This window comes from Astyanax mexicanus, chromosome 15 (assembly GCF_023375975.1).
Source record: "Astyanax mexicanus isolate ESR-SI-001 chromosome 15, AstMex3_surface, whole genome shotgun sequence".
Taxonomy (NCBI): Eukaryota; Metazoa; Chordata; class Actinopteri; order Characiformes; family Acestrorhamphidae; genus Astyanax; species Astyanax mexicanus.
The window spans coordinates 17,639,620-17,769,082 of NC_064422.1; the positions used below are offsets into that span (position 1 = coordinate 17,639,620).

The 129,463-nt window shown below is 38.4% G+C and overlaps 8 protein-coding genes and 1 pseudogene across 12 annotated transcripts; 7 read left to right on the top strand and 2 right to left on the bottom strand.

Annotated features, from left to right (window-relative positions):
• The first annotated feature begins 3,329 nt into the window (after nucleotides 1-3,329).
• Nucleotides 3,330-8,112, top strand: LOC103040196 (zinc finger protein 503). Its single transcript, XM_007241022.4, has 2 exons — nucleotides 3,330-3,778; nucleotides 6,272-8,112. The coding sequence occupies exons 1-2, from the start codon at nucleotides 3,545-3,547 to the stop codon at nucleotides 7,637-7,639; spliced, it is 1,602 nt and encodes a 533-aa protein (XP_007241084.3). The 5' UTR covers nucleotides 3,330-3,544; the 3' UTR covers nucleotides 7,640-8,112.
• Nucleotides 8,113-16,075: 7,963 nt separating this feature from the next.
• Nucleotides 16,076-24,407, top strand: LOC103041538 (catechol O-methyltransferase domain-containing protein 1). The gene is made up of 7 exons (XM_022666022.2): nucleotides 16,076-16,271; nucleotides 17,636-17,760; nucleotides 18,134-18,239; nucleotides 18,686-18,804; nucleotides 21,149-21,203; nucleotides 21,810-21,943; nucleotides 22,311-24,407. Exons 1-7 carry the CDS (start codon nucleotides 16,190-16,192, stop codon nucleotides 22,461-22,463), a joined length of 774 nt encoding a protein of 257 aa, XP_022521743.2. The 5' UTR covers nucleotides 16,076-16,189; the 3' UTR covers nucleotides 22,464-24,407.
• Nucleotides 24,408-26,738: 2,331 nt separating this feature from the next.
• Nucleotides 26,739-42,009, bottom strand: LOC103040512 (voltage-dependent anion-selective channel protein 2). Its single transcript, XM_022666042.2, has 9 exons — nucleotides 41,905-42,009; nucleotides 35,657-35,728; nucleotides 35,396-35,445; nucleotides 34,741-34,893; nucleotides 32,659-32,711; nucleotides 32,345-32,572; nucleotides 32,084-32,234; nucleotides 28,104-28,161; nucleotides 26,739-27,430 (listed from the first exon to the last, which is right to left on the bottom strand). The coding sequence occupies exons 2-9, from the start codon at nucleotides 35,721-35,723 to the stop codon at nucleotides 27,339-27,341; spliced, it is 852 nt and encodes a 283-aa protein (XP_022521763.1). The 5' UTR covers nucleotides 35,724-35,728; nucleotides 41,905-42,009; the 3' UTR covers nucleotides 26,739-27,338.
• A 3,216-nt stretch (nucleotides 42,010-45,225) lies between these two features.
• Nucleotides 45,226-66,897, bottom strand: LOC103041834 (sphingomyelin synthase-related protein 1). 2 transcript variants are annotated; one of them, XM_022666043.2, is made up of 7 exons: nucleotides 66,724-66,897; nucleotides 56,378-56,701; nucleotides 54,364-54,625; nucleotides 53,145-53,240; nucleotides 51,702-51,819; nucleotides 50,881-51,031; nucleotides 45,226-49,746 (listed from the first exon to the last, which is right to left on the bottom strand). In XM_022666043.2, the coding sequence occupies exons 2-7, from the start codon at nucleotides 56,664-56,666 to the stop codon at nucleotides 49,442-49,444; spliced, it is 1,221 nt and encodes a 406-aa protein (XP_022521764.1). In that variant the 5' UTR covers nucleotides 56,667-56,701; nucleotides 66,724-66,897; the 3' UTR covers nucleotides 45,226-49,441. The 2 variants fall into 2 exon arrangements, with proteins under 2 accessions (XP_022521764.1, XP_022521765.1); XM_022666044.2 differs by lacking the exon at nucleotides 66,724-66,897 and adding an exon at nucleotides 63,491-63,867.
• Nucleotides 66,898-68,243: 1,346 nt separating this feature from the next.
• Nucleotides 68,244-71,985, top strand: LOC103042134 (dual specificity protein phosphatase 13-like). The gene is made up of 3 exons (XM_015603614.3): nucleotides 68,244-68,494; nucleotides 68,776-68,993; nucleotides 71,123-71,985. Exons 1-3 carry the CDS (start codon nucleotides 68,373-68,375, stop codon nucleotides 71,314-71,316), a joined length of 534 nt encoding a protein of 177 aa, XP_015459100.3. The 5' UTR covers nucleotides 68,244-68,372; the 3' UTR covers nucleotides 71,317-71,985.
• Nucleotides 71,986-72,931: 946 nt separating this feature from the next.
• On the top strand, nucleotides 72,932-87,447 carry LOC111191343 (dual specificity protein phosphatase 13). Its single transcript, XM_022666023.2, has 3 exons — nucleotides 72,932-73,313; nucleotides 84,780-84,997; nucleotides 87,079-87,447. Exons 1-3 carry the CDS (start codon nucleotides 73,186-73,188, stop codon nucleotides 87,288-87,290), a joined length of 558 nt encoding a protein of 185 aa, XP_022521744.1. The 5' UTR covers nucleotides 72,932-73,185; the 3' UTR covers nucleotides 87,291-87,447.
• Nucleotides 87,448-92,552: 5,105 nt separating this feature from the next.
• On the top strand, nucleotides 92,553-96,254 carry LOC103041019 (dual specificity protein phosphatase 13). Its single transcript, XM_022666029.2, has 3 exons — nucleotides 92,553-92,707; nucleotides 93,381-93,601; nucleotides 94,545-96,254. The coding sequence occupies exons 1-3, from the start codon at nucleotides 92,553-92,555 to the stop codon at nucleotides 94,745-94,747; spliced, it is 579 nt and encodes a 192-aa protein (XP_022521750.2). The 3' UTR covers nucleotides 94,748-96,254.
• A 770-nt stretch (nucleotides 96,255-97,024) lies between these two features.
• LOC125781310 (uncharacterized) lies at nucleotides 97,025-110,033 on the top strand (annotated as a pseudogene).
• A 1,015-nt stretch (nucleotides 110,034-111,048) lies between these two features.
• LOC125781180 (antigen WC1.1-like) lies at nucleotides 111,049-116,853 on the top strand. 4 transcript variants are annotated; one of them, XM_049464470.1, is made up of 10 exons: nucleotides 111,051-111,465; nucleotides 112,455-112,526; nucleotides 112,759-113,067; nucleotides 113,448-113,501; nucleotides 113,594-113,758; nucleotides 113,888-113,977; nucleotides 114,684-114,746; nucleotides 115,306-115,368; nucleotides 116,433-116,564; nucleotides 116,708-116,853. In XM_049464470.1, the coding sequence occupies exons 1-9, from the start codon at nucleotides 111,117-111,119 to the stop codon at nucleotides 116,438-116,440; spliced, it is 1,173 nt and encodes a 390-aa protein (XP_049320427.1). In that variant the 5' UTR covers nucleotides 111,051-111,116; the 3' UTR covers nucleotides 116,441-116,564; nucleotides 116,708-116,853. The 4 variants fall into 4 exon arrangements, with proteins under 4 accessions (XP_049320430.1, XP_049320427.1, XP_049320429.1 ...); XM_049464471.1 differs by having other exon boundaries at nucleotides 111,058-111,465; nucleotides 112,455-112,514; nucleotides 116,708-116,852; XM_049464473.1 differs by lacking the exon at nucleotides 112,455-112,526 and having other exon boundaries at nucleotides 111,049-111,465.
• The last annotated feature ends 12,610 nt before the right edge of the window (nucleotides 116,854-129,463 follow it).

The window sequence follows — 129,463 nt, forward strand, 5'->3', positions numbered from 1 at the left end:
GATTCCTGATCATAATGTCAGTGCATTAGACCGCTGGACCACTTGGCACCCCCTAAATGTAAATTTAAATAAATACAAATGCTATGATATTATCTCAGTGGAACCAAGCTGACCAAATATTCTGGCCGAAGTAGAACTACCTCACTATGGTACTTAAGTCCTACTTGAGTATTATTTTTTCTCTTTTACTTTTTACATGTTTTTGATGACTTTAATATTTTTACTCTTTTTACATTTTTTTATGTGCTGCATCGTTACTCGTTACAATTATCAAAATTTTAGGAATCATACTAAACCCACACTCTAACTGCCAGATCTATAGATGCTCTGTACGGTCACTGAGTGTGATGAAGCTCCTCATCATTGAGCGAATCAAGAGATCAAGCTGATCTTATAAGAAAAACATACTGCTCCTGTTCTGTCTTTTGCTCTGAAAACTTTTGACTTAAAAATACTTCAGCTTCTGCTCAAATCACTATTTTTGATATAATATTTGTGCTTGTACTTTTACACAAGTCTGGGTCTCTTGTACTTTATACATGTCTGGCACAAGGTCCCGTAAAACCAAGATCCATTAACCCGTATGTCAGTGATTTACTCAGTCAGTGATTTAGCGAGTTTGTGAAATGACTATCAGTCATTGGTGAGTAAGTTAGTCCAAGTCAGAGATTGAAAAACTCACTGACTGAGAAACAGTGAGTAAATGAGTGTGCCTGGAAGTCACTGGGTTGGTGTGTGATTAAGTCAGTCAGTTAATTAGTCAGTGATGTAGTTAATTAGTAAGTCTTTCAAACATTGAGTGAGTAAGTGAGTAAGGAGGTCAGTGAGCTCTTGAGTGATCTAGTTAGTCAGTCTTTCTATCAGTCAGTAAGTTGATTAGTCCATAATTCAGTCAGTTATTTAGTGAGGTAAAAAAGTGTGGTCGTCTTCCAAACAGTGGGCAAATTAGTTAAGGAGGGAGTCAGTAAGTTGGTCAGTGATTCAGTCGGTTGGTCAGTCAGAAAGTCATGAAGTAAATTTTTGAAACAATGCAGTCAGTCTTTCATTCTGTGACTCAGACCGAATGTCAGTAGGTCAGTAAGAGAGTCAGTAAGTACGTTGATCAGTCAGTCTTTGAAACAGTGAATAAATGACTGTGGAAGTCAGTAATTTAATGAGTGATTCAGTCAATCATTTATTCTGCGAGTCAGACCGTGTATCAGTTGGTCAGTAAGAGAGTCAGTAGGTAAGTCGATCAGTCAGTCTTTGAAACAGTGAGTAAATGAATGAGTGAGGGATTTAGTCAGTCAGTCATTGCTGATGGCTGCTCTCGACCATTCTGAGCAGTCTGATAAAGCGAGTGCTGGCGGTGTGTGGAGGGTCATCTATCACACACACAATAAAGGCAGTCTGAGCCTGGAGTGCTGGATTTATGGCCGCCCTTCTCCCCCCGCTTCTGCCCTAATAACTCACACGCCGGGGCAGGAGCTGACAGACACAGCCTAAAAAAAGGAGCGTGGTGATCAATCACAATATCGCTCACATGTGTTCCCCTGCTCACACTAAGCAAATGGGCTTTCAGCACATAAAACTCTGCTTTACATCATCTGCTGTCCAGCAGCGAGAACTCAGCCTGAGCCCGAGATCAGAGGAGCAGGCTTAAATATAGCGTCACACTGGGATAATTAATATCTTATGAAGGCTCTGTTTGTAGAGATTAATATTCCACTGCCCTCATCCACTTACCGAAATATTTCCATGTCAGACAGATGAATAAATTACACCCCCTCTGCATCTGCCTGCAACATGACAACGTGCAGCTGTAGATTCAGTGTGTGATCAGTTATCCTCTAGTTTACGGGGGTATAGTAAATCGTTGCTGTCCAATGAAAAACCGGTATTTCCACTTTTGTCGATTTTTAGTCTACTGCATACTCTGAACACACAAACTGTCCCTAACACTGAGTTAAAGCTGCTGTTGTGGAGATACACGTTTTAATTGGGAGCCACAAAATTAACCATTCTTAGTTTAACAATCTTAGTGCAGAGTAATGTTTTATTAAACTGTTAAAGAGGTCAAAGAGGAATTATTCTGAATTATTATTTTAAATGTTATATTGGTTCATATATGCATGTGTTGTGGTATTTTATGTGGTTGCTACAGTGTTGTTAAGGTGTTCCTTGTTCTTTTCTGTAGTCTCCCAGGTGGTTGCTAGTTTGTTCCTTTGCATTTGTTACATTAATTCTGGTGGGGACTAGGATGTGGATATGCATTTTCCTATGGTATTCCTATGGTGGTTGCTAAGGTGTCCAAGGTGTCTGCTAATGTGTTGCTAAATAGGTGCTATGGTGTTTCTAGTTGTTTGCTATGGTATCTTAGATGGTAGCTATGATGTTTCTATGCAGTTACTAAAGTATTCATGGTGGTTGCGAGGATGTGGCTATCAATTTTACTGGTATTTCTATTGCTACAGGTAAGTGGGTGGCATGATGTTGTTTTGGTGCTCCTAGTCTTTTGCCATAGTAAACCAGTATACTAGAATGTACAATGTAGTTAATAAAGTATTTATGGCGGTTGCTAAGATATTGCTAAGTGGGTGCTTAGGTGTTACGAAGGTGTTCCTGAGTGGTTGCCAGGTTGTTTCCAAGTAGATTCCATGGAATTGGGGGATAATAGTATATTTGAAACAGGATTTAACAGAATTGTACCAATAAAATTATGAAATTATGAAAAAAAATTAATTACAAGTATTAAATCAGCAAGTTAACTTGTTATTTTATGTATTTAATACATTAAATAATCCAACTAATTAATTAAACATTTACCATCCCAAAAGGGTAAAACTATTAATAGACAATAAAAATTAATCAACATTTTCACTTCTCATGGGTAACCCTCATTTTCAATACAGTCGAACATTTAACTTAATGGTACTGAAAAAATGAAATCAAAAGAAAAATGAATAATTAAGGTAAAATAAAATGGTAACGTAAAAGCTATTTAACATTATTAAAAGGAATAAAAAACATCTAAAAAATAATAATAACCAGAATAATATTAATGAATAAGATTTTTTAAGAATGTAAACTATTTAGCCTCAATGCAGTCACAAAATAGGCAGAAATGCTTAGTTTTCCCCTTTTCTTCTCTTAATTATATTATTAATTAATTTGAATATTATTTTAAAAACTGCTAATTGTATCTTATATTGCTGTTTTTTAGCTAAATAATGTAAATTCTCCTTCTGCTGTAAATAATAAACAGTAATATACAGTACACTGGCGCTGACGTCCTTTGCTCTCGCGCTGTGATTGGCTGACGGCGGCGCTTTAATCGCGGAGCTCGTGCGGTCGCGGACAGAGCAGCAGCAGCGCGCGCCTGTGTGAGCTGAGCGCGGTTACGATGGAAAGCGACTTTTCTCGCGATCTGAACAGAAGCAGGAGCGCGAGAGCAGTTTATTAGAACAGCACTGATATCTTAACTCTTCACTGAACACGCAGCACGCTGTTATTTGTGTATGGGAGAATTCCCGGATGCTTCCCGCGCGCGCATGGCTGTAGGGTCATGATCGCTCTGCCTCCGGACTCTGTGGGAGCGAGCTCGCGGGGTCCGCTGTGGAGGGGTGGGTTAGAGGAGGCGGGGAGAGGCTGCAGACAGCTCGCGGCTCCGGGGGATCCGGACCGGCAGCGGCACCGCGTACCCATCCGCTTAATCAGCATGCTGACCGCCCGGGGGCACGGGGGGCACCACCCGGACTACCTGCACCCCCTGCCCTCCACCCCCACCAGTCCCATAGAGGTAGGTGCTCTTAAATATACTAGTTAATAGAAGTGGTGTAGAGTGTACTGGGAATACTGGGGCTTTTTTTAGTGGCATATACAATAATCTGCTAAATTAACTCTAATCGAGCTATTCAAACTACGTGTGCATTTATATGTAGCTACACGAATTAAAAACCCCATATAACTAACATTAAATAAAATGTAATATAAAATTAATAATAATGTTAAATTGAGTAAACATTATTATTTTTTTTAAGTCTTTGTCTGTTAGGTCATTACTATATATATATATATATATATATATATATATATATATATATATATAGTATGTTTTTTTACGTAACTCACTAAATGTAAATAAATACATTATATATAAATATAAACTAATATAATAAAAAATATATTATGATATAATATAAAATATAATATACAATTAAGTATAAACCACCGTTATTTTCCATACAAACTGACAATAGTTTCACCCTTTGTAACATATAATACATTTAAATAATAAACTCATGTTTTGATTATTTAGTTAAGAAATAAGAATAAATCAAAAATACATTTGACCGTTTATTTAGTACCTTAATGTTTTTAAAAATACTTTTATATTATGTCATTACTTATATAGATATTTCTAAATAATTGTGTTAATAATATAAAATGCCATTATTATAGAACACAAGGAAATAAATTATATTTGTAACTTTATTTGGATGATCACTTATTTTACTTTTTTTTTTTTATAATGTAACAACAACTGTAGAATAATGTAGAAACAACTGAGCTATACATAAAAAAAGCATATTAAAAATAGGATAGTATAGAACCAAGGGACCAACCAAGTGTTCAAGGAAGGACAACCAGTGACTGGGACAAAGCTATTTCACACAACTTACAGGACCTAAAGGATATGCTTTATGGTTAGTCTTGGTGTCAGATACCACAAGCCCATGCCTAGACTGGTCAGAGCTGTTTAGACATTATTAGGCAGTATAAAAACTACCTGTAAAAATATTTTACAGATGCATTAGCTTGAGAATTTGTAAATTAAAAATTGTCTTACTGTAGGAGATTTTTTTGGCTATATTATAACCACATGTGTAAATCCACCTTCAAACTATTGACTTTAATTTAATAATAAAACAAAAAAAATAATCCAAAAGCTCATTGTTCTGCGGCTCAGTTCAGTTTTAGGTGACTTCAGATGGAAAGAGTCCTGTTTAATGTAAAGCTTTTGAAATTAGGAATATTTATGGAGTGGTACAAATGAGCTTTAAAACGTTGATTTATCGTGATTTTCCTAAAATAAACGTGTTTTCCTGAAAATAAAAGACAACTAAACAGTGCAGCGTGTATGTGGCAGTTTTAAATTCAGTTAAAGAGAGCCCCCTTCTGTCGAACATCAAAATAGTCACTTGAAGACCCAAAGAAGTAGCATGTGTAGTGCTGGTGGTTTCAGTCGGCTCATTTATTTTATTCTAATTAATTTTTTATTCTAATACAATAAATTAAATTAAATAAATGGTTAAAAATGCTATTTTTAAAGTAAAAAAAAGGTCTCAGTATAAATGATTTTATGCCTGAAACAATCGTTAAAACGTATTTTTGTGAGTGTAAATCTTGTGGTTTCTTGAGTTTAAATTTTACCTCCGAGCTCTCTGCTAGAAAATCTCCCTCTGTATATAGTTAGTTTAGGTTAGCTGGCTAGCTAACTGTTGTGTTGTCCGTCAGTCCGCTTTGCATCATGGGAGTTGTAGTTGTAGAGACGCATGCTTAGGGCTAAATGCGTTGAAGCGTTTTATGTTGAAAACTACAAATAAAAAAACGAACTGACACTCGCTATTAGTTACATTTAACTAGTTTAAAATGTCTTAATTAAACACAGCTGAACAATATTTTGAATATGCTTCATGGAGATTATGCTTAAATATTATTAAATTAAAAAATAATGAACACAGCAATATATTTTAAACCCCATTTGGAAAATAAAGATGTAATATTAATTTAAAAACACAACTGACATACGTTGCCTACACATATTTTTCACCCACAAAACCTAAACTATTGGGACAATTTCATGGACAGGGACTAAACTAGTTTTTTTTTTTCTTTCAATATAGAATTCATATTTAAAATGCTGTGTAGACCAGGACTAGGCTTAATCCCTGTCTAAGAAATTGTCCCTTTAGGTTTAAACTGTAAACCTGGTCTAAATCTTTACTCTGGACAGGGATTATTCTGAAAAAAAAAAAAAAAAAAATATATATATATATATATATATATATATATATATATATATATATATATATATATATATATATATATATATGTATATATAAAATGCATTTCAAAATACCTTTTATACATGTGCACACGTATTCCACATATAAAGCAATATATGTCCATGTATCTCTTTTCTGTGTGGAAAATACTACTAAGGCTAGCAAGTTAGGCTTTAAATTGTAGACCACATCTCCTAACCCTGACTCCTTTTTTCCCCCCACAGCTGGATGCCAAGAAGAGTCCCCTGGCCCTCCTGGCACAGACATGTTCTCAAATCGGGAAGCCTGACACTCCACCCTCCTCTAAACTCCCCAGTCAGTCTGGTAGCAAGGACTCTAAATCTGCACCGCTAAAGATCAGCGACATTGGAGCGGAAGATAAATGTAGTTTTAAACCCTACGCCAAGTCCCCAGACAAGAAAAGCTCACCTTCGAGCGGAGATAAGTGCGGTTTCCGGGTGCCGAGCGCCCCCTGTCGCCCATTCACCCCAGGGGTGGGAAGGCCAAGCTCATGCAGCCCTTCTTCTCCTCAGGTCACAGACTCTAAATCAGGAGATAGAGAAGAGAAGAAGGAATCTGAGAATCATAATAAAGCATCTCCAGGTGAGGGATCTGGTTTGGTAAGCTCCAGTAGTGGTTCAGGGGTCAGTGGTGAGACAAGTCAACAGCAGGAAACGTCCAAGACCTCTACATCTGAAACAACCATTGTTTCTTCAGCGTCATCAAGCATTGGGTCTGGACTGGTGGCTCCAGTTTCTCCGTACAGGGCTGGTCACACCGTTTTCCCTCTAGCCCCTGCTGGAGTATCGTTCCCTGGTGGATTGGCAGGGGCGTATGCCAGCTACCCCCAGCAATTCCTCTCCCATGGTGTGACACTGGACCCAACCAAGTCTAGCAGTCAGTTGCTAAGTGCGCAATTAGCTGCTGCTAGCTCGCTAGGTAGTAAAACTGGGACAAGCCCACTGACTGGAGCTTCTCCACCATCCATCATCTCAGCGGGCCTGTGCCGAGACCCATATTGCCTTAGCTATCACTGCGCTAGCCAGCATTTACCAGGTGCTGCTAGCGCTAGCGGCGCACATGATTCCCATGCAGCTCTAAAATACCCTCTGCTTTACCCCACTCACTCCCTGCCTGGAATCCCTTCCTCCGCCACGTTAAGCGGTCACCCGTTGTACCCCTACGGCTTCATGCTCCCTAACGACCCACAGCCACATGTCTGCAACTGGGTTTCTGCTAACGGACCTTGCGACAAACGCTTCTCCTCTTCGGAAGATCTGCTGAATCACCTGCGGACTCATACCGCATTTGTTGGAACGGACAAGTCAATTGCAGGATATCCAGGGTCACCGTCCTTAGCGGCTGCTATGGCCTGCCACATGCACATACCCCCAACCGCGGGTCCTGGAGGTCCCGGGGTTCCTGGGGGTCCACTGGCACTCAGAACCCCACATCATGCGCTAGGACTTGGTCGCTATCATCCTTATTCCAAAAGCCCCCTGCCAGCCCCTGGTGCCACAGGGTCCTATTACACCCCCTATGGGCTGTACGGACAGAGACTGACCACTGCGTCCACCCTGGGCTACCAGTAAACCCCAGAACTCTGGATTTTGTAAAGGAGGATGAGATTATTAATAAAATAACTGAGTGTCCATCTCAGGACTGGATCTTATTTATTTACGTTAGATAGAAGTAAAAAAAATAAATAAATCAACAACAAAAAATTACATTCATGACAGACTTCAAGTGCTTTATTTGAAAATATGAACTGAATTGATATGAAAGTTTGGTCCCAGATGCCTTGCTCTCTATAGTCTTCATAAAAAATGTAATGAAGCTTATATATTTCAATGTGTTAGACAGAGAAAAAAAGGTCTGTACTGTTAAACTCAGGGAACATTAAAAGGCCATTAAAACATTCCTGTAATCTGTTTTACTGTTATTGATAATGTTATAAAAGGAGAGCCGGTGAACAAATTGTAGAGGATTTTAATATAACTTGCTTTTTCTATAGGCCGATATGTGTATCTCATTTCTTTGAATAAATTATGTGAGATTAAAAGTACTTTTTGGATTGATTGATTGATTGATTATTGTCAAATTTTATGAACTGTGTTTGAGGACATGCCATGAAAACTTTTTGAGTATATATGAACGTTTGGAGATTTGATCTTTATGTGAGCAATACTGTACTTTTCTGAAAGGAAAGGGTTATAACAGTTCCACTTTTATTAATATTTAAAGTGTGAAAAATTTAAATTAGAATAAAATCATCAGTTGGATATGAATAAAACATGGTATTCGTACAGATTTGTACAGTACTGTGTGTGTACATCCTATTTTAATGAAACACCAATAGATTGCAGTGATAATAAAATGTATAATACTACTGCTTTTACTGCTGTTGATGTGTGGTGCAGCCATCTTGGATTTTGATCTTGGGTTGGGAAGGCTGTCCCCCCCCCAAGTAGGAACTCTGACTTGTTGAAGTATTTCAGTTAAAATTTCCTACTTGGAGATTGGAATTACCAGCATCCATGTTCAAATGGAACGCAGAATTAAAAAGGATGTGGGATGTTGATGTTGAAGTGAGTAAATAATCATGGCCAGGATCCAAATTATTCTCTGAAGCTTTCAGAAAGAAGAGTGTAGATGCAGAGGATTCTGGGATTATATTTAGAGCATGGTCAAGTCAGACTGTCCTAGCAATTCTGGTCCAAAAGCAGATTAACCAGCAGAAGCACCAACATTTAACCAAACATGATGCAACACCTAACAGCTATGTTACAGTGTCTGTGTATGATCTGATCACCAACATTTAATCTAAACATGAAGACTAGTGTTGGGCGGTATACCGGTTCATCCGCAGGGGGAACCAGAAGCGGTATGTGTTTCTCTCATACCACCATACTGCTAGAGGGCGCTGCAGAGCCCGTTTAGAGCAGCACCGTCAGAGAAGCACCCGTACCCGTGTGGAGTCAAACGCAGGTCTAGCGCTGTTCTGCCTGCAGCCCCTTTAAATATAATAAAACTGTAGCTTGAAGGATGATTTTAATGTATTTGATAACTGGAGAAAAAAGGGAATTGTGGCTTATTTTAATATTGTAATGCCTCTACTGGCTTCAATAATAACATATAGTAAATTTATAATAAACGTGTGTCTTACTTGTGCAATAGAGCTTCTCTTTGAATACTTAAACATATTTAATGTCCATTTTTAGGGTTTATAGAACTATTTAAAATATTTTTTATATTTTGTAAAAAGAAGATGTGTTTAAGTTGTTGGCGTATCTCTTTTAAAGGCCTACTGTTTACATTCTTCAGCTGTTTTTCTTATAATAAATCTGATTTTTATATCTATTGTGTAATGTTGTGGGATAAAGTAAACCCAATAGTAAAAAAAGCCTATCATTTAAAGCATTGGCGTTTTATATTATATGTACTCCTAACAATACAGTAACTTAAAAACCTATATTAAGGCTAAAAAATAATAATAGAAAAAAAAATCCATAATATATTGTGAAACCGTCAGAATCTTGAAAAATACTGTGATATGCATTTTTTGGCCATACCGCCCAGCACTAATGAAGACCCAACACCTAACAGCTATAGGTTGCTCTGACCGTTGATCCCATCAGCAATATTTAATCCAAACGTGAAGACCAGACACCTAACAGCTGTAGGTTGCTGCGGCCCTTTATGATTCAATCACCAACATTTACCCAAACATGAAGTTCTGACCCTTTATAATCCGATCAACTACATTTGACACAAAAACCTGCCTATCACAAATACACTAATTATACACTACGTCACAAGCTTTTCATAAGGGTCATCAAATGCAACAATCTTAAAATGTCATCGTGGGACCTACAGATAGTTACGCCCACTGCTGCTTGTCAAAGTACAGCATTTATACAATTAAAAGTAGAATTCTTAAGTTGTATTGAGGGGCCAAATGCTTCATCTGCTGCAGAAAGTCCTATACTATTGACAATACTTATCTACTGGAATTAGATAAGCTGTGTCAACAATGGGTAGTAGCTGATGCATTTATTAACAGTGTTGTCCACTTAACACTGGTGCAGCAGACAGCAGAACACAGACAGTAAAACACAGTAAATACAGTAAAAACACCACAGACACTTTATCTGACAGACTGTCTGTTTGTGGCGCCCTCTGTTGGTTAAAGGCTGCTATTAACTTTAACCTCTAAATACACTGAAGAAAAATATAAACATAACAATTTTGGTTTTGTTCCCATTTTTCATGTGCTGAACTCAAAGGTCTCAGACATTTCCTATGTACATTTTATCTCAAATTTTGTTCACAATTGGGTCTACATCTGTGTTAGTGAGCACATCTCATTTTGCTGAGGCAAACTATCCGCCAGTAACAGGTGTGGCATATTATGATGTTTATTAGACACATTGCTTTTATGGAGTAAATTTTGTGTCAAAAGTTTTATGTAAAAAAAAAAATATATATATATATATCTGACCTTTGCAAGTCAGAGCTCCATCATTCCAGAGAACACATGAGAAATCACGAGCATTCATCAGGAATTTCTTTGATACAAACTAAAACCTGATCCAAATCATAAAACCACTGTGGCCAACTGAACAAAACTGATTGATCTAAACTGAACTGTAGGAAGAAAAAAACTCTGTATAATCCAATACCTCTGATTAATCTTCCTTATAAATGTGTCTGATATGGTTTATGAGCATGCTGGCCAGTGTTCAGCTGCACTCATAGGATGAGACCTCACCACTTATACTGATGTGGATGTGTGTAATTTCTAAAATGTTAGTCCGCTGTTTTACAATGCTGCTTACACACCCAGTTCAGCTAAATTTAGCTTCAGTTTATATAATTCACAGCCAACTGTTCATTCACAAGCACAGACTGAATCTACAGAGTAAATATTGATTGAGGCCTTGGATACGCATGGCTTATCTCAGGCTGAAAGGAGCAGTGACTGTTGCCTGAGTGTTATGGCTGATAAGCTTTAATCAAAAAAGCTCATAAAATTTAGAAAGTCACCTTAAAAACCTTCTCATTCAACCCAAACCAAAAAAGTGTAATTTCAGTCGTATACAGTTGTGGTTTTGCACTTAGGCTAACAGTCACACAGCAGGCGAATACGATCATTTTGGTCATATATGGCAGTGAAATACATATTTAATGTGCCTCAATGTGACTGTCCTAACTGTGAGATTGAAAAAAAATATTTTTATATGGCTCATGTCTCACCCACTAAGGCACAGGCCTGCCATGAACTGTCTGGACTTTCAGGTGTGAAAGCACCCTAAGAGGCTGCCAAGAAAGAAGTTTCCTTCAAATTCTCTAATGTCTGCAGTTGAGGGGGAAAAGAAGGAAACCCTTCTGGGTTGGTTTAGAACAATGCACAAATTGTTAAGCATGGTGGTGGGGGCATCATGCTCTACGCCTCTAGGGATTTGTGGCCTGAGAAACTGTTATACTGCACAAATTAAACAGAAAAATGAAGGACTACCTATGAATGCTTTATCACAATCTCAAACAACCGTGTTGACAAATTTGGTGTTCCAAATGAAGGTGATGGTTCAGAGGTGGTTGTGGAATGGATAAGGCAGGATAACTTTGACCTTTTAGAAACCAAGAGTAATCAATATCCAAGTACATACTGAGATACACTATATGTCCAAACATGTGTAGACACCTTTGAACACTGCTGTGAGGAGATGATGGTATTCAGCCATAAGGGTATTATTGAGATCAGGTGTTGATATTGGTATTATTATTTACCCAGAGGTATAGGTACAGCTGCAGCACTGTACAGAAGTCTCTGGGCTCCCCTTGATCTATTGGATGGTTTTGGGAATGGCGATTTTAGACTTGTGTGGTTGGCATAATGGCACTGCTTTCCTAAGGGCATTTACAATAAACTAAATGTCAGTAATGGGTGCACAATAAAGTGGCTGAACTCACTGTTTAGGTTGACGCTGGAAAACAGGTTGTTTGAGGGCAGCTTGTGACAAATATTCTAAAAAAAAAGAAGTTTTTCTTCCTACAGTTCAGTCCAGATTAATCCATTTGGTACAGTTGGTAACAGTGGTTTAACATTTTGGGAAATGATACTGAAAAAAGCTTCTGTGGTTTGATCTTTAGCTTGGATGTTTATTGCATCAAACTAATTACAGATTGACATTCATGACTTCTTGTACACTGACATTCCAAATGTCATTGCACAGGAACTCAGTTGTATCAGGCACATTCAGCCAGAACTATTTATCCCCAAAATCTCCTGAACAAATCAGTTACCACACACTCACACAATGGAAGGTCTACCATGGGACTGGCGTTACTAACATAACTACATTTGTTTCCTTTATTGCTATCAATCATTCATACCAGACCTAACCTCACTGTTCACTTAATTAATTACATTAATAGCAATAATTACTGCCTTTCTTTTTCTTTTCAGTTTAATTTTCAGTAAAGTATTAGAGGTCCTCTTTAAATGTTGTTCTGGATTCTTTTGTGACCTCCTGGATGAGTTGTCCATGCCCTTTTGGAATAATTTCGGCCGTCCGGCCACTCCTGGGAAGGTTCACCAGTGTTTTATGTTTTCTCTATTTGTGAATAATAGCTCTCACTCTGGTTCACTGGAGTTCTAAAGCCTTAGAAATTATTTTATAACCTTTTTTTAGACTGACAGATGTCAATGAGTTTGTTTTATCATCTGTTTTTGAATTTATTTAGATCGCCGCTTAATGTGTTGCTTTTCAGATTCAGATTATTTATTATTTAAGATATTTTTAGTTGCTTTATGTTGTAAGGCAGTTTCTTGATTCTACAGGTTTGGCAGTTATCAGGCCTGGTTGTGGTTAGTGAAAATCAAATCGGCTTTCCAAAAAGTGTAATTTATAATACAAAGGGCTAAAATGGTTTGGATGTTTTTTTTTTTCATTAAATCATGAAATCATCATATAAAAGATGCTTTTTATATTAACTTAGGTTGTATTTCTTTGATATTTAAGTTTGTTTGATAATCTTAAATGCAAAAACAAAAGAATCTGTAAAAGAGCAAAAACGTTTTCATGACACTGTATATATTGTACATTTTAATACTTTAGTAAACTTGTCAATAAGGTTAAATACCAGGAATACACATACATGTGCAAATGTGTGCATAAATGCTCAGTGATAAAGGTTCAACATTATTTCCTACACTGATAATAAAATATAAAGGTGATGTGTGTGTGTGTGTGTGTGTGTGTGTGTGTAACTGTAGGAGTACAGGAGGTTCACGTGCATGCAGAGGTGGACCAGTCTGTTTTTTTAACAGCATCACATGTATTATAACAGCTCATTCTACAGAACCATGGCATATCACCAGCTTTAGCTCTGCTGATCTGATTGCTGCCTGGACTGAATGCTGGTTTTCTGCTTATTCACAGTGACTGTGTGTTTCTGGGAGTGTGTGTATCTAATGGTGTAAACTCCTCCCCCAGACTGAACCATTTTAATCAGAGAGGAGGAACCAGACCAGACCAGAGAAGCAGCAGCAGAACCGAGCAGCAGAGCACAGTGAGTTCCTCTTTATCATTCATCTGCACATCTTTACTCACACTGATCTCAGGAACAGAGAGCTTACACATTAACTCTCATTACCTCACATTCACCTCAGATACACCTCTTTAAGTCATACCTGGTTCTGCTCCGACCAAATACTAAATAGGATGTCAATGAGTTCTACAGCTCTACAGAGACTCAGTGCAGGATGTGCAGTAATAACAGTGTAGCTAACTGTAACATTTACTCAGAATATTTAATCTGAAGGAAAGCCAATGAAGACATGAGCATCAGTGTTTTGATTACCACTTTGATGACAAGATTACATTTTATATTCCCTGCTAAAAAAAATCCCAACTGGTCATCTAGAGAAAACACACACTTTGCTGGTCAAGAGCAAGTAAAGGAGCTAGCCAACCAGCATAGGATATGTTTGTTTTCTTTTGTGGTTGTAGTTTAGCAGGGTTTTATTTGAGGTTCTATTTTTTGGATTGTTGGCTTTTAAATAGTATCACACTAAAGACCAGTTTACCACTCTTAATCAGTATAGGGAATGTTTTGGTTTGAGTTTGATGGTTTAGTTGGTCTACAAGCATTCATTTTGGAATAATTTCAGACGGTTGGCCACTCCTGGGAAGGTTTACTAGTGTTTAATGTTTTCTCTATTTGTGAATAATAGCTCTCACTGTGGTCTGCAGAATCCCAAAGCTTTAGAAATGACTTTGTAACCATTTCCAGACTTTTAGATTAATTAAATTAATTTTTGAAATATTTTATCCTGCTTCATGTTGTCAGACAAGTTCTATTTAAGTAATTTCTTGATTCTACAGGTCTGGCAGTAATCAGGCCTGGTTGTAGTTAGTAGTGAAATGGGACTCAACTTTCTAATAACCTCCAGGAAGCTTGGCGATGCTGGTTAAACAGCATAATTAGCAAAACCAGAAAATCACTTACAACATATGGACACTATGATGACCAAGAGCTGGTACACAACTGGTTAACCAATACAAAGTATGTTTCTCTCTGTATGACCAGCTTTTAACCACCCTGACAACCAAAAGACAGTAGAAGCTGATCTAGCAGAGGCATTACTAGTAATAGTAGCAGTAGCAGTACTACTACTGCTACTATTAGTAGTAGCAGTAGTAGTAGTAGTAGTAGTTGTAGTAGTAGAAACAGTACTACTTACTAATAGTAGCAGTAGTAGTAGTAGTACTAGCAGTAGTAGTAGCAGTATGAATAACAGAGGCTAAATATAAAATGTAATGTATCTGTCTATGTAGTTCTTAACAAGGGCTTGTATGTACTTTATTTAATGTATTTTATTATGTAAATTATATACATCTCTCTGGCTGCTCTCCAGGCGTGTTTCACGCTTTCTGATTGGTGCTCAGGGTGATCGCATGTAAACGGATCGCTCCACTGCGCAGTCTGAGAAATGGGGGAATGAATCAGTGTTTATTAAACGTTTTTGTAAGCAACTGTGATATATACTTCGTTAGGTCAGAGCTGTAATCCACCTGCCCAGAGGCGAGTGTGTTTAGTAAATGCGGGATCACGCCGAGAGCACATGACTAAGAAGTGGGAATCACATGATGAGAACCATCCATGGATTATAAATCTAGCAGTATTTAATTTTAATAGCGTGAAGAAATAATACAGTTTACATAATTCCAACACTTACTTTACTGTGAAACATATACAGTATTATAAAATAATAAAAAAGCAAAAAATAGAGGAAAAAAAATATTATTCATTTTTTTTATTTAAGTATTCTTTGGGTTATTAACCAGTAATAATTTTGTTATATTGTTATGTAAATCTTTATGAATATTAAATCTTGCAGCAAGAATAAAAATGTTAGTCATTTTAGAGGTTTGTTTTTTAATTTAAAAAAATATTATATTGTCTTTAAAGTCAAAGTTATTCTAAGAAATAAAAAAAGAAAAACAACAAAAAAGAAACATTGAAGACAGTGGCCATATATTTGGTTTTTAATAATTATTTTATGATATTTTCTACTTAAGCTAAAAAACATAAAGACATATATCTGTATTGTATAATAATATATATCGTATAATATATATCTATTTAATAAAATTTCGTTTTTGGGTTCAAAGTAACTTATTCTTTATGGTCAAAATTATAATAATTCATATAACACAAACAATAAAAACGTAACTCTTCCAAAAACTGTATCTGTGATATGTTTAGATGGTTTAAGTAATTTAATTTAGTTTTTATGATGTACTTTTATTTTGAAAGGGTTGTGTTACCTTCATGTATGTAATATAAGCGCAGAAATAATCGTACTGCACACACGTTCCTGATGTTCGGAAGCCTTGGTGCTGATCCTTCTCCAGATAGTCAACTTTTTTGGTCTTTCCCAGTGGTGTGAGTTCGTCTGGAGTAAAATATGTACTGGCAGAAGGGTCCCTGTGTACTGGTTTTAGACGCAAAGTTTCTAGAGTTCCCAGTATAAGAGTGAATATGGGAACATGAGCTTTCCCGGTCAGTGAACTCCACAGGTTTCCTGGGTTTATACTTTTTGGTGTCGTTTGTCGGAGAGTTTTGTCAGGGCAATGAATTTTAACAATATTTCCAGAGAGGCCTTACTGGGCTCTGCCACACTGGGACTGGTCTTTATAACTGGTTATTATATGGGTAAGTGTAGCTTCGTTATTATAATGAGACTCATGCTCAGCACCTGTGTCAAGATCATTTACATTTAAAGGGCCCACAACCTTCAGTATGTACTATGAGGACTAAAGTATCAGGACATCTAACTACTTATTCATTGTGTATTCTGAAATCAAGGCTATTAAAAAGAATGTATACTGCTTTTGTTGGAGGAACTGTCTTTACTGTCCAGGAAAAACGCTTTCTGCTAGAGTGTGGAGCATTGCTGATTAGAAGAATAAATATTTGGATGCTTATTTTCGACATAAGTTATTTGATTTGATGTAACGATATGCAGTGATGAAAGTTTTTATTAATACTAATTACACTTATCTGAAAGAGTTTTTTTTACAACAAAAAACTCATTCAAATATTTTCTATGAAATAATAAATATCAGATCTACATATCAATATACATATTCTGACTATTACTTTTTGGATGTAATAAAGTCACTTCCACTGTAATCCAACGATTGCTGGTTTAAATTCCCGCCCTTTATCAAAATTAGCCAATCAGCTTGCTGCTTGTGTGGTGCTTGGAGGGGATTCAGAATACTAGTGGGGAAGCCCCCCTTGCTGTGGAGATGTGCACACATATATATATATATATATATATATATATATATAAATATTATATTTGTAATATTTGGCTCAAAAATGTATATATATCTATAATGTGTATATATATATACGTGTATATATATATACACGTATATATATATACGTATATATATATATACGTATATATATATATATATATATATATACGTATATATATATATATACGTATATATATATATATATATATATATACGTATATATATATATATATATATATATATATACGTATATATATATATATATATATATACGTATATATATATATATATGCATTTTAAGCCAAATATTACAAAGTGTTCATAAGTTTTTTTATTATTAGTTTTTTTCAGTGATTTAAAATGGCAAAAATTTACAAAATACGTTTGTAAAGATGGCCACACATTCGGTCTGTTAGCTGGACCCTCCTTACCCGCATCTAAACCCATACATCACCCAGTGCCCTTCCCAAACTACCCCTCCATTTTTTTTTTTTTTTTTTTTTAGCATTTTTCAAATTTGAGTTGAGAATGGATTCAGCAAAAATCATAAGTGTTTAGCGGCCCCTTAATGTCAGTTAAAATTATTGAGGTTATGTCCATACACTGTTCGATAAGCCAGTAATGTAAGTATCATTACAAGCCAAGGTAAAAGCTGCTCTTCATACTGATTATTTACTGGGGTGTTTTATCACTGTAAAATAGCCTTAAAAACACACACGTTGTAATTCTGCATATTCTTCCTGTTTAAAGGTAAGCGCAGACCATACAGGATGGATATTTTTAAGAGTCATGTCGGAGCCAAGGATAATCCCGTGATGCAGTACATCCTCGACCACTCCATGAGGGAGCACCCAGCTCTGAAGAAGCTCCGACTCGTAATTAACCTTCAATTCTTCAGTATAATTACACATTTAGAGTATTACATTAGTCATGAAATAATTTATACTTACTGGATAAAGCATTTTTGTACAGAAAATGCAATTTATGAATTATTTATTTATATTAACATTTCAAACATTCAACATTTTGTAACTGTAGTCATATCAACACTGTTAAAATCATGGTAGCTTTAATTTTGTAATCACACCAGCCTTAGTTTTGCAACTGAATATGACATGTAATTTTGTAATCAGACGTTAGCTTTGTATTGGTAATTAAATATTAGGTTTAGTTTTGTTAATGTGCTGGCTTTTATTTTGTAATTGCACATTGTTTGATTTCTATTTTTTTATTTATTTGTATCTGTAGAAAACCATGGAGCACAAGCTGAACTTCATCATGGTGGCGTGTGAACAGTCGCAGTTGATGGCAAACTTGGCAAGACTAATAAAATCCAAAAAGGCCATTGAGATCGGTAAGACATTCATCTATTTAAATCCCCTTTACTTAGGTATTAGAGCAGACATTTGAAGAGTGTGTGTGTGTGTTGGCGAGAAAACAAATCTTTCACAACTATAGCAATTTATATTGTTTTGTAAAATAATGAATAAAATAGTAATTTACCCATAATATATTAATCCTAAAAATGTGAGAATATATATAATTAATAGGGTAATTAAGTTCCATTCCAATGCCAGAAACTATTTCCAATGATTAACCTTGGAATTTAATAAAGGTAATTCACTATTTTGGATTTTATTTAAATGGTTAAGAAAACAATCTATTAGATTTAAATTTTAAAACATTGTTGAGTGATTGTGATTGAAAATATACATGATACAATGGGTCATACACAATCTGAATACGTCTGGTTGTTATTATAGTTCTGAATAATGTGTGTGTGTGTGTGTGTGTGTTTAGGTGTGTATACTGGCTATAATGCCCTGAGCATTGCACTGGCTCTGCCTGAGGATGGTAAAGTTGTGGCGTGTGATGTGAATGAGGAATTCACCAACATCGGCAGACCTTTCTGGAAGGAGGTGAGTGAGCTCAGCGTCAGACTGTGTCTACAGTTGTCTATCTTTTTTATTATAACATAAGTAACTTAAGTAACATATTTTGGTTTATTCACATTAGGTTTACATTCATTACTAACAAATTTCTACATCTAAACTGATGTTATTCTGTTTGTTATTCATTATTTGTTATTTCATTATTTTTTATTTATTTTATTACCGTAATACATGTGGTCTTTAGTCCTACAATAAAATATTAGCTGTAGTTTTATCATCTTAGTTGTAAATATAACATAATATTAGATTTTATTGAATTTTTATTGGAACATTTAAGGTTGGGTTTTAAGTGTGTTAATGGCATTATTACATAATTAATTTCATAGTAACAGTTGCATAATAAATTGCTTTTACATTTTGCTGAGTGGTATGACCAAAAAAGATTCTTATGGTTTTATGGTATATCACAGTATTTTTATTTTAATTTATTTGTTTATTGCATGACTAAGCTTTAATATAGGTTTGTGACTAACCCTACTTTTAGTAGAGTACATATAATATAAAACACTAATGTTTTGATTAGTATTGGGTTTACTTTGTCCCACAAAATCACACACTATATGAAGAAATCAGACATCATTACAGTAGACCTTAAAACAAGAGATACACCAATAACTTTAGCACAGCTTCCTTTTCAAACCTAATATACTATTTTAAATAGTTACATAAACACTATAAATGGACCTAAATACTCAATTTTTAAGTATTCAAAACAGAAATTTCTCAAAAGCTCTATTACACAAGTACAGCGTACAAGTACAGCATCTCCCAAAATCAGGCCACCCCTCCAGCCATAAACGTAATAAAGCCAGATGGAGAAGATGTGCAGAATTAGATGGAGTAGATCTGCAGAATTACAGGAAAACAGGGTTACCATGTGACCTTTAATGATAAATATTAAATTAGACCGTGAATCTGTATTTTAGAGACATTTTTATTATCCATGATCAGTTTTCTTTCCATTATCTTCCTTTTATCAGTTCAGCACTGCACCCTACTCCCACAGCAGCTGCACAGCAGGGTGTGGTGTAGGCATTAAAGTGATAGTTTGGTGGAAAAAATAAAATGCGCACTAAAATTGTCAACTTACCTTCCTGTTACAGTTTAACATAAAGTTATAAAAAGTCTTATATATTGAAAGTCTTGATGCATTAATTTTACTGCTTCATTTATGTTGGTGACTTTTATTTTGCTATGCTCTTTTTTATTTGCCTGTTTTTTTATGTATTAGTCACTGGTATTAGTGACTATTATTTTACATGGTCTGTTTGAACATTTGTCTTATTTTACATGGCTTGTTTTTATTCTTAACTTTTATTTTGAAACAGACTGTTTTTTTAAAGGCCTTTATTTTGCCAAGCTTAATAATTTTAGAAATACATGTTTACATTAGCTCTGACATTGAATATTAGTTGTAGTTTTAACATGTTTGTTTTAAATGTATGAAATGAATTAATAGCTTAAGGTTTTTAACCAATTAGGGGGCACGGTCTGTGTGTGATGTAGCCTTTAAGTAGAGCCAATTGGGTGCGTCTCAATTGGGTGCTAGTTATTAATACTAACTAGTTTTTGAGTGTGTAGTATAGATAGAAATCTGAGTATAATAAAGATGAGTACACTCAAATATCCACAATTATCCCACAATGCAATGTGAAACAATGTTACAAGGTTAGAAAAAATTAGACAATGATGTAGCAGTACAGCAGGTGGCTAGAGAACCGCCATTTGATAAAAATGTAATACATTATTCCCAAAATATTTAAATATTCATATTAAAGGAAAAATGGAGAAAATTAATTGCTGGAGAATTCTTCACACTTCATAACTCCCTGTTAATATGTTAATATTTAGTGTACTAACCTAATAACCCCACACTATAAAGAATAGTAGTATTATTTAATCAGTGTTTAAGGTGCAATTTGGGACGCAGCCTCCGGTTTTCATTATGTTCGACGGTAAAAGTGAATCATTTTATTGAGGTTGACCTGCCACTTCTCACACTAATGTAACTCTGCTCTCCACTCACACTCCACATCACCCACACACACTCAATTACACCACCAGAAATCATCTTATCAATCATTAGAAATATCAGAGCATCTCCACACTCTTTGAGAAGGGTGTGGTGATTGAGATATGCAGTTAGCACCATTCTAATTAGTGTACATATGCTTATTTTCTCTGTTAGCATCATTAGCCTTTATAACTCCAATGTAAAACTAAAAAAAGAACTGAACATGAGTTGATGTCAGGACTATATGAGACATACAGTAGTCTGTGTCCTGATGCTCCGTCCTGTTGTTTGTGTCAGGCTGGAGTTGAACACAAGATAGACCTGCGTTTGCAGCCGGCGCTTAAAACCCTGGGTAAGAATTTCAGCACGAACTCACTCCTATATTTTATTCTAAGTTTGTTTTTGTTTATTTTATTTGACAAAATTTACAAATCTAGATACAAAAAAATACGATTTACTTATTTTAAAATAGGATATGATCCAAAAATTTTCAGATTTTAAAAACCAACAAATTCAAACCTTTCTGATCGAAAACTCATTAATGTTTCATCTATGAATTAAATTCCTATTCCTGAGTTTTGCATCAGATAGATTTGAATTTATGGATCAGAATTTTTAAATAAAATTTTACATACATAGCAGAAAATCAAATTTACTTACATCAGTTTCATAAATAAACACACTAATGTTAAATCACATTTTGTATACATATTTTTTTTATAATTATTATAATATTAGTCTTTAAGTGAGAAAATGAAATAATCACTTACTGAACTGGTAAAGAGATTGTTATTCTGATTTACACAGGGAACTTTTCACTTTTGTTTCACATTAAAAGATAAAACATATATTATTTTATTAACATAATTAATAATAACCATAACCATGCTGGATAACAGAGGTTAGCTTTTTGAAATATAAGAATTTATGTATGTGTGACTGTACATTTTTCCTCTAGATGAGCTGTTGGCGGCGGGCGAAGCAGAAACGTTTGATTTTGTGTTTATCGATGCTGATAAGCTGAACTATGACAGCTACTATGAGAAATCTCTCAAACTGCTGAGGAAGGGAGGCATCATCGCCATTGACAACGTAAGTAATCACATGACCTGTTCATACACAAACCCCACTGACACTGATCCTGATACTGACTTTTTGAGGAGCAGTCAAAGTCAGAAGCCACACCCACACACATTTCTGTGATGTACCACACAGTTTTAGCAAGAAAATACTGACTTTAGCTTCGCTGACAAAAAGATTTATCATTTACTACTGAAAACATAATCCTTAATGATCCTTTAAATACGGTGCTTTTTATTCAAAATATGCTGCACCTAATATACAATTTCTAATAGATTTGATTACTATCTTTTATCGCTCTCTGTTGTCTATAACAGACTAAATATTTACTTAATAGTATAATCTATTTCTACTAATGTTACCTGTCCTCTGTCCTCAGGTGCTCTGGAGTGGGCGTGTCTTGAACCCTGCAGAAGATGACCTGGACACCAAAGCCATCGACAAGCTCAACAAGAAGCTGCACAAAGATGTCCGCATAACCCTGAGCATGCTAACTGTGGGAGACGGGCTAACGCTAGCGTTCAAACTGTAAAACTAGCGCCGGTGTTTACACACCCCTGCAGGGTTAGCTTAACTCTTATGTAAAAACCCTGCAGGAGAGCAGCCTTGCACTACTGTTTAATTAAATGCTGACACGGTGGTTGCCAGTCGTGTAGAAATCATGTTCTGCACATTTTACATCAAGTTTAAGCTTCTCGGATCATTATGAGGAACAGTCTGTATACTGTATGTTGTTTTAGGAAGCAGAACTGATGTGGAGAACGTGAGCTTTACAGGACTGGGCCTCGTAATCACTGCTTTAACATATGAAGTGCCATTTAAGTGATGAAACTTAAGTATTTTACAGTGAAACCTCGTTTTAAGACACTAATGCTACATTCCATTTGAACTCGGATGTTGGGATTACAAGTAGAAAATTTTAACTGGATCGTAAATTTGCTATTCTGAAACCCTGAAAGCAACCCTGAGTTCAGAATCTAAAATAGCTGCCCCACACATTAGAGTTTATTAGTAAACACTTCTTTTATATATATATATATATATATATATATATATATATATATATATATATATATATATATATATATATATATATATAAAATTTATTTCAGATTTTTCCCATTTTCTCCCAATTTGGCCATCCAATTGTCCTATCCCTATGTGCGTCCATATCACCAGTGGCATCTGTGACCCTAGGAGGGTGTGGACGAGCCAATTGTACTCCCTCGGCACTGGCAGCTGATGGCAAGCTACATGAATGGGAACCTGCGACCACCCATTCATATTAGTAAACACTTAACTTGGGGCCAAATTTCTGGCTTTGGACAATGGTCAGAGGTGAAAGATGGCTAAAATTGTTCTCAAAATCTAAAAGTAGGTTTTTGTAGATACCTTGTATGATAATTCCAACAAGTCAAAAGCATCAGATTTATGTAGCACTAACCACATTTTAGCCAAGTTAGCTAGTTTAGTTAGTTTAGCTATGCATAGCTTTTTGATACAGATTTAAGTTTCTAATGGTGAAACAGGTAACCTCCGATAAGCAAAGCTAAGCTAACCATGTAAAAGGGATTCTCAGACATCCCAAGTTGCAAAATTAAATTTCAGGGAGGTACCTCAAGACCTGGACTTGGAAATGTCCCGCAACTTCCGGGAAGTTGGCAAGTCTGTGAGTCTAATATTCCATTAATATCACGCAGCAAAACACACATACCCCGTGGAATTGAAAACTGTGATTAGAAACTGGATGTGGAAATGTATATGCTTGCTACTGATTGAAAGGATGCTAATTTGCAAGATAGGTAGGTAAATTACACAAGCCTAAACATCTAAAAAGGATTTAACCAACACAGCTGAGTTTTCACAGACTGTGTTTGTGCTAAATATCCAGCTAGTTAGCCAGATTCGGCCCTCACAGCGGCATATATGTATTATGCTAGTGAAACAAATGAATACATCATAGATGTTATCAACTAACTAATTCACTAGCAATGCTAACCTGGGACAATGCTATCAAGGATAAGCTAGTATTATGAAACCAGTTTTGGGAAATTCTGAATTCTCTAGCTTAAACTGAAAAAAGTGAATTGTACAATTATTTGAATATTACCTGGAACGTGACGACTTTCGCCTCTCCCAGATCCAAAATCCAAGAGAAATGGAACGCAGCATTCATTTAGGCTCTGCTTCAGGGTGATTTTGTCTGCTTTTATCATAGATTTGTGATACAAAAAAGTTTATACCAAAAACAAGAACGTGTGTAGCGATTACCAGCAGTTTACCAGATTACCAGTCTCTAACTATGGTTAATAGGGTTCATATTTTTAATGTTGTTGCAAATGTTTTTACTTTCATAATTTCCTAAATGAAGTTAACATAGTGATGAAATTTTAATGTTAAAGTTAAAACACAAAATATGCCACAATTATTTGTTATTTGTTGAATTAAACAAATAAATCAAATAAACAGGAATTGTGTCTAAATTGTGCAAAAATCTTTCTATATTTTTTGTATGTATTTAGGATTTCTTATTAGGGTAATTTTTGGGAAATTTGAACAGGGGTGCCCAAACCTAATGCCTTGAGAGAAGCGTGAAGGGTGTTTTAACAGATTGACTGTCATCTATGGCTTTGTTCACATTACAAGCCACATAGCTAAATCTGATTTTTTTTTTTTTGCTCAAATCAGATTAGGCTTTATTGACAGTTCACATTCACAAATATAAGTGATCTGTATCTGTGTAATGTGAACGAATCTGTCCCTGAAACGGCTGACATGCATACATTGAAACATGTATAAACGACGCCTTCTTCACCACCAACAAAAAAACTCATATTTGAGAGACGACTCGTAGATTTATAAAGGGAAATGGATGCGTTAGCAGCTCATAGGTGGAGCATCTTTTGCTATAGTAGAGAGTAAACAGCTGGCCTGAAGTACATGATCAAGTCGAGGAGATGAAAAAAGGCCAATCACACAAGAGATGTGTGATTACGAGAGAGAAGCACATGGTGCTAATGTGTAAAAACAAAAAGACTCATGAATTCGGATTTGACAGTTCACATTAATGTTGCACGTCCATGGATTGGATACACATCTGATTTAGGACCACATATAAAAATGACTCTGATTTTAAAAAATCGAATTTGGCACATTCACACAGCCATGAAACAATCAGATTTGAACCACATTGAGCAAAAATCAGATGAGTCACCTCAGCCTGGTAATGTAAACGTAGCCTATGTTTTCCTTCAGTCTGCTGCCATCTTCTTCATTTGCAGTAATGTCGTGCATGAGAAGCCTGTACTGATAAGAACTGGAACCATTTTGTCTTTAGCAAAAAATTCATACATATTCAAGTTATTGAAATACAGTATAGAGGCCTTGTGTCGGGGAGCCAATCACATACAACAGTCAGTCACTCCTAGTAGTGATATGAGGGACACTAACAGCTTAGTTTTATTTGCAGAACATCCTGTGGCCATATGCATTGCAAGTGGCCTTCCATTTTTCAGCAGGATAATGCTTACCCACACACTGCAAGAGTTTCCTAGGAAGGTCTTTACCAGATTGCTGTTGAGTTGGGATGCCAGATTTAGCAACCTACACGTGTGCAGGATCTCCAGGCTCAGCTACAACTGCATCTCATCTTGAATAGGGGCCAGAAGTGCTCAACCACAGGCAAACGATGTAACAGTTTGTCCTCACGTGTTCTTTAATTTGAGTGAACAATCTGCTATTCATGCTCACGATTTGTTTAATTTAAGTGAAAGATTTCTTTATTTTGAGCAAACGTTTTATTGTGTGCACTACAACAAGGAGAATTTTCCGCTTTTGATCTGTTACAGGGCTGCTTTGATTATCATTAGTTATCTACGTATATAGCCCGTGGCTTATTATAGGGGAGAACGTGCACAGTACAGCGTCAAGCTTATTGCAACCAAAGGAACACAAATACAGTCGATTCCAATCATGAATAAAGGAAATAAACGGATGCCTGATGACTGTTTGTGTGTTACATAAATCATATCAATTCAAAGTTATCATGCAATGTGAAATTGTGTTTATTAATTTCTTATTTTCACCTAAAATATGACGTAAAGAAGTATAATTTTATAAATATACAGCTATAGGACATCACTTGTTCCCTTGTACAGTTTTCCCCAATAAACATATTACATATTGTGATCAGTTACATACAGCTCTGGAAAAAAAAATAAGAGCCCACTTCAGTTTGTGAATCAGTTTCTTTGATTTTGCTATTTATAGGTATATGTTTGAGTGAAATGAACATTGTTGTCTGTAGTTTGTAGACTAAAACAACATTTTTCCCAAATTCCAAATAATATTGTCATTTAGAGCATTTATTTTCAGAAAATGAGAAATGTCTGAAATAACAAAAAAGATGCAGAGCTTTTAGACCTCAAATAATTGCAAAGAAAACAAGTTTATATTCATAAAGTTTTAAGAGTTCAGAAATCAATATTTAGTACAATAACCCTGGTTCATAGTCAGTTTTTATGCATCTTGGCATGTTCTCCTCCACCAGTCTTACACACTGCTTTTGGATAACTTTATGACTGCACTCCTGGTGCAAAAATTCAAGCAGTTCAGTTTGGTTTGATGGCTTGTGATCATCCATCTTCCTCTTGATTATATTTCAGAGGTTTTCAATTTGGTAAAATCAAAGAAACAGTAATGGTTTCTTAGTTTTTTTCCAAAGATGTATATTTAAATATCACTGTAAAGTGTGAGAGCAGTTCAGTATTAATGTACAGGATCAGGAACAAAGACAGTGAGTCACATCCGCAATAAACCAGCTTTAATGTGCAAATCAATCCAGGTGCTATTTCTGGTTCTTTAAAAGCAGAGGAGAGTATTCTATACAGCAGTAAGGTGAGGTTTACAGCAACGCCACATTCATCAGACCTGCTTTGCAGCTCACAATGGGAACAGTGTGTTTGTGTGTCTATATGGCCGGCTAAAATGACGGGCGAGAAATCACTAAGGAGGAAGCAGACTTGACCCCTGCGCAGGTCAGGAGAGAGACGCATACTGCAGCAGAATGGTGGCAGGGCTGAGAGGGAGATACAGTGAATAAATAAGCTCTGACTGGTAGGGCCTGCGTTGTCATGGGCAACAGGGCGTTTACGTAACTAGGAACTTGCTTCGTGCTGGTTTAACACATCAAATGTGAGAGTGCTGGAACTGCACCGGGGCCAGAGAGTGTATGGAGCACAGAGGGTCTTCCACATCAGCTGCAGGAGCTAAAACACATTCAGGACTGAGACTTCTTCCATACGTATCCACCCGCTTCACCAAGAGAGAGAAGGAGAGAGAGAGAGTGGGAGATAGATGGATGGATGGATGGATGTATAGAGGGAGGGATAGAGGGACAGAAGTTGGTTTATGCATCCAGCTCCAGGCCCAGGCCCAGCTTATGGCCTCCAGCGTTGATGCTCTTTCCATCCACCAGAGCGGAGAGGGTCAGCTTCACACCTACACACACACACACACACACACAGTACTGTATATTGTAGATAGCTGTAATTGCAGTGAAAAGTGGCTCTACTTTATGATTGATATAAGGGAGCTGAATATTCTGAGGTTTTAATTTGATTAAAATTTTGAAAACCATGTATCATTTTCGTTTCACTTCACAAAGTGGAGTTATGAATATATGAACTTAATTTTGGGAGGTTGATCCACATTTTGGTTGTAAGGTGACCAACTGTGAAAAAGTAGTATGAATACTTTTGCAAGGCATGATAGATTGCACTAAATTAATTAAAATATATATTTTTGCATACAATGCAAATATCTCAATATCTCCATAGCTTTAAGAAGAAAGTAAAACCCTTAAAAAAACATTTGATGCTTCTAATAACAATAAAGATACAGCTAAACTGTAGTAATACAGTTTAAACAGGTTGTAGGTGTTTAATACCCAAGTTTCAAAAGCTTAATTTATGGTGGAAAATTTATTTATTCATTTAAAAAGGTTCCTACTTTCTACTGCTCATTACTTTCAATAATAATTGAATAATTCTCACCTGAATATTGATACACACTCTTGTGTTTATTAAACAACACGATTCTGATTATTATAGCAGGTCCGAGCAGATTGTAAGCTGTATCTGCAGAAGGCAGAGCAACAGATGGAAAGACATACCTGGCCTGAGGGTCTGCGTGTAGCCCACTCCCACCAGACTGGAGTTATTCACTTTAGCCTGCAGAGTAAACACATATCCATCAGTACGGATAGAGGAGAATTAACCAGGCTGCTCACAGTGAGATTCATAAGAGACCTTTTATATTCACGGCTTAATACTCTGAGAGACTGAGGGCTGAGAGACTGTAAAATTGGTGGTAAAACCTAAAATTTTAAGTAATTTAAAGAGGATTTTTTTCTAATGTATTGCAAAATTCTGACATCTACACAAAATATATAATTGATTCTGAAAAAAAAACTATTAATTTAGATACTTTTCTACTTTTCTGAGATTACAGTCAATTATATTCTGCCCTGCATTCAATTAAACACTAATAACTAGGGGTGTCACAATTCTCTAAATTCTCGATTCGATTTTGTTTCCGATTTTAGGGTCACGATTCGATTCAATACAATTCTCGATTTTCTTTTTTACAGCAGAAAGGCCTATGCCAGTTTCAGATTAGTTTATGGTCAGTCATTGGTTTGATTCATCAAATTTACAATATCTTATTTCAAAAGTTGGGCTTGATATAAGTGATGCAAAGTGATACAAGTGATCTGTAATACACCACATTAGGCACTAATGGTCAAATTTAAATCATTTAATTAAGATATATATGTAATGCCATCTAGTGGCTTTTTTGGTAGCAGCAGTGTGCATTATTAAAACAGCAATGTGCAACATAAAATAAATAATAAAAAATACAGGAACAGTCATGTACAAAATAATAGAACAGTTAGAGCCTTAACAAACTGAACTCTATCCTACTATAACAGTTATGTTATATGAAAAATAAGACTTTAAGACTTTTTTGGTCCCTGAGAATGACAAGTTTTTTTCTTTAATAAAGATATATTATTAACTTTATCTGAGAGAAAGATGTTCCTTAAGGTACCAAAACTATTAACATATTTGAGGCTAGACAAAACAACTGTTATTTTTATATTTTTCTGTAAGAAGATGAGAATGTCCACATTCTCTGGAGAGCTCTTTGAGCAGTCACAATGTCCGCGGCGTCGGCTACAGGGTGCTGCACCATTTGCCTAGCATGCGTGCTTGCGTAGCTTAGAGGAAGGGGTCACCGATCCTCTTTTTGACTTCAAGGCTCGAAACCATGACATAATTCCGATCGATTTCGATGAAATATCAAAATCGTGACACCCTACTAATGAAACTGTCTGTAATAAATTCTGCAGTTGGTCAGTGTTCTTTAAGCAATACACATGGTGATACACAGCATCATTATTTTCTGAGCACATTATGAGAGAATCACAATAATTAAATATGACAATACAGATGACGACATAATACATTTTTGAGATCATGTTAATTTATTGTACAATAAGTTGATAATGTAATTATTGTGATTGGTCTAATAGCAACAGATTAAAAAAACGAATATGTCTTAAAATACTGGAGGGCCACCAATCATCAGGGGCCAGTTGTTCAAAAAATTTAATCCGGATCAAAATTATCCAGATTTGGTAATCACATTTTTTGCTATCCAGGATCAGGTGATCTGTCTTACTTTTAAACCAGTTTTTCAAAGCAATATTGGATTGGATCAACCTGATCCAGAAACACAGTTTTCAGGATTACCTAATCCGGATTACCAGCTATGTAAAAAACAGATAGAAGAACCAACAGGGGTTGATGACTCCTTTTCTTGCAGTAACAAGATACTGCTTATTGCAAAACAATACGAGCAATCGAGTGTTCTGCAGAGACGCTTTGCATGCCTTAACTATTTGCGAGTCGAACCACAGGGAGCATGCAACATAACACTTGCATGTATTGTCCTGCCCAATGTTGCTACCAGACGCAATGTCCCTCTCTGTGATGTTCATGATGCACCTGAGCCTGTTGAAGAACCAGAACAAACTCTGGTGTTCTTTTCAATTGTTCGAAATAATTTTTGACAGCTTCATATCTGATAAATGTTTCTTTGACATTAATATACAGTGATGAATGACAGTGACGTAGATGAAAAAATGAATATATTATTTTTGTTTGTTATTGAAATCTTTTGGGGGGTTTATTTAATGGGGTCAAGATTGTTTTTATTTTTACGTTACTATAGTAAAAGGCTTAATTGGTAGCCAATGTCTACTTTATTACTGTAACGGTTAAACAGGTCAAGTGCAAAATAGAAGTAAATGTATATACACTAAGTTGTACAAATGTATTTTTTTTTTTACTTTAAAACTTTGATTTTAAAGTTTTACCACATTTACTTCCTGAAATCCCCCTTGAAATCCTACCCCTTGTTGGGATCAGGGTAATCCTGTTTTTTTGGATCAAAGTTATCCAAATCCTACTGAAAAGTTTTGAACAACAGAAACTGAAGGTTTGATCCATTTACAAACTAGGATTGGATTACGTGATCTGATCCGATTTCAGAATGCTTCTTTCCCTTTTGAACAACCCGTTTTCCAGATTTGATCCAATCCGATAACCAAAATCCGATCAGATTACCTCTGAACAACTGGCCCCAGAGGTTTAGGATTAGGATTAGGATTGACTGGTTGCTATTTTCAATCTACCAGATTACCTGTGGATATAGTTTTAAATTGGAAAACCTGTTGGAAAAGAAAATCAGGCAACAAAAAATGTTGTGGTGTGAGGCAGGTTTAAGTCCTTTTGATTAGATGCTGTCAGCATAGAAAAGGGTAATTAATGTGGTTAATGAACTAAATACTAAATAACTTATCAGATAAAATATTGTTCTCCCTGTAGCGCCCTCTAGTGTCGGACCAAGCAAGTAGACAGTGCTGGCAAGTCTCCTCACAAAGATATAACAAGGTTTAAAAATGTAGTGTACCTAACAGTGTGTGTGTGTGTGTGTGTGTGTGTGTGTGTGTGTGTGCAAGTGTGTGCTTGTGTGTGTGTGTTTTCACAGGTTCACAAATTTGACCTTCACGGACATGGAATCAGACTATGACTTTAAGAATTAAAAAAACTTGAGAATTTTAAATATTATTCATATTCAAGTGTTAAATCAATTATATTAAAACCACATAACTGGAGCATTTTGTTTTAACTGCGAGGTGATGTATCACTGTAAAAGTGATTGCATACTGGATTTAAAGCACTGTCAGAGTTAGAGTGCCATTACAAATGATTTATATATAGTAAAGATGTTAAAGTACAGCAGTCTAACAACATTTTGATAGAGAGTAGATACATTATTCCAAATAATCTAACCCATTACCCACACAAGAGATCCTTGTTTTTCATTGGAAAGCGACGATATGTAGATTATTTTTGTTTTAATAAACACAGCTCTGTAAAAAAAGACATATTCAGTTTCTTAATCGGTTTCATTGATTTTGCAATTTATATGTTTGAATAAAATGAACATTGCTGTTTTACTGTATAAACTACAGACATTTCTCCCAAATTCTAAATAAAAATATTATCATTTAGCATTAGCATTTATTTGCAGAAAATGAGAAATGGCTGAAATAAAAAAAAAGATGCAGAACTTTCAGACCTCAAATAATGCTGAAATAAAGTTTAAGAGTTCAGAAATCAATATTTGGTGGAATAACCCTGGTTTTTAATCACAATTTTCAAGCATTTTGCATATTCTCCTCCACCAGTCTTACACACTGCTTTTGGATAACTTTATGCCACTCCTGGTGCAAAAATTCAAGCAGTTCAGATTGGTTTAATGGCTTGTGATCATCTATCTTCCTCTTGATTATATTCCAGATGTTGTTTACTTTGGTAAAATCAAAGAAACTCATCATTTTAAGTGGATTAAATGGTATTTTTTTCAGAGCTGTACAAGCTTTTTAAAAGATGTATGATTAAAAGCTGGTTAATACACTACTAATCAGAAACCTCACTTGTTACATACATGATGTTACATTTAGTGACTTGACTAGGACTTGTTCCCACCCCTGGCTAGTGTGTGTGTGTGTGTGTTACTCACACTAATGGATGAACTGGAGTCCAGCTGGTATTTGGCGGCGATGCCGAAGCGTGTGCTGTTGTTACCGGCTGTCCAGGCCAGATTCACCGCCGTCTCCAACTCATCATTCACCTTCTGATAAATCGATCCTCCAAACTCAGAGCCATCATTACTGCAAACACACACACATGCACATTTTGATAATTATTATTATAATTATTATCATTTAATAACTCAGGTCTAAACACTGGTACACAACAGCCTGCCTATACAGACACTCACACGTTGGTGTGCAGCTGGAAATCTCCAGTCTTGTAGCCGATGGCGAAGTTGTTGCGGGTCATTTTGGACTTGGCGGTGTCGAAAGTCATCTGGTACCCTGCCAGCCAGCCCTCGAAGCCCAGAACAGCGGCCCCGTGGACGGCAGGACCAGCGAAGTCAAAGTCAACGTCACAGCCCACGTTCAGGAACTCCCGCTTATAGGCCGTCTTCACCTTCCCGCTCTTCTTCCTGTCAGACAAGGAGGAAAGATCAGGGTTACATCACTGAGTGAAGCTCCTGCTGAGTTTAGCACTGCAGTGAAGAAACAGTCTTACCCCGTGTTCGGCGAGAACGTCGTGTCAAAGGTCAGCTTTAGTCCTTTAGTGATCTGTAAAGGGAGAAAAAATTATAGGATTATAATATAATATGCATGTGAAGTTTATTATGCTTTTATTGGAGTAGCTGTATTGTCACTATTGTACAGGGAAGAGTCTTTACTACATTCTGGATCATTGCTGTAAGGATTTGATTGCATTTAGAAACTAGAGCATCAGTGAGATTAGAATGGTGTCCGAGAAGTATTGGATGGTGGTGATCCATCATTTAAAAAAAAAAAAAAAAAGTTCCACTTCTCCACAGGTCTAAAATAATATCACAATATTTCATGGTATTCTCACAATACCAATTTTCTTGGCGATATGACAAAACACTAGGGGTGTGACGAGACACTAATATGACGAGACAAGACAAGACACGATACTGGGTTCACAAGAACGAGATGAGATTTAAAAATAAAATAAAAAAATAATAAAAATGGCTTGAAAAGTTTTATTTGACAAAATCATATAACGCACACTTAACAGACTGGTTTCTCTTACACATTGATTCTATAGGAAATAGAAATAAGAATAAGAATAAAAAATAAAAATATAACTTTTCTAGGTCTTATATAGTGCAAACAATAAGTACAAACCACAACCAGTCATATTAAGACTATGGTTTGTGTTTTTTTCTCCTAAATCTCTTGTAATTTAACTATGCATAACCAGTCATATTAAGACTTTGCTTGAAGTGAAACAGAGACAGAACATTTTTAATACAGTACAGAGCTAAGGGATTAGTACAACTGCCTATGAAACAGTCATGTGTAGGATTTACTTACAGTATTTACATATGGTTTGTCTTGTTGGTCACTCTGTTACCGTTTATTGTTTCCACTGGAGCCAAAATGCAGCCAGACATACAACTTAAAAGTAGCAGAAGCATCTTTTATGCAAATGCCCGAATTTTCCTCTTCTGCTGAAAGCTGCTCTCACTGCTCAGCCACCACACTCGCTGCTATCGCTACTGTGTTGCCAGATCCCTCTTAAAAAGTCCACACAAAACTGTTATTTTTTTCCGCGAGACAGGTTTAAGCTTGACGAGAAATATCGTCACGTTTTAATCTCGAGGCAAGAGATCTTGTCACACTCCTACAAAACACTGAGGACACCCCCCTAACTGAGATACTAAAAAATACAAGAATATGTTACGATATTTCAAGGTATAATATCGTTCACGATATTCAAAAAGGTTGGCAATATTATTGTGCACAATACGATATGGCACACCCTTGGTGTCAATAGGTTCATCCAGTTCACCTGCTCTAGAGAGTCCTATTTTATTGACAGTACGTTACATTTACAGCACAGGGTTCATACTACTAAATTCCCATGATTTTTCCCATGATTCTATGTCTTTAGGTAAAATTAATATTTGGAGCAGTTTATTTTATTGCAGTTATTTGTATTTTATATAGATTTGTATTCTGTTTTTTTCCCCAGTCAGATCGATTTACGCTTCTTAACGTACGTCATTTTAGAGTTGTACGTTTCTTTGTCGATGTCCGCTGTGTGTATTTGTCTCGGCTTCTCAGAACAGAGTGAGGAAATGTTTGGCAGTGGAGAGTGACAAACCGGGAAATCTCTGCTGATGTGTTTAACATACAGAGAAGGTGGTGTTGTTATCCACTGCACCACACCAACCATAGGGAAGTTCTCTTCCCTGTAAAGAGTACTTCTCTTCTACAGAGACTAGACAAGCTGTGTGTGTGCAACTGAACATCTGTGTCAGCAATGGGTGCCACTAAAAATAGCTAAATGCCTGTAATTTAATGGGCATCCAGATTTTTTTCAGCCTCTAGGGGGAGCAATAGTCATGTGTGTAACAGCAGAAATAAAAGAAATGTAATTTACCAGCATTAAATGGGATTTTGGACACAATTGTATCTAGACAAATGAAGCTACAAAGTATGACTGAATTGTTTAGACAGTAAAACAAATTGGACTGTAGTGAGACATATTAGTGTCTGGACACAGTGTACAGTGTGTGTGTGTGTGTGTGTGTGTGTGTGTGTGTGTGTGTGTGTCTCTGCGTACCTGGTCCTCCACGGTGATTTCAGTACCGAGTGTGTTGTCTGTGTTCCATTTCTCGGTGAAGGTAAGACCGTACTCATCCCATTTGTACTTGGTCTCCAGGTTTCCAGTCACTTTGTTGGTGTCTGTGTTAGACGAGCCAGACGTCTTGAACTCCTGATAAAATTAGGTTTAAAAAGAAACATTTATATTGATTACGTAACAAATAAGGCCAGTTTCATTATTATATATTATGTTATACAACAGTTAGTTCCGACTCTGCAATGTGAATGGCTGAAAGGCATTGTATGTGTGCCATTATCAGCCGGTAATGCACTGTAACAAAATCTCTCTATGTATTACTGCACCACATACAGGTAACCTAGCAACGATGCAGCGCTTACAAGCCAAACAGCGCAGCTTCAAACAGAGCAGCAATGGAACTATTTTAACTCGCAGTTATTGTTGAGTAGAAAAATAAGGTAACAAAAAAAATTATAATAATTTCTACAGCATGTCCATACATATAAGTAGGCCTCAGACTTAAGTTACTTTTACAATAATAAAACTTATTAAATCCATATATTCAACCATTTTGTCCCTCCATTAAACCATTTAAATTGTACCAGAGATTTAAGGAATTCAGAGAAGCTGTAAGGCGCATGTCCTCATTACTCACCACTCCATTGGCTGACTTGGTTTTCACATCAAGCTTCACCAGACCAAACCCTTCCAGAAATAAAGCACATTTGAGAAATCAATTCACAAATCAAATAGCTTAAATCATAGTCATTTTGCTGAAAAAAATTAAACAATGCAATGCAATAACAAAAAAAAAAATTTAATACACACAAATGTGTAACACGCACCATGTAAAGTGTATTAATAAAGTGATCTCAGCAGTGTGTGACAGTGTGAAAGGTGAGCTGTAGAGCCGTACCGTATCCTTTGTTAAAAATGTCCTTAGCAGATTTGCCAAGGTCAGCGTACGCCGGAGGAACAGCCATCTCAGCTGCAGAGAAAATAAACACACAGTCACTTTTACTCTACAGAACACTACGAGTATACACCCTCAACACCACCATTTACACCACAATTTACACCATATAACACCATGTAAACTGTAAATATCAGCACATTCAGCAACTACTGCTCCTACCTGACCCTTTTACTGCTCTACTGATTATTCTGGAATTTTAATTTCCAGTATTAACTGTGTAAACACACACCCATCTTTATTATATTTATCCTAATACATCTCTACAGTGAACCGTGATGTCACAAAAAATACTGCTGCCGTAGTTTAGTACTGGCCAGTCCACTCTGAAGTTTTAAACAGAAATTTAGGTGATATGAAGCAAAAATACAGGGTAGACAGACATGAAACCAAACACATTTTTGTTAGCAGGTTTTTATTACCGACCAAATTTTCACAACTGAATGAATCATTTTTATTTTGCATTTTACATTTTTATACCCCCACAGACATAGCACCCCTCACCCTATTATCTTCCATTTCAATCAAAACACTGAAAATCTAAGCTTACTTTAAATAAACGGAAGCGCTTTACTCAAATAAACAGTTTTCAGGAGAGAACAAACATTCTTGTTTGACTTTGAAAGAAACGGTCCACTATTATCTGCCACTTTATTATTCTGTTGAAAAAAACTCAATGTAAATGATGAGTTTAGTTGATCTTAGCCAATTGAAAACCTCTGGAATATAATCAAGAGAAAGATGAATGATGACAAGCCATCAAACCAAGTTGAACTGCTCGAATTTTTGCACCAGGAGTGGCATAAGGTTATCCATAAGCAGTGTGTAAAACTGGTGGAGGAGAACATGTCAAGATGCATGAAAACTGTGATTAAAAAACAGGGTTATTCCACCAAATATTGCTTTCTGAACTCATAAAACTTTATGAATATGAACTTGTTTTCTTAGCATCATTTTCTTTAAATAATTAAAACTAATTACATAATTAAATAACTTTTTTATTAGGAATTTGGGAGAAATGCTATCCATAGTTTATAGAATAAAACAACAATGTTCATTTTACTCAAACATATACCTATAAATAGCAAAATCAGAGAAACTGATTCAGAAACTGAATTTTACTTTACTGCTTTTACTTATTAATAACAACTCAACATGATATTGGTAGCTAATCTGTTTGTAAAAATTAGCATTTTCTAATTGCTGGGCTTATTTGTGTGGACAGTGTCTTTGACTGCACTGGCTAAACTAGCTACCTCAGTGCCATTTTAGCCATAAACTGACCTCAAAACTAGTATTTTAATAATAAATGTAGCTAGGTTACCTCAGCAGTGCTACCTTTGTCACAGGTGAGTAAAACAGAGATAATAAACAGAGAAATGCAGTCAGACTTTTGGAAAAAACACACTTGCTTAAGCTAAAGCTAAATTAATGCTAACTAACCAGCTAACTCATCTAGCTAATGGTAATATCCAAGCCATGTACAGTTTGCTTCTGTCAACTATAAAATAGTTTATTTGTGAATAGGTAGTAACCTGGTACAAAGCATGATAAGGGGTTGCTGAATGCTTTATTTTATTTAAAATTACATAAGTGCAGTGTAAATATCAATCTAAACCTTCTGTTTTTCAGCCATCGGCTCTCTCCCATGGGCAAAGTTGATTTAAATATAACTTAAAATAAACTAATCTTTGCTCAGTATATACTATCCGTATTTCATTCCAAAAGTGTTTTTAGGGCATTTTCATTCAAATAACTTAACCAAATTCTTGGTGCATCCTTAGCTTAAAAGTTTGTGAAGCCTTTAAAAATTGCCCTTAAACGGCATCAGGATTTTAAACAAGTACTAAAAATAGATAAGAAGAACCAAATCAAACAAACAAAAAATATGAGAATCAAAATTATTAAGAACAATTATACAATATTTCATACCTGTAGAAGGCAATTGAATTATTATCTGTCAGGTGCTTTCAATTAAGAGTCAGTTTTAGCTTGTTTTATTTAAAGAATAGCGATTGGTTGAAGTCTGATTTTCACTACAAACTAAGGAGATTTTTGAGGACCACAGATTAAAATTTGTTGATGCTCATCTGTCTGGGAAAGATTACTAAAAAACAAAAAAAAAAAGATTCTAAGTAGAAAGCTGCTGCTCTCTAAAAAGGACATGGCTGCCCTCTTGCAGTTCTGTAAAGTTCACATAGACACACCAGAACACTACTGAAACAATATTTTGTGGACGGATGAGTACAGAATAAATCTTTTTGATTTAAATAAGAAGCGTTATGTTTGGACAAAGGAAACACTGCTTCAAAGCCTTATCATGGTTTTGGTCTGTTTTGGTGCATCTGGGCCAGGACAGCTGGCCATCATTGGTTGACCAATGAATTCTGCCTGTGAGCTCTATCTCAGGAGAATGTGGGTCATGCAGCAGGACAATTAATCAAATTGTGTCAAAGAAGAACAACATTAAGGGTTTGAAACGGGGTCCTGCAAAGTTATAACCCTAATTTAGTAGAAATAATGTGGGTGGAGCTGAAGCAGCAGTTCATTGGAAGAAGCACACAAAAATAACAGAGCTGAAGCTGTTTTTTTTTTTTTTTTATGGAGGAATGGACTAAAAATCCTCCAAGCTGACATGCAGGACTAATCAACAGTTACCACAAAAGTTTGGGGTCTCATCACATACTGTAAGAAAATTTCAACATACTTTTTACCACTCACAGATATTACAATATTAGATATTTTTTTATTTAGTCCTTCTAAAAATTAAGTTTTAGGTTTAATTTATGCAGAAACAGACAATCCTAAACTTTTAACACAGTCATTGCACTCAGTCTGCTTCATTCTAAAAGTGAACTGTGACTGCTGTTGGTTAATTAGCTCAGACTAATGTTGTCTGTGGATCTCAGGGGGAAACACAGGCTGAGGAAAAACTGACTGAAAAAGGGGAAACGGTAAAATCCAGTCTTTCAGCTCGGAGAAGGAGAAAAAGCAGAACTCGTTTCTAAGAGACTACATGCATCTAAAATGATCATCAAGGTTTCAAACAGGTCCTGAAAAAGATCATAAGAACCAAATCAAACAAACAAGACAAGATATTAGACTCAATTATTACAAAAAAATATCTAGTATTTAATATCTGTGATAGCCAATTACATATTGCATATCGGTCAGGTGCTTTTAGTCAAAAAAATGGGTTTTTAGCTTGTTTTATTATTCTTGTTTTAAGAATATGGACTGTTTAGAGTCTGATTTTCACTACAATGCAAAACCATAGACAATTCTAAAAGTATTACTGTGTCAGTGTGCACAGTCTGTTTCATTCTAAAAGTGAACTGTGACTGTTGTTGGTTAATTAGCTCAGACTAATGTCTGTGGATCTCAGGGGGAAACACAGGCTGAGGAAAAAATAATTGCAGAAAAGGGAAAACGATGAAATCCACAGAGAAGGAGAAATAAACAGAACTTGGTTCTAAGAGACGACATGCAGCAAACCGACCTGAAGGCGTCACAGTGGCCAAACCTGCAAACCCGGCTACACCCCACCCTAACACACACATCCCATAATTACACTCACCCTGCAAACAAACACTCCCACTGACGAGTATATATACACACATGCGCTTGTGTGTTGGCCCACAGAGAAATTTCAGCAGTGTTGCAACAACACAGAGTACTTTACTGTGAGCAGTCAGACCAGGTGACCTCTAAACATCACACCATCTAACCTGACTGTAGATTACAGCAGAGGACACACATCCAGTAGCAACACAGATTGAGAAGATACACACAAATACTTTTCAAGGTCACATTCTAAAAGGATCCTTTTAATTTTTAAACGCAGGCTTAATATTCGATATTTCGATTATAAAAAAATACTACGTCCCACAGGGCTCTATTTTAGGGTTTATGAAACAGATGATAATCATGGAAGTAATACGGTTATGAGGGTGAAGAACTGATGTATGTTTCTAGAACATAAGGGCTAAAAGTGATAAAAGCATATATCCAATTTTGGGGGACCAACAAACATAAAACAAAAAAAAAAAACTAAAGTTACCAGTGAAGCCTTAGCAACCACCTGTGGTAACATGGCAAGGTCAGTGTAAGTAGTTTAGTAGTAGTTAAATTTTTTGAACGTTTCAAGCTAAAATAGAAAATTGGGTATAAACCTTTTTTTTACTCAGTACAGAGAAAAAGAAATGCGTTGTTATCCCATTTTTTTTTTACAATTGTCTAGTTTTTCGTTTTTGCACAAATTTTAAGAAAAATGAAAAGTTGAATCTTCTCTTAATTTTCAAGTTTTGTGAATTTCTGTATCTCATGTAAAGAAATAAAGAAAAGTTTTTTTGTTTTTTTTCCTGAAAATCCAATTGTGAGGGGCAGAGATGAAAAAACTAAAATTGGAAAAATGAATGAAAAACGTATTTCTCGTACACTACTTACATATAAAAAAATGTAATAATTTTTACATCAAATTTTCTATGTTTACATTTAGCATAAACAGTCAGAAAATGTAATTAATTATCGTTACACTCCCACAACAATCATAAAATTTATCTATAGGTATCTTGGAAAGATTTTCACTCATCAAACATTATAAGTCAAGTTCATTAATATCTGTTAAAAGTATAGTTACTATTTCCCCTCATTCTTTAACCATAGACAGCTACTTACCTAGTTGATTACTTCATTAATTAACTGATTTAAATAGACAGCAAAAATACATTTATAGTTTTATTTGTTTCAAATCTGTTACATTTACAAAATAAATAAAAATAATTGGTTTACTTACTAGAACCTCAATATGTGTCATTTAACCAATGTATTTATGTGTCTATACAGTTCTGCACAAAATATTATTTTATTAAAATCATGACATGTAGGATTTCTGACTTTTTACAACTGATCTAGCTGGTAAATCTGCTAAACCCTGTTTAAATGTTTATAACAAATATATAAATGTTTAACATATAAAGAGAAGTAGATCCCTCAGCAGAAATAAAGAGATATTCATTTTTGCGAAGTAAAAAAAAAACATTAAGAACTGCTGATAATTTGACAAGATTTTATATTAGTAAAGCAAATTGCAATCATGTTTGCTTCCATACTCTTGCTGTTCCGTGTATCTGGTAACTTGTGCCATCTGCCGAAGCTCCTGTCCACCTGCATATGGCTGTAAGAGGGGGATTATCCCCCCCACAGGAGGGCAGGATGGGCGTCCAGAGCAATTACACACAATACACGCTACAGACAACAGCTCTGCAGAGGCAGACAGTAACTGCCCTCGTTTCCTCAGTGCTGTTTTCTTGTGGTTCCGAACCTCAGCTGGTCCTCCACCAGCTTTCTTAATTTCATAAAGAACTGAAAAATCAGCAAACTAAAAACACTCTATCTATATATCCATGATGATAATGGAATGATATCAGTATCAGACGATAATTAGACAATTGTATGCCGGAAAAAGGATCAAGCGACAATGACTGCACTACAATAATTATGCGACTTAAATTAGCTACTGTAAAATTTAATTTAAGTTAATTTTTATTTATTTGTATTATTTTTGAAGTGTGTGAAGTATCTCTGCAAGTTCTAAACGTGTATATCAACATTGACATATGCACATGCATAATATTAGTGCATTTCTACTATATGTATATAGTACAAAATATATATGTATGCATGTCTGCATATTCGTTGTCTCTCTGGTCTATCTAATTTTATCTCTCTGTCCTGTCTATATATCTACATTTGTTTCTCTACCCATCTGTCTGTCTGTCTAACCATTAATGTCTATGTACGTATATCCATCTCTCTATCTGATTTTATCTCTCTGTCCTGTATCAGCTTGTATATCTATGCTGTCTGTCTGTCTGTCTGTCTGTCTGTCTGAGTCTCTCTATCTATATCTTCTGTCTATCAGTTAACCTGTCTCTCTCTCTCTGTACAGCAGCACTGTGTGAGTATAGTGTAGAGTAGTGTAGCGGGTAGTGGTGGTGCTGGATCTGCAGTGGGACAGTGTGTGTTGCCGGTGTCGGGTGAAGGTGGTCCGGGTTTTAAGGTGGACTGAAACACCGCGGACCAAACCGGACGGGACCGGGTTCTGTAACCTGTCTGTCTGCCGCTCTATTCCGCACCGGACCTGAGTGAGAGCACCGCGGAGCCGCGCAGGTGAGAGTGTGTGATCTTACCTGAGCTCAGGAGGGTCGCGGGGTGAGATGAAGGAGACACGCGCGCACACACTCACACTGGCCCATACACACCAGCACGCATGCGCAGTGAGCAGTGCGCTGGGCGCGCCTTGATGATGCTGCAGGACGGAGCGCTGAGTGTACAAATCCCACATCAGTTATATAAAATTTATTTACACAACAAATACTTAATAAAAACACTGAAAAAAACACAGCAAACTGTATAAAAATAAAGCTGAATAATGTATACAGCTATTGTTATTATTATTATTGTTGGAACAATATTAATATTCTGATAATTATACATATTTTACTATATTATTTTAATAAAATAATATTTATTATTGTAAACAGAAATAGTTTAATTGTAAAATATTGTGCAAATAAATATTTTATTTCTGTATTTTTAAGTATGATTTTATCACATATACAAAGAGTGTATTAGTATAAATCTAGTATTCTAAAAACCTTAAATTTAAGGATTACTACTACCACTTCAGTACCTCATGTACAGTGGTGGCTGAAAGTTTGTGAACACTTTTGAATGTTTTATATTTCTGCAAAAATATGACCTAAACAAGTCCTAAAAGTAGATAACAAGAAGCCAGTTAAAAAATGAGCCAAAAAAAATATTAAATACCATAATCATAAGAGAATAGCATCAAAAAGCAATTGTACACTTTTTAAAGACAGCAGAAATTAAATTAATAATTTATTATAATTAGAAACTCTTACCTACTCTTACCTACTTTAGTCCACACTGTGTGTATGGAGTCACAGTTATTGAAGCATGACTGGCTCAAATACTGTTCACTGTTATATATGTGAACAAACATACAAATAAGCACTAAAGACAAGATCACGATTATCAAAAATGATTGAGATTACGTTTATTTATTGTACGATAAATCAATATTGCAATTATTGTGGCCTAACTACAACTACTACTACTGCTGATAATAACAGTGGTAATATTAGTACTAGTACAAGTAATGCTGTTTTTTATAGTTCATTCTCATCTTCACATACTCATCTTTATTCCTACACTTATGCATTTATGCACTGATTTTAAGGAGAAAACAATATTATGGAAATAAAAAAGTAGATGAAAAGGCTCCAGTACTGTTAAAAGACAAGGAACCCATAGACTTGGTTTCCTTTTTGGTACAGATTCTTCCAGCAGATTCTGTAACTCCTGGAATAGACTACAGCCTTGACTAGAGAAGTAGTGAAAGTTATATTCAGAGATTTCATTCATATTACAGCATAAATACACAGTTTTCACCTTCTAAACTGGACAGTAGTGATGATGCTGTATTTACAGTACATCACTAAATAACACAACTAATACGTCACAAGGCGTGAATTATGGAGGAAGCTTAGTACAATTTAAAACATTACATTTTAGCAGTATACAGTGATTCTACTAAATAAATGTTGTACAGAGGCTATTGCCAACCAGTATCCCCCCACCCACTTGTCGATAATCAGAAAATTCCTTACTTTTCCCAGTGTTCACTTAAATTTAAATCATAGTGAACAATTTAGGAATGTTGGTCTGTTACATACAGTTAATATTAATTAATGGTCAAATTTATTGTGAGAGATTCCCAAAACATTTGAGGAGGCAGCAATTTTTATTATACATTTTATTAGTGATGTCAAAAACATGTAGAACACACTGATAAAACATACTGTAAGGTAACAGCAGACAGGACGAATCAGCTCAGATCATCCCGCCCACCCTGATCCTCCCACCAACCCTCACCATTCCACCCACCCTGAATATCCCATCCACTGTGACTAGCCCACCCATTCCATTAATCCCACCCACCCTCACTATACCTCCCCCCCCATATCCCGCACACCCCTGCTGATGGACAGCTAAAAATGCAGCACTAAGACTCACTGGAGTCTGAAATACGGCGAGCTGTATGAGCTCCATCCAAACTCAACCTACTTAAACTCAACTTAACACAATTAGATGCTGTAAAATAACCTTAAAAGATTTAAGTTCAACTTCAATTCAGCTGTACATAAACTCAACTTGAAATTTTCTGGAAGCAAGTCATCATAAAAGCTGATAAATTAAATTGAACATAAATTCATCTTAAACCCCAAATAACTTAAATTCAATATAAATTGTAGTGAAATTCTACTGCATAAAAATGTTATTTAAATTCTGCAAAATTCAATTAATTAAGTTAAATTTTACAGAATTCAAATAAACATCTGCAGAACTTAAATAAAAATTCTTCTGGTTTTAAATTCAGCCTAAATCCAACTGTACTCAGTTAAAAGATTCGAATAACGTTAAACCTAAATTCTACAGAATTGGCCTTAAGTTGCGCTGGATTGAAGAGTGATTTTGTTTATTTATTTATTTTATTTTTTTACCAATTTCCCATTCCTCCCCTCTTGTATAACATCGACTGGATGAGTAAAACAGTGCAGTTTTTTAGGGATGAAAAACAGACTTTATATAATTTCCCGCACATTTACAAAAACCACCACAAATAAATTACATCTCACTTATTTCTGTGCAAAAACAACCCCCGCGTCCACCAAACACCAGGTGAAGCTGCAGGAGAACCTCCCTCAATAAACAGATCAGAACACACACATTCCCACCGATACACCAGCTCGGCTCCCGACATGTGCACCGAAATACAGCACATAATAATAATAATAATAATAATAATAATAATAATAATAATAATAATAATAATAATAAGCAACATATGAACAGGTTAAGACAGAGGCTGAACAGAGGGGGTGAACTGCTGCTGCAGACACTTCAGTTTTAGTTCAGTTTACCAACAGCTGAGCCAAAAATCCAGTTTACACAATTTTCTTATAACCCCATTTAGCAATAACTGAATCAATCCTAACTGCCATGACTTTATACACACTTAGCCTAAGGTTTTTAGAAAATACACACAAATATGATTTAGTAATAACTTCAGTCAGTATTTTTTTTTCCTTCAATAAATATAAAGGATAGTTTTCAGGATAGTTTCTCAGGGGGTTCTGGTGTAATTTTCTCTTTAATGTGGGGCCCTCTGTGATTTTATTCGTCCGGAACGACTGAATTACCTACTGTTTTTCGCTGAACTTTGAGTTTCGTCACCTTACGTTTAATAAAAAAGCTATTTGTTCACTGCTACGCACCGTAGTTACACTTTGGGCGTGCGTTTCCACGAAGATCCACATAAACACAACAGCGAGTAGACATGGAGGAGCTACTGAACGCGAGGTCACGTGACCGAGAAAGGCTAAAAACTCACTGGTCATCCTGTTTTTTCAATCGCAGTCCAGATGCACTGAGCAGAAGGGTAAAACATTTTTCACAGACGTCCCCCTGAGAAACTATATGACTATAAATGTAATTTCAAATGCTAATTCAAAGACACAGCCTAGTCTGTATCAACAAAAAACTGCCACAGCGAACAGTAACACCTAAAATGTTTAGCCCTATTGCTTTTTTTTTAAATGCCATATGAATATACAATTATAGGAGATGTTTTATAAAATTTACATATTTTAATTTTAATTAAATACATTTATTTCCAACTTAAATTTTTATTCTTCTGGCCATATATTTCCACATTGTGTAGAAATATTAGATTTAAGTTTAATTAAAAGTTCCACATAAACCTGGATATGCCAGCCATGTATGTTTATACATTTTAATTTATTAATGTTTAAAATAATTGAAACAATCTACTAGAAATACATTGGCATTCAACTTTGGGGTCAATAAGCAAATTCTAAAGCAATTTCTTCCTAAATTACCCATAAAAATTGACCTCTGCATATTATTCAATTTATGTCTAAATTTGAGGGAAAATAAAAATTGTGTAAACTGAATTTTTGGCCAAAGCATCACTTTCGGGAAAAAGTAGTTTTGTTAGGTTGTAAATTGTAAACTTTACAGTATAGAATCTTAGGTAGCATCATAAACATCACACATCGAGATAAGATACCATTAACATATCCGACAAAATCATTTTTGAAGAGACATGCTACTAATAACAGGTCATTGGCATCTGGAATGACAGTTAAGACAAGTGTTCAACCATTTTCATCCCAAGTTTTGGCGACTGTTCATTTTCACATATAACGGTACGACAGCAGCAAGGCAGAAGATCAGCAAATAGCAAGAAGGACAAAAAGGGGCGGGACTCGACTTAAACACAATATCCATGTACAAAAAGAAAATTAATAATAATAATAAAAAAGCCAATGTACACAATGTTAGTCTATTAGCATAATGCAGGTAGTCTAATACTGCTGAGCACAATGGCTAGGCCTGTCACGATATACTGTACCGGAAATAATTGCTTTGAACAATATTTTTATCATTTTTAAACAAAGTAGCGCTTTAATGCAGTATGGGAAATACATTTTCTTTGGCAATTCATATTGCCCATTAGTGATTTGCAGTATATTTGTGATTGCTGTTTATATACCATATTTTTCACATTATAAAGCACACTTAAAATAATAGATTTTTCCACAAAAATCGACTTTTAATCTAGTGCGCTTTATATATGAAATCTTCCAGTCAGGTTGTAAGGAGCAGTAAAGCCATTTCTCTGAATTGCAGCATTATTAAGAAGTTTTAGCTTAGTTCTCCATTAGCCACTAACCGCTATTTCCCTGTTCAAAGCTACTCCTAACTTCGGCTAGCACTGCTGGAGCAGCATTAACATTACCTGCTAACCGCACTAGCTTTTTTGCCGTTCAGAGGTGAGTATTATCGGACTACAGTCTGTATGTTTAGTGTTAAATAAAAGCTACATGGGCCAAACCACAGGCTAATATCACTCTGGCTTATCTGAACACTCAGGGTTCCTCAGTCTAGTGCTATTAGGTGGCATTAGCCGCTTTTGGCTAGTGGTTAGCTGCTAATGCTAATGCTACAGCCTTAGTGCTGGAGAAATTTGGAAATCCAAGCTTACTGTAAATAAACGGAAGCACTATACTCACCCAAATAAACAGTTTTCAGGAGAGAAATCTCTGTGGCTTAACATCCAGAGCTGGTTTGACGTTAAAGGAAAGTCTTTTTTATTACGATTTTGTGTACTTAGCTTAGCTTTACTTAACTTAGTTAGCCACCCCCCACCCCCCACCAACGAGACCTGCTGAACTAGAATTTCCTTATAATGTCTCTTAAAATGCGCCTTATAATCCAGTGTGCATTATTTATGAAGACAGACCAGAAACTAGACGTTTTTTGATAGCGCGCCTTATAATACAGTGGGCCTTATAGTGTGAAAAATACAATATAAAAAGAAAGAAAATACAATTATAATACTTTTTAGCCGCAGCTCTGTGGGAACAGAGTCTTCGTTATTGATGCACTGGTTGTTGCACAAACTGCACTTTTCTCCCACACAATAGATGGTGCTATATTTCACATACTAAATCCCTGCCTCCGACAGACAGCTAACAAAAGAAAAAACAACAAGCCAACTGGCTAACGTATTAGCGACATTCAATCTAATACACACACACAACCTTACAACTAAACACAACAAGCACTATCAAGATCATCAAAAAATAAAAAAGATCAAGGTCATGTCCACATACTGTACACTGAGAACATAATTATCGTGACAGGCCTAACAATGGCGAAATCGTTTTGCACAATTAAGAGTCATGGCAATAAGAATGAAGGCTAAAGTTACTCAGCTCAGACTGCAAAGGGTGTAAACTACAGGAGTTCAGCAAGTATCAGCAGCTTGTATTGCTTCTAACCGTTTTTACAATATTTTACACCTCTGAGCTTCATACTTTGGAATAAATAAAACAAAAAAAAGTGTTTTTTTTTTTTCTTTTTTAAAGGTACAATAAGTCATGTGTAATGACAGTGGTTTGGTCAGAAAGGTAATTAGAGTTATTCAGCTTTTAATGTAGTATTGTATATAAGTATATTTAGTATTCATTTTCTAGTAAAATTCTGTTTCTTTTTACTTTGTTTCCACAGCAGAAAGTTTGGACCATTTATTATAATATTATATCTTTATATATTTAAGTTTCTGTTCTAAGAAATAGTCAGTAATATAAGAGGATTTTACGCATGGTACCCATCAGAAGAGATCAGAATTTGACTTTAAATGATGTTTATAGTTTTAATGTAATCCAAGTTTACTAATTCATTAATTTAGATTTTAAAGACGCAGGTCCTAAAGGGAAAATAAGCCTAGATATTGACTTTTTTAATTTCATTTGAAAATCTGCTTTCAAAATGCTACAGCTCTGGAAAAAACATAAGAGAAAAAAAATGATTAAAAATGATGTGTTTCTTTGATTTTACCACATTGAAAACCTCTGGAATATAAACAAGAGGAAGATAGATGATCACAAGCACCAAGTGTGGCATAAAAAGTGGCATAAAATTATCCAAAAGCAGTGTGTAAGACTGGTGGAGGAGAAAACCAGGGTTATTCCACCAAATATTGATTTCTGAACTCTTACAACTTTCTGAATATGAACTTGTTTTCTATGCATTATTTGAGGTCAGAAAGCTCTGCATCTTTTTTGTTATTTTAGTCATTTCTCATTTTCTGCGAATAAATGCTCTAAATGACAATATTTTTATTTGGAATTTGGCAGAAATGTTGTCTGTAGTTTATAGAATAAAACAACAATGTTAATTTTACTCAAACATAAACCTATAAATGGCAAAATCAGAGAAACTGATTCAGAAACTGAAGTGGTCTCTTATTTTTCCAATTTTTTCCAGAGCTGAATGTAGTCCTAGACTAGGCTTAATTTCTTGTAAGGAAACTGCCCTAAAATGTTTTGGATTAGAGGTTTATTTTACTCCAGTGGTTTGTGCCACATATAAGCACATCTCACACAATTATTTTAGTAAATTTTTCTGCTAATGTTTGTCATAAGCTTGGCTGCAAATGCTACATCAACAATCCAGCCTAGTTAGTAGCAGTCACACAACAAAAAATGAAGTTAATTATTATTAATTTATAATTTATCAAAATAAATGTAGCTTCTTTTATCAATAATGCAATGCTGATGCATCTGTGCAATGGAAAATGATTCTTACTGTACCTTTAAACTGGAACAACCTCAACTCCAAATATAGAAAACATCAAAACTGCAAACAATCATGCAGCAGACTTAAATGTTGCTCAAAAAGCACCTACTATATTAGTATTTTTAGTGTATCTGTTATCTGGCAAATGAAAAATGACACCACATAATATCAAAACGTGAAGAGCGTCTTTGTTAGCTGTGCCTCCTAGCTGCAATCTGCACACGAGGTCCAGCTGTAGAGTGAGTGTTTCTCTATTATTCTCTAGTGAGTGTGTGAGTGTGTGTAAGAGGGCAGCACTGTCTGCGCCCACTAAAACCACGAAGTCTTAAGTCTTGCTGCTGGCTCTTCACTTAATCATGGCAACATGAAGCTGATCCACACCGTAGTATGCAGTATGGTTTAGGAACGAACACACACTCTGCTGCCCCCCGCAGGGCGGAGGAGCTGTAGAGTAAGTGTGTGTGTGTGCGTGGTTTATCTGATGAGTCTCCTGAACAGGGCTGGTCTGGAAAAGGGCCAGCAGTACTCGTTGGGCACGGGCCCGTTGACGTTGCACTCGAAGAAGGAGAACATGGGGAACCATATGCGCGCGCGGCGGCTGTGCTGGTACGCCCGCGTGTTGGCGAGCGTGTGGTAGTACAGGAACAGACGCGTGGTGATGTAGAAGGCGATGAAGACGTCGATGGAGTAGTGCTCGTGAGCGGCCAGGATGAAGAAGATCCCGAACAGGTTCAGAACCCACGAAAGTGTGTGGATGAAGTTCCAGCTCCGAGGCGTGTCTGCAGTACACACACAAGTTCAGAAAGATCACATTTAGATTATCTTTAGCATAACTTTACTTAGACCACTGTACTTCTTGAACTGAGATCAATAATATGATACTAATATAAACAAGATACATTCCAGCTAAGCAACAGTGGTCAGACCCAACTGTGAGGTTCCAGACTTAACTAGAGTCCAAGTCCTGCAGAAACTGTGAGTGTGATTCCAGTTCTGATTAATGGCTGGTTGCTATGGTGTTGCTAAGTGGTTTCTAGGTGGTTGCAAAGGTGTTGCTAAGCTATTTTGTTCCAAAGTGGTTGCTAAGTGGATGCTAAGGTGTTCCTAGGTAGTTGTTAAGATGTTGCTATAGTGTCCATGGTGGTTGCTATGCTGTTGCTAGGTCGTTGCTAACGTGTTGCTAGGTGGGTGCTCAGCAATGTATTCGCTTAAATAAGATTATAATGTATTTAAAATACATAGCAGAGCTATGGACACTAGCTTGCTATGGTATCTGTGGTTGTTGCAATGTTGTTGCCAGGTGGTTGCTAAGTAATATATTTGCTTAAATAAGATTATAATGTATCTGAAATACATAGCACAGCTATGGAGGTTAGCTTGCTATGGTATCTGTGGTTGTTGCTATGTTGTTCCAAGGTGTTTGCTAGGTGGATGCTAAAGTGTTGCCAGGTAGTTGTTAAGGTGTTGCTATAGTGTCCATTGTGGTTGCTATGCCGTTACTATGTGATTGCTAGGCCTTTGCTAACATATTCCTAGGTGGGTGCTCAGCAATGTATTCGCTTATGATTATAATGTATTTAAAATACATAGCAGAGCTATGGATGCTAGCTTGCTATGGTATCTGTGGTTGTTGCCAGATGGTTGCTAAGTAACATATTTGCTTAAATAAGATTATAATGTATTTGAAAAACATAGCATAGGTATGTAAGCTAGCTTGCTATGCTGTTGCTTGGTGGTTGCTAAGTAATGTATTGGCATAAATCAGATTATACTGTGTTTTCACATTGCTATGCAGAATCAGACGGAATGTTGGGCCCTTCAGTTATGAGAGTATTACTAAAAAAAAAAAGTGGAATCATTTAGGAACCACCAAAACTCAGCCTCAAAGTGTGTGTATGTGTGTTTTAACTCACACTCTGTGACGAAGAAGTTCAGCATGGTAAGGACGACGGTGTGTCCACTGAACATGTAATCCCCGCAAGTCTTTACTCCTGTCAGAGTCATCCCAAACCCACTCCATATAGCTACAGCTCTCTGCAGCTTCGCCCACATATCACCGTACATCTGTACAGAGAGAAAGAGAGAAAGAGAGAGAGAGAGAGAGAAACATTTGTTTACTACACGGATATCCTTTGAAAACACTGTTTAAATGCGTCCTAAAGCAGGTTCACACTGCACAGATATAGGCACTGGAACACAGAATCTTCTCACTATATTTACAGCTCGTACCAATCAGAGGAGACAACGCGCTCACGTGGTTTATTGGTTTGTATTTTGGTGCATTTAGGTTTATGTCTGTGTGAAACCAAACCAAAAAGAGGGAGAAAAGTATAGTAAACCAAGTAAACTCATCAACTGAAACACAACCACAAATGCTCTTTTATACTCACCAAATTAGGTTTTAATTCAGAAATCCTTACAACCAAGCTGAGATGTTTACAATAATGTAGAAGAAAATCCAACTTGTCATGCATTCTTTATTCCAGCACCCCATGTTGGCTTTATTTCCCCTTAAACATAAAAGTGTATACTAGTACTTTAATTAACACCACTAATAAAAATATAATTGCATTATTTTGTTTACATTTAAAAACCAAGTGCCATTATTATTCGCAGGTAATCACATAATATTGTCGTAATTATTTGGACTATATATTACATATATTAATAATATATGTAATATATATGTGTGTGTGTGTGTGTGTGTGTGTGTGTGTGTGTGTGTGGTGTGTACCTTTCCAGTACACTGCAGGTGTTGTCCCGGCACTGAAAGTGAAGTGACAAACATAGTGATGCAGCGCAGCATGAAGACTGTCCCCATTAAACTACACATCCTCCGCAGCAGGATTGACCTACACACACACACACACACACACACACACAATAAGAATAGAGCACACAGTGGAAAGACTTAAAAAAATATATAAGCACTATATATATATATATATATATATATATATATATATATATATATATATATATATAGCAAGAACAAAATTGCATTGTATGCAGTAAGAAAAGTGTGGAATGTATTAAGTAACAATACAGTAGTGAAGCTACAGTGGTGTAAAACAGTACATTTTGTAAAAAAAATATATTAGTTTCTACTACAGAATATCCTACACTGTGTACAGAACTTATATTAGTGAAAGAAAATAGAACATACAGTGAAGTGATGCAGCAATATTGTGTATAGTGGCCAAATGAAGACAAAGGGTATAAACCCATTTGGAAATCCTGCTGGCAGTTATCAGCATGAGGGCAGACAGACCGGTCTAATTTAACCTCAGTAAGAGTTCAAACTCCACACTGCGGTTCTCTCACACACGCTCTGGCTGAGCTATATTTAGAACTGAGCACTTTAGTCCAGAAAACTCAGGATGTTTTAAAGGAACAGTCTGCACAATTAGTTCCACCTTTTTACCTTGTCAATCAGTCAAGATATGTTTGGTGTCAAATATGAAAGCTTATTCTCACTGTGCTAAATCCACGTCTAATTTATACAGTGTGTGGAGGTTCAGTAATCTGTACTAGACATGATTATGCAGTTTCTGATACTGTCTGACTCACTATAATCTAAAACACGGTCTGAAGTACAGAGCAGAGTTATACACATAATCATAAAGGCCATTCTGCATCTGTACTTCAGTTCATTATCCAGATAAGTGAGTCACAGTGTCTCAAACCACACACTATTTTTATATCAGAATGTTTGTGGATATCACTTCTAATAAACTGATTGAGGGGAAGTGTTAGGGCAACATGGCTCTTCAAACTGAGATTTTTTGTAAAGACACATTCAAAACAGAGGGATATAAGAATCACTGGCAATATGGCAGCACAACCGACCATAGGAACCCCCAAACTTTAGCGCCTCACTGCTATAGCTATAACTGTATTAGGTTCTTGAAGGGTTGTTCCAATTCTTAAGGGGAGGATTTAAGAGTTACACTCGAAAACAAGGGGTAGGGTACAAAACAGAAATTGCACTGAGCCTTAGTCCACTGGAGCACACAATGCACTGAGTACTATGATTATAATAATAAATATTCAGCAATTTCAAAAATGCTAATTCTGGCAGTAATTTGAAACATTTCAATACAGTAACGGAGATGTTTAAACAGTGGATTATCAGCACATTGACAGTGTGTGTATATATAAGTTTGTATGTTGCTACCTGTGTTTGTGCAGCAGCAGCACGAGTAGCCAGATATTACACAGGATCAGTCCGCACGCCTCGGCCATGGCGAAGGCCCAGGGGATTCTGGGTACACTGCAGGAAAGAGAGGAGGAATCATTAATCCTCTTACAGACAGGCTGAGCTTCTTCTGATTTTAATAACAGCATTATCACTGCACTCAACCATGTGACAATTACACCAGCAGCTCCAGTGTGAGATCTGTACTGCTACTGTCAATTAGGAGGGACAAGCTACTGAACAGTATATATGTATATATACACAGCGTTGGAGAAATAAGTTCTCTGATTTTGCTATTTATAGGTCTATGTTTAAGTAAAATTAACCTTGATGTTTTATTCTATAAACTATGGACAACATTTCTCCCAAATTCCAAATAAAAATATTGTCATTTAGAGCATTTATTTGCAGAAAATTATAAATGACTGAAATAAAAAAAGATGCAGAGCTTTCAGACCTCAAATAATGCAAAGAAAACAACTTCACATTTATAAAGTTTGAAGTGTTCAGAAATCAATATTTGGTGGAATAACCCTGTTTTTTAATCACAGTTTTCATGCATCTTGGCATGTTCTCCTCCACCAGTCTTACACACTGCTTTTGGATAACATTAAGCCACTACTGGTGCAAAAATTGGAGTGCGTTATTAGTATCATGACATTCTGGATCATTGACTTCTGTTACAAATATGATAAAATTCTTGTATTCTTTCTTATATCTTAGCTATGGGTGTGCCATATCATATCGTATGCAATAATAAAATTGAATTCATTCTTTTGCAGAAGTGTAAATTCTTAAAATAATATTTTTAATTTAGTGTTTTGTCATATCGCGAAGAGCTTTGTTAATCACAAAAATACCATGTTGTTAAAGTCTACCAGCTAGCTTTGACCTTAGCATTAGTCTTAACTTTCTGAGAAAAGTTACCCATTTGACCTGCTATGAGGCTATAAAGCCATGGTCAACCCTGGATGCACACGTCTACCTCACATATGGCCTCCACTGATGGAGTTTTCTCCTAAATTATTTAAATCTCCTCTTGATGGCATCATAGAGCTTTTTGAACTGAGCTAACCAGGCTAAAGTACAGCCGCCAAACATGGTGGAGGTAGTTTTATCTACAAACTGCAGTAAGAGCTAGCCAGGCTGAAGTACAGCAGGAGATGAAAACACAATTTAATGTGTTAAATCTGCTCACCTGTCCAGGAAGATGTCGGGCAGTGGAGGATAGGTGCGCATGTCCGGCACGCGCTCGTGCACGATCACCATTACAAATGAGGTAAAGCCGAAGACAAAAACTACGTAGATAGAACTGAGGACAGTTTTCCAGTATTCCGGGTCCAGCCGGCGACTCTGCTGCTTGTGCTTCCCATTACTGTACTGATACTGCTCTCCAACGAGGGAGTCCACAACACTGTCACAGTCCCGCACCGACTCTCCGTTACATAACCACTCCGCACCTACACATATATACACACACAAATACATATATAACATTAAAATAAATCAGAATATACATAAAGTCAGTGAGAGTGTCTTCCTGTAATTAACTCAACATTAACAATAGAATAAGCATTAATAAACATAAAGAGCAAGTTTCTCAGACGGGGGTTAAGACTAGCCTAAAAAGAGAGAAGTGGTGTCTATACTAGCTCTCTGTATCTCTTTCTTTGTATCTCTCTCTCTGTATCTCTCTCTCTGTATCTCTCTCTCTCTGTATCTCTTTCTTTGTATCTCTCTCTCTCTGTATCTCTTTATCTGTATCTCTCTCTCTCTCTCTCTCTCTCTGTATCTCTTTCTCTCTGTATCTCTCTCTTTGTATCTCTCTCTGTATCTCTCTCTCTGTATCTCTCTCTCTCTGTATCTCTTTCTTTGTATCTCTCTCTCTGTATCTCTTTATCTGTATCTCTCTCTGTATCTCTTTCTCTCTGTATCTCTCTCTTTGTATCTCTCTCTTTGTATCTCTCTCTTTGTATCTCTCTCTTTGTGAAGTAATATCTTTCACATTACCCTTGCCCTTTTCTCAGTACTGTCTTCAGGGCTGGCTGTGACCGAACTCAGGGGTACTGGTGTGACCTCTCTCCTGGATATGTTTCCTCATGCAGCTCCCTGATGAGCTTTTTGGCTTTGTCCTTTCAATCTTCACCCTCAGCTCAACCTGTTCTGGGGCTCCTTTAACTGATCATGGCTGAATAATAAGAGCTCAGTTCATGGAAGTGACAAACCGTGAACCGCAAACACTGCTATTCTTCTTTTAAAAGAACATCCAGCTGAACATAATATTTTTATGTTTATTTAAATTTATAGACACCCTTATCCAAAGCAAACTGCAGAAGAGCTTCTTTTTAGTGCAAACTACATATACCTCCACCAATAACCAGTCTTTGCACATCCTAACTGTGCGTGATTTATCCAATTACTGACTTAAGAACGTTCTTTATCTTTTAGAATATTTGGTCCAGTTGGTTTAACCAAGATTTATTTGTATCTAGGACTGATTTGTTCTAGCTTTTAAAAGCTGTGATTAATTGGCTGTAGTGGGAAACACTTTGAAAAAGTGGTACATATACAGCTTTGAAAACAATTAAGAGACCACTTCAGTTTCTGAATCAGTTTCTCTGATTTTGCTATTCATAATAGCATAATAGCATAATAACTTAATCAGGTACACAAATGAGTAAAATGAACCTTATGGTTTTATTCTATAAACTACTGAATACATTTCTTCCAAATTCCAAATAAAAACAGTGTTATTTAGAGCATTTATTTGCAAAAATGGTCATGCAAATCTTTCAAACCTCAAATAATGCAAGTTTATATTTGTAAGTTTTCAAAAATCAGAATAACCCTGTTTTTTAATCACAGTTTTCATGCATACACACTGCTTTTGGATAACTTTATGCCACTCCTGGTGCAAAATTTCAAGCAGGTCAGCTTGGTTTGATGGCTTGTGATCATCCATCTTCCTCTTGATTATATTCCAGAGGTTTTCAATTTGGTAAAATCAAAGAAACTCATATTTTGTGGTGTCTTATTTTTTAGAGTTGTAGATGAGGTATGGAGGTGAAAAGGAGGGGTTTAAAGTGCTGTGTTTAAAACTGTACACATCCATACACAGCATGTGTGGTCTGGTGTGACTTACCCTTATTTACTAGCTAATTTGCCTCCTACAGCTCAGGTATATGGGCTAGATGCTATTTGAATAAACCTACCGGCGCCCCCTTGTGGCGAGTGTGCATCGTGAGAGAATCCCAGCTCCTCCAGCACGTCAGCGTTTTGTTTCTGCAGCTTGCGCAGAGACACCATGAGCCTCTTGATGTCCCCCAGCACTTTGAGCTCGAGCGGAGGGGAGCGCAGGTCGTACTCTGTGAGGGTCAGGAGGCTGGTTCCATCCAGCCTGTGTTTATTACACAGCAGGTCCACATAGTCACAGAACCCTTCTTCCCGCAGCCAGCGGCCCACCTGCTTCACCGACCAGTGACGGACCCCCTGATGAGCCATTGTACTGCTGACAAACACAGCACACTGCACTCACACTGCATACACACACAAACAGAGAAAACATTAAACACCATTAATTCATGAGGCTTCATTCTCAGTCCCACAGCGACAACATGGTACTGTTAAAAAGTCTGGAATAACTTGGTGATATGTTTTTTTTTTACATTTTAAAACACAATAATGACTATAAGGTTACAGATATGGGGTATAACGATTACAAATCTTGTGGATCAAATCATATCACAGATTTTGGGAATATTAAAACAAACAAGATGTCTGCAGTGACTGAGAGATTTGTATTGGGTATTTGGTAACTACTTAGTCTTTTCTGTACCTGCACCTGATCTGCTTCTGAGTGACTCTCAGAAGGGGTGTGTCTGTAGCACTGGTAGAGTATTTAGGGTAGCAGAAGATGTGTTGGATACTTCTTTGGCAATTTTTACTTCATAAAGTAGTGTGATTGCGAGGTTTGGTCCTGTTTTGGTCTCCAGAACACACGGCTGATGCCCCTGCAAACGTGATGCCATGCAGGTTGTATTATTAAAACGAAATAATAACAATAAAAAATGCTAAAGACATTATTTATTCTGTGTTTATTTATTTATTTTTAACAAATGGGTACATGTTTCATGTGCATACCCAACCAAGAGGGTTAATCCATACGAATCCATACGATTAGCCATGGGCTGTTACACCACTATAGCGCATAATGTAGATTTTCAGGATAAACTCAACCAAACAAAAATGTAATTTTAAATGTTTTGTTCAATGTTTCATATTAATGACTTCACATTGTAATGTCATCTTCTGCGTCAATGCCTTCTTGATATTTTCAGTATGCTCTTCCCTCAGTTTTGCAGATTGACACAGCCCCAACTACAGTTTGATCATAAATGCGTGGTAATATACAGCTATTTGATTTCCAAAAAGCATTATATTTTCTGATACAAATACAGTAGTACAGCCAACCAACTGGGGCTGCAGCTAATGATTATTTTCAATATTTTTAAGTCGACTAATCTGATGATTATTTTTTCAAACAGTTAACGATTATTTTTGACAAATGATAGAAACAGATGAACATGGGATTTAAAAGCCATTAAAATGTCCTGATGTTGTTTAAACATGGAATGTGCTGATATTTAGTGAGTAGATATGTAATCTGGCAGCCATTTGGCAACCAACTGGAACACCATAGCAACCACATTGGAACACCACAGCAACTATAATGTATATGAACGCCTCATTACGGGCTGGAGCATAATCCAGCGTCACCGAAAAATCATTTATACACTTATTTATACACTTGTTAATATGCCACACCATATTTTTGTCTTTGTTAAAGAGCATAACACAAAGTATTTCAGCATGAAAGCACATATTTGTAATGTGTAACAACGTCCCTGTAACATTACTACATCTCTGCTGTTTGTAACAAACCAAACCATGTGAAAATCGGATAAAAATGGGCAGAATTGTGATTATTATAGTTGTATTAAAGACCTTCCTCAATACAAATAGATGCACTTGGGACGCATAGGAGAACAATCCAATATGGCGGCTGCACTGAACGTCAGCTCCAACAGGCGGTGTCAGTCTATGAGGCGTCTACGTGTATTACGTCTATGATAGCAACCACACAACACCACCAAATCAACCATAACACCATAGCAACTAGCAAGCAACACCACACAAATCACCTAGAAATACCACAGAAACCTTTTTGTGGTTTCCCCAGGAAATGACATGAAAATTTACTTCTTATCTTTTTACAAATCAATTTTGGCAAGCTATCCATCTTCAGCATCAGAGACAATGCACAACCATATGATTCTCTACAGTATGTTCGTTTTTGCTGGTTCTTTTCCGTTTTGATCATGTAGTTCAGTGCTACCTTAGAGAAGGAAGAATTGTGTTTTTTTCTGCTGGAAAACAGAGCATTTTCCATCATAGTTTAAATTCTAACTAGCTTTTATTCAAGAGTAAAAAGATGGCGGGCATGTTCTACTGTAAATTAGTTCTACACTGCAGACTGTAAACTGTTTAATCACCTTCTGAGAACACTCCTCACTGCTGGGTGAACGAACGTAAAATAGGACAAGGCAAATCTGTAAGTAACTCCAGCTACACAGTGTATAAAACAATATACAGTAGAACACATGACAGACAGGTCAGAACCATGGATATAACTACACAAAACCTACCCATTCTGGAACTAGCTGAACTAGTACTGTAATAATTATTATCTCTGCAGCTGTAGGTCCTTCTCAGTCTCAGCACTCCCCGCCAGCCTTGAGGCTGTAACGTAATCAGCTCAGGGTTCAGTTCAGCAGATCAGTCCAGCGGAGCGATTTTAAAACACTGCTGATAAACCCACCCCAACGCTGGAAAAGCCTCTGGCACCGAACCAAGTAATTCATTAAGACTTAACAACCAGACCACTCAGCCTAATGGAGATCAGTTCGTCTGCAGATGGAAAAACTGAGTGGGACGGAGGGTGGAGGGGTCGGACTGGAAAAAAGGTATAAAACTAATGTTTAAGAATAACGTTTCAATTATTGACACCTATAAATGATATTCAGAACCAGCACACAAAATCTACAACATAAAAAATCATCACCAGCAAAATAAATGCCAATACTGGATAACTTGTTTTGTCTGGATATTTGCACGTTTCAATTTTGTTTGGATCTAATTAGCAGGTGTGAAAGTCCCATGGAATATTATTTGGTCCAATAGGATCTACTGAACCATGGTCCAGTGTGTTTGCAAAAAAAAAAAAAAACTTGTAAATGGTTCTAAGGCTGCAACTTGCAATTCTTTTAATAATCAATTAAAGTGTAAATATACAGAAAATAGTCAGAAAAGACTGTGAAAAATATGTGTTATTAAAAAAGTTTGATTTTCTTTTACTCTGAAACACCGCATTTAATGTGGAATGAAAAACTATAAATAAATGTACTAAAAAATGTTTAACTACTCTAGCAGACTCTAGTAACATTGATTGACAGAAAAAACAGAACTTGTCGCTAATGTTAGCTTGACTAAAACTACAGCCATATTTAAGGTGGAATTTAGGGTGGAAGGTAAACTCGGGGAAAAAATGCTAAGGCTAACTTGGGTATAAATTTACAAAAAAATGAGACACATCTTGTTTAGCTACTTTAGCAGGCTCTAGGAACATTGAGTGGCTTTGGGTGGCCCACTGCCATACTGCCCCACTGCTCCATATTAGGGGGGTAGCAACTGTATTTATGAGTATGATAATGTAAACACAACTAGTCCATTATTAAATTAGTCAATATAATCGATTAGTTGTTGCAGTCCTAGACGGTTTAGGCCTTTTATAGATATATAACAATTATAGATAGTTGAGGCAGGCTTCTGTCAGTCATTAAAACATACATTAAAATAGCTTAAAAAAAAGTGTACCCTTGGCTCACAGGTGCATCGCCCAGCTGTACAGGTCCAACAGATTACATTGGTGATTACTGTATCTACTGTAACTGTAGATTAACCCTTATTTCTAAACAGATAAAGAGAATTCAGAGGTGAATCTGATATACCTGCACTCTGAGGCAGATTCTTGCCAAACTAAAAACACACCAGTACTCTTCTACAAACCAGTCAATGTCAAGTATACAGAGATTTCGTCCAAATAGATGATGATGACAGCAGGATGTAATAAAAGGCTTTATTGCGCTCAGTCACTAAACTGCAGTGTGAAACCAAATCTAACCAGATTATTGTAGGGTATACAATCTGACAAACACATTTACCCTGGTTTGGACTCTGATCTGGAGTTTTAGGTGTAAATTTGTTCCGCCCGATTAGTTATCTTGAAACACAGACAGGCAAGAAGGCATGCAGCTATAAAATGTCATAATGTTTTGGCTTATCACTGTATAGATAGACTAATAGATACCCAAACAGGCAAGAAAAAGAGCAGGTAGGAATGAGTACTCCCCTACACATATGTAACAGTGTTTTGAAAAAAGCTTTGTGAGGATATCACCAGAAAAGTCCCACCTCCTGCAAATTGAGTTGTGAAACTAACATTTTCAACCAAACTCTGCTCTGGGGGCTTCGTTTTCTGCGCAATTATCAAGTTTTTTTTTTACTTTGCATCATACATGCATCGCAAAATGTGAGTTGCCGAGGATCAGGAATGATACATCAGTTGCGTCCTCAAAATCAATCTAAACTTTAGCCTTGGATTTGGGATGAAGCTAATGTGTTTCAGCAGTATTACCAGGAAGCGAGACCTGCTTTACCTTGCAAATTATGTTTCGGCTGTTCAGCTAAACCACACACTCCCCACACCAGCTTCTGCCCAAACTGCTGACCCAACACACAAACATGCACAGTTTACAAAACTGCAAACAACACTGAATTAGAGAGGACACTCAGTATGTCTGCAATACTCTCTTTCTGTATACTAAATTATTATACTGGATACTGAAATTTTCAAGATGCCAAATTAATAAATCATACTGGATACTCAGGGCACCTGAATAACTTTTTGACAGAAAACTATTCTGTCACCTGTCCCAAAATGTATTTATACTTTAAGTTTTATATTCATATAAATGTATTCCAAACTATTCACTCATCTGTAAAGAAAAGCTCATTTCTTTAATTTAACTCTGCATATTAATGAGAAATGCTTGCACTGTATATTACTTCAGAACCGTTTGCGAATACCTAAAGCTGATCTAAAGCTGCACTACTAGTCTACTTATCTAAACTGCTCCACTGCAGACAGAGCAGCGCTGATTCAGGGAAACTGTAGTCCGGGCGTGACCGAGTTACTCAACTCATCACCCTTCCCTTTAATTCTACTGACACACACACACACTCACACCAGTGCTCACATGTCCACAGCACCACTCCCCATTATCCCCACCAATACAAACAGCCAGTGTTCCCCTTTACTCAAGCATTTAGATGCCGAGGAATATTTGATTGCAGTCAGCCCAACAAGAGCAAGAGCATCACTAAAATCATGTAAGATGATAAATTCTGCCACTCCAACACACCCCAAAAGCCAACTGGATGGAACTCACTTCAGCAATCACCAATGTAGGACTGGTTATCGTTTTAAAATTTTCGATACCAATACCGATACGATACTTTGAATTCAATACCAAAACCCACACAATACTTTTTAGATGTTTTTTGTCAATTGTAACCAAAAATTATAAAAACCAATAATTATTCTCACAGCCTGTCAACAAGGAGAGCCTCCATCTTTCTGAATCATGTTTGAATGAAAGCAATAAGCATGTTTATTTGTGGCGTTTATTAAGAACAAAAACAGCAGCATTACTTTAACTGATTAAACTTTAAATCTTTTCTCTAAGCATATTGCTGATTTAAGAGTTCTTTTTAAGAAATATCAGCATTAGATTAAAATATATTTATATTAGTGGTGTCAGTCAATAAAAAATGAATAATAATCATGATTTTTCTTTTTTTTTTGAATGCTGGTACTTCCCTGTATTTTGGGGAGGAAGACAGTAACAGTAGTGTAGTGTAGTGTGGTTTCCTTCTGGCAGACATACCACATTATAATATCTCAGGCAAGAGTGCGAAAGAGAGAGAGGGAGAGACAGACAGCATGAGAGAGTGAGAGACTGAGAGTGTGCCTCTCTCCGCGTTTGTCGTGTTTATGTGCATTTTTAATGCAAAGTATCAAAAATAGGCTCCAATTGTTTTTTTGTTTTTTTTAGACTTTTTTGACATTTTGGTCAGTACTTTTTTTGTATTAAATATCGATTCCCAGCCCTTGTCCAATACTGTCAGGGTTAATGCCTTTAGAAAGTGGTTCAACAATGACAGATAGAACCACATGGACAAGAGGTTATTTTGGCAAACCTTTATCAGCAACAAGCTCTACAATAAAGACTTACATTAATAAATACTTTTCTGGAGTAAATAGAAGAAAAAGGACCATACAGACCATCCAAGGACATCCATGTCTTTTTTAACAAGACAATGCAAAGCCTGATATTACATAGGCATGGCTGTGGAAGAAGAGCTATTTATGTCTTATTTGCATTTTATATTCTGTCCTAGTCGTACAATATTCCATAATGAAAACAACCAACACACCTAATTTTAGCTTTTTTCAGTGCACTTTTCTATTCAACCAGTCAAAAGTACCAATTAGTTTAGTGTTTTTGTCAAGATTTAGCAGCTAAGCCTTGAAAAGACCAGTACAGCAAGAAAACACTAATAAACACAACATATTATGTAACTGAAGTCATTAGTCTAAATGTGATTAGTCTAACAGAGCTGCTGCAGCAAATCTTGTTTTTTTTTTGTATGCCCCTCAACTTTCTGCCAACACTCTATCACCAGGGGTGTGTAGACTCATCTAGATTTCTCCAATACTTTGGTGAAACTGTTGGTGATGTTATCTAAAAGTACAATATTTTTCCCATATTCACCAATTTCCTATTTACTGTGTTGTGCATAAATACTGAGCAGTTATACATTGTTTACCTTTCAATACCTTTATACTTAAAACAATATAGCTTGTTAAAGGCTTCACCTTATTATTACACCTTACTGTAACTTGTATGGTTATTTCTCTTCTCTGCAGTAAAAGCTCTAGTACAGTGTACCTTTTAAAACTACATCCATCCAGTTTCTCACTGTGCAGCAGCTAAACTCACAGGAACCCTCATTATTCCCATTTTGGATCATTTTTAAAAAATAAAACACTGCAGCTGCAGAAGCTAAACCAACACAATACCACCAACTCAAAAACACAGAGATAAATATAAGAAGAAGAAAAGCCTGTAGATCTCTGTACTCACTGTCAAACTGGAGTTAAAGTGGAACTGGTTTCTAACCACTTCTAGTCCCAACAGTCTCTGCATGTTCAGCTGATATGACAGCCCACATTACCCATACTGCACTGTCCCTATCTCTGTCCTGGCGGGCGAAAGATCTTCTCCACATTGCGCTCTGGCCAAAGAGCACAATCCTGTCCTGCTGGATAAGAATATCGCACTGCTAAGCACTCGCACTCAATCTGCACATTGTGTCCAACAGAGCAGAGTCCAACATGGATACATCTCTCAGGGAATTCCCAGTCAGACTCAGAGCAGTGTAGAATGGGAGGAGATCCGAAACCAGTTCACTGTGGCAGCTCTTGAGCCACTGTTACACTATGTTGATAAACCAACTCTGGAATGGTGGTATTATTTTGTTTTTAAACTGAAAGCAGAAACATTTCTTAGTGGAGAAGGGATAAAATATTGTGTTTAATGGTACCAGTGTACTGGAACGGCCATCACTGCTAAGCCTAATATATTCATACTAAAAACTGGGGTGTCGTGTCGCTTTTCACAGTTTTTCTGGTCACGCGTCTTTACCATACTTGCCTCACATGTACAGCCTCTAAAAGAGGATCTGGCACAGTTTTACTGAACGCAAGTGACTGGTGGAGCAATGGAGACTTCAGAAGGTGAAACTCAGACCTCAGTGGTTCATTCGCCCATAGTAACACCAAAGAAAGTGAGGTTTCTGACTGAGCGCATTCTCTCTCTGACTGAACATAACCTGGAATCAGATTCATCCGCTCTAAAAGGAGACCTCATCACATCCACATATTTTAAAATTATTCTTCCACTTGCTCGTGCAATTACCCATTCTCACCAAACAGGGCCCTAAATCCCAAAACTTGCGAACATCAGTTTCAAGATGGGAGGAGCTGGAGACTTGAGGATGAGGTGGGGTGGTGATCATCCAACATCCTGACCTCACTAATGCTGCTCTTGTTGCTGAATGCAAAAAAATACTCACAGCAATGTTCCAAAACCTAGTATAAAGCCTTGAGTCATGATCAAATACAATTTTAAGACTCACACCAATTATAAAAAAAAGCTTGTCCAAAACAATAGTGCTGCTTGCGCCCCTGTGATCTCCACCTGAGGAGTGATCAGTCACTATAATTTTGTGCACTGTAATGCTCAATCAATACTGTGCTTTTGAAATACAGTATTGCTGTATAACCAGTTTTATACATATGTGTGAGTAAAATGAACATGGTTGTTTTATTCTTCGAACAACAGTTTTCCCAAAATCCAAATAAAAATATTGCCATTTAGAGCATTTATTTGCAGAAAATAAGAAATGGCTGAAATAGCAAAAAAGATGCAGAGCTTTCAGACCTCAAATAATGCAAAGAAAACAAGTTCATTTTCATAAAGTTTTAAAAGTTCGGAAATCAATAGTGGATGGAATAACCCTGTTTTTTAATCACAGTTTTCATTCATCTTGGCATGTTCTTTTCCACTAGTCTTACACACTGCTTTTGAAAAACTTTATGCCACCCTTGGTGCTTGGTTTGACGGCTTGTGATCATCCATCTTCCTCTTGATTAAATTTTAATTAGGTAAAATTTACCTAATTAGCTTTTAATTAGAAAAAATAAAAGGAATTTTACATTTTGAAGCAGTCTCGTATTTTTTCCAAAGCTGTAGTTTGTCAGCCGTTTTATACTGCTGTTTGAAATCACAACAGTACATTCTATTCCCTATATCAATCAAATCCCAATGACAATCAAATTAGTAATATAATACAGGAAATTGACAAATCCTGCACCTAACAGCTGGGGTTATGCATAGGGCTCAGCCAGGATCTACTACTCACTCAACTAACAACAATAGCAAAACCACCACAATCTGATACTGGCTCGACAAGAATCCAGAAGCACAGCCTAACACTATGTTCATGGTCCATTGCCTCAACTGCCAAGTAACAGACCTACCAAAAAATAACCTATGAACACATAGAATCCCTCCTTAATCTAAGCTCACTTCCTTTAACTATGGCAACAACACACTTACCTAAGCACAATCACACACAATAAATCACATTATAAGTTGCGTGAGCAGAACACAGCAACCACTACCATCTGATACTGGCTCGACAAGAATCCAGAAGCATAGCGAACTATGTTCATGGTCCGTGCCTCAACTGCCAAGTACTCAGACGTCTTAGGAGTCCTTGTGGATATATCAAAATTACATTTGAATTTTTTTATAACAAGATGATCATTTGAATCAGGTGCTTTAGAGCTAGGAAGCACTTAAAACATGCAAGGCAGGAGGCGGAGGAGGTATCCAAGACAAGAGATGATAGAGAACATCTGCTTCAACATGATTAATCTAAGAAAAGTTTTCTAACTGCACGAGGTACCGATTAAAGTATGATGTGGTGTAAAAGAGCAACACTGAGGGCATCACTATGCCTCTGAGGATTAAATTAGAACATATGGGCTGTGTCCAAATCCTCACACTAGCAAGCCTCGTTACATAGTGAATGTTCTATTAGTGATGGAACGCTAATTCAGACGATAACGTAACCTGACGTTGCTGTAAACGTTAAACGTGTTCACTAGGTGCTTCACAAATAAATAGTCAAGCGTCAAGTTAGTTAGTTTGATGTGAGATTAACTATGATAGGTTACGTTAGCTAACTTAACTAGGTTAACGTTACATGGTTCACTTTTTGGAGCACAGCCCGGGTCTCAGTAGTTTATCTTGCTAGTAAACTAGACAGTGGCTATAGCGTTATGTAGTTAGTGTAGAGGACATTATAATTTAATTTAAACAAATATTAAACATTAGTTATATGGATCATATTAAACCAAGCTAGCTTAGCTGGCTAGACAGTCAGGTTAGGTTAGCAAGCTAGAATTAGCGTTTGTTTATCAACCTAGGTTAGCTAACCTATTGCTAGGTTAGCCAGTAATGCTAAGGCTATGCTAGCTGGCTAACTGAACTCGTTATAGGGGTGAAGAATAAGCAGCAGCAGGTAAACAAGCCCAGTATCCGTGTCCACACCCCCTATTTTAGGCACCGCGACCTTTCAGTTGCGTGTTTATTAATCAGGCTCCTGTTCTGAGTGTTTAAACCCCAGACACAGTGTTTCAGCTAGCTTAGCTAACGCTAGCATGGGCGCTAACTGACCCAAGGCTGGCTAAAGCTCCAGTTGACCCAGCTTATATTAAATTGAGCTGAATAAAGATGAACACACTCACCGGATTTAATCATCAGAGCGCTGAAATATTTCTGCTGCTGATCTGGGTTTAATATCAGACTGGGGAACAGGACTCCAGCTCGGCTCTGGGTTTAGATTTAGTCCGCAGTAAATCATTGCGCCCTGACTGCACTAACCACGGGCTGTAAGCACACTGACAGATGTGCACGTGGATGTGCGCGTGCGCGCGGGCGTGGGTTGCAACCCTGACGTCCACTTGAAACGTTGGAAAATTCGTATGAGTAATTTAGCCATGACACACGTGGCTTTTTGACCTTCTGAAACACAGGGAACTTAATGATGTTCAGAGGCGAAAATACCACCTACTTCTATACCTGTTGTTAACCAAATAAATACCCCAGTTGGCAAGATATGCTTCTCCTCCGAATTCAAAAATAATAATTAAAGTAGAAGGTTGTTTTATAAATAAAAAATGTCTCAGAGAGACTTACACAGGAAGAAGATTTGAATTTTTCCTCATACATTTCTAAGAGAAATCACATTAAAAAAAATATTACATAGATGCTTCCCAACTGTACACACAGAAACTCAATAACATCTCAATAACGGAAGATTTGTTTTTAATCATATTAATGTTGTTTTTAATAATGTTAAACACAAGATAGATTAATATTAAATCATTAAAATATCATGAAATTAGCAAACAAAAACTTGTGTGCGTGCTGGGAATCGTTTGCGCGCTGAACAGAATAACGCTTCCAATCTTCATTTTTCTCCTCCCGGGTGTTGCGAATTACCTGCGGCTGCTGTTTTTGAGCAAGTGAGTTTTTTGCGCTCGAGATTTAAAAGAGGTGGTTTTGACCTTTTGGGGGCGAGGTCAGGGTCACCTCCCTCAGCGAATGCTATTGGCTATTGGAGGGTAGACAAAGAAGGACAGAAGGAGAGTTAGCTAACTAGCTATGCTAAAATCCAAACAACCCACTCTCCGGTGCTGTTAGCCTGAGTTTAGTGCCCGGAGTGACCGGTGGTCAAAACCACCCCTTTCAAAACTCGAGCACAAAAAACTCACTTGAGCAAAAACATCAGCCGCAGGTCATTTGCATAGTGCTCGAGGACAACTGTGAATTTGAGAGGGAAAAAACACCCGAGAGGAGGAAAATGAAGCTCGAGAGCAATATCTTGTTTAGCGAGCACACAGTTCCCTTTATTTTGCTCACGAGCTTCACATTTGTGCTCGCGAGAAGTTAATTTACACACGCAAACTGTTAAAACATGCTGGTTAATTTTTTTCACCTTTATTTTTGCGCCCGTGGCTTTTGAGGTCTTCTTATAATATAAGCTTGAGCCCCTGATTTATCAAATCCATCAAATCCAAAAACGCACCGTTTACAGTTAATTTAATTTAATTTAAGTTAATCTATTATATAATAAAACGGAAAGCAAAAAATAATCAGTTTGATTTACAGTCAATGTATATAAACCCAATTTTATATAATAATTAATATACACTTAAATCTAACCAGTTCGAATCTTTGATCTGTTTATAATGAGGGATTTAATTTTAGAGCAGATGACTGCACCTGCTCCTGTCATTCCACACACACACACACACCAACATACACACACAGCTGCTGACTGGAGCAGATCCACAGTGTGAAATCTGTGTCAGTGTGCAGGTCACAGGTCAGCATGTGTGACGGACAGAGAGGAGGACCTCCCCCGGTTAAGGAGCTGGAGAAGATTCTGTATGGCGGGAAACGGACCGGAAACCACGTGGATGAAGTTTGGCCCAACCTCTATCTGGGAGACATGTGAGTCTGGTCTGTGTTTCAAATAAAGTGGCCATGAGTGGAAAAATAATTACCAGTACAGTGGGTGTTTCTAACAAAGTGGCTATGAGTGGAAGCACAAGTTATAATAGGTGTTTCTAATAACGTGGCCAGTGTGTGTATGCCTCCCCTTTAGCAAATGCGAAGAACACGACGTGCAGTTTATTCTATAATAAACATGTCTGATTAAAGCAGTGTTTATACACTATTAATGTGTATATTTGTGTGTGTGTAGTAGTTACTGTATTGATTGCTTGTTACAGGTCAATAGCGAATGACCGTTATGGCCTGTGGAAGCTGGGGATTACTCACGTCCTGAACGCAGCCCATGGGAAGATGCACTGTCAGGGAAGTCATGAGTTTTATGGGTCTTCTATAGAATACCATGGTGTTCCAGCCGACGACTCGCCATCCTTTAACCTGTCTGTCTACTTCCAGCCGTGTGCCGACCACATCCACCAGGTGCTGAACTCTCCAGGAGGTAAAACCAGCTAATTAGCAACTCACCGTGAATGTCTCTAATCATAACCTTATATAGCTACACTATGTCCAAAAGTTTTGGGACACCTGCTCATTCATTGTTTCTTCTGAAATCAAGGATATTAAAGAGTTTATCCTTATTTTATTGAAGTTCTGATGGCTTTATGCACAAATAGAAAATTTGATATAAAAACTCATTATTTCATTTTTTTAAATGTAGTGCAGTGTACAAGAAATATGTTTTCATCCATTTTTCCAATTTTGTTTTTTCATCTTTGCCCCTCGCAATCAGAATTTCAAGAAAAATGAAAAAATTAATCTTTTGCTTATTTTCTGATTTTTTAATTTTTGCATTTTGCAAGTTGGATTATACCATCAGATTGTGTTACAAATTACAAAAAATCTGAAAAATCGAGAGAAGATTCAATTTTCATTTCTTAAAATTATGTTTTTGAAAGGCCGAAACAAAAAAAACTAGATAATTTTAACTATACTAAATGGAAAAAATATATATAATTAAGTTTTATACTCAATTTTCTATTTTTGAATGTAGCTTGATACAGTTGGAAAATTAAACTTCAAAACGTTGCACTGACCGGCATTTGGCTTGGTGCCAGAAGCTTGATGTTTGTTTATCTGCTCTAGAGAGTCCTATTCTTTTGGCAGTGCTCCTTTAAATGTACTAGACAAGCAGTGTGTGTGCATTCACATAGACTAATGCATTCATTAAAAGGGGTTTCCACAAAAAGTTGAATATTCTGTATAGTCTAGGTTTATATATACACTACACCAGTGGTTCCCAACCTATGGGTCGCGACCCAACCTATGGGTCGCCAAAGATCCACGATGGGTCGCGAAGCCCTCTTGATTTTAAGGGGTTTAATATTAATACTATATATAGTCTAGGGCAGGGGTCACCAACCTTTTTGAACCTGAGAGCTACTTCTTGGGTACCAATTAATGCGAAGGGCTACCAGTTTGATACACACTCGTGAAATTACAAATTTTCTCAATTTACCTTTAATTATATGTTATTATTAATAATTAATGACATTCATCTATGTGAAGACACAGATATCAATAGGCAACACTATTATTATAAATCTCTGCAAGTGTTTACATTTTATATTATATTTTAATATAATATTACATATTATATTACATTATATTGTATAATAATATATAAACTATAGGCTATCTCTAAGCTAATATTAATGTAATATAATCTAAAATTACATCAATGCAACTGTGATTTAAAAAAAAAAAGAATAGCAACAAAAATGCTATTTTTAGACCAGGCCTGCGGGCTACTCATAAGGTCCTTGCGGGCTACCTGGTGCCCGCGGGCACCATGTTGGTGACCCCTGGTCTAGGGTAAGCAAAATTCGCCGCGCTGCGCCGCGCTGCGCTGCGCTCTCTCTGTCTCTCTCTCTCTCTCTCTCTCTGGCGCGCGCGCGGGCGCTCTCTCCGGCAGCGCGGAGCTGAATTCAGCGCGAGGCTGAATATAATAATATAATAATATAAGAATATAAAACTCAGTTTAGTTAAATAAATGAAAATGAGTGAGGGCCTGTAAAGTTAATCAATTATTGTCCAATATTTGGACAGGTTGAGGTTTTGGTGAGCTGTTTTACTGATTTGAAACTGAAAATGATATTCTTTTTTTTTGTTTGTTTGTTTTTATTTTATATAAATTATTTTTTATTCATTTTAAATAGTTGTATTATTTTATTGATCTAATTATTTTTTTCTTCATAAGATAAAAATTCCTTATGTTTTATGTATCAATTTTTCCTTTTTTTCAGTTTTTATTTGTCATTTCTAAACCCCCCCCCCCCCCCCCCCCCACCCCAACCCAATTATACACTTACATCTTTTACATTTGGGGGGGTGGGGGGGTGGGGGTGGTTATGTTGGGTCACCAAAGCTTACAATGGTAAAAAATATGGGTCCCTGAAGAAAAAGGTTGGGAACCACTGCACTACACTATTATATAGTATTTAAATTATTGAGGGATTTTACATTAAATGGAAGAACAACTTAGGAGAGCAGAATGTGCTAATGTTTATGATATAATGCTAACTTATGATGTATGTTTGTGTGTGTGTGTGTGTATGTTTGTGTTTTTAGCACGGTTGCTGATACATTGTGCGGTGGGTGTGAGTCGCTCTGCTTCATTGGTTCTGGCCTACCTGATGATCCACCAGAACCTCTCCCTGCTGGAGGCCATAAAAACTGTCAAACAGCACCGCTGGATCTTTCCCAACCGTGGCTTCCTCAAACAGCTCAGAGCGCTGGACATCAGACTGCACTGCTTAGACTGAATCAGGATAATCATCAAACAGCTCCAAACACTGGACATGAGAATGTATGACTTAGTCTGAAACAGGATAATCATCCAACTGCTCAGAGTGCTGGACATCAGACTGCACAGCTTATTGTAAAACAGGAGAATCATCAAACAGCTCCAAACACTGGACATGAGAATGTATGACTTAGACTATACTGCTTAGACTGAATCAGGATAATCATCAAACAGCTCCAAGTGCTGGAAATCAGATTGTTTTGCTTAGACTGAACCAGGATAGTCATCAAACAGCTCCAAACACTGGACCCCAGACTGCAAAGTTTAGACTGAACCAGAATAGTCATCAAGTAGCTATAAGCACTGGACATCAGACTGCATGGCTTAGACTGAACCAGGAGAAGCATCAAACAGCTCTGAGTGCTAGAGATCAGAAACATCTCCAAGCACTGGACATCAGACTGTAAGGCCTCGACTGAACCAGTATAATCATCAAACTGCCCAGAGCACTGGATATCAGACTGCATGGCTTAGACTAAACCAGGATAATCATCAAACATCTCAGAGTACTGGACATCAAACTGTACGACTTAGACTGAACCAGGATAATCATCAAACTCTGAGCACTGGACATCAGACTGTACTGCTTAGACTGAATTGTGAATTCATAATGGATATAAAAGGATTTATAATAGATATTCAAAAATTCATTGTGGACACTGAATAATTGTATTTATATAATTTTATATTTAAATGATTATTAATAAGTGAATGTTTTATTCAGAGAAGAGGGAGATTCTTACCCTAGATTGGCCAAAACAGTGGTTCTGTTTCTGGAACATGTCCCCCTGGGATAGTTATCAGGACAGTTCCTTTGCCTCTAGGAGGTCATCAAAAGCTTGTAGAAGGACACATACACACACACACACACACACACACACACACTGACCAGTGCAAAGACACACACTAACCACCTGCAGCCATGTAGATCTAACTGGTACTGGGCAGATCGTAAGAGGCCACAGTGTTCCTCTTCCTGTTCAGTTTACACACATACATCACACACATAACACGTCTAAATTTAGATTCGGTAGTAAGTCTTTAAAACCCCAGTAACAGACAGATAGACAGCCCGACCCACAGACACATAGTTAGTCCAGTAGATAGTCCTATATACAGATAGACAGTTACTGTATATAAATAATAAGTAGGGAGACAAACTGGTAGACAGACAGTGAGCCAGACTGACAGACAGATGAATAGGTAGAGAGATATATAGAGATGTAGACAGATGAGCAGACAGACAGAAAGAAATTTACATACACAGAAATTTAGCTAAACAGGTAAATAGACAAGTAGACAGCCATAGATAGACCGACTGACCGGTCAATTGAAAGATAGATACATAGAACAAAAGGCAGTGAGACAGACAGATGAACAGATAAATAGGTATATAGACAGGTAGACAGAGAGAGAAAAAAACAGATAGACAGGCCAATAGATATAAATGGATAGACAGACAGACAGCCTGTGCATGAACAGAATGTGTTTGTTTGTCTAAGGCTTTGGGAATGCATCATGTAAAGCCTGTGTGCGTTTGTTTGTGTGTGTGTGTATGTGTGTGTGTGTGTAACAGTACACTGATGCTCTATATATGGCAGCAGTCCAGTGATCCCACCTGCTTTTCCTGGTCACTGGTTCAAACCTCCCCAGGACCTCACACACTTTCACACACATACACCCTCACACACACACACTCACATACACTCTCACACACATTCACAAACACCACATACATACACACACTTTCACACACATACACCCTCACACACAACCTCACACACATTCACACACACACCACACAGATCCCATCAGAACAGTATCAGAAATGACCACTCAGAAGAACAAGAGGAAGGAGTACATGTGTGTGAAGGACCTGGAGAAAGTTCTGGACACCTGCACTCTGGACCTGCACCAGATCGACGAGGTGTGGCCCAACCTGTACATCGGAAACGTGTACGTACTGACCGCTTCCTCCTCACGCTACACACTGACCTCACTCTGACTCACAGCGAAAGTCTTAGTCTTAACATTAACATTAAAATACTAAACACAAATAAACATAAAGTCAGTGTTCAGTCAGTGAGAGTGTCTACTTGTAATTAACTCTATATAACATTAGAATACTAAACCCAAATAAACATAAAGTCAGTGTTCAGTGAGAGTGTCTACCTGTAATTAACTCTATATAACATTAGAATACTAAACCCAAATAAAAATAAAGTCAGTGATCAGCCAGTGAGAGTGTCTACCTGTAATTTTCTCTATATAACATTAGAATAATAAACTTAAATAAACATAAAGTTAGTGTTCAGTCAGTGAGCGTTTTTACATGTAATTAACTCTATATAACATTAGAATATTAAACCCAAATAAACATAAAATCAGTGTTCAGTGAGAGTGTCTACCTGTAATTAACTCTATATAACATTAGAATACTAAACCCAAATAAACATAAAGTCAGTGTTCAGTGAGAGTGTCTACCTGTAATTAACTCTATATAACATTAGAACACTAAACCCAAGTAACCAAAAGTCAGTGGTCAGTGAGTGTGTCTATCTGTAATCAACTCTGTATATCATTAGTAATATAATACAGGAAATTGACAAATCCTGCACCTAACAGCTGGGGTTATGCATAGGGCTCAGCCAGGATCTACTACTCACTCAACTAACAACAATAGCAAAACCACCACAATCTGATACTGGCTCGACAAGAATCCAGAAGCACAGCCTAACACTATGTTCATGGTCCATTGCCTCAACTGCCAAGTAACAGACCTACCAAAAAATAACCTATGAACACATAAAATCCCTCCTTAATCTAAGCTCACTTCCTTTAACTATGGCAACAACACACTTACCTAAGCACAATCACACACAATAAATCACATTATAAGTTGCGTGAGCAGAACACAGCAACCACTACCATCTGATACTGGCTCGACAAGAATCCAGAAGCATAGCGAACTATGTTCATGGTCCGTGCCTCAACTGCCAAGTACTCAGACGTCTACAAAAACTCATGAGACAAATTATTACAAGAGCAGGACCACACCAATCCCCTTCATCCAAACTTTAACACAAACTTCAGTGCAAGCTCTTCTCGGGGGTCATCAGGCAGGCACCTTCCTTCGTCAGTGTTTCGCTGAATTAGGCCCACGACACCTCCAGAAGGCTCAACAGTGAAGTCTGGCGTCCCAGACCCACCCCCCTCCAAGCCTGCTGTAGAAGCACAAACTCACTCCCTTCCCCACACAGCCTCAGCCCTTCTGAACCACAACCACTGACTAGATCTTTCAGCTACATCTAACAACTCCAACACAAACTTCAGTGCAAGCTCTTCTCAGGGGTCATCAGGTAGGCACCTTCCTTCGTCAGTGTTTCGCTGAATTAGGCCCACGACACCTCCAGAAGGCTCAACAGTGAAGTCTGGCGTCCCAGACCCACCCCCCTCCAAGCTTGCTGTAGAAGCACAAACTCACTCCCTTCCCCACACAGCCTCAGCCCTTCTGAACCACAACCACTGACTAGATCTTTCAGCTACATCTGACAACTCCTTCACTACAGTCCTTAGCACACGACCTCTAATTCCGAATTCAGACAGCAGTCTTGTGGCAGACTTCGCAACAAAGCCTCTAGTACCTACCTCTACCGGTCTAATATACGCTTGCCACCCACGCTCTCTCACCTCAGCCACCAAGTCTGTATACTTCAGCCTTTTCCTTTCATAAGCTCCATCTACCTCGTCTTCAAACGGAACAGTCAGCTCTATAAAATACACTATCCGCTTACTTTCAGAGTACAACACTACATCCGGCCTCAAGGTTGTAACCAGAATGCACTGTGGGATCTGCAGTTTACTACCTACATCCACTAATAACTTCCAATCTCGTGCATTGGCCCACTTACCAGCAGTTTTCAAGCACTGTGCTGTTTCTCCACTATGCTGCCCCTCACGCACAAACGTTATTACCCTACTGCAACCTACCACGGGCATGTTATTAACTTCTAACCGTTTCTTATCAAGTGCACCTGCAAGAGATCTAAGTACCTGATTATGCCTCCATGTGTAGCGCCCCTGGGATAGACTCACCTTACATGCCGACAAAATGTGCTTCAGCGTGCCACTTCCTGCACATAGCTTACAACTTGGATCCTCACCCACCCACTGAGCAAGGTTTTGTGGCGTTGGCAGAACATCATATGTAGCTCCCAAAAGAAACTTTATACGGCCTGTATCCAATCCCCATAACTCTCGCCAGGTGATTCTCCGCTTCTCTACACTTTCCCATCTCATCCACTGCCCCTGTTTACTCTGCCCTGCTGCTTTTGCCCTCCTTGCTTCCTCCTCCTGCTCACGAATAAACCCTGTAACCATACGCCTTTTCTCAGGTGATGTGGCCTTGCCGAATGCTTTCCAAGAATCACCTAAACCTAATCCTGCCCTCCCATTTTGCACCTGCCCCACAACATCCCTGTGCTCCAGTGCCCTCCTTGCGGCTTGAGTAGCTTCTCGAGCATTCCACTTTCTCCCAGACCTAGTCACTGGTGCTGTTGCTTTAACCAGCCCGTCTTTTGACCCTAACAACTGCATTTCACGTCCTACCTTAGCACATTTGAACTCCTCAACCAAGCTCGTCAACGGCAGTTCCAGCATCCCTCTCCCACACCACGCCACACTACTAAGGCAACGCGGCACCCCCAACCATGTCCTTATAGCCTTGCTCATAACCCTTTCTAACCTCTCAACTTCAGAAATCGGAATATCATAAACTGTAAGTGGCCACCTTAGACGAGGCAACAAACCAAACTGCAGACACCACAATTTTAATTTACCTGGCAGAAAAGACTTATCAATTCTATTAATGGCCTCCACCATTTCTGTCCTCAACCCTTCCACCTGCTCTTTATCATTCAGTGCTGCAGTATACCACCTACCTAAACTCTTAACTGGCTTTTCCAATATAGATGGTATGACTTCTCCCTCCATCATAAACCTTTCTTGTATCAATTTCCCTTTAACGATTGATACACTCCTAGACTTGCTCGGTTTAACTTTCATCCTAGCCAGCCTAAGATTATCATTTAACTTCCCTAGCAGTCGCCGGGTACATGGCACCGTGGTCGTTAATGTTGTCATATCGTCCATAAACGCCCTAACTGGTGGGAGCCGGGTGCCATCATGCAGCCTCTCCCCGCCTACGACCCACTTAGAAGCCCTAATAATCACCTCCATTGCCATCGTAAACGCTAGCGGTGAAATTGTACAACCTGCCATTATACCTATTTCCAGTCGTTGCCAAGATGTGACACACTCCCCTACACTAAAGCAAAACTGTATGTCTTCAAAATAGGCTTTAACTAACCTTGAAATCTCTTCTGGAACCCTAAAAAAATTGAATGCCTTCCACAACAATGCATGCGGTACCGAACCAAAAGCATTAGCCAGATCTAAAAACACCACATGTAGATCCTTTTTCTCGGCTCTTGCTGTTTGAATCTGATGCCAAATCATACTATTATGCTCTATGCAACCAGAAAAACCTGCAATTCCTGCCTTTTGTACAGACGTATCAATTAAATTATTTCTTTTCAGGTACGTTGCTAGTCTACGTGCAACCACACTAAAGAAGATCTTACCCTCCACATTCAACAAGCTTATGGGACGGAACTGATCAATAGCCACAGAATCCTTTTCTTTTGGGATAAGAACACCACCTGCTCTGCGCCACTCCTTTGGAATAATCCCCTTCTTCCACACTATAGCCATTAGTTTCCATAGAAACTTCAAAACATCTGGTGCACTTTTATATAATCTATATGGAACCCCATTTGGCCCTGGGGCAGAACCTGCCTTTGCAGCCTTCACCACCTCCTGAACCTCACTCCACCTAGGGGGGTTAACATCCATTTTCCACTCTATATCACCTAACGGCGGCATGTCTGCTGGTAGGTCCAGGTCGCTAGACCTTTCCTTCTCTGTGTAAACACTCTTAAAGTGCTCCTCCAACTCCCTCTTTCCGACCTTTAGATTTCCTGATTTCTCCTTACTAAACAGACTCTTAACAAACCTAAATGGATCTCTAAAGAACTCTATCCTAGCACGCTCCTTCTTCTTCCTCCTTTTCCTCATAGCCTCTGCTCTCCGCAATTTTACCAACTTACTTCTCAACTCCTCCTGCAATAACTCAATGCCCTCTCTTTCTGCCTCATTCCCCTTCTTCCACTTCTTTCTGAGTAACCTTGATTCCTTAACCAGTTTTTCTATTTCTACCTGCCGCCTTGATTTAACTACATCTTGACACTTTACGTTCCTCTGCACAACACCAAATCTTGCCATTCCATAATCATAAATGACTTTACCTAGCCTGTTCAATTTACTCTCTGCTGTTCCCTTCAAACCCTCAAGCATACCTTTCAAATCATCATTAATACTCCTCCATGCCATCTTGTCTCCTGTGCCTGGCCATTTAACTTTGGATCTTTGACCGATTCCTTTCTCCCTACCCATCTGCTTTCCCTTAGCCTTTGACCTATCAACACCTCCTTCATCCTCCACTCCTTCTGTGCTTAAGTTAGCCTCCCTAGTATCAAAGGTATTGATATCCTGCGGACTGTGGCACGTAACCTGCCGCTGGACTTCAGCCGACTGACTCAAACAATTCTGTTCAAAGTATTGTTCAATGCGGGGCCCCTGCACTCCTTCACTCAAGCACCTCATCTTTCCTTGGTGTATCCTCAGCCCTCTCACTGATGTGACCTTGCTCCACCCACACACACAGGTCAGCAACTCCTTTCCACTTACCATCCCACCTGCCTCTATGCTTAACCCACTTCTCGTAGTCATGTCCGTTCCAGAGTCCGTAACCATGTTATCCGCCTGTGAGTCATCTTCCACCCCTGCTCTCGCTGACTCCTGGGGTATTGCTTTTTTCTTTTTCAATGTAGCTTGCTTGGTTGCACACACATGGTTAACCATGGTGGCTGCTACCATGGATTGCCAGCCCATGGCAGCACCGTTAGGGTCTATTCCCTCTTGTCAGCTGTCTTTCCATGCTGTCACAGGGTCTTTCCTCTGTTGTCAACTGTTCTCTTCACAGCAGTCACTAGCTTAACTAGATGTCAAGTAATATAATACAGGAAATTGACAAATCCTGCACCTAACAGCTGGGGTTATGCATAGGGCTCAGCCAGGATCTACTACTCACTCAACTAACAACAATAGCAAAACCACCACAATCTGATACTGGCTCGACAAGAATCCAGAAGCACAGCCTAACACTATGTTCATGGTCCATTGCCTCAACTGCCAAGTAACAGACCTACCAAAAAATAACCTATGAACACATAAAATCCCTCCTTAATCTAAGCTCACTTCCTTTAACTATGGCAACAACACACTTACCTAAGCACAATCACACACAATAAATCACATTATAAGTTGCGTGAGCAGAACACAGCAACCACTACCATCTGATACTGGCTCGACAAGAATCCAGAAGCATAGCGAACTATGTTCATGGTCCGTGCCTCAACTGCCAAGTACTCAGACGTCTACAAAAACTCATGAGACAAATTATTACAAGAGCAGGACCACACCAATCCCCTTCATCCAAACTTTAACACAAACTTCAGTGCAAGCTCTTCTCGGGGGTCATCAGGCAGGCACCTTCCTTCGTCAGTGTTTCGCTGAATTAGGCCCACGACACCTCCAGAAGGCTCAACAGTGAAGTCTGGCGTCCCAGACCCACCCCCCTCCAAGCCTGCTGTAGAAGCACAAACTCACTCCCTTCCCCACACAGCCTCAGCCCTTCTGAACCACAACCACTGACTAGATCTTTCAGCTACATCTAACAACTCCAACACAAACTTCAGTGCAAGCTCTTCTCAGGGGTCATCAGGTAGGCACCTTCCTTCGTCAGTGTTTCGCTGAATTAGGCCCACGACACCTCCAGAAGGCTCAACAGTGAAGTCTGGCGTCCCAGACCCACCCCCCTCCAAGCTTGCTGTAGAAGCACAAACTCACTCCCTTCCCCACACAGCCTCAGCCCTTCTGAACCACAACCACTGACTAGATCTTTCAGCTACATCTGACAACTCCTTCACTACAGTCCTTAGCACACGACCTCTAATTCCGAATTCAGACAGCAGTCTTGTGGCAGACTTCGCAACAAAGCCTCTAGTACCTACCTCTACCGGTCTAATATACGCTTGCCACCCACGCTCTCTCACCTCAGCCACCAAGTCTGTATACTTCAGCCTTTTCCTTTCATAAGCTCCATCTACCTCGTCTTCAAACGGAACAGTCAGCTCTATAAAATACACTATCCGCTTACTTTCAGAGTACAACACTACATCCGGCCTCAAGGTTGTAACCAGAATGCACTGTGGGATCTGCAGTTTACTACCTACATCCACTAATAACTTCCAATCTCGTGCATTGGCCCACTTACCAGCAGTTTTCAAGCACTGTGCTGTTTCTCCACTATGCTGCCCCTCACGCACAAACGTTATTACCCTACTGCAACCTACCACGGGCATGTTATTAACTTCTAACCGTTTCTTATCAAGTGCACCTGCAAGAGATCTAAGTACCTGATTATGCCTCCATGTGTAGCGCCCCTGGGATAGACTCACCTTACATGCCGACAAAATGTGCTTCAGCGTGCCACTTCCTGCACATAGCTTACAACTTGGATCCTCACCCACCCACTGAGCAAGGTTTTGTGGCGTTGGCAGAACATCATATGTAGCTCCCAAAAGAAACTTTATACGGCCTGTATCCAATCCCCATAACTCTCGCCAGGTGATTCTCCGCTTCTCTACACTTTCCCATCTCATCCACTGCCCCTGTTTACTCTGCCCTGCTGCTTTTGCCCTCCTTGCTTCCTCCTCCTGCTCACGAATAAACCCTGTAACCATACGCCTTTTCTCAGGTGATGTGGCCTTGCCGAATGCTTTCCAAGAATCACCTAAACCTAATCCTGCCCTCCCATTTTGCACCTGCCCCACAACATCCCTGTGCTCCAGTGCCCTCCTTGCGGCTTGAGTAGCTTCTCGAGCATTCCACTTTCTCCCAGACCTAGTCACTGGTGCTGTTGCTTTAACCAGCCCGTCTTTTGACCCTAACAACTGCATTTCACGTCCTACCTTAGCACATTTGAACTCCTCAACCAAGCTCGTCAACGGCAGTTCCAGCATCCCTCTCCCACACCACGCCACACTACTAAGGCAACGCGGCACCCCCAACCATGTCCTTATAGCCTTGCTCATAACCCTTTCTAACCTCTCAACTTCAGAAATCGGAATATCATAAACTGTAAGTGGCCACCTTAGACGAGGCAACAAACCAAACTGCAGACACCACAATTTTAATTTACCTGGCAGAAAAGACTTATCAATTCTATTAATGGCCTCCACCATTTCTGTCCTCAACCCTTCCACCTGCTCTTTATCATTCAGTGCTGCAGTATACCACCTACCTAAACTCTTAACTGGCTTTTCCAATATAGATGGTATGACTTCTCCCTCCATCATAAACCTTTCTTGTATCAATTTCCCTTTAACGATTGATACACTCCTAGACTTGCTCGGTTTAACTTTCATCCTAGCCAGCCTAAGATTATCATTTAACTTCCCTAGCAGTCGCCGGGTACATGGCACCGTGGTCGTTAATGTTGTCATATCGTCCATAAACGCCCTAACTGGTGGGAGCCGGGTGCCATCATGCAGCCTCTCCCCGCCTACGACCCACTTAGAAGCCCTAATAATCACCTCCATTGCCATCGTAAACGCTAGCGGTGAAATTGTACAACCTGCCATTATACCTATTTCCAGTCGTTGCCAAGATGTGACACACTCCCCTACACTAAAGCAAAACTGTATGTCTTCAAAATAGGCTTTAACTAACCTTGAAATCTCTTCTGGAACCCTAAAAAAATTGAATGCCTTCCACAACAATGCATGCGGTACCGAACCAAAAGCATTAGCCAGATCTAAAAACACCACATGTAGATCCTTTTTCTCGGCTCTTGCTGTTTGAATCTGATGCCAAATCATACTATTATGCTCTATGCAACCAGAAAAACCTGCAATTCCTGCCTTTTGTACAGACGTATCAATTAAATTATTTCTTTTCAGGTACGTTGCTAGTCTACGTGCAACCACACTAAAGAAGATCTTACCCTCCACATTCAACAAGCTTATGGGACGGAACTGATCAATAGCCACAGAATCCTTTTCTTTTGGGATAAGAACACCACCTGCTCTGCGCCACTCCTTTGGAATAATCCCCTTCTTCCACACTATAGCCATTAGTTTCCATAGAAACTTCAAAACATCTGGTGCACTTTTATATAATCTATATGGAACCCCATTTGGCCCTGGGGCAGAACCTGCCTTTGCAGCCTTCACCACCTCCTGAACCTCACTCCACCTAGGGGGGTTAACATCCATTTTCCACTCTATATCACCTAACGGCGGCATGTCTGCTGGTAGGTCCAGGTCGCTAGACCTTTCCTTCTCTGTGTAAACACTCTTAAAGTGCTCCTCCAACTCCCTCTTTCCGACCTTTAGATTTCCTGATTTCTCCTTACTAAACAGACTCTTAACAAACCTAAATGGATCTCTAAAGAACTCTATCCTAGCACGCTCCTTCTTCTTCCTCCTTTTCCTCATAGCCTCTGCTCTCCGCAATTTTACCAACTTACTTCTCAACTCCTCCTGCAATAACTCAATGCCCTCTCTTTCTGCCTCATTCCCCTTCTTCCACTTCTTTCTGAGTAACCTTGATTCCTTAACCAGTTTTTCTATTTCTACCTGCCGCCTTGATTTAACTACATCTTGACACTTTACGTTCCTCTGCACAACACCAAATCTTGCCATTCCATAATCATAAATGACTTTACCTAGCCTGTTCAATTTACTCTCTGCTGTTCCCTTCAAACCCTCAAGCATACCTTTCAAATCATCATTAATACTCCTCCATGCCATCTTGTCTCCTGTGCCTGGCCATTTAACTTTGGATCTTTGACCGATTCCTTTCTCCCTACCCATCTGCTTTCCCTTAGCCTTTGACCTATCAACACCTCCTTCATCCTCCACTCCTTCTGTGCTTAAGTTAGCCTCCCTAGTATCAAAGGTATTGATATCCTGCGGACTGTGGCACGTAACCTGCCGCTGGACTTCAGCCGACTGACTCAAACAATTCTGTTCAAAGTATTGTTCAATGCGGGGCCCCTGCACTCCTTCACTCAAGCACCTCATCTTTCCTTGGTGTATCCTCAGCCCTCTCACTGATGTGACCTTGCTCCACCCACACACACAGGTCAGCAACTCCTTTCCACTTACCATCCCACCTGCCTCTATGCTTAACCCACTTCTCGTAGTCATGTCCGTTCCAGAGTCCGTAACCATGTTATCCGCCTGTGAGTCATCTTCCACCCCTGCTCTCGCTGACTCCTGGGGTATTGCTTTTTTCTTTTTCAATGTAGCTTGCTTGGTTGCACACACATGGTTAACCATGGTGGCTGCTACCATGGATTGCCAGCCCATGGCAGCACCGTTAGGGTCTATTCCCTCTTGTCAGCTGTCTTTCCATGCTGTCACAGGGTCTTTCCTCTGTTGTCAACTGTTCTCTTCACAGCAGTCACTAGCTTAACTAGATGTCAAGTAATATAATACAGGAAATTGACAAATCCTGCACCTAACAGCTGGGGTTATGCATAGGGCTCAGCCAGGATCTACTACTCACTCAACTAACAACAATAGCAAAACCACCACAATCTGATACTGGCTCGACAAGAATCCAGAAGCACAGCCTAACACTATGTTCATGGTCCATTGCCTCAACTGCCAAGTAACAGACCTACCAAAAAATAACCTATGAACACATAAAATCCCTCCTTAATCTAAGCTCACTTCCTTTAACTATGGCAACAACACACTTACCTAAGCACAATCACACACAATAAATCACATTATAAGTTGCGTGAGCAGAACACAGCAACCACTACCATCTGATACTGGCTCGACAAGAATCCAGAAGCATAGCGAACTATGTTCATGGTCCGTGCCTCAACTGCCAAGTACTCAGACGTCTACAAAAACTCATGAGACAAATTATTACAAGAGCAGGACCACACCAATCCCCTTCATCCAAACTTTAACACAAACTTCAGTGCAAGCTCTTCTCGGGGGTCATCAGGCAGGCACCTTCCTTCGTCAGTGTTTCGCTGAATTAGAATACTAAACACAAATAAACATAATAAAGTCAGTGATCAGTAAGGGGTTTTACCTATAATTAACTTTTGCCTATAAATAACATAAGAATAAACTCAAATTAATATAAGGTCAGTGTTTAGTGAGAGCGTTTACTTGTAAACATCATATATTTTGTTTTATTAGAGAACATTAATTTGTAATGCTGTGTGTTCATGACGCTGGTGGTGGGGTGGGAGTGTACACACAGCACATGCTGTACCAGGGCAGATTTTGTCATACGTGAGAAACGTGCCAAACGGGGTCAGAGATGATGTCAGAACACAGCCTGACTCCACCTCTCTCTGAATGTGCTAACTGTGGAGGGACCATAAAGCTGCTTACCTGTTTTGATACAGGCCCCATCCACACATATTCAGATTAAAAAAAAAAAAAAAGACTTCTTCAAAAGACTACCTTGTAAAGAGAGGTACCTACACACCACTAAAACATTATCCGGACGGGATTAGTTTCTCAGGGGTTCCTGGGCTAATTTTCTCCTTTACTGGGGGTCCTCTTTATTTCTGTCCGGAACAACCATGTACATGTTTTTCTCAGACATACTCAGACAAATTACAGGCTGAAGTACCTACTGTTTTTCGCTGAACCTCGCGTTTAATAAAATAGCTATTTGTCCACAGCCACGCATCGCAATTACACTTTGGGCGTGCAATTCCACAGAGATCCATGTAAACACAACAGCGAGTGGAAATGGAGGAGTTACTGAACACGATGTCATGTGACAAGAAAGCCAAAAAACTCACTGGTCCTCCAGTTTTTTCAATTGCAGTCTGAATGCAAGAGTTTTATCACTGAGTAGACTGTTGCTAAGGGCTTTTCTGGTGGCATTGCTATGGTATAGCTGTTGGATGCTAAGGTGTTGCTATGGTATAAGCTTTTGGCTAAAATGTCAGCATGTGAGAACTATTGCTCTGAGGATGGTTGGTCCAAACTATCCCCCATGCACAAACAACTTGTGTGAGGGAAAGCTGCTCTTTGTGACCTATTTTTTGAATATTTTCATTCGTTTCTATGGGAAAAATACATGATAAATTTACACAAAGCGTAAATAAATTCAGTTTAACCATGAAGCTTAAAACAAGAGTTTTGACCACAATACTTTTGCAAGCTAATAAATGTGTCTGACAAATTTAATTTGCAGGAGAATAGCCCAGAACAGAACAGCTCTGCAGCAGCTGGGCATCACACACATCCTCAACGCTGCCCACTCTAAACGCGGGAGCATCGGGGACCAGAACTTCTACGGAACCAACTTTGTTTACTGTGGAATTCCAGCCGAAGACTCCTGTCACTTTGACCTGGATATTTACTTCAGACCAGCAGCAGATTTCATCCACAAAGGCCTGAAAGCCCCTGATGGTGAGATATCAAGTTCTTTATAATCCTAATTCCTACCACCGACCCAAATCTCCTTACCCCTACCCCTGACCAATGTCCACTAATATCTGCCCCTGTGATCCATATCTCCTAACCCCTAACTCTCGTAACCCTTATCTGCTAACCTGTACCCCTGTGATCCATATCTCCTTACCCTTGTAACCCATATCTACTTACCCCTACTCCTGTGACCTATATCTACGAACCCTAACCGCCTGACCCATATCTAATTACCCCTACTCCTGTGACCTATATCTACGAACCCTAACCGCCTGACCCATATCTATTGACCCCTACTCCTGTGACCCATATCTGCTAACCACTACCTCCTGTTACTCATATCTTCTAACCTCTACCCCCTTTACACCATGTCTTTTAACCCTTACCCCTGTGACCCATATCTATTAACCCCTACCACCTGTAACCCATATCTACTTACCTCTACCCCCTTTAAACCACCTATTCTAACCCTTACAACCCCAGTGACCCATATCTACTAACCTCTACCCCTGTAACCCATATCTTATAACCCTTACTCCCTGTGACCCATATCTATTAACCTTTACCCCCTGTAACCTATATCTACTAATCCCTAACACTATAACCCATATCTCGTAACACTGTAACCCATATCTATAAACCCCAACACCCTGTAACCCATATCTACTAACCCCTACTCTTGTGACCTATATCTATTAACCCGTAATCCTGTGACCCATACCTGATAACCCCTCCCTCTGTAACCCTCATCTACTAACCCCCTACCCCTGTGACCCAGTACCAGTCAAAAGTTTGGACACAGGCAACTTGAAATTAAGTCACAATAAATCAACTGATGAGAAGTAACAAATAGAATAGGGCAATTATGGCAATTTAAGTTGGCGGTGCACGGAGAACTACCTTAATGTATTATGAATATAAACAGTACTTTTTTTTATAAAATACCTGTGACCTTCTTAGTGTCTTGTTTTAAATATCAGGGCCCTCAGAATTCTACCAGTGAAGTGTGGAACTACTTTGAGCTTGTTAGTGGTGTAGAAATAGCTATGTCTTTCCATGGGCAAGGCTATGCCCCTATCACTAGCTTTGTAGGCCTTTTGGGAGCAAAAGCTAAAAACACTTTACTTTAGAAAGTTGGGGGCAAACAGAGTTTGTACTCCTTATCATGTTTCACTACACCCCAGGGCCATTTCTCATCGTATTTTTTCTTTAAAATGTATTACTGTATTCCTTTTTACACTGTAAATTATAATGTAAAATATTTCGCTATAAGCTCACAAGTAATAAGCTTCACCAAATGAAGCTAGCTAATGATTTTTTTTCCCAGTTATGTTACTCCTACATCAGACTGCTGATCTTATCAACTAAATCTAAAACAAATTGTATATTTTGGTAATAATGTGTTTACTTACCAAGGAAAGTGTGCCTCTTTAATGTTTCTCTCTCCTAGTGCGCTGTTAACTAGCATTAGCTATGTAGTGCTATTGTTTTGTAGCAGAGAGGTACCACAGAATGGCGGCAGGTAGCCAATTAACACTAGTTAAGGTTCTTTAGTACACTCTACTCTAATAAACTGAAGACAATAAAGCTTTCAATGTAATTTTTCTTGCTTGAAATAGGTCACTGCATCTTCACAGACACCAACTGACAGTTTTCCACTTGAAACATCTAAAGTCTAGCTTAGCATTAGCATTCTGAGGTAAACAGCCACTAGCACACGTCTCCCTTTTGTCTGTACATTTCAGCTTCATATCATCTAACCTGCTGTAGCTTTGTGTGTCTATACACAGTTACAGAAGATATAACGAGGTCTTTTTGTCTGGATGATAAAATAAAAACAAAATACTGGAAAATGTACTATAAGCAAAGACTGGTTCTTGTTGAAACTGCTGAAAAAAAAGTCTTCTCAAAATGACCGCACTGTGATTCTCAGTATAAATATTTGAACTTTAGAATTCACACTGAAATTCAACCATGTTTTCTTGCAGAGCTACCATAATTATTTGTTCATGTGTACAGTAGTAGTGTATGTCTGCATTACTAATAATGCCCTTCCCTCCTAGGAAAGGTGTTGGTGCATTGCATTATGGGTATGAGCCGTTCGTCCACGCTGGTTTTGGCGTATCTGATGCTGTATCACCAAATGCCTCTCCGCTCAGCTGTCCAGCGTGTCGTCAAAAAACGAGCAATCTACCCAAACAGGAACTTCCTGGCACTGCTGCTGGACCTGGACCTACAGATGAAGAGGAAAAGAAAAACCTGTGTACTGCTGTAAAAAATAAACAACAAACAAACAAACAACCTACAGCTGCTTTACATCATCACAGGTGGAGTGCTCACAGTTTACTGGTTGGAAGTTGGGAATCTGCAGTGAAAGAGGAAAAAATATTATCATATTTTTCGCACTATAAAGAGCACTATCAATGAACGTCTATTACCTGTTCTATTTTCATACATAAAGCGCACCAGATTATAAGGCTCATTATTTGACACTAGTAAGGAATGGGGGTGTTGACTGACCTGTAAAGCTAAGATAAGTAAATAAAACTGTAATTCTTAAAAAAAATAAATAAATAAAGTCAAACAAGTGCTGGATGTTAATCTACACAGATTTCTCTCATGAAACTGTATATTTGGGTGAGTAAAGCGCTTCAGTTTATTTACAGTAAGCTTAGATTTGCAGATTTCCACTAAGGCTAGCCGCAGTTAGCTGTTAATGCCGCCCAACAGCGCTACACTGAGGAACCCTGAGTGTTCCGGTTAGCCAGGGCGATATTAGCTAGTCAACGTAGTTTGTTTTAACACGGTAAACACACAGGCTACAGTCCAATATAATCACCTCTGAATGGTGAAAGAGTAAGGGCGGTTAGCGGGTAATGCTAATAGTGTTCCAGCCCCGGTGCTGGAGAACTAAACTGAAACTCTTGTATAACACTGTAGCAGAATGGCTTTACTTCTCCTTACAACCTGATAATAAGGTTCACCGGATTGTAAGGCGCACTGATGATTTTTGCGAAAATGAAAGGATTTTAAGTGCACCTTATACTGCGAATTTTTTTTTATAGAAAAATCTGAAAACCAATAGGGTAACAGCTTTTAAAAAATAGCTGACCATTACTAGAGCAGCAGTGAAAATAATGACCCAATAGAATAGCAGCATTAATAAACTGATCTAATACAATATCAGCGCTAAAACTGAGGCATTAGAACAGAAGTGGAGCCAATAGAATAGCAGCATTGAAAACTGAGCCAATAGGATATCAGCTTTTAAAATACTGAGCCAATAAGAAAGCAGTAGTAAAAAGCTGAGATAACAGTATTAGAACATTTAAAAAGCATTAAAGTATTTAAAAAGAACAGTAAACATAAAAATGCTGAGCCAATACGAAAAGCAGCATTTAAACATTGAGCCAAAAGAAAAGCAGCATTAAAAAAGCCAAAAATAAAATAATAATAAAATAAAAGCCAAGAAACTGACCACATATACAGGACTAGTCAAAAAGCCTCTCACTGTACACAAACAAGGAGGAGCTACAGGAGCATGAGGTTCTTCATGAAAGAGACATCACATAAGAGCACTGTCTACTCTAATCACTAAGCACTATCTCATCAGGCTGGACTCTGGATGGTAGTTCACTATCACTGCAGAAAGTGTTAAAGAAGAGTCACATGGAGCCTGCCCATCTGGAACACTGGGAACACATAATCATACTGGTCCAGAGTTTGGAAACACTGATCATATGGACTGAAATGCAACCCCAACTCCAAACATGTAAAATGTAAATATAGCAAGAAAGAAATGATTGCAAATCTCAAAAATCCATATTTTGTTTACAGTAGAACACTAAAAGATTTTTAGGGAAGGCCTTGCATAGTTTAATAAGACAATGCTAAACCACATATTGCATCCGAACATTTCTCTTATTCAACCTCTCCTATGTGTTCAATGTTCCACTGGAAATACAATACGGGTTTATGATATTTGTAAATCATTGCTTCCTTTTTTTTTTTTTTTTTTTTTTACAATTTAAGCAGCACTATTTTGGAATTGGGGTTGTATTAAAAATACAGTAGCACTTTTTTAATGTTTTAAGTATGGGGAATTAAGAATTCAACTTTCAGTTAATATTCATTTACCATTATTCATTTATTATAATAATAAATGAATATGCCTATTTTTAATCTTCATTTTATACTGATAAAGTGATTTTATATAGAATTACACTTATAACTCTTTTTGTTTTAGATCTGTATTCTGGATCTCCGTGTTTTTAGGACTTCTGGAAGTTCTTCTGTTCCTTAGTCTGGAATTATCTACCGTTCTGTTTATCAGTCTGGATTCTTCTTACGTTTTCATTCTGTGTTTTTTTTTTTTTTTGCAGTTTCATAATGAATATGTCTAACATCATTTTGGAATCATTTTATTATCATTTTATAATACATTTCGATTTCTATTATATTGGATTATTTTATTATTTTATTGTATTAGTAGTGAATGGGCACTACAGAGAATGGTGAGATGGAAATATTATTATGAATGTTAGATTTACCACATTCTTCAATAATTACACTCAAGCAGGACCAAAGAGGAAATGTCAGTACGGTATATCCTCCTGAGATGCAGAAAAAAGGCTTTGCAAGGCTTTGATCATCTGATTTCATCAGATAATTGTGTGTGTTTCCTACAGTGAAATAAGGATTTTGTTAACAATAAAAATGGTTTGGGCCTCACTCAGCCCTCTGCTTTCTCAGTATATGAACAGGGTAAAAGTAAGGAGCAGTAAATTATGTTGTCCACTACATTTCAAAAGGATTGAAATTACTGTACTTAACTTCTGAAATCTTACAAAATCAAAGTTATAAATCTCAGTTTAAACAAACCATTTGACTATGAGCAACAGAACAAAATATCTGCTCTTGAAAAATGATCACTTGCCTTTTTGTTGCCATAAAATGTGAAAGCTGCGATGGCCAGCATTTTAAAAAGAAAGTCATGCCCACACAACACAGCATGACTCTTTTTTTTATAGGCCAGGTCTCAGGAGGTTGTAAAAAACAAAAAAAGATTTTTGTGTAATAACAAACTCTGTAAAAAATAATAATGATTATATTAATAGTAATAATAATAAAAAATCTGTAATAATGAACTCTGAAATCTGTTGTTTATTTGTTTGTCTAGAACTGAGATGGAGTGTGTTGAGTTAGTGTAATATTTCTGCATATGTAATGAGAGACCTGACTCATATATAAATAACTCGGCTAGTCAGGAATGAGGGCAGCTAAATTCGGACGCTGTCTACATTAGTGTGAGGGGAACGTGCTGAAATATTACCTATACTTGCTGACTGTGTTGGGCTAAATTTCAAAGTGTGTGTGTGGAGCTAAAAAAAAAAAAAAAGGAAATGTGTGTATATATACAGCTCTGGAAAATAAAATAAGAGACCACTTAAAAATGATTATGTTTCTTCAATTTTACCAAATTGAAAACCTCAAGATGGATGATCACAAGCCAACAAACCGAGCTGAACTACTTGAATTGTTGCACCAGGAGTGGCATAAAGTTATCCAAAAGCAGTGTGTAAGACTGGTGGAGGAGAACATGATGCCAAGATGCATTTAAACTGTGATTAAAAACCAGGGTTACTTTAACAAACATTGATTTCTGCACCCTTAAAACTTTTGAATATGAACTTATTTTCTTTGCATTATTTGAAATCTGAAAGCTCTGCATCTTTTCCTTTGTTATTAATTGTAAGCTGAAGCTCTATCATTCCAGAGAACACAGTTCCACTGCTCTACAGCTTAATGTTGGGTGTTACTTGTGTTACTTTTTTTTTACCCCTCTATAGCTGTGTTTGTTTGTGCATATGCAGATCTGTGTCAGCAATGGGTGCAACCTAAAGTAGCTGTGTTTAGTAGAAGGGCTGTCCACAAACATTTGGACATGTATAAGAGTGTATAAGGAACTTGGTTGGACCCCTACAGCTTTATGCCAATCTCCAGTGTCCTGAAAAGCATTAGAAACATCTCTCTCTCTCTCTCTTACTCTGTCTCTCTCAAACACACACACACACACACACACACACACGGGCACACTCCTGCCACACTGGTAATATGATCAGGCTGGGCTCTACAGTGCAGTCGGAGTGTGTGTTTGGGAGTGTAGCTGATTCAGTAATGATCTCAGGACTTTGAGTAAAACAGGTAATTCCTAAGTATTACACTGCAGATATGTGCATGTATAGTCTGTTGTGTTGTAGTGTTATAGAGATGTGCCATGTTGTTTAACATTTGGAATTTTTGGTCACATGTGACATAGATGTGTTATTTGTGTCGCAGTGTGAACTTCAAAAACACACAAGTTCTTGGAAAGATAGGTGAATGAAGGATGAATGGTGATGAGTATGGTTAGATGGTGGGTACAAGAATGAATATGTATGGATGGGTATAAGCATGATTAAGTTTGAATGGATGGGTTGGTATGGGTATAAATAGATGGTGTGGATATGGATGGTATTACTGTATGAATGGATATGGTTAGATGGTGAGTATAAGAATGAATAAGTGTGGATAGGGATGGTTGTGGATAGATATTTGTATGTTAATGGATGGGCATGAATGAATTAATCTAATATGTATCTGAAGGGGTTAATATGGTATTGAGGTTGGTGTCAGAAACTAACTTTTGGCGCTGTTCTTTTTTGGAAACCTTCCTTCCATCACTCTGGATTTGATGGGGTTGTTGTTTGTTGAGCTGTTAGTGTCATGCTTTTGTCATGATCCTTGTCTTTTCTGGTCTGTCTCTGTGTTTTTCCGCTCCTCCTTTTTTTTTTTTAACTGTTTTCTCCCTTCTCTTGTCACCACCCTAGACATTAGTGGTTCCACCTGTCTTATTTGTAACTCCACCCCCTCGTTACCTACTCCAGATGTTTTTCAGCTCTCATTGTGTGTATATATAGTTCCTTTGTTTCAGTGTTCCCTGGTCTTGCCTTGTGTGTGGTTCACATCTGTATGGTTGCTTCTTCCTTGATTTCTGTCTCAGTTTATTTCTTGTTTTGTTAAAGCTAAAGTCCTGTCTGTTTTTCTATATAGTTTTGTGTTTTTGTCTAATAAATTACTTGCATTTACCTCAGCCCACTCGTCCTTGCTGCAACTCAGTTAGTGACTTTGAAAGACTTGCCAAAATCCAATTTAAGCAAACAGACCTTTGAGTGTCCAGACCTGGATGCATCTGTACAAATCTGATCAGATTAGCACCTCCAAATGTCAGATTTGCAATAAAAATTAAAGCAAAATCATGTGGTTTATGGCTGTCCACACTATAAAAATCAATCTAAATACAATTTAGATATGCTAAAAACATACCGTAAATATATTGGACTCCAATTGTACAGGTGTAATCCGTTTTTTGTGGATTTGTTCATTTTAAAATCCAGTACAATAGTGGATAGTGTGTGAGAAACAGAGCATAGTACTGATGCGGTGCTTGTTATACCTGTGTGGTTCAGTAGGTGGAACAGTCAGGTGAATTTGGGTGATGCCACGAGTCAGCAGCTGCCTGGGCTGTGCCGACATGAGTGAGAGCAGATACGAGACGCCTCCTGCTTCTGAGCTGCAGAGATTACTGTGGATCAAACCCGGCACCAGTGGCCATCTTGATGAGGTCCAACCAAGGATCTACATAGGAGACATGTAAGAATATAGGGCTGCATTCACACAGCAGGTAAAAGTGGCCCAATTCCAATTATGACATCCGAATGAGTGGTTAGCACTTTCTAAGTGACGTGCATGCGCAAAAGAGCAATGCTTCACATTAAGTTTCACTTTAAACCCAGCCAGAATCTCAGGAGCTATAAAGGAAATGCTTATCACTTTAAAGCTATAAAGCAAATGCTTATTATTATTTTTTTTTCATTCTACTCTATGTCTTTTTCTCTTCTATTTGACGTAAAAGTGGCATGAATTCTGATCTAGCCTTACAGACAGAGTCGCTTTGCTGCAAATATGCATCAATTTTCAATACCAGATACATGTGAATCAGCCACCGCCTCTTTTCAACTGCTGCTGATGCAGCATTGCCGAGTAGCATCACAGCGCACTCGGAGGAAGTGCAGCGACTCGGTTCTGATACTTCAGCTCACAGACGCCTTGTGCTGATCAACATCACCCTAGAAGTGATGAGGAGAATGAACGCCATCTACCCACTTTTCGGCAGCTGATGGCAAGCTGATAACCGGCATTCGAACCAGTGATCTCCCCATCTTAGTGGCAGCGCTTTTGACCACTGGACCACTCAGCCCCCCCTGCATGACATATTCAATAGCATGTAAATATCTCAGATTCTGATAATGTGTGTTTGTTGCAGGTATGCAGCAAAAGATAAACACCTGCTAAGGTCCCTGAACATCACTCACGTCCTAAATGCAGCTGACGGGAAGTACAATGTAAACACGGGCGCCAGTTACTATCGGGACACTAGCATCACCTACCACGGGGTGGAGGCTTTCGACATGCCCTCGTTCGACCTCAGCCCCTTCTTCTACTCCGCTGCCAAGTTCATTAAAAATGCCCTGAGCACCCCTGGAGGTGAGGAGATATACTGGCCGCTTTATTAGAAACACCTGCCTTCTAGTGCTTTTACTCAATGTTCACTTAGAAATTGAGTAGAAATACTACTTCCATCGAACTTCTACTCACTGGCCACTTTATTAGAAACACTTACTGTACCATGTGCATCCACTCACTGGCCACTTTATTAGAAACACCTACCTACCATGTGCATTCACTCACTGGCCATGTTTTTAGAAACAGCTAACTATCATGTGCATCTACTCACTTGCCAATTTATTAGAAACACCTGCCTTCTAGTGCCTGTACTTAATGGTCACTTTATTAGAAACACCTACCTTCATCGAACATGCACTCACTGGCCATGTTATAAGAAACACCTACCTACCATGTACATCCACTCACTCACCACTTGTCTTCTAGTGCTTTTACTTAATGGTCACTTTATTAGAAACACCTACCTCTAATGAACTTCCACTTACTGGCCACTTTATTAGAAACACCTACCTGCCTTGTGCATCCACTCACTGGCCACTTTATTAGAAACACCTACCGTCCATATGCATTTAATCAGTGGTCATTTTATTAGAAACACTTACCTCTATTGTACTTCCACTCACTGGCCAATTTATTAGAAACACCTACCTACCATATGCATTCAATCAATGGTCACTTTATTAGAAACACCTACCTCCATTGAACTTCCACTCACTGGTCACTTTATTATAAACACTTACCTCCATTGGACTTCCACTCACTGGTCACTTTATTAGAAACAGCTACCTTCCATGTGCATCCACACAGTGGTCACTTTATTAGAAATACCTACCTACCTTAACTTTTGCTTCAGCTCACTGGCCAATTTATTAGAAACACATACTGTAACAGATATTTTCACTCACTGGCCACTTTATAAAGAAAGCCTAACTATTTTGATTTGTCTGATACATTGTTTTTTTAGGTAAGGTGTTTGTGCACTGTGCGATGGGTCTGAGCCGTTCATCGACGCTGGTGCTGGCGTACCTGATGATCCACGAGAACAAGACATTAGTGGATGCCATTAAAGCTGTGGCAGAGCACCGGAACGTCTGCCCGAACACTGGCTTTATGGAGCAGCTTCGCCAGTTAGACAAACAGCTGCATTACCAGGGCAGCGCTGTCTAGTTCTAGACTGTGAAATCACTGGCTGGGCAAACCAAACTGCTTTTGATTTGGATGTAAATTTGTTTGTAGGGAGATTGAGGATCAGCTACCTGTCAACCTGTTGAGCAACTTTTAAGCATGGTGGTGGGAGCATCACACTTTGGCCTGCCCTGTTTTGCTGAGGTGGAAATGCTACACTGTACATAAATGAAAGGAAATATGATGAAGGAGGACTATTTCAGAATTTTATTCCAGTACCACCTTGGAATTATGGATACAATTTGGTGGGTTTGTGGAGCAGGTTAAATTGAATATTTGGAAGGGACCTCCCAAAATCCTGATCTCAACCATCTATGGATTTAAATGTTAGGTACATGTCAGAAAACCTACAAATGAAATAGAATTCTGATCTAATGAAAAATGTCCATCAGCGGTAGGAGTCTGAGTAAGCACAAACGGCCATGCTCTCTCCCTCCCGTCTGCTAGCTTCATACGTATCGGAGAAGGCACAAGCTCGTCATCCTCTCTCACTTAGTGTTGGGAGTTTCGCAAGTGATGTTGGGGAGAGTCCAAGTGAGTGAGCTAAATTGGGGAGAAGTTTAAAAATCAATATATAAATGGTTGATGGCCACCAAAAGTGTTAAGGTGCAATTTGCTAAATGTTTCACCAAATGTTAATTCATGTGTGCTGTATATTTCTGACCTTGTATATATATATAATGTTGATTCTTTGATTTCAGAAACTGCAAACTCCTGTTTGTTTCTATAATGAGTGCCCTCCATGCCCATAACAAGTGGATGTAGATATCTCAGCACTAAACTTTTGTGTTATTTTAAACATATATAAAGTCTGTTCAGTGAACAGACTTCCATTTACTGTATTTCTTGGATTATAAGGCGCACTATCAATTAAACTTCTATTTTCTAGTCCATTTTCATACACACTAAACTAGTGCTAATGCTAATGCTGCTCCAGCAGTGCTAGCTTGGGTTATCAGCAAGCTACAGTCTGATATACTCTCCTCTGAATGGTGAAAGAGCTAGCCAGTGATTAGCGTGGTTAGCAGGCAATGCTCATACTGCTCCAGCAGTGCTAGCCGGGGTTAAGAGCAGGCTACAAGTAGATAATACTCACCTCTGAACAACAAAAGAGCTAGCACTTTAGCATGGTTAGCAGCTAATGCTAATACTGCTCCAGTCTCGAGTCTCCTTGCTGAGGAACTTCACAGCATCTCCTGTATAACGCTCTACTTCAGAGGAGTGTCTTTACTGCTCCTTACAAACTGACTGGTAAAATTCATACATAAGGCGCAAAGAATTAAACGGCGCACTAATGACTTACTGGATTTTTTTTTTTTTAAGTGCTCCTTATTGTGTGAAAAATACGGTTAATCAGTCTCCCATCTTTATAAATGGGAAGAGGCCAAAATTGTTAAACTTAATATAATAAAAATATTGTTCCAGAAACTTATTTAAAATCACAACCCTGAATTAACGAGGGGCTTTTGTCAATAAAATGTAAAAACGGTTGTGTTGAAAGTGTTTTCGCTGCAGAAGCATGTCTGAGACGTGAAAATAAAAACATTTAGTAACAGCTAATCAAACTACATGATAATGACATATTAATGTACAATTGGGGTCAAAATATCAGAATGGAAGTCACAGATTGTAGTCCTAGAACTACTGAACTGAAACATTGGAGTGATGGAGCTCCATTCAGTATCAGACCTCACTGTTTAACTTGTTGGGCTGAATGCAATCGAATCCTGCTCACAGCAATGTTCCAAAATCTAGTGTAAAATATTCATTAAAGAGTAGAGGCTGTTACTGCAGAAAAGTGGGGAAATTGTAGTTTTATATGAACTGCAGAGTCTCTTCCTCCTCACTCTACAGACATTCCCAGCTGTCTATGTAAATCTCAGCTCAGCCCAACGTTTAAATTTACCTTACTGACAAACAGGCCCAAAATACACACACACACACACACACACACACACACACACACACACACACACAAAACATGGCAGGCTACTTCTACACATTCATGCTCTCACCTTTACAGAGCTCACTGCAGCAGAAGCCAAAACAGCCAAAGTCCCAGCAGGCCCCTGTAGAAGAGTAAGGATTTCAGGTAAATCAACCCTCTGTGACTTTCTACCACCCTTCAATATATATATATATATATATATATATATATATATATATATATATATATATATATATATATATATATATATATATATATATATATCTACATCACAACACATTTTCCATTTATATTTACTCCGTTTGTCTAACCCTTACCCAGAGCTTTATAGTGTGCATCATGTTACAGGTAAAAGAATGTACAGTTAAGGGTTTTTTTTATAGATGCACTTGTACAATCATACACAGAATGAAGGGAAGGGAGAAAGTAGAGAGAGCGGAAAAAAAGGAAAACAGTAAGACAATGGAAAGACAGGTTAAAAAAAAACCCAGCAATTTCTCAATATATTGTAAGAAAAGTAACCAGGTTTCCTCAAAATATAGAGTTAAGTTTATAATCCAAGGACTCTTATTGTTGTGGTGTGTCTCCCTCTCCTGTGTTCCACTGAATGTCAGAATTTCTGGTAGGTAATATTTACTGGAACCCCCACAAGGTATATTTCCTACTCAGAAATTTGAGAGACACATCAACAGTAGTAGAAACAGTAGGATTACACCGTTTATTACTAGCACTCCTATCATCTGTACACATAGTACTGTCCATCTTCTATCTGTGTGTTTTCATGTTTCTGTAGTGTTTGGATTTAAATTAAAGCAGATTATCTACGCTTTAATAAAGAAGACATGTTCCCACCGGCATGTTCACACCGGCAAGCCCACTGAGCAGTGAGTGAGGCTTTGTAAATTGACTTTTTAAATATAAATTTCCAAAGCTCAGTTTATTTTCATTGCTACTTACCAGTCGCAGGCTTGTTTTGTACAAGATTTTGCAAAATGGTTGGTTATTGACTGGACCTGAAGAGCTTAAATGGCAAAAATAAAGGGGTAAAAAGGAGGTGTTCTAAAACTTTTGACCTCTAGTTTATGCAAATGTAATTTAGTGTCATTTTGAGTAACAGTCCAGGATTCATCTGAGTATATTTGAAGTAGCTGTAGGATGGAGGAAGTGACTGCAAATGGACATCTGATGCTTGGCTACAAGACTCCGCCCACCTGTGAGCTGCTGGACCTTCTGTTAAAAAACAGACGTCCCTCGGGCCCATTTAATGAAGTCTGGCCCAACATCATCATCTCTGACGTGTATGTATATAACCAACTCCACCACACTGAGAAATCACTATTTTATAATATGATTAATATTATAATAAAAAAAAAAATTCATTATATATACATTTTTGTTTATTCTTAAACAGTTCTTAATGCAGTTCATCAGCCAGTCATTTTTGGTGTCTAAAATTAGATTTTTTAGTTTTATAGTCAAGAAATATGGCAAATGTAGCTAATATAGCAATATGTGGTAGCTAATGTACACTGATTAGCATGGAGCTAAACACATGTCTGTATTATCACACGCTCTCCTCTGATCACTAATCTCTAGTAGACTTGTTTATATTGTGAATTAACCTTATTCCTCTAAAACAGGGGTCGGCAATTACGTTTGGCCGTGGGCCAGATATATTCCAAGCCATTACATGGCGGGCCACAAAAAAAAAAATCCTGTTTTGGAAAATGAAGTCCAATAGGATTGAGTGCTACAGACTAGTAGCTCTCCAGCCCAGAGGATTGTTGAACTCAATTGCAGAACATTTAATCTCAAAGCAGGTAAAAACAAGAATAAAGAAAAAAAATAAACATACACTCATATGGTATTGTGTGTGTGTTTTGTGTGTATATGTGTGTGTGTGTGTGTTTCAGGCACACAGCAAAAGATGTGGATCTGCTGATGGTTCTGGGAGTGACTCACATTGTAAACGCTGCAGATGGACCGTCTCACATTGACACAGGCCCCACCTTCTACTCACATACCCCAACATTAATCCAGTATTACGGAGTGGAAGCCCCTGACAGCCGAGACTTCAACATCACCCCGTTCTTCTACCCCACAGCTCGCTTTATACACACCGCTCGGACCCAACACTGTAAGAACTCCACATACACATTCACATAACTACTACCTTTACAGTAACGCATATAGGACAAAAGACTATATATATATATATATGCTACATACACTATATTGCCAAAAGTATTAAGCGGATAGTTGAGTGACCACCCATTCTGAATCCACGGGGTTCAATATATTTTTGGCTTTTCAGCTCTTCTGGAAGGGCTTTCCACAAGGTTTAGGAGTGTATTTATAGGATCTTTTGGCCATTTGTCCAGAATTCTCTTTTGTGAGGTCAGATGCTGATGCTGCGTCTTATGTATGAATTTTACCAGTCAGGTTGTAAAGAGCAGTAAAGCCACTCTTCTAAAGCACAGCGTTATACAGGAGTTTCAGTAAAGTTTCTCCAGCACTGAGACTAGAGCAGTATTAGCATTAGCTGCGCTAAGTGCTAACTCTTTCACTGTTCAGCGGTGAGTACTGTATCCTACTGCTAACCCCAGCTAGGCTGGAGCTGGGCTGGAGCAGTATTAGCATTATCCGCTAACAGCAAGCTTAAAACAAGCTAGCACTAGCACTAACCCAGACTCGTCCATCAGATTGGGAGATGAAGAATTGTGACAAGTCACTGATCTAGAGTCTATCCATTGGTGGTGTGCTTTACATCACTGCACACTTTGCATTGTGTTTGGTAATATGTGGCTTGGATGAAGCTGCCTGGCCATGTGAACCCATTCCATGAAGCTCTATACTTACTGTCAGTGTTGGAACGGCGTTACTTTAGCTGCTCTATGAACTTTTTTTTTTTTTAACCTTGCTTTGCCCTTGTTAACCCCTCCTCTTTCCGGTGAACTTGAGCTTCTGGCCGCTGTGCCTGTGGTTTGGCGTGGTGAAGTGAGGCACAATTGTGACGATTTGCGTGCTCTACTGTAATTAATCCAAGTTCCGAATTAAGGACGTTAAGCTTTTTAGCTGCTCCGGTTTTTGTGGTGCTGCTGCTTTCTCTTTTAGAGCTTATTCTCTGCCCGAATCCCACCTGACCTGAGGACCGACCCGAAATCGGGCTCCTATCTTTATTTTATATAAAGCTCTGGTGTGATAATCACAATGTTGCTAAGTAACCAATTATTATTGTTCACTAAAGTGAACGAAATAGCGAAAACTGAAAGTGAAAAAACATTTGTGTTAACTGAATCTAATAAAAACGGCAATTAAAAGGAAAAAACATAACTATCTCGAACGGTATTTTGTGTTTATAAAACTAACTAAAACTAACTGAAATTACTGATAGAATACCCTCATTTTCGTGTTTAATTTTTTTATAAGCGCTGTTGTACAGCGGGAGGTGTTGTGCCGAGCGCGCGGCACCTCGTGGTCTGTTAGTTCTTGTGTAAAGCGCTCGCGCTAGCCGGAAAATACGACAAAAAAAAACAGAGAAACTGCAGAACTATGAATGGGATTACAATATGAGCGCCAGGCATGAAAGAGAAACAGGAGATACAGTGTGTGAGAACATTTACCTGTGAGTAGCTCATACCAGAACACGCAAATCTCTCTCCCTCTCTCTCACGTTTCTTAGATTGATCTCTCTGATGAGATGTGTAAAAACTAATAAAAACTAGCAAGCCCACCCTAAAAACTTACTGAACAGAAAAAATAAAAACAAAATCAAATTAAACTATAATAAAAATGAAAAATGTAATCACGTAGCTCTGGGTGCACGTGAACGCCTCCCCGTTTGACTTGCAGCATTGTGTGTAGCTGTTCTTAAAAATCATTTAAATTAAATAATAGTTCTATGCTTTTATGTTACAGTGTTAATTAACATAATTCTGATCATATTTCGCTCATTCAATCAGCCCGAAAACAGACAGTTTATGGGGCGGATCGGGTCGGGCTCATAATGACAGTTCATGGTTCGGGTTGAGTCGGGCTTGGGCAGAATGTGCACGGGCTCCGGCTGGGTCGGGTCGGATTTTTTGGGCACGATCTAAGCTCTATTCTCTTTTGGTGAAGCTGTTATATTAATACCATTTTAACGGTCATTAGATTGTTGTTTTTGTCCATTATTTTGTTTTTTATATATATACATATTTCCTTTGAGTGTGGCTTGGTTTGTTTAATTTCATCCCCAGACGCGTTTTTCCGTTTTTTCCCCTTTTTTCAGTATTACAAGTTTTAGTAATTTTCTTTGGTTCTGTGGAGAATTTTGTTTTATTTTTTTTAATTTGTTAGATTATATTTTTGTCAACATTTTGTGTTTATTTTCGTTTGTTATTTTTCTAATAATAATAGTAAATGCATAATTGATTTCCTTTTTTTGACGGGAGAATAATAAAAAGTAACGCTACTTTTACTGGTAACTAATTACTTTTATAGTGGAGTAACTCAGTTAGTAACTCAGTTACTTTTTTGGAGAAGTAAAGAGTAACTATAACTAATTACTTTTTCAAAGTAACGTGGCCAACACTGCTTACTGTTCTTGAGCTGATCTGAAGGCCACATGAAGTTTGGAGGTCTGTAGTGATTAGTGTACCCACTTAAAAAAACACATAAATAATTTCTCCCAAATTCATATTCATAAAGTTTTAAGTGTTCAGAAATCAATATTTGGTGGAATAACCCTGTTCTTTTATCACAGTTTTCATGCATCTTGGCATTTTTTCCTCCACCAGTCTTACACACTGCTTTTTAATAACTTATGCAACTCCTGGCAGAAAAATTCAAGCAGTTCAGCTTGGTTTGATAAGATTATATTTAATTTGTTAAAAATCAAAGAAACTCATCATTTTCATGTGGTCTCTTATTTTTTTCCAGAACTGTATATACAGTATGTAAGAGACCGTGTATAAAACCAGTATAAACCTGCATATGTATATGTGTGTGTTTGTGTGAGTTGTTCAGCAGGTAAAGTGTTGGTGCACTGTGCTCGGGGAATTAGCCGCTCTGCAACTCTAGTCCTGGCATATCTGATGATCTACGAGGGTCTCACTGTCTCTGAAGCGATCAAGGCAGTGAGATGTCACCGGAACATTCTGCCCAATGCTGGATTCCTGCAGCAGCTCAGAGAGCTGGACATTCAACTATCACTGCAGAGACAATCAGCTTTATCCTCTCCGCTCTCAGCCTCTTCAATATTTCCCTATACAGACTGTACAGATCCATGAACAAATACACTCATTAACAAAAATAATACCACAGTAAGAAGTTGATAGTTAATAGAAGTTCCGTATGGCATCCTGCGACACATTTACCAACAGATGGGCCTGTAGATCCTGCACAACTAAGGCAGGATTGAAGTTCTCACCACAAGTGTGGTCTGGGTGTTTGTTTGTTTTTTTGGTGAATAAGTGTACATTCATTATTAAAGTGCTTGTAAGACCCAATTATACATAAGTACATGTTGCAGAAGTTTGATTTAAATGCTTTGCATCTTTTTACTCTACAAAAATGTCTACAAAATGTCAAACTACAAATTATAACTAAAGAAACAAGTGTGGTTGGAACTTTGCTTACACTCTTCATGGTCACAAATGATACAGATGGGATTTTTATTGTTTTTTTTTAATGATCAAAGTTCTGTTTGGAAGAGTAAAACTACTACAACACTGCAGCAACTGTTAAACATGGTGTTGGGAGTGCTAGTTTGGAGGTTGACTGACATGTCTGAAGTCATGGGAGCATGTTAGATACTTTCCCTATGTAGACAAATGTATAGTGACGCCTACATATTCCTTATTTCTTCTGAAATCAAAAAGGTTTATTAAAAAGTGTTTTTTAATAAACCTGATTTTGTTGAACTTATTGTCTCTACTGTCAAGAAAAAAAACTTTCTACTAGGATCTGTAGCACTGATGTGAGGATCTGATTGCTTTCTGCATCATGAGCATTAGTGAGGTCACGCTGTTGGATGACCACCCCCCCCAACTCATCCCATTTAAAAGTTTTGGAGACAGTTTTATAATTCTAGAGAATACACTTCTACTGCTTCACAGCTAAATGCCTCCTAGCACATACCTGGCATTAGGCATGATGCCAACAGGTTCATGATTGCTTATCCTGCTTAATACAATTATTTGCCATTGGCATTGTTTCTCTACATGGACAAGACGAGCTGTGTCAATCAGCAATGGTGTGTAAATTAAAGGTCTCATTCAATCATTTTTCATTTATCTTAAAATGTCTAGTTGAATGAATGCCATGTGAGCTGGTTTCTATGAAAAAAAGTGCTTCAGTGATCCAGTATAACACTGCTTAAGTCCAGTGGAGGAGTGGAAAGGAGAAACGATAGAATTTCGACACTTACTTATGAATATTCATACATGCAAACATATTGCCTCTGATTGGCTAACAGCACAGTGACACCAAGAGGCAGCAAGACAGACAACAGGCAGAACTGTTTTAAAATAAAGAGATTTTTACACTACTAAAACACTGAATCCACCGGAGATCCTATGTAAACCTATGTAAACACACAGAGGTGGGTAGTTCAGGTCCAAGTACAAGTCCATTCAGTGGTTGGCTAAACCGCAGCAGAGCCACCTAGGCAGTTGGAACAAAATCCTGGGGTGGATTTTTACTTTTAACTAGTGTAAACAGAACTGTTTTAAACATACACACCTGCCTACATCTCAATTGTACTTCACTGGTGGTGTTCTATAGACAAATTCTAACCATTTGTTCCTAAGCTCTGAATTACTATGCAAAACATATAACGCTGATGTGTTATTTACACGAATAACACAGGAACAATCTTGCAATGCTGTTCCTAGCTCTGTTAGCTACTATTTGACGAGAAGTGCCTGACTGTGTAGGCCATGAATACTAATTTACGGGTTGACGTAGACACTGGGGCTTTTCCTGATTGACTCGTTTTATGAATATTTTATTTTACTAGCTACTGTAGACAATGAGGAAGAAGAGTTTCATGTGTAGCATACATATACAACTCAGAGAGACCTATAGTATTTCACAAAGAACAAGAAAAAGTGGATTTTAGCGGAAGAAGACCTTTAAAGTAGCTAAAGTAGCATTTATTAGAAGGGGTGTCAACAAATATTTAGACAATAGTGTACTTTGTATAACAGAAGCCAGAGGTGTTTCCACAAACCTGAGTTTGTGAGTGTGTGTGTGTGTGTGTTTAAAGTGGGCCAGACTTCTATAAATAGGTTTGAATGTAGTTCCCAGTGGCCTGTGCTTTCTGCACCGAGTCCCCAGACTAAAGCAGTCGAACCCAGGAGACTCATACCTGCAGCAAGAAGACAGAACCTAAAGTTCCCTGAGGAACCGGAGGTGAGTTCTAGCACCTTCAAAACCACTGACCTACAGTAGAACAGTACAAGAGGAGGTATTAACATTATGTGGCAGATCTGTGTGGACACCCAGTTAGCAACATGCTAACTGTTATTGGTTAGCTTATGTCACTTTTTAGCTACTTAGCTTGTTAACATTATAGCAGTTGGTTCCAGTCTAAAGCCCTATTTGTATTGGATTAGTTTTATTTGGGAAGTACAGGGTACTGTATGTTTATGACAAGACATCAGGAAATGTTACACTGCAAAAAAAAGTGAAATTTTCTCAATTCAAGCAAATAAATCTTATTTTTTTTCTCTGATAAGAATTGTAATTACTAAGCATTGTGAGTGTAAGATTGGTTTACTTATTTCAGGAGTAATAATCTAATTTAGTGTTACTTACAAAATTTCACCTTATTTTAAGTAATTGAACTTAAAAATGTCACCAGTCAAGTTATTCTGATTCTTGTTTACAAAGGTAAGCCAGAAAATAAGGGATTTTAGCCTGATTTAAGTCTTACTTTACTTATTTTGATGCTTATTTTAAGAAATCTTACTAAGAAAACATTGCTCACCCCATTGGCAGATTTGTTTGCTTAATTTAAGCTCTGGAAAAAACATAAGAGAACACTTAAAAAGTTTTTTTGATTTTACCAAATTGAAAACCTCTGAAATATAATCAAGAGGAAGATGGATGATCCCAAGCCATCAAACCAAACTGAACTGCTTTAATTTTTGCACACATACCTATAAATAGCAAAATCACAGAAACTGTTTCACAAACTCTTAATTTTCTCCAGAGCCGTACCTCTTAATTTACATATATTTTGTCTAGTTTTTGCCAATGGATTTTTGCATTGTAAGACTAATTCAAACAGGATAAGAAATCTTAGCATATAGGACTAGGATAGGAGTGGCTACTTGATTTACACACTTCATGCTTCTTTAAAACAGCATGATAACCCATATCATAACTCACTTACAGTAAGAATGAAATGTGGAAATTATCCTTTACAGCCTGTTAAACAGAAAGTAAAAGAATGGGGTCTGAAATTGTCTCATTCAGAGGGGTGAGTGGGGTTTTGAGGAAAATTTTGTTTGCATGATTTTTCACTTTCATTGAAGATTTTCAGAACATTTTATCCAAATGCCTTTCTGAAGCTGGCTGGATGGCAACCCCAAAACTGAAATTTGGGGTAAAAACTGAGGTTCCAGAGGAGAAAGAGGAATACGAGACGCCCAGCAATTACGAGCTGGAGAAACTGCTAACTCATGGCAGTGTCGCATACACACACGTCAACGAGATCTGGCCTACTGTCTTTATAGGAGACGAGTGAGTATCAGCTGATCAGTCTTCAGTCTCCACTCTCTGGCCACTTTATTAGAAACCCTTGCTTTACTTTGTGCTTCTAGTCTCTGGCCACTTTATTAGTAACACCTGTGTGAAGGTATATGAACGTGTGTGTGTGTGTGCAGGGAGACAGCCCGGAAGCGCCATGGTCTGCAGAAAATGGGTGGTGACACACATATTGAATGCAGCGGAGGGTGAGAGGAACAGTGTGTGTACGGGAGCGAGCTACTACACGGATGTGAACATGGAATATTTTGGAATTGAAGCGGAGGATATTCCCTCTTTCAACCTCAGCCAGTATTTCTTCTCTGCAGCAGAGTACATGCAGCAGGTCCTCAGCAATCCAAACAGTAAGAGCCTTATGACACCATACTGACTACCCAGCACATCATACTGACCACCCTACACACCATACCGACCACCCAGCACACCATACCGACCAGCCAGCACACCATACTGACCACCCAGCACACCATACCAGCCACCTTACACACCATACCAACCAGCCAGTACACCATACCGACCACCCAGCAGACCATACTGATCACCCAGCACACCATACCGACCACCCAGCACAATATACCAACAACCCAGCACAACATACCGACCACCCAGCACCTCATACCAGCCACCTAACACACCATACCGACCACCCAGCACACCATACCAGCCACCTAACACACCATACCAACCACCCAGCACACAATACCGTCCACCCAGCACACCATACCGACCACCCAGCACACCATACCAACCACCCAGCACACCATACCAACCACCCAGCACACCATACTGATCACCCAGCACAACATACCAACAACCCAGCACACCATACCAACCACCCAGCACAATATACCGAAAACTCTACACATCATGCCGACCACCCAGCACAACATAACAACAACCTAGCACACCATACCAACCACCCTACACACCATACCGACCAGCCAGCACACCATACTGACCACGGTAAACACCATACCGACCACTGAGCACACCCGACTGTTCACCCAGCACACTATAACAACCACCCTACACGACATACTGTAGCAGCAATTCATCAGCAATCCAAACAGTAAGAGCCTTACACCATACAGATCACCCAGCACACCATACGGACCACCCAGCACAACATACCAACAACCCAGAACACCATACTGACCACCCAGCACAATATAACGACCACCCTAAAAAACATACTGACCACTTGGCCAACATACCAACAACCCAGCACACTATACCAACCACCCATCACACCATACCAACCAAGCATGATACCAATCACCCAAGCATGATACCAATCACCCAGCACAATTTACCTTTCACCTAGCATATCATGCTGACTACTCTACACTCCATACCGACCACCTAGCACACCATACCGACCACCCTACACCCTACTGACCACCCACCTAAATCCAAAAACACCCCAATGACCACACACTTAACCCCAATTTCACACTGCTGGCCACATGCTCACCCGACTAATCACACACTTAATGCACTCACCATACTTGCACCTCTTTGTCATGCATTTAATATATTTATTATCTGTTAATGCAATATAATTCCATTTTATTGTAATATGTTAATGGTAAATACAGTTAATATCTGTCCTCTGTGTATTTCAGATAAGCTGCTGGTGCATTGTGTAATGGGCCGCAGTCGCTCGGCCACGCTGGTCCTGGCCTACCTGATGATCCAGGAGAAAATGACTCTGGTAGAAGCCATCAATCAGGTGAAGCAGCGCAGATGGATCATCCCCAACTGGGGCTTCCTGAAGCAGCTAAGAGAGCTGGACATCTTCCTGCAGGAGCAGAGGAATGAGCAGACGGAAAGCCATAGCACAGATAACCACAGCACAGAGACTGGAGTTACAGACTGACATACTGACTGACAGCACAGTCTGGTAAAGTTTCCTTATAGTATAACCTAGGCCTGGACAATAATTCGATATCGGTATTTATCGCGATAAGAAATGTTTCAATAACGGTGATATCAGTTCTAGCAGGAAAACTCTAGAAACAAAGTGCAGCAAGAAAGATTTAATCCCAATAAACACGTATGACAATTAGTAATAGTGAATATAGTGTATATAGAGTCTTTGGCGAAAGCCCCGTCGAAGCCCAGGTCCGCAGCGTCTGGAACCTCGCAGATCCTGCCGTACTTGTACGGCGGGGGCGGAGCCTATCCCCTGGGCAACCGGCGGGACCGAACTGGAGGCGGTGGGGAAGGAGGAGGGTGAAAACGTATGTCAGCGTCTGCAAGCAGGGGAGAACAGGTATGAGGGAGGTCTTTTAAGGACAGGTGGGAGTTGGTGATTGGCTGAAAAAAAGTGGCGTGATTTCGAGTTTCCCGCTAGAACCTACGCGGAGCTTTCAGTTTTGTGGTATATCGATATGTATTAGAATCACGGACAAGCGTTTTTTACTGGCGTCAGCTCGCCGCAGAGCTCAACACATTCAGCCTCCGTAGCTGGGCTACGTCAGTGCGTGATGACGTAACCACACAGGCACGTAGCCAAATAGGCTAGGCTAGGCAAGGCTAGGTTACAATGGCTAGGCTCGGGTCCGCTTCGCTACACAGCAAAAATGTCTCGCGCTGGAGACAAACGGAGCCGGGACGAGCGGATCCAAGGCTAAGGTAGACTCGGTTCGGTCGGCCCCGGATCCTCGAGGCCGGCCGCGGGTCCGCTCGCTCGGCCGAGGGTCCTCGAAGCCGGCCGCGGGCCCGCTCGCTCGGCCGAGGATCCTCGAGGCCGGCCGCAGGTCCGCTCGCTCGGCCGAGGGTCCTCGAGGCCGGCCGCGGGTCCGCTCCCTTGCCGCTTTGCTGCAAATTGTGCCGGAGAGTGCAGCCGACCAGCAGCGGTAATGTTAATACATCTAAACTGTTCCACCACTTCAAGCAACTCCACTACATACAATATTTTTCTTATACTGACTGAAGCACTTTTATAGCTTATGTTGTAACTAAGTTATTCATAGTTGATAAAGCCTGTAGGTTTGTTTATTTGACGGGAAAATCTTGTTGCTTTTACATGTGGAGAAGCTGTAGATACATATCATGAGTCTTACTTTGGATCAGGATCAGGACCAATCTGGATGGATAATGTGCACTGCAGTGGCTCTGAGTCTACACTGAGGAACTGTGAATCAGCAGGATGGGGTAAACATAACTGTGATCATTCTAAAGATGCTGGAGTCATCTGTTCAGGTAAATTGTATCAGTAAATTATTTTCTGTTCCCTTCTGTTAACTAGGAACAGGAAACTGTTCATAATATATCATACATGTAAAACAAAGTCTTGTAAGTGGTGGGAAAGGACCCATTTTAGAGGCTTAGGGTCCATTTAAGCGTAGTAGTACTGTTTGTAAGGAAACAGATAGCGTTCATTTAGTCAACTTTTCCACTGAAGGTTAAATGCCATATCTCTTTTGACCATTCTTGCTGTGTTAATGTCAGAGATTCAATGACATGGAAAGACATTTTCATGTTGAAGCAGTGACTCACATATGTTTAAATTCAGCTTTATGTTCACAATTTTTAGGAGTCCGGGTGGTTGGTGGTTCTCACTGTTCTGGGAGAGTGGAGGTTCTTCATGGAGAGAGCTGGGTCACAGTGTGTGATGCTGACTTTAACCAGCAGGATGCAGAGGTTGTGTGTCGAGAGCTGGGCTGTGGTTCTCTTGTGGAGGTTCTGGGAGCAGCTGCTTTTGGTAGAGGGGAGGGTCCGGTGTGGTCAGAGAAGCTTCAGTGTAGAGGAACTGAATCTCAGATTCACTTCTGTCCAAAATCATCTTCACTCAAACACAACTGCTCCCATGATAATGATGTGGGACTGGTGTGTGCAGGTAAGTGTTTTTAAAAAAAATGTTTCCCATTTTTACTCTTACTAGTTCATAATTCGGTAAATTTTTCTTGTTCTTATTCTCTCTTACACAGACAGTGTGAGGTTGGCGGATGGTGGCTGTCGCTGTGCTGGAAGAGCAGAGGTTTTTCACAGAGGACAGTGGGGAACAATTTGTGGTGCTGGTGCAAATTTCATAGCGGGTTTTGTCATGTGTAAAGAGTTGGGCTGTGGAGAGCCGTTTAGGACTGATGCAGCTGTTCCAGGATCTGCACCGATCTGGATGAGTCATGTGAAGTGTACTGGATCAGAGTCTACACTGAAACACTGTGGATCATTAGGGTGGGGTGAACACAGCTGTAATCATAATATGGATATTGAGCTTACCTGTTCAGGTATGTTTTAATTAGACAAAAACTGTAATACGTACGTATTACATGTATTACATTTGTGAACTTTCTGAGAATGTTTCGACACATCATAGACAAAATCAAATCAGAGATCATATGATGGAATGTCACTGTTTTGTATACCTATTCCGTATTAAATATTCTATTACATAGTAAATTCTGACAGTTACAGCTAATGTGAGAAGCAGTGATGTTTTTTTTAACATTTGCTTTGACTTTTATTTAATTGCTGAAAATATTAACCCAAGATATTGTCTAGTCAGTTTCATTTTGTTTGATAAAATTTAATTTAATAAAAAAGGGTCTGCAGTACTGATTTGCTAGAGCACAACATTTGTTTTCAAAATTATAACCTGAATGAAACAAAATGCATTAGTCCTTTCCACTTCCAGACAACTTCTCAAACACTTTATGTGCCAAAACAAAACCAGTCAACACACTGTAATTAGAAACATAGTGCCATTTCCAGCTTAACAATTTAGTGCTGGACGATATGACAAAACTTATGTCACAATATATTAATTTTAGTCGATGTGTTATCGTTTTGATATAAATGTGTACATTATCACACACTGAGATTGCCAGACTATGGTATTCTATACCACTCTGCTGTTTCGCTTAAAAAAATCAGTCAGTAAAGATGCTGTAAATACTGTACATATCTTTAAAAAAATGTTATAAATTGATGCTCCTTTATTCGTATGCAAATTACAAAAAATGTCACACATGCCAGGTATTCTAGGCTACTCTAAAATAGTTAACGTTTTTACATTTATTATTACAATAACAGCTTAAATGCTTTGCTGTGTAATAATAAAATATACCAGCCCTGCTTAAATGATTAAAAATAATATGCAAATATGGACAGAATTAAGATATCAAATATGGACAGAATTTAGATATTTAATTATATTTTGACCAACAAAAAAAGTCAGAATAAAAAAATTTTTTTTTTTTTTTTTTTTTATTGTTTTTCTATAAATCTTTTGTTATGATTTTCAAAATGGCGGATTAGCCACTATGGCTATGACTTACTACAAAGTCAGCAGTAGAGTGCAGTAACACATTCTCTTCTAACTTTACTACAGACTAAGACTTAATTTATTCTTATTTTTGCGCCAATTTCCAAAGCTTTCTTTAAAACAAATATATTCAGGTTTTTTTTTTTTTTTTTTTTTTTTTTTTTTTTTTTTTTTTTTTTACAATATACACTTTTTTGGGATCCTTTTCTGTTTAAAGGCCCTGGCACTGCTAACTTTTTTACCATTTGAGCACACTGGATTTTGTACCATTTCAGGTTATTAACTGGGCTGGAGAGCTTAAAAAAATGTCAAAAAAATGGGGGTGTTCTAAAACTTTTAACTAATAGTGTAGATTCATTAAGTTTGTTTTAAACTACATGAAAACTCCAGGGTCTAACATAAAGCATTTTCTCTCATCAGAGTATAAAGAGATCAGACTGACTGAGGGCTGTGAGGGGAATCTGGAGGTGTTCTATAATGGACCCTGGGGGAATGTGTGTAACAATGGGATGGATGTAGAAACAATGGGTCTCATCTGTCGGGAGCTGAACTGTGGAAGATTTAAGACTGAGAGAGCTACCAAAGCACGAGTGGAATCAGCTCCTTACTGGCTGGATGATGTAAAATGTAGGAAACATGACTCTACTCTGTTTCACTGTCCATCTTCATCCTGGAGTCAGAACAATTGTGATAGAAGCAGTGAGGTGACTCACATTACCTGCTCCGGTATGTTGTTTTTCTTTGTAGTAGATGAGCATGAGTAAAACAGTTTTTCATGGAAAGTTGTGTTGAAAGAAAGTGTTGTGGTGACCGGATCACCCTCACTTTTCCTCATCCTCTTTCCCTGTGTAAGTGTATACAACCTGAGTAAATATAAAATAATTTTTAAATAATCATTTTATTTATTAAGGGAAAAAAAATTACCAAACACCCCCTAAAAAATAAAATGTGATTAATTACACTTTTTGGATAGATGAGTATTCAGTTTCACTTAACTCAACCAGGCCTGATTACTGCCAGACCTGTAGAATCAAGAAATTCTTTAAATTCCTTTATTCCTGATAATTTAAAATGAGCTTTTTTTATGTTTACTCGGGTTATCTTTGTCTGATGTTACAGTTTTTTTTAATAATCAGAAAAATATCAGTATATCTGTAGGGGGCAAATACTTCTTCATGGCAATGTATGTGTGCAGGATTGCTTGAGATTTTTTGGGACTACAAGCTACACCTTGCTGTGCTTTTTACACTCATCTGGTCATGCTGGGAACACATTTTAATAAAAAGTGTAAAGTGTATCAGAAAAAATTACATTTGTGAGTGAAATAATAAGATATATTACATTGAATTACATTACATTTGGCAGATGCTTTTGTCCAAAGTGACTTACAATAATGGTGTACATTTACTAATAGGAGCCTGTTCTGTCCGAAAAAAAATTGTTTTTGTCATTGCTGGAATAGTTTGGTGGGGTTAGAGAAAAAGAGCAGTCTGGTGCAGCTTGAAGTTTCCTGTGCGCCCTGTTAGAATGCCTGGTGTTATTTGAAAATCAGCACAACCAGACTGACTTTTAATTCTGTGCGTTGGTGTGAAATGAGGGGGTTGCCGCTCAATTGAAACTCTCAATTGTTATTGCTGAGATCATTATTTTAGTAATGAGTTTAGTAGTATTGATTTGATTTTTGTAGTATTTATAGCATGTGTCTCCATTTCTAGGAGAGAAGAAACAGCTTGCATTTGAAAACCTTCAAAAATTCTTCTTATTTCCAAACCAGGGTCAGTGCTCAAGTACGAATATTTGACTACCACTCCATTCACTACTTGAATAAGTATACATATTAATCAGATTTGTTCGTGCCTACATTCTAACTTGTTTTGTCAAATAATTCTAAACTTCCCTTTTCATCAGTTGATCTTTGATTTGAGTGAAAACTGATTAAATAAAAACACTAATGCAGTTTGCTGTAGTTTTGTTATAAAAATGTAATATTATTCATGTGTCTGTTCATGTGTGATGTAGATTACATGCCTATTAGGTTGAGAGGAGGAGAGGAAATCTGTTCTGGGAGGTTGGAGGTGTATCATAATGCTGAGTGGGGGTCTATATGTGCTGATCTGTGGGACATCAGGGATGCTCAGGTGGTCTGCAGGCAGCTGGGTTGTGGGCCGGCGCTGAGTGCTAATAGAAGAGCTGCTGATGGTTCTGGTGGAGGAACTATCTGGATGAACAGAGTGAAGTGTAGAGGGGATGAGATTCACCTGTGGGACTGTCCTCATTCCCTGAAGATCCACACTGGCTGCTCCCACAGTGCTGGAGTCACCTGTGCAGGTGTGCGAGAACGTTTTTTAATCTAGTATTAACTTCTCTTAAGATAACTATGGTTACGTTAAGCAGTGTACTCTGTATTTCAGTCAGGTTCAATATTATTATTATTGTGCTCCTCTGACCTGTAAAAGGGAGAATAGCATTTATATTATGGCTGATTTAGGCTCACAACACTGATAAATACACTAAGTAACATTGGCAGACAATAATGCAACAATATTTTTGAAAATACCTACAATATTACCATATCAGCCATATACTTATTTTGTTTCAAAGACAATAAACACAAAAACAATAAATACCATATCTAAATAATGCTGCTCTAATCTCTTTCTCCTTCTGTAACCTCTTTTTCTTGACCATTTTTATGATATTTCTTTCAGACATATTTGTCACATTACCTTTTTCATCTGAAACAACTACAACTTACACCACAGGTACTCTTTTAATTAGTTCCTTTTTGTGATTTTTTTTTAAGTTTAAACAACACTATGCAGTGTTCAACAGTGTTTTTATTCTGTGTTTTCAGTACCAGCACAGCTAACAGAGAAAAAGACAGTCCCTCCTTCAAATAATCCATCATCTAATTTTCCATACATCTATCCAGTGTCTCTCCTGGTTCTGGGATCTGTGCTCTTCCTGGCCTTAGTGCTTCTGGTTGTGCTGTTTTATCAGAACAGAGTGCTCAGGAGAGGTAGGGAGATTTAGAGATCATCTAAAATCCACTTTCTGTACTTTCTATAATCATCATTAGTCCTTCAATCTGTCATCAGTCTTCTCTTCTACTGAACTGACTCCATGTTTCTTTCTTTCTTTCTCACAGTGATTTCTAAGGCGAGGAGGAAGACTCTGCTTGAGGCAGTCTATGAAGAGATTAACCATAAATGTGTCACTAACAGATATACTAAAAGAGGTAAATTATATGTAGAGAGTTTCACTGAAGGCAGTCTTCTCACAGTATTTAAAGTGGATCTAAGGTCAGATATCAAATAGCAATTCTGAGTGTTTAAATGACTATAAATGAAAAAACTACATGCAGTAAATCAATTGTAGCATTGTTACCTTATCTTACAGGTTCAAAATAATGTGTTACTCCACTGACTATAATAGGAAGAATTACATATCTGTTACTATCAATTCAGGCCTGTACTGCTGTTAAAAAGCAGAGGAAAGGGATGGGGTTTGTTAGCCAACTTTCCCATTTCACCTTAAATGGTGCAAGAGACAGCAGAGGCTGCATCATTTAAGGCGGAACAGAACAATTAAATAAAATGAAAGCTAATCCAAGCTCCCCATAACAGGAATTAAGAAATTGACAATTGTTCCTTAATCACCAACCTTTCTGAAGACATACAATGCCATAAAATTAGCTAGGTTACTGAACCTTAGTGCTTCTGATGACGTATCTGGTGCATGAAGTGTTGTCCCAATTCTTATGGGGAGGATTTCACCCTTTACACTCAAAGAATGGTTGGGGTAAGTGGTAGGGCCATGGGGTGAAATGGGATTGGGCTTAAAGTCTCATCTCATTTTCAGACTTACAAATACATTTTTTTGCTGTAGATTTTGATTAAATAATTGAACTTTGGCATTCTGACTGTTCTGATCTCCTTTAACAGGAAGTTTAATCTCTGAAGATCAGCATTCAGGATATGAGGACGTAGATGAGGAACTTCTCTCAGGTAAGTTGACATATACTGAATGTGTGTTAGAATTTTTAATGCAGAAGAAAAAACATATATATATATTTTGTTTTATAGAAAAAAGTTCCATGCAATATGTGTAGGGTTCTGAAGTGTTTTAGCAGTTAGCATCAGGCTTCAGGCCGATAAGACTCACCCCTGAACGGGGAAATAGTGAGCGTGGTTAGCGGGTAATGCTAATGCTAAATTCAATTTATCTTTGACTACTCCAGTATATCCATGTCTGGCACAAGTTAAAAACAATGTCTTGCCTACTGTACAGTTTGTAATAGTGATTTTAGGATTGGCCAGGGGTAACTACAGGATTGCAAAAGGCATGTTGAGGTGAGTTAATATCCTTTGGTGTGTGGGAGTTTTTTTTTTTTTTTTTTTAAAGGGACACACTTTGATTTGTCAACCAGTTCTGATCGCAGAGGGCGACAGTACCAATACATTGAAAACCCCTTAGTATTTTAAAAGTTTGAGTCTTTGAGTAACAGTGTCTTGCTGCCATCATCCTGATGCTGCTGTGCTGCAATGCATTTTTTAATTTTTACAGAAAACTATGGCGAGGTCTATGATGATATCATACCTGCTGAAGAGAGCCCACACATTACAACAGGTTTGGATATTTTAATACGTACGATTTATTGTGGACACATGGTAAACATGCAAATTATATTTGCTTTTCACCTTAATCAAAAATATATCTATATATGTCTGTGCAGCATACATTATTATGGTTTTCTATATTATGATAATAAAGTGTGATTTTTTTTCACACCTATAAAGAATGTGTCTTCTTTTTTTTTTTTCATTTTTAAAAGCACACTGAGCAACATGTTTCAGTTAATTAATGCATTTCATACTGTTTTAGATAAATAAATTAATCATTACAGAGAGAATAAAGGTTTTCTCAACCACCCTCGTGGTCCCATGGGCTCACAAGTTCCTGGCAGCGCCAGAGTCGGCCCGTTTCTCATTATAGATTAAGCAAGTTTGGACTCTTGTACTTTGTCAGAACGAACTTGGTAAGTTTGGCTCACGAGTGCATACTCCAGAGAACAGGACTTTTATTTTGTAATTGGAACTGCTGTGATCAGTAGAGTAGTAGGTGCATCCTTAGATGCATTTCCACAAACATACCCTACACCCGCCTCACAGGGCAGACAAACCGTCTTTGTTTGGTCCATCGCTCACCAGCCTTGCTGTAGTTCACAGGGAACCCACAATATTCCCACACTTAATCAGAGTTTCTGTAATCAGGATTAAAACTAGTTTTATATACTCTGTAAAAGCATGAGAAACACAAAAAAGTTGTTTGTATGTGTAGTTAAAAGAAACTGTGACTTATCTTCATGGTGGATGTTATGTGTTTGGATCTGCTGTCTGCAGGTGCAGCTTTAATGCTGTATTTTGTGTGTTTACTCTCTCTGAAGTTTGTCTCCAGAAGGTAGCTGACTTTGTACCTTCCTTTGCCCATAGACACACACACACAGACACAAGGAGGTGGAGCTGTGTTAATTAGTGCTGACGCTTTTTAAAAATATGGCGAAATGAAAAAAAAGCTTCTTCTGATTTGTCACTGAAAATGTTTGATAATTTCCTCTCCTCTTTCTAATAAGGTCATAGTGAGTGTGATTGGCGGCTGTGGGGAATCTCTCTCTCTCTCTCTCTGTCTCTCAGGTTCTTGAGTCTTATCTGGCTGAGTAGAGGTAAAGCTTGTTCTGCTGCTGAGTTGAGCAGTGTGTGTGCAAGAGATGGACATCCGAGTTCTACTCATTTTTCTATTGACCACTGTCACTCTCGTCACATCTGGTAAGTATAATATACTGGTAGAAACAAACAAACAAAAAAAAAATAATATATATATATATATATATATATATAATGTATAATATATACAGCATATTTAAACTAACTTTGTGGACTGTATGTATACTGGCCTCTTTTTCTGTTAGGATGTTGTTGGAAAGGCAGTGAATGGTATAAATTCCTTTATCCTCGAAGAACTTAACTACTTTCTCCACATCGGGCCGGGGATTGTCATGCACCGTGAGAAACCACGGACTCACTGCGCCAGCGTAGGGTCTTACAATGGGTTCAAGGATTTCATCTCAATACCTAACAGCAGACAGGGTACTGTTGTCTAACCTGTAGAGGCCTGGGCATCTACAGGCCTCCCCAGACCATCACTGATCCCCCACCAAACCAGACATGCTGAAAGTGGCATTTAATTGAAAAGTATATATTTACTTTTTGATCTTACATTCATGTGATTTACACTTTGCTATCATCCAGTCAGCCCATTTTAGTATTGCTATAGAAGTACAAATTAGTGAACTGATTTCTTATGATCTCTAAATGGGAGCTTTTGATGTCCATGATTTGGTTTAAATGTATTTCAGCCTTGTTTGAGTATTATTATTTGAGTATAAGTGTAATTATTCTCTGATTATCAGTGTGTTTGTTTTTTTCTCCACACAAACAGTGTGAGGTTGGTGGATGGTGGGAGTCGCTGTGCTGGGAGAGTGGAAGTTCTTCATAGAGGACATTGGGGAACAGTGTGTGATGATTACTGGGATATGAGAGATGCTGCAGTGGTGTGTAGAGAGCTGGGCTGTGGGGAAGCCATAGATGCACCACGGAGAGCTCGCTTTGGATCAGGATCAGGACCGATCTGGGTGGAATATGCTAACTGTGCTGGATCAGAGTCTTCACTGAAGAACTGTAGGTCGTATGATTGGGGTAGACAGAGATGTAATCATGATGAAGACGCTGGTGCTGTTTGTGCAGGTAAGATGCAAAAAAATAAAACATATTACACAGAGATGTAAACAAATGTGATGAGGCCTGTGTTGGAATGTACTGAATTAATTAAACAACTGTTAGTTGTTTTATATACACCCCTGTAAAAAAACTTCTTTGTAACATGAAAAGTTTAAGCCTGAACCTAAATTCACTTTCATACACTTAATAAATGGATTATTACAGAGGTGGTTTTGAATGCTTTGGTTTAGAATTAGCAACTAAGAAATAATATATATATATATTTTTAAAATCCTTGTATTTCAGTTAATGAAAAGTGCAAAATATAAAAATCACTGCCCCATATTATTTAATTCCCTTCTATTCAAATTAACCTCCCAGCCCTCCCAATGCTGTGTGTTAATATTAACGTACATGTTCTCTTTGCTCTTATAAACACATTGTAGAAGTCAGATTGGTGGGCAGATCTCGCTGCTCTGAGAGAGTGGAGGTTCTTCATGGAGAGAGCTGGATCACAGTGTGTGATGCTGACTTTGACCAGCAGGGTGCAGAGGTTGTGTGTCGAGAGCTGGGCTGTGGTTCTCCTGTGGAGGTTCTGGGAGCAGCTGCTTTTGGTAGAGGGGAGGGTCAGGTGTGTTTAGAGGAGCTTCAGTGTAGAGGCAGCGAATCACAGATTCACTTCTGTCCAAAATCATCTTCACTCAAACACAACTGCTCCCATGATAATGATGTGGGACTGGCATGTTCTGGTAGGTATTTCACTTCCTTTTGTCAATTTCACACAAAACACTGACAAAAACACACATCCACCAAATTCAGATAACAGACAGGTGACGGAGACACAAATCCACCAGTTTGATTGATTTCTGTATTGCACAATATTATGAAAAAAGATATTAAGACATTAAAACATTAAGAAACCTTTAATTTGATTTGTCATTTATGTCCTTGAGGGCAAACCAGACTTTTTAAGTTTACAAGGAGTGCTGCAGAGAAGTCAAAAAGCAAAAAGTTTTATACATATGAAAAAATGTTTAGACTTTGACTATGTTGAATTGTTTTTGGTGACCATTTTAAAAGAAACTTACAAAGTCTTATTTTTTTTTCTAAAACTACAAGTATGTTTTTTTTTTTTTTTAATGTCTACCATTGATTTACAGGCAGTGTGAGGAATAATAAATTATTTCATTTAGACTAAGATGAGTAATATTTAAGGAACTACACATACAGTGTGTAATGCGACATATCAGATGTGTGGCATTCCTAATGTGCTTTCACTAATGTGATTTTGCGATGTGGTAGAGTGCTGATCGTGGGTCCAACAGTATCCAGCACTTTTTAGTGGATTAGTTGATTGACCTGTCAGTGTGTTTAGCCATGGCATAGCACATCTTTCTTCTGACTAGCCTTGTAATCTGATGCTTTCTTCTGGGTGCAGTGTTTTTTGATGATCAATGTACACAAATACTATACTGTAGGTGACAAGCGAAGACTTGTTGGTGGTCCTCACGCATGCTCTGGGAGAGTAGAGAAGCTTCATCGGAATTCTTGGCTTCCAGTGTGTGATGCTGACTTTAACCAGCAGGATGCAGAGGTTGTGTGCAGCTGGGAGCTGGGCTGTGGTTCTCCTGTGGAGGTTCTGGGAGCAGCTGCTTTTGGTAGAGCAGAGGGTCAGATGTGGTCAGAGGAGCTTCAGTGTAGAGGAAACAAATCTCATATGTACCTCTGCCAGACATCTCCTTCCTTGAAACCCAACTGCTCTCACAACAAGGATGTGGGACTAAGATGCTCTGGTATGATGAAGTATGTTTGTAAAAGATTTAGATTAGTACTAAACTGTGAGCAAGTAGTTTGTAATTACTGTATTTTTGTTTTTATTATTGTATTGTATTATTGTTGCCTACTGTTTTTCCTCTGTAAATTCAGGTCACACTCAGGCTCGGCTGATGAACGGCTCAGATTCCTGTTCTGGTCGAGTGGAGCTCCAGTACCTCAGTGAGTGGGGTACAGTGTGTGATGTAAGCTGGGATATGAGAGCTGCCAGTGTCCTCTGTGCTCAGCTGAAGTGTGGGAGTTCTGTGGCTGTGTTGGGGTCAGACTGGTTTGGGGAGGGGAGTGGCCGGATCTGGGCTGATGTGTTTGATTGTCAGGGGAACGAAACACACCTGTTAAAGTGTCCCATTTCATCATGGAGTCGAACTGCATGCTCTCATGAACAGGATGCTGGAGTTATCTGTAGTGGTGAGATCTTACAGTTGCAGTATAATAAATAACTGAAAGTTTATTACTCCCTCATTTTAAGCCAAGTAATATATTTTTTTCTCTTCAGGTTCTTCTCTAGCGTCTCATGAGGGAGGAGTGCGGTTGTCTGGAGGGATGGAGTGTGAGGGGGAGGTAGAGGTTTTCTTCAGGCAGGACTGGAGGAGAGTTCTGCTGGACTCCTGGAGTGAGTCTGAGGCCTCTGTGGTCTGCAGACAGCTGGGCTGTGGTTCTGTACCCAACACCTCCAGCTCCTCTTCATCCAGTCCTGAACACAGCTACATGCGTGTGACGGGTTTCAACTGCTCTGGGAGTGAAGCTCATCTGAGGAACTGCAGCAGCTCACAAGCAGTTAACTGCAGCTCCACAGTACAGCTCTACATCACCTGGTCTGGTAAGCATTGCACAGTTAATAAATGTATAATTTTATTTGTATGTATGATAACATGCAAAAGTGCCTCTATTATCCATATTTTCGAACATTTGAGAATAATTATTTGGCAAATATGAGTACATATACACAACACATATCTTGTGAAAGGAGTTTGAAAACATCTTTTGTATTTGTGTAAATTTTAGGTACATCTAACACAGTCCACAGCTCCATCAGGCTGGTTGGTTCTGGGGGAGACTGTGCTGGAAGGCTGGAGGTTTTCCACAGTGGATCATGGGGGACAGTGAGTGATGAATTGTGGGATATTGAGGATGCGCAGGTGGTCTGCAGACAGCTGCAGTGTGGAGTCGCCCTCAGTGCTCCAGTACCAGTACCAGCCCGGTTTGGATCTGGAACTGGACCCATATGGCTGAATGAGGTGGAGTGTGAGGGGAACGAGGCGTCTCTGTGGAACTGCAGATATCAGCTGTGTGGAGAGGATGAATGTGGACACAAGGATGATGTAGGAGTCGTGTGCTCAGGTACTTCGTATCTTGAATTGCTCAGTTTGTAATGATCTTGTAATCAAGTACCAATGCCCTATCTATGTACAACTGGAGGTACATTTTGAATAATTAAAGAAGAAACTTTTGCACGTTTAAATCAATATGCATAACTAGCTAGCTATCTTTCTCCCGCCAGAGTATAAAGAGATCAGACTGACTGAGGGCTGTGAGGGGAATCTGGAGGTGTACTATAATGGAACCTGGGGGAATGTGTGTGTAAATGGGATGACTGATGAAACGGCAAAATTGATCTGTCGAGAGCTGAACTGTGGAAGAACTGGCAGTGAGTCTTGGTCTAAAGCAAGAGTGGAATCAGCTCCTAACTGGCTGGATAATGTAAAATGTAGGAAACATGACTCCACTCGGTGGCACTGTCCATCTTCTTCCTGGGGGGAGAACAGGTGTGATAATCGCAATGAGGTTGCTTGCATTACCTGCTCAGGTAGGCAGATATGATGAGGTGTTAAAGACTTTAAAGAATGCTAGAACTAATGTAGTTTGTAATTGGAATTTCATAATATTTGATTTTTTTTGTCCTACCACAGAGAATGGAAATACACTAGATTTGACAAATTGGCTGTGTGATTCATCTCCTCATGAGAGACCGTGCTCAAGTAAGAAAACTTATCATTATCAAAATGATCATGTCTTTGATAAACTACATTTTCTTTCTTTTTGACTGCATGTTCTGCCAGCATGCTTTCACTAATAAGCAATTCTTGTCTTTGCTCGCACTGTTTTATTTGTAGTTTGCATATTTTTTTGCACTTTAACATATTTTAGATAACACTTCTACAGTGATATTTTTAACAAAGGTTTAGAGAGGGATTCTGGGTAATGGAGTCCATCAAAGTGTCTATGTAAGTCTGAGGAATTCAGGTGTAGACAGGACAGGTGTGGTGGATGGGGGTGGGTAATATGGCCCTAAAACAATATCACGATGTTTCATGGCATTTATCGCGATAACAGTACTCTTGGTGATATGACAAAACACTGAATTAAAGATATTATTTTAAAAATACACTACTGAAACAAAATAAAAATTAAATTCTGTTTTTGCATATGATATGGCACCCCCCCAAACTACGATATAAAAAAATACAAGACTTTTTATCAGATGGTAACAGACATCAGTGATCAAGAAAGTCATGATACTATTAATGCACTCTATATAATCTATATAATTAATAATAAAGTAAAATGAATAATATTGGACAGATAAAAACAGCAACCCCGGGGTGGGTGGGTGATATGGCACGATATTTCAGGGTATAGTATCGTTTTTTGCGTTTGATACGATATGGCACAGCCCTAGTGGTGGAAATAACAGGTGTAACAGACAGCTTGCTGAAGACAGACAAACTACACTCTATTAGAAGCAATATCTTATTTAAAATTAAAAATCAACTGTTTCAACTAAAACGGTAAAACAAGGTAAGTGCTTTTTTTTTCTTACTATGGCTACTTCTGTTTTTTTTTCTCCTGCTCTCTTCTGCTTGTATATATTTTTCATCTTACAATGCTTTTTTGTGGTTTACCACATCTCTATAAGAACATATTTCATCATACAGTATATACGACTGTTGTAAATGTTTGTAAGACTTTGATGGATAATCATTTTTTTCCCTCTGTGGTGTGTTTGTAGAGCACATTCCTCTGAGGCTGAGGGGAGGAGTAGGAAGCTGTACTGGATGGCTGCAGGTGTATCATAATAAAACATGGGGGTCTGTATGTGGTGACCTCTGGGACATCAGGGATGCTCAGGTGGTCTGCAGGCAGCTGGGTTGTGGGCCGGCGCTGAGTGCTAATAGAAGAGCTGCTGATGGTTCTGGTGGAGGAACTATCTGGATGAACAGAGTGAAGTGTAGAGGGAATGAGATTCACCTGTGGGACTGTCCTCATTCCCTGAAGAACCACACTGGCTGCTCCCACAGTGCTGGAGTCACTTGTGGAGGTCAGAGGAACAGACACAACTGAATATATTTGCCTCCTAACTGTTACAGAAACTTTACACATGCTTGACAAAAATACTTACATCACATTGTTATTTTATGCTCACTCACTAGGCTTCCTGTATCATACTTTGCCTTTAAATAATAAAAGAGGACAGATGGGACATTTTGTCTTGCAAGGTCAGGGACCACTTTTCTCCATTGTAAACAAGCTTGATAGCAACTTCGGTAACTATTGTTGATCATAATGTTGGTCACACACATTTGGTTTCCATCATTTAATAATTGTAATGTTTTTGGGAAGGATAGAAAGTAACAATAGTGAGAGTCTGTATGTGCTTTGCACCAGTCTGTCTAGATCATTCTGTGTTTATAGACATTTCATATGTCATCTTCCATAATATTCATCACAAAATTATTCACATCCAATAAAAGGACTGTGTTCATGTATAAATTGTCTATACATTTTGTATATTTGTTTTTTAGATTCTCAACCACAGACAAGAAGAATCATACTTCTTGCTAGCAAGTGCCTACAGCCCGGCCGCCCGGATTCTACAGCCCGCCGCACGGATTATACTGTTACCACTGCTGGTGTTGCAAGCTCCATTTCTGCTGCTACATCTGCTGCATGTGGACCATGGACTAACAAGTTCGTGACTATGGTTATACAACTTGTGGGGAAGTGAGTGTGACCACCACCCATCACAGAGTGTGGATTGTGAGAGCTGCCGCCGCCGCACAGTGAGAGCCGCCGCCGCCGCCACACAGCGCCTACAGCCCGGCCGCCCGGATCCTACAGCCCGCCGCACGGATTATACTGTTACCACTGCTGGTGCTGCAAGCTCCATTTCTGCTGCTACATCTGCTGCATGTGGACTATGGACTAACAAGTTCGTGACTGTGGTTATACAACTTGTGGGGAAGTGAGTGTGACCTAACTTATTCAGCTAACTGTGCTAACTGTTTAGCCTAGCATGGCCAGCCTCAATCAAATCAATGTTCTCCTGTTTCTTGCTTTCCTCCTTACTGTATCACCCCCCTTACCAGTTGCACACATGGGGAAGTTGATATTCTTTGACCCCCTTCATTTGCCGGACTATCAAACTGACCTAGTCAACAGCTATAATAGAGACCTATCTTCCCTGCTGTTTACATTGTCTCTGGGGTTACCACCAATTGTAAACATTACTATTCCTCCTCTGTCTTCATGTTATGTTATGAGTCTTCTTAGCAATATGATTATTTTACCTTCTAATTCTCCCAAAAATTCTCCCACACTTGACAAATGTAAACACAATGAATTATCCTCCCTTTGCCGTGCTCTGATTGTGTTATTACTCATAATCTCTGGTAATGTTCATGTCAACCCTGGTCCTTTTGACACTGTTCCCCCCCTCAATGGTTTTCAGGCACATGATCTTGGTTTTCATGATTTTTGTGTTAGAAACAATATGGGTTTTCTTCATGTAAATGTAAGAAGTTTGGTGAAAAAATGGACCAACTTAAAGTCTGGGTGGAATCCTCCAAGTCTCATGTCCTTGTCCTGACTGAGACATGGCTGCGTAATTCTGTCTCTTATCCTGATGCCAATATTACTGGCTATAATCTACTCCGCCAAGATAGGTCTTCTAAAGGTGGGGGAGTAGCAATTTATTTTAAAGAACAACTACAATGCTCAGTGTTACTTGCCAAGTCTATTCCAAAACAGTTTGACCTCTTGATTATTAAGATAAAGCTATCAAAAAATTTCTCTATTACAGTGGCCGGCTGTTACCGCCCTCCCTCAGCCCCTGCATGTACTCTTGAGGCTCTTAGTAGAGCACTGGCACCTTTTACTAGCTCTGAGTTTGTTCTGCTGGGTGATCTTAATTGGGACATGCTTAGGCCTCCTGAGAAAGTCACACAGCAGTTAGACTCCCTTAATTTACAACTAGGGCTGTCCCTAACGATTATTTTTTAAACGATTATTCTAACGATTATTTTTTTCGATTAGTCGACTAATCTATTCATTGAGAAACATATTTAAATAATTATTTTACGTTTTAAAGCAAACGATAAATTACTATATTTATATATAATAACAACAACAACAACAACACAAGCCTACTAAACCAAACCCCACACTTATAATCACTTACATGTACAGCACGTTGTTTAGATCTATAACGCTAAAAATGGATAAGCTCCCATACACCACAACCGTGTGTTGCACTGTTTTCTGTGACCGCTAGATTTTGTGACCACGGGCAAGTAGTTCTCAGCAGACCGGTGCACTGGCCGATTCGAAACGTGTTCGTTTCTAATGTTTACCCCGACTGGCCAAAACGGTTCAGTTTAGGGCTGAGGGTAAGGTGTAGGTATAGAAAGCTTCCGTTTTGCCAATGAACGCTCATAACCGTGAGCACTGGTCACAAAATTCCGACGGTGACAGAAAACGGTGTGACACCGCAGCGCCGACGGCGCTAGCTAAAATAACTTAAGGCAGCTAGCTTAGCTAAACACCTGAACATATGAATAATGCTACTGTTTCTGGAAACTGCGAAATGCCATGCACAAATATAAACCAAAAATGTATAATTTCTGCCTGTGGCAGGTTTAAAACCTTTGGTAGACAGCCTTAAGTCTTTTTAAGGACACCCGCGGAGACCCTGATGTAAACGGTAACTTACTGTGTGACCCTGTTGACATAGTGCTCCTGGATGTTTGCGCTTCAAGTGCTCCTTTTGCACATATGGCAGAGGACCACATTGTTGCCCTTTTGCGTGAAATGCTCCCAAACTTTAGATGCCCGCTGGCGTTTTTTTGTAGCTGGAGATTGCTCTCCGGAGTCCATGCTCTCTAGAGCTTAGATTCTCTGCCCGAACCCGACATGACCCGAGGCCCGCCCGTAAATCCGACTCGGGCTCCAGAAAATAGTCCGAGATGTAGGCGTCTGTTTTTTAATTATATTTTTATTTAAAAAAAAAAATAACGAAAACTGAAAGTGAAACTAAACTAATTTATTTATAAGCGCTGTTTTCACTACCGCAGTTCTACAGCGGGGGTGTTGTGCCGATTCTGTCCGCGAAGCGGGAGTCAGATTCAGCAGAGAGTCGGATTCGGCACAAACGCGGCGGCACCTCGCGGTCCGCGGTGTCAGTTGTAAGCGCTCGCGCTAGCCGCAAAATACGACAGAAAACACTGAGGGAGCTGCAGAATTATGAATGGGACTAGAATATGAGCACGAGGAGATCAAAGAGAACCTTCACCTGTGAGTAGTTCTCACCAGAACACTCTCTCTCTCTCTCTCTGTGTCTCTCTCTCTCTCTCTCTCTCTCTCTCTCGCACGTGAACTCCTCCGCGTTTGACTTGCAGAACTGTGTTTAGCTGTTCTTAAAAATCATTTTAATTAAATAATAGTTCTATGCTTCTATGTTACCGTGTTAATTAACATAATTCTGATCATATTTCGCTCATTAAAACAGCCCGAAAACAGCCAGTTGGAATTTTTGTGCCCGATCTAACCTCTAATGCTCTCCACAGGCGCCGCCATGTTTACGACGCGCCGACGCACGTTATGCAAATCGATGTATTTTTGTAATCGATGACGTCGATTATGTCGACGCGTCGCCCCAGCCCTATTTACAACAAATTATTACTCAACCAACCAGGTTTAATTCCAACTGTTCAAAGAAAGCTACCTTGTTAGATGTAATTCTTACTAATACTCCTCATATGTATCAATCTGGTGTGTTCTGCAGTGACCTCAGTGACCACTGTTTTATAGCCTGTATACGCAAAAATATCCTCACCAAGCAGCCCACTACTATCAGCATTAAACGATCGCTAAAGCATTTTAACACCCAAGCCTTCCTCTATGACCTGGCCAATATTAACTGGCACAGAGTCAGTCTGATTCCCTATGTGAATGATGCGTGGTCTCTGTTCAAAGACCAGTTTAGTGCTGTGATCAATAAGCATGCTCCCTTCAAAAAACAACGATTGAAAAATCGTCATAGTCCCTGGTTCACTCAAGAGCTTACAACTCTTCTTTATCTAAAGAATGCTGCTTGGAGAAAAGCTCGTCTATCCAAGTCTCCCATTGACCTCCTAAATTTCCGGCAACTCCGTAATAGGGCAACACAAGCCGTACGACAGGCCAAATCTGGTTACTTCAAGGCTCAATTTACACATTGTAGCTCTGATCCCAATGCTTTCTGGAAAACAGTAAGAAAACTTCAGAATAAGTCCTTGGCCATGCCTGTTTTACTCAAAGTTAATGATCACGTTATCTCAGATAAGACTGCAATGGCAAATACTTTTAACAGTCATTTTGTAAAGTCTGGCTTTGTCTCTGAGAATACATTGTCCAAAGGCCCTACTATAACGCCATCCACAGCTTGTACTCTTCAAAGTGCTCCACACCTGTACCCTCCTATACACAGCTTCTCCTTTCGGCCTTTTACAGAGGAGGAGGTCTTAAAGGAACTGTCTGCTCTAGACCCCAAAAAATCAGCTGGGTCTGACAACCTCCCCGCATTTTTCATTAAAACTGCAGCTCCCATTATTGCAGCACCCATAACCAATCTCTTCAATCTTTCTTTCCATACGGCTGAAATACCCTCCGATTGGAAAGAAGCTATTGTCCTGCCCTTGTTTAAGGGAGGGGAGCAGTCAGATCCAAATAGCTACAGACCTATCTCTATCCTGCCCTGTGTGTCTAAGGTATTTGAGAAGCTTGTATACAACCAGCTCTCTGACTATCTTAATAATTGTGGTATACTCTCTGATGTACAGTCTGGGTTCCGCGCTGGGTACGGGTGTACAACAGCCACTTTAAAGGTATTAAATGACATTACACTTACGCTAGACACCAAACAACACTGCGCGGCTATATTTATCGACCTTGCAAAGGCCTTTGACACGGTTGACCATCCCACCCTCATCCGTAGGTTGAGTAGTATTGGGGTATTGGGTCACTCGCTGGCTTGGTTCTCGCACTATCTCTCTCATCGAGTGCAACGCGTAAGGTTTGATAATTCACTCTCTCACCCCCTCTTGGTTACAAAGGGTGTTCCTCAGGGTTCTATACTTGGCCCATTGTTGTTTTCCATCTACATCAATAATATTCCCCTAACTGCTGGCAATTCACATATTCATCTTTATGCTGATGACACAATTTTATATGCCTCTGGTCCTTCTCCGTCTTCTGTCCAATCCACGCTTCAGGATAGTTTTCTTCAGGTACAACATGCCTTTTCACAATTGAAATTGTCCCTCAATGCAACCAAGACAAAAGTCATGTGGTTTCATAGGAAGGGTGTTCCCTCTCCGTCTCCCCTAAACATCTCAACCTGTGAGGGGGAAATTTTGGAGGAAGTCTCTACCTACAAATACCTGGGTATTTGGCTAGACTCTACATTGTGTTTCTCACATCACATCTCTCAGTTACAGTCCAAGGTGCGGGCCAAACTTGGTTTCCTTTATCGCCACCGTCACGCTTTTACTTTCTCTTCTAAACTCACGCTTATAAAAATGACTATTCTTCCCACACTTGATTTTGGAGATACTATCTATAGAACTGCCTCTAAAGGCACTCTTGCTAAACTGGACACACTCTATCATTCTGCCATTCGTTTTGCTACAAATGCCCCCCTACATACTCATCATTGCAGTCTTTACTCTCTGGTAAATTGGCCATCGCTTCATACTCGTCGTCATATTCACTGGCTCACTCTTATCTATAAGACCATTCTTAATCAGACACCCCCTTATTTGTCTCGTCTATTGCACCGTTTACCTACCATGTATAACACTCGGTCCTCTCTTCGTATTTTGCTAACAATTCCTCAAACCAGATCTATACTTGGCCGTGCATCATTCCAGTCAGCTGCTGCCACAGACTGGAATGCACTACAAACTCACCTCAAACTGGTTACTTTTATCTCCGTCCCAGCCTTCAAACGTTTTATTTCCCACCATCTCACGGATCCCTGCAAATGTTTCCCCTCCATCTAATCCTTCAGTTTAGTTTCCTGCCTCTATACCTAGGCCTGCTGATTTAATGGTTTTTAATGTTTTTTCTTATCCTGTTTTTATGTTTTTGTTTGTTGTTGTTTTTTTAAGTGTTATTTATTTGTGTTTTATGTCAGGCCATCACTGTAAATAAGAACTTGTTCTTAATGATCTGCCTGGTTAAATAAATAAAAAAAAAAAAAAAAAAAAAAAAATACTTCCACAAACTCCTCCACCAGCTGTTCCCTCCATCTATCCAGTGTCTCTCCTGGTTCTGGGATATGTGCTCTTCCTGGCCTTAGTGCTTCTGGTTGTGCTGTTTTATCAGAACAGAGTGCTCAGGAGAGGTAGGGGGATTCAGAGATCATCTACAATCCACTTTCTGTACTTTCTCTAATCATCATTAGTACTTCAATCTGTCATCAGTCTTCTCTTCTACTGAACTGACTCCATGTTTCTCTCTGTCTCTCTCACAGTGATCTCTAAGAGGAGGAAGACTTCAGCTGAGCCTGTCTATGAGGAGATTGACACCAGGCTCATCCCTAAAAGAATTACTGTCTCAACTGAAAGTAAGAGTAAAATGTTTTTTTTTTCTCTCAAAGCAGAAATGTCTGGTCTTTACAGAAATAATGTAGCAGTTAATCAAATACTTGTCAGATAACTCTCTTTTCATATTGCTATATTTTAGTGTTTAAATATTTAGTGTTTTTTTTTTTGTAGATTTTCTTCCTTTGTTAATAAATTACACAAATTTATCTATCTTTTCTTCCCACTGAATAATGTTCTGAATAATGTATCTTC

Bases quoted from the DNA above. Each gene is read 5' to 3' on its own strand.
- LOC103040196 (XM_007241022.4), top strand. From the start codon at position 3,545: ATGATCGCTCTGCCTCCGGACTCTGTGGGAGCGAGCTCGCGGGGTCCG. The intron at 3,779-6,271 runs GTAGGTGCTCTT...TTCCCCCCACAG, and splicing joins CCCCCACCAGTCCCATAGAG to CTGGATGCCAAGAAGAGTCC.
- LOC103041538 (XM_022666022.2), top strand. From the start codon at position 16,190: ATGAATTTTAACAATATTTCCAGAGAGGCCTTACTGGGCTCTGCCACA. The intron at 16,272-17,635 runs GTAAGTGTAGCT...TCCTGTTTAAAG, and splicing joins TATAACTGGTTATTATATGG to GTAAGCGCAGACCATACAGG. The intron at 18,805-21,148 runs GTGAGTGAGCTC...TGTTTGTGTCAG, and splicing joins GCAGACCTTTCTGGAAGGAG to GCTGGAGTTGAACACAAGAT.
- LOC103040512 (XM_022666042.2), bottom strand. From the start codon at position 35,723: ATGGCTGTTCCTCCGGCGTACGCTGACCTTGGCAAATCTGCTAAGGAC. The intron at 32,712-34,740 runs GTACGCAGAGAC...CTCCCTTTACAG, and splicing joins AAATCACCGTGGAGGACCAG to ATCACTAAAGGACTAAAGCT. The intron at 32,573-32,658 runs GTAAGACTGTTT...CTTGTCTGACAG, and splicing joins ACGTTCTCGCCGAACACGGG to GAAGAAGAGCGGGAAGGTGA.
- LOC103041834 (XM_022666043.2), bottom strand. From the start codon at position 56,666: ATGGCTCATCAGGGGGTCCGTCACTGGTCGGTGAAGCAGGTGGGCCGC. The intron at 53,241-54,363 runs GTGAGCAGATTT...TCTTTCCTGCAG, and splicing joins CCCGACATCTTCCTGGACAG to TGTACCCAGAATCCCCTGGG. The intron at 49,747-50,880 runs GTGAGTTAAAAC...TGTGTACTGCAG, and splicing joins GAACTTCTTCGTCACAGAGT to ACACGCCTCGGAGCTGGAAC.
- LOC103042134 (XM_015603614.3), top strand. From the start codon at position 68,373: ATGTGTGACGGACAGAGAGGAGGACCTCCCCCGGTTAAGGAGCTGGAG. The intron at 68,495-68,775 runs GTGAGTCTGGTC...TGCTTGTTACAG, and splicing joins AACCTCTATCTGGGAGACAT to GTCAATAGCGAATGACCGTT. The intron at 68,994-71,122 runs GTAAAACCAGCT...TTGTGTTTTTAG, and splicing joins GGTGCTGAACTCTCCAGGAG to CACGGTTGCTGATACATTGT.
- LOC111191343 (XM_022666023.2), top strand. From the start codon at position 73,186: ATGACCACTCAGAAGAACAAGAGGAAGGAGTACATGTGTGTGAAGGAC. The intron at 73,314-84,779 runs GTACGTACTGAC...TTTAATTTGCAG, and splicing joins AACCTGTACATCGGAAACGT to GAGAATAGCCCAGAACAGAA. The intron at 84,998-87,078 runs GTGAGATATCAA...CTTCCCTCCTAG, and splicing joins AGGCCTGAAAGCCCCTGATG to GAAAGGTGTTGGTGCATTGC.
- LOC103041019 (XM_022666029.2), top strand. From the start codon at position 92,553: ATGCCACGAGTCAGCAGCTGCCTGGGCTGTGCCGACATGAGTGAGAGC. The intron at 92,708-93,380 runs GTAAGAATATAG...TGTTTGTTGCAG, and splicing joins AGGATCTACATAGGAGACAT to GTATGCAGCAAAAGATAAAC. The intron at 93,602-94,544 runs GTGAGGAGATAT...TTGTTTTTTTAG, and splicing joins TGCCCTGAGCACCCCTGGAG to GTAAGGTGTTTGTGCACTGT.
- LOC125781180 (XM_049464470.1), top strand. From the start codon at position 111,117: ATGAAAACTCCAGGGTCTAACATAAAGCATTTTCTCTCATCAGAGTAT. The intron at 111,466-112,454 runs GTATGTTGTTTT...CTCCATTTCTAG, and splicing joins GACTCACATTACCTGCTCCG to GAGAGAAGAAACAGCTTGCA. The intron at 113,502-113,593 runs GTACTCTTTTAA...CTGTGTTTTCAG, and splicing joins AACTACAACTTACACCACAG to TACCAGCACAGCTAACAGAG.